We start from the raw sequence: 127,226 nt of genomic DNA on the forward strand, positions 1-127,226 counted from the left end.
CTCTGACCCCCCGCCCATCTGTCCTTCCTCGTTCTTCCTCCAGCTGCTCCACAGCCCCTGGCATGAGTGAGCTGCCCCCAGCTTCCAGTGTCCCTCCAAGTTTAAATTGGGGGGCAGAGTAGGAAAAATCTCTTGTTTGTTCTTGCGGCCTGGGGACTTTGAGGAGGCTGAGGCTTTGCTCCAAGGCTCGGGTGGGAACTGAGGCCCCCTCCCCAGCCTGCAGAGTACCCCTTCTCTCACTGAGAGGAGCAGCTGGGCAGCTGGAGTCCAGGATTCTCCAACCTGGAATTCTTCCTGGGAATCCTGACCAACTAGCTCCTGGTACCTGTGCACATCCCGGCTCCACCCTGGCACTGGGAGAAACACCAGGGATGCCACCGAGAGCGCCCCAATGCAAGGAGGAGCTGGGCATCTTCAGGGAGGCTCTTCTGGGAGTTCTTTGGGAGGGCTGGGGCCCTGTTCTTGGGGTCTCTTTCCTCCATCCCACTGGTATCCCAGCTCTGCCCATGGGCCACTGAACAGAAGACAGTGAAAAACGGGGTTGGCAAGAAGACACAAGGAAGCTGATTTGAGCAGAGGCTGAGTCCAGTGATGCATCAGGCAGGGAGGGGCCTTGGGGACTGGGGACAGAGGCTCCAGGACCTGGCAGGGAGCCCTCCACACCCACATTGACCTTCTCCTGTCCAGCTCCCAGCCCCAGATCTGGCAAGGGGTCTGCCCCCACCTCCAACACTCTCAGAGGACACGCTAGCAGAGATCAAAATTCCAGGCAGGTGTGAGGCTGGTCAGCCAGAGGGCTCTGCTGAGGGGCTGTTTGTGTATCACTATGGATACAGAAAGGAGGAGGGCCCTGAGGATCCGGACGTGTGTGAGCACATGGGTCCAGGTCGATTCCCAGAAAACTAGAAAAATGCCTTGTCACACTCTCTCCCTCTTGTTTCAATCAATCTTCCTCTTTCCCCACCCAGCCAGGTTTGACTCAGTGCCCTAACCCCAGAGCCGCTCCCCTTTCCCCCTCTGGGAGGCTCCAGTGCCTTAGGGCTTTCAAAGTCAAGACTTGGTGTGTGCACGCTCGCTCACGTGTTCGTGGGGGCAGGGGGGAGACCACGGGAGCAGACTCCGGGCTCAGTGCCTCAGGGAGCTGAGGCCAGGCTCTGCTCAATTATTCCATATCAATACAGAGGCAAGAAAGCGAGTCTGGAATGCCAGACCCAGGTGTCAAGACAGCTTCGGCTCCAGCACTTGAGCTCAGCAACACTGGACGCATCCCAGCAGCAGTTTCCTCATCAGAACAATGAGCCTAATCATTGCATCCCTGAGAGCTTGTGAGGATCAAATGGGATCAAGTATTTTCAAAGACTCTTTAATGGGAGAATGCTATTCAATGTTCTAAGAGGGTGGAGCAGGGGCCCCCTGACCCACCCCTTCTGGGAACAGCCTTCTCAGCTGCAGTGGATGAGAGCAAGGGCTTCTGGGCAGAGAGGGCATCTGACAGGGGCAGGGGTCATGGGAGAGCCTTACAGCTGCCTTGTAGCCCAGCCCCAACCAGAACCTGAACCCAAACCTGATCCCAGCCTGGAACCTGGACCCGTCCCCAGCCCAAAACAAGAGGTAAACTCAGATTCTGCCCCAAACACTGAGGCTTTGGTTCTCCATGACAGGGAACAGCAGGACTCAGCATAAAATGGAAGTGGAGAGGTGAGCCGACCCACCCTAACCCTCTCCCGTTCTTTTCCAAAATAGGTGGCAGGAGTAACAGTGGTGGTGGAAGCCGCAGCAGCAGCCTGAGGGGGCTTCCCCATCCTTTATTCCATCCCAATAAGTTAAAGGGCAAGGGTGGGGTTGGGTCTCTTAGGTGAGGATGCTGCTAACCGAAGGCAGCAGCTGGGCCAGGTGCTCTGAGATGCCCACTGCTTGGCCCAGGGGATTGCCCTGCAGATTGAGGAGGACCAGCCTGGGGCAGGAGGCAAGAGGCTGGAGCGCTGGAGGCTGCTGGAGGCCTTGGGCAGGAGAGTCAAGGAAAGCTTGGCAGGTTCCCCCAGATCTGTCCGCTCCTGTGCACCCAGCACTGTCTTCGCTCAAGAGCAGGGACTGCTGCCTGGTGGCCTGGTTGATGGGCATCTTGCATGCTCCCCTGGAGGGAGTAAGGCTCTGGGCAGGGACTGCAAACCCCTGCCCACAGGGCTCAGGCAGGAAGCACAGGAGGCAGGCTGGGTGTGGTACAAGAAGGTGGGGTGGAGACTATGGCCAAGAGAAAAGCTAGCCCCGGCTAAAGAGGCATCCACAACTCGGCGATGACCACAGCCTGGCGAGTGGAAATGCAGCCCAAAGGCTGCTTTCAACTTCCAATTTTTAAGAGGAATCAGAATTGTAGGTTTCTAAAATATTTAACTTCTTGATTTTTAAAATACTACGTGGTACCCAGGAATATCTGCAGGCTGCCCATTTGTGAACTCTGGCTTGAGGAGCCACTTCCACCCTGCAAAACTCCACGAGTGCAAGTCAAGGATGGCCCTTCCAGCCCCAGGCTATCCCCTCTCCTTAGCCTAGAGTGCCAGAGCCCTGCTCCCACTCCCCCGGGGGGGGGGACCCACTCTGCTTGCTGTCTGTCCCCTCCCAGTGTGGCACCTCACCCTACCCGCTGTCTAAGAGATGCCCAGAAGGAAGGATACGGTTGTTGCATAGTGAGAGCTCCTGCAGCCGGGGCAGGTTAGTGACACCGTCCAGGGACTCTATGGCATTATCGTTGGCCTGCAGCACCTGGGGAGCAGGAACGGCAGGGAAGACAAGGCAGGGCAGGCAGCGGTCAGCCTGGGACTGGCATAAGCAGCCGGGGAGCCCAGGGTGATCAGCTTACACTGCGTGGAAGGGCTCCTGGGGTCAGGTGGGGTGACGGAGGGGGGAAGGCAGGGTCATCTGCAGGGGCTGGGAGGACCGGGACATCTCTTTGTAGGGTAGGCAGATTTCTGAGGTGGAGGAACGGGAAAAGGACCACCCAGGAGAGTGAGAGAGGAGTGAGGGCTGTACCTCAAGGCAGCGCAGCGCGGCGAGGGCTGGGGGCAGGGCTCGGAGACGATTGTGCGACAGGTCAAGGTGAGTGACCAAGAGCAGCTGTTCCAGATGGCAGAGCACTGTCAGATCCTGCGGAAGGGGGATGAGACACCCAAGGAGACCAGGGGAGGGTCCTCGGCCATCGTCCATCAGGCACTTGCCCTCTGTGCCCCACACAGGCCATTGGGGTTCCCAGCTGAGGAGACGATGGAGCAGGTGGGAAGCTTACCTTACAACCCACAGCAGTGCGTGCTCCACGTCAAGGACAGGGGACAGATGTGCGTGCTGGGGGTGGGGTGGGCAGTGGAGTGGATGGAGTGGGGGCATGGACAGGGGATCGAGGAGGGTGCTGGGTAAACGCGGATACTGGCAGAAGCGGGCCTGGCAAGTCTGGGGGATCAGTTTGGTGGGGGCGGAGGCGGGTTGCCATGATGTGATAAAACGTGTTGGGAAGACTGACTGGGAAGGACTACAAATAGAGGAAAATCAGAGTCTGGAAAGTTTGTCAGAAATCTCTGGAAATATTCAGGCTTTAGGTATTGGGGCCTGCTCCAGGGAGAGAAACATGGGAATGGGCAGAGGAAGGAATGTCCACACGGGCCCCCGAGACTGAAGGCAAAGCCAGGGGCTGGTGCAGCCAGAGAGAGGTGCCTCAGCTGGAGCCTGGACAGTGGGTATGCAAGCCGGCCAGGTCCTGAGGACGCAGGGAGGGCAGCGAGCTGAGGGCCAGGGAAGGTGCACGGGCAGCCCATACCTTGTGCCCCAGGTGTAGCACGCGCACCTCGGCGTACTCCATCTTGAGCACGCTGTTCTCCAGCAGGAACTTGCTGCGCAGGTCGTCCAGGTATGCCGCCCGCATCGGGTCCACGGCCTGGCGGGGACAAGGTGGCAAGGAATGCATAGTAGCTGCCTTCCTCCTGCGCACTGGGCCTCCCCCTTGCCTGTTCCCGCAGGCCCCACTTGCCTTGAGGGTCTGGAAGTACTGCAGCGTCTCCTTTTCATAGAGTAGGGGGTCCAGCGCTCGCATCAGCAGGATGATAGTGAGCAGGCACCCTGGGGACAGGGCAGGGGAAAGGACAGTCTCTCCTGGATCCTCCTCTGTCCTATCTCTTCAGACCCCTTGTGCTCTCCCCAAGGGACCACCCTGGAAAGGGGCCTTCTGAGGGGGACAGGAGCTCAGAGAATGGAGCCTCACATTTATTCTCAGGTTCCAGTTCCTGCAGCTCCTTACAGGATTCAAGCTCGGACTGTAGCACCGTGGACTTCTCCACCGACAGCTCACACCTGTGGGTGGGTGGGGGTGGGGGGAGGGGATGATGCTCACAGCCCTGGAGTACCAGTTATCCCTGGTGTCCAGCTGAGACAGTCTGCCCAAGCCCCCAGCCTCCCACCCCAGCTGCCTGATGCCCAGAGTCCAGAGCACTTCTCCTTGTCCGTGTGCTTCCCTCTCATCACCTGAAGAGCTGCTGATCTGTGGCTGAGTCCCGGCACCAGGTCTCCTGGCGGCCTGAGAGAAAGAGTCGGTGGTAGGAGGGGACACCCATGAGAGGAGGAAAGAGATGGGGGCTGCTGTAAGAGGTGCAGGCTGCAGGTTGCATCACCTTTGAAAAGCACACACTCCTTCTGAGCATCGCCTGCTGTCCAAATGACACGAAATGTATGCTGGGGTAGCTGGTCATTGAGGGAGGCAGCGGGCAGGTCACAGAGCTGGGAGCACAGGGTCAAGGAAACACCCCGGACCTCACCACTTTTCTGACTGTCCCACCCCAGCCCTGCCCAGGCCGCCAACTTTGCCCCACCAATCCTAGGATACCCAGACATGGCTGGGCCGGTTCCTGCCATCTGGGGTCCTCCACTCCACAGCCAGGGGTGACTCATCAACCATGAGCAGCAAGGTCCCGGAGCCCACCTGGCACAGGGGACAAAGAGAGACCCATCAGCCCCAACAGCCCCAGGCCCACAATCCACGATGCTCTCCGGCAAAAGCTGCAGGACTCACTAGGAGGGGCCGAGAGAAGGAGACAGTCAGACAAGCCTCGTCCCGGCTCACGTGCAGGCAGCGCAGGGCATCCTGGGGGTCAGCTGGGGGAAGACACAACCTCAGGTCTCCTTAAATAGTCTTCCATTCCTTCCAAGTCCTAAACACCCAGCCTCCTCCCCAATTGCTCACCTCGTCCCAGGAGCCAGCGGTGGTAGAACCAGGCACTCTGATCATTGGGGTCAGTGAAGAAGGCGTTCTGCACCAGCTCCAGTTCTGCAGGGGCCAAGGCAGCACGGGGCTGTGGTCAGGACATCCCACCCTGTCCTTGAAGCACCTCCAGTTCTTGGGCTCAAGTATACGCCGGCCTTGCACAGGGGCTGCATACATCAGTTTTATCTTTCCCCTTGGACACTTGAGCTCCCTGCAGCCAGAGGCTGAATCGTATACACCCCCAGCACCAGACATGAAGTAGGTGCTCAACAAACCCAAGAGGCACAGGTTCAGGAACCGGGCTAGGCATCAGGGCTGCAAGGGTGGGCTGCAGAATCATCTCCAGCACTGCCTGACTCTGCTTACCTTTGAGCAGCACATCCTCAGGGAGGCGACCCTGTGGCCCAAAGTCTGGCTGGGGGTGCAGCTGAGGCAAGAGGCAGGAGCGGTAATGCCAGGAGGAGTAGTTAGAGAAGTTTCGGGTGATGAGGCTGTCGGTGAAGGCTAGCTCCTCAGCAGGGGGCACAGCTGCCTGTGCAGCCACAAAACGCCGGTAGTCCCAGCAGTGAACTGGGGGTGTGGAGGGGTGGGGGTGGTGAAAGCACATCTTAGAAGGAGGGCAAGAGGAGCCTGGTTGGTACCCCTAGAGTTCCCTTAGGAGGCCCCTAGAAACACCTCTATGCACTCCCTGGAGGATGCGTTTGGCTCCATCATCCCTTTTGCCATCAGTTTAGTGTGCCTATCCCGGCCATCCCTCCCCACTCAGGGCCTTACTGACGTGGGGCAGGTGAGGGTTGTGGGAACAGAATCTTCAGACACGTACAGTTCCGCTCATCGACCTCGAGGAAGCGGGCACACAACTCCAGCTCCCGGGCCCAGTTGGGCTCTGGCAGGCGGCCCAGCAGCCAGCAGCGGTGGTGCCAGGTACCATAGGACTTGGGGTTCACCCTCAGGCAGCTCTCCAGGAAGCCCAGTTCTGCCTTCACCAGGGCAGCCAACTCCTCTGGGGACCTGCATCCAGAGGGGATTGGGGGTCAGGGCCCTGCAACACCCAACCTCAGCTCGCCCTTGACTTTCTGCACGCAGCCCTCCACTGCCCTCTGCCCATGCCCCTGGCTGCCCCATTTCTCCTCCACCCTTGAACCCAGACAGGGCAGGGGCAGGGCCAGGGCTGCCTTCCTGGGGCCCTGACCCCTACGCACTTCTGGGCCTCCAGCTGCTGGAGCACCTCTCGTCGACAATTCCAGAGGGTAGCAAAGTCAGGGTTGGCTCCCAGAATCTGGCTTGTTAGTTCCAGCACTGACTCATCCAGCTCACCAGCCTGGCGCTGAGAAGATGGGTAGCAGGGTCAGAGGTCATAACATCCTTCTATGTAGAGCTAAATAACACAAACAAAACTACCAAATATTCTGTGAATCCCATACTATATGATAGGTACTGTGCAAAGTGCTTTATGGGTTTACATGCATTCTCTCATTTAATTTCCGCAACAGCCTTACACAGTAAGTGCAATTATTAGCCCCAATTTACAAAGGAGCAGACTGAGGCTCAGAGAGATTCAGTAACTTGCCCAAAGGTCATACAGCTAGTAAGTGACAGAACCCTGGTACAGATCCAAGTCTGACTCTGAGGCCCAGCTCTCGGCTTCTCTGCTATACTAAGGCGGCAACCTGGGGAGGGGGCTACCTTTGAGGCCCCACCTTCTGGAAGACAGTCTGGGTGGCTGACTGGTATAGCTTCAGCTTCTGCTCCCGCTCTAGCCTTTTTGCCTCCGCCTGCTCTTCCGATGTCTTCACCTTCAGGCGCCCGTGCTAAACGGATGGGCGAGTTGGAAGGGTGGGGGCTGCCCTGCAGGGGCAGAGCCACCGTACCCCCCACCGCGGCGTCCCAGGTTTAGATAGGGCAACCGAGGCAAGGCCAAGCGGGGCGAGGGCATGGGCATGCGAAGGTGAGGGGCTGGGCTCAGAGTTCTCACCATGGTGCCGGCTCAGGGTTCAGGACAGGGAAGGGGTCCAGTGGTAGCCCTTGAAACCTGGGGAGAAAGGTGTCAATCATGGGAGCCCCGCCCCCAGTAGCCCCGCCTCCAGCTGTCCCCCGGAAGCCGCACGAGAGCCAGGGCGGAGATCCCCCCGGGGTTTACTGGGATCCCGGGGCAGGCACTACACATCCAGGAGGAGGCTTCCACCCGAACTGGGACTTGTACCCGTGCTGCCTTGCCCACAGGCCGATCTGTCGGGGCCGGACCCGAGCCGGGGCACTTGGGCGATGGGGACGACTCCGCACCCGGACGCTGCCGCTACCTTCCCGCCCGCGGCTCCCAGGCACTCCCGCCCCCCGCGGGCGGACCCACCTGCGCTAGGAGGAGGCGTGGGGTACGCGGAGCTGCGGCGCCCGCCACCGAGCCCGGGCGCTGGCTAGAGCGGCGCCACGCCCCGGCTCTCCGAGGCGCAGCGCCCTCTGCAGGCCTGGAGAGGGGCCCGCGGCGGAGTAGGCGGGCTCCGGAGGCGCGTGCGCGGGGTCTCGGCGCGCTGTCGGGAAACGCCAAGTCCCTGCTGGCCCTCTGCTGTGTACGAGTGCGCATGCGCGCGCGCGTCGAAGCGGCGCGGGCTGCGGTTCTAGTTCTGTTTGTTCAAAGAGCAAGTCAGTTGAAGAGGTTTCTGCAACAGCCGGAAAAACACGCCCACACCCCTCCGCTGACCTCGCTCTGGCCGCACTGGCCACCTCCTAAAATCTAACGGATGGAGCTTCTTGTCCTTATCTTCCTTGACCTCTGGGGCGTTTGATGCTACCGACTTCCTTCGACTTGACACCCTGTCCCGGCTTCTCCTCCTGCACCGTTGCCCTTCTTTTCTCGTCTCTTCATCTTCTCTTCCCCTAAATGTCGGTGATCTCCAGGGTCTTTTCCTCACCCCCTTTTCATTTCAAATGCCGTTCCTGGTAAAACGTTCACAAATCCACGCCTTCAACCCCAGAGCTCTGTCTCGGGTCCACACATCTTCTGGCCTACACTGTCTCTGGGTGACTTCATCCACGCTCATGGTTTTAGTTACTGCCTGCAAGCTGATGACACTCAAACTCATAGCACAGCCCAGATGCCTTGCAAGCTTTAATAATGAAAAAATATATACACACACATTTATATATATATATGTTGTATATATATATGCATGCACATTCGAAAGTCTATTAGATGTCACCTGGTTGTCCCAGAGACACCTTGAACTCCAAAAGTCAAAAGGTATCATTGTCTCCCCTCCATCCTGTCTAAACTTTGGTCTTTTTTTCCCTGCTGTAGTGAATGGCACTATTCGCTCCCCACTTTTCCTTAATACCTCCTGAATACCATCTCCATTCCCACTGCACTAAGAATTGAAGCTCATTTCTTCCCCAGATTGTTGAGAGTATTTTCAATGTTCCCCCATCTCCACCCTGTGCCTTCTGTTATCAGTTTATCCTCTGTACTGCTGGAACAGTCTTTCTAAAATGCAGATTCGATCATGTCCCATCTCTGCGAAAAGCCTGGCATGGCTCCTGACGGCTTTGCAGGACGGTCTTTAATCTCTCAGGTTAGCACATCAAGCCTTTGGCACCTGGGCCCTGCCTACCCCTCTGGCCTCACGTCCTGCCTGTCCCTGTTAAGAACTCTTCATCAACGACCTGCAGTTTCCCAAACGTGTTAACCTGTTCCCTCTTCTCGACTCTCCTTCCTCCACATGCCTCCTCTGCCAGGGTAACTCTTGCTCATCTTTAAGATTTATCTCAAGTGTCACCTCCAGGAAGTTTTCCGAAATGTCCCAGTCTGATTTAAAAGAACTTCAAATGTGCTGTCAAAAAATAGTGTTTACTTCCCTCGGCCTGCCGTAAGTGTTGGTTGGTATGCCAGCATCTCCTATCAGATTCAAAGTTCCTTTAGGACAGAAGCAACACTTTTCTGATCTTTCCTCTCTAATACCTGGCCCTGGTTCTTAGTACTTATTGGGTAGTTATTTGAATGAATGACCAAAACACTACGTAGTGAGGACTGGCTTGGCTGGGCCTAATAGTGAGTGCTGTTGGCATTCAGGGATGGGAGAGATCGTGTGGCCTGGACCAGCTCAGGAAGGTTTCCTGGGGAGACTTCATGGGGTTCCAGGTGGCCAGTGAATGTGTATGTGTGAGTGTGTGTGATGTATTTGCGAGAAGCATGTGTCATGTGGTATGTGTGTGTTTATAACTCACAATCGTGTAAGAAAGTATGGCTTTAAATGCTTTATAGTTCTTCCACTCCTTTCCTGGAACCTGGAAATGTGTGTAAAGTGCCCACTCTGTGTGCTGTCCTTTCCTAGGCCCTGTGCCGAGTTACAGAGGAAAAGAAACACTATTCTTGGCCTTGTGTACCTGCAGTCCCAGTGAGAAAAGCGTGACACCACTGATTGGTTACCTTTGTGCCGGGCACTGTGTCAGGAGCTTTGCGCACACACAGAATTACACATGGAAGGCAGGAAGCAGAGTACTTACAAACATGGACTCTGGAGCCCGGCTGCCTGGGTGCAGATCCTGGCTTTGCCACTTCTTAGCTTCGTGACCTGGGGTAAGGTGCTTAACCTCTGTGTTGAGTTTCCTCAACGGTAACATAGAAAAAATAATACTACCTACCTGTAAGGGATGAAGTGAAGATTAAATAAAAGGATCTATGTAAAGTGCTTAGAATAGTAAAGTCTCAATAAAAGTAATAATAATAATGATGATATTATTTCTGATCTTTGTGACAAATATACAAGGGAATTGAGGCTCAGAAAGGTTAAGCAACTTGCTAAGGGCCACATGCAGTCACATGCCCACCCACCCATGGCCAAATGGGACCTCTGTCTGATCTGATCCAGCCGTCCCACCTGAGCATCAACCACTTTTTTTGTTGGTCACCACCTGCCCTTTCTTTCTGCTCTACGTACACTCACATGTACAGCCAGATACCCGGGAGCACAGATGATCACAGGTGCAGATTTGCCAGGAAGCGTCTTACATCATAGTCACTGAGGGAGGAGAAAGGGGTGGGTGAAGGCTGAAACAGGCATGAAATATTTTTTAGTGATTAGCAATCTTGAAACTGGGAAGGTTGAGTCAAGCAGGCTTAAGAGAGGAAGTGAGTCTCATGAAAAAATCTGCTTTGGAGAGGGTAGGGCCTGGTTTTGGGAAGAGAGGGCAGGAAGGGCATTTCAGGCATGAATGATGACGTGAAGGTGGGGGAGAGAAAGCCAAACAGACTGAGCTTGCTGGCAGACAGAAGCTGAGCCAGGTGCCTTGGGAGATAAGAGCAGTGGAACCAATCACAAGCCTCTTGCTTTAAGGCAAAAGGAGCTGTCGGAGTTATATTTGGCATCCCATGTGGGATAAGTGGGAACCAGCTGAGTGTCTGAGGGCCGCGATCTGAACGATGTTTGAGGAAGGGATTTACTGCCTTCTGTGTAGAGAAGGGAACAAGCAATAATTGAGTACTGCCTGAGCCCCAGACATCTTATTTAACGCACTCACTACCTCTATGAAGTGGGTATTATTATCCATATTTTTACACTGAGAAAGGGAAGCACACAGTGGGTTCACAGAGGATAAGTCACTTGCCCAAGGTCACACAGCTGGGAGGAAACACAGCTAGAACTCAAACCAAAGCCCAGGGTTCTGCCCACTGCATAGGTGGGCGCAGCCATTGCCAGAGGCTGAACTTGAGCTTCTCGAGGCCTGGAACCCTGGTGTCTTTTCACGCAGATCACCTCTTCCCCTGCCAATCCTTTCTGTACTTCCACTCCCCACACACACACACACACACACACAAACATTTACGATGCCTCTAGGACTCTGAGCCAGTCATGGACCAGAGATGGGGTGGAGGGAGGAAGGAGACCATGAGCCCTGGGTGGGGGCCCCATCAAAGCTTGTCTAGAAGCCGTGGTCTGGAGGCAGGCGAGTGAGGAAGAGGCAGGTACCCGAGCTGTGCCTGGTGCAGTGTGGCAGTGTGTGAAATCGTTTATTTAGCATCAGAGCTGGGCCTGAGAGCATGCTGGTGCCAGGGATACAGCACCAGACCAGAAACTCAGTCTCTGCCTTCCCGGAGCTTACAGTCTACTGTGGCGCTGTGCTAGACTAGAACTTTCTGTGATGTGGAAATGTTCCATATCTGTGCCCTCCAACACAGTTGCCACTAGCCCCATGTGACTACTGAGCATGCATTTGAAATGTGGCTAGTGCAATTGAGGAAATGACTTTTTAATTTAATTTAATTTATTTAAATTTAAATAACCACATAGGGCTACTGGCTAGTATTGGATAGGACAGGCCACATGGGTGAGACAGACATGTCAACATGTGAGCTAGAGTAGGAGAGGGGCCAATGGGGACCTGCGGAAGGGGCGCCTGACCCAGACTAAGGTCAAGAGGAATTTGTTCTAGATCTGGTGATAGGTAATGGTTTACAATTTTTTCTTAAACTCCTGATGCTTCTTTTTTCTTCCTATAAAACTTGTCAGAGAAGCACAACATATATAGTAGAATGAAGCACAAATCAAATCATGAGTGTACAGATTTGATCCTCTTTTTTTTTTTTTGGTCAGGAAGATTGGCCCTGAGCTAACATCTGTTGCCAATCTTCCTTTTTCTTTTTTTTCCCTCCCAAAGCCCTCCAGTACATTGTTGTATATCCTAGTTGTAAGTTCTTCTAGTTCTATGTGGGACACTGCCTCAGCACGGCTTCATGAGTGGTGCTGGATCCGCACCCAGGATCCGAACAGGCAAACCCTGGGCTGCCAAAGTGGAGCACATGAACTTAACCTCTTGGCCATGGGGCAGGCCCCTAATCCTCCTATTTTAAACTCTCCAGCCACAGGTATAGGGAAAGGGGTTATTGGGTCCCAGAAATACAGGAAGTGGAGGGGAACGTGGGAAAGGGGGTCAGAAAACCACTTCCTCAGGGATATTTAGGCACGACCTGAAATCCAAGATCCGCATCCTGGAGTCTTGCTAGGGGGTGAGGAGTAGGGGTGAGGGGGGGCTATTTCGGAGAAACAGTAGGCAGGGCATGGTGGTGGGTGGGCTGAGACACCTGTAGGGACATAGGAGACTTTGAGGTAGACTTGCGGGGTGTAAGGCTGTGGCACTGGGGAATGTGTGGTGTCCACAGCGGTCTTGGAACAGGGGTTGGGGGAGGGAGTGTTATGTGAGAAGAGAAAGGCTAGTTCTCACATGTCTGGTCTGATGTGGAGATGTCCTGATGACAATGAGCAGTACTTGCCTGGCGAGGGGTTGAGAGGTCAAGGCAGAAGTAGTCAGCATGGGTGCAGGTATGTGCAGGTCGTAATTACACCTGGTAGAGAATGGGCACTCAGGATGGGGAGCTGAGGAAACCCACAAACAAGCTTTGGTAGAGTCATGGTGAGGGCAGGACTGGGGGTGTGGGGCAGAGAAGCCTCAATGGGAGAGCAGAGGAAGAAATGGGCTATAAAGAAGAGTTCTGTGGCGTTGAAGCCAGTATTAATGACAACTAATAATGACTGAATGCTTGATGGCCGTGACAAGTAACTGAGACTCTGCCCAAGACCACACGACTCAAGCAACAGAGCCTGGTCTCACCCTCTGTCTGTCTGATTGCAGAAGACACACCCTTCTTACTTTCTCTGGATCCCAGCCTGGCCCACCATGCTCTGCTATAGGCAAAGGCGGAGAGCTGGGGGAGAGTGAGAGGAGGGTGGAAATGCCTCGAGGCTTCTGGGGAGCTGGGGTGGCTGTGCTGGATGGCCTGGTGGGGAGGCAGCCAGCAAGGGGAACTCAGGCCTGAGGGTCCGGATCTTCTTGGGGTCCTAGGTCAGCAGGTTATCAAGTGATCCAGGATTGACATTTGGGTGGGGGCATGCTGGGCACTTGATGGGAAATTAAATATGAGAAGTCTGGGGGTCAGCTTAAGTTTTGGTACAGGAAACAAAGGGGAAGAGCTGAGCAGGGCACCTGCTGCACAGCAGGAAGGGCGGAGATGAAGGTTTCCCACAGCATGGGCAGAAGTGCCCGCTTGTTATCTCTTGCAACATGGACACCCCCCCCCCCTTTGCCCCTAGCTTCCTGACCCTTTCTTTCTAACTCTGACCACCACAGAACAGGATGTCAGAGCTGGAGAGAGCTTGACAGATCGTCTGGCCCCTGCTCATTTCCCATTGGCTCAGAGCTACTCCGTGATATGAACTCACACGCACTTTGGCAGTAGAGCCAGGGCTGGAAACCAGATTGTCCAATGATTATTGCAGTACTTTGGCATCATCAGCCCATCTCAGGACACGTTTAGGAATGAAATGGTGAACTGTGGGTGGGATGATAGGGTAGGTGATATACCTGGTAGGACATTCATGTCCAAATAACGTTGTTTAATGTGTCTTTGTCAACCTGGAGGGAAGTCCCTAGTGGTATCAGTTTTCCAGAGCCATGTTGGATGAGCACACGGTGCCATCCTCATATTTGAAGATAGCTAACATGTATTGGGAGGAATGCTGGGTGATGGAATCAGGATCTAAACATAATTTGAGGGGCGAGATTTGACTAGATGATATTTAATAGGGACAGAGGTAGAGTCTGGTTCTTTGGTCCCCAAATCATCATCTGCACAAGAGCAAGAGGTGTGGGAGGTGGAATAACATGAGTGTGTGCAGCTAGGGAGAGGCTGGTTGGCACAGGGTTGGTCAAAGTCGACACTGTGACTTGCTTGCCAAAAGCACTGACATGACTTTCAGCTGCATGAAGAGACCTTTAGGATCCAGAATCATGGGGTGCGTAGACCCCAGATCTGTGATAGTCAGACTCCATTTGGAGTGTGTGGTCCACTTTAAGAGGGATGGGGACAAATCGCAAGATCCCGAGGGAGAAATCAGGATGGTGAAGAAAGCCCATGACCACAGGGAGGACATGGAGATGTTGGACTCAAGGGGCAGATGATAGAGGTCTTCAAACCCCTGAAAGGCTGCTAGTTGGAACAGAAACTACGTTGATTCTGTGTATATTGAGAGCAAAGAACAAAGACCAGTCAGTGGATATAGACTCACTATGAGGAAAGACTTTCCAATAATTAAAGCTGTCCAGAGGTGGAATGGGCCTCAATGAGTGATGGTGAGCTCACTTTCATGGGAGGTAATCAAGCATGTGTTGGTCAACCACTTTATGAGAATGTGGTAGAGGACATTTAAGGACTAGAGTCTCCCCACCCCAAAGTTCTGAAAGGTTCTGATCACTGGGATGGACCAGGGAATTAGAATGACTCAAACCCCAGGAAGATCCTCTTCACTGCCTGTTCCCCTGGGGTCCTGGGGTTCCTTGGGCACTTGGTCTGAGTTCTTGGACTTTTTCCTCTCCTCCCTGCTCCCCAGTTCCTTTTGCTAGGCTGGGGAAATCCCTCAATGGCCAGGACTGCCGCCATGTGCCTAGAGCACACTTCCTGGCTGGGAAAGACAGGGAACAGACCGGCAGTAAGAGGGAAACACAGGGCTCCAAGGGTGAGCCCGAAAGACAGATGGGCCCCAGAGGGAAAGTCCCCACAATAGAGCATCCTATTTCACCCAGGGCGCGGTGAGTGCTGACTCAGGTTAGCATCTCTAGGGGAAGAGATGCAGGAATCACAACCAGGAAATGGGGCTGAAAAGCTGGAAAAACGTCTTGAGCCAGAACTGGAGCCTCTGTTAGAGGAGGAAGGCACTGCCCAGTGGTTGGTGAAGATGCGACATCGCCTTAAAATTGCCCACAGCATTGGTGGGGCTGGGCATGTGGCCAAGAAGCTCGCTCCCTGGCAGGGTCTGAGTGGCAACAACTGCTGTACAAATCTAGGGGACACCTTGGGTATGGGGCGGACACAATGTGAATGGCACCAGGAGGCAGCAGCCCAAGGTTCTCCACCCATGTGAGAAACAGAAGCCTTAGAACAAGGTGAGGCTGGGGCGGCCAGGGGCAAGAAGGGATGCTCTGGCTGGTAGATAAGCACAGGGGAGAAATGACCAGTTCTGGGAGGGAGGGGCTGCTCCCTGGCGGAGGACCGAGCCCTTACCCCTTTCCTGTCCCATTCATTAACAGAGAGTGACTAGTGCCCTCAGTGCTGGACACCATGCTAGGCATGGGGGCTGTGGCAGACAGTCCAGAGCAGGGCTAACCAACAGAACTTTCTGGATGATGGAAATAGTGCAGAGAGGAAGTGGAGTAACCGTATCAGCAAATGTAAGATTACAGCTCTGCCCCTGTGGAGAGGTGTGTGGTGCTGGGCGAACTGCAAACGGGAGAGCTGCCCTCTCTGGGCTGGGGGAAGTTTCCCAGGGAAGTGAGCTTAGAGCCGGGGCTGTAGATGACCGGGGGGGCCCTGGCTGGGGGCTCAGAGGCACATGTCCCCTGTTCTGCTCCAGCAGCATGCAGTGGGGCCTGTGCTGCTCACATTCTAGCTCATCCTGTGGGGTGCAGCGCCCCCCCCTTCCACTCCCACCATGAATTACCCAAGGAGGCTCATTTGACTGCATTTCCCCTCACCTAGCCTGGTGTCTGCACTGTGCTGGTTGCTCAACAAGCATTGACATAATTCAGCCAATTATCAAGCAGTAATCATTGAGCACCAATTCAACTCACTGCACAGCAGGGCCCCAGACAGCAGGCCCTGCTCTCCTAGGGCTTACACGTGCGCTGGGGAGACAGCCTCTGCAGAAGCAAATGCACACAAAAGGTGTTTTCAGAGTCATAGTGCTCCGAGGAAAATTAAACAGAGTGTTGAGACAGAGTTAGGGTTGGGGGAGGGGGTGCCTGGGAAAGAAAGAATGAATGAATGAGTGAATGAATGAATGAGTGAATGAATGAATGGTGGGCCATGGGCATCAGAGCAAGACATGCTGCACCCCACTGGGCTGGAGTGGGGATCAGGAGCGGGAGCTGGAGACTCTAAGATCCCAAGGCAGGGAGCTTGGGGCGAGGTCAAGGGTGGCTACGCTCCAGGCCTCACGGCCAGGGCGCCGTGGGGAGGGAGTGGACAGGGAGTGGTTGGAACCTCAGAGTTCAGTAAAAATGAGAACGCCTGGAATTGCTAACAGGAGCAAGATTGTGCCCCTGTGTCCCCTTTGTACCCAATCATGACTCAGGCTTGAGTTCTGAGGGGAGGGGTGGGGCAGGGAGGACCTGGAATTGAGATTCAGGGAGCTTGCCAAGGGTTGTCCAGCTTCCCCAGGACCTGCCCCCAAAGAGGCCCCAGGCCCACAGCTGAAAGCCCTGATGGACAGTACTCTCCCAGACCCCAGGCCCAGGGAGGGAGGGTGGGGCCCTCACCAGTGGGTCCCACTGTGCCTGTGAGCTTGGCCACACTCTGGGTGGCTTGGACACTCCAGCACTGTTCTGTTCTGTGTGCGGGGTCAAAGGTTCTGTGAATATGTATGTGTGTGTGTGTGTGTGGCAGAGAGCGGTGGAGGGGGAAGGGTCCAAAACCCAGCCGCTGATGGGGGGGGGGGGCGGCATTGTCAACCTTCTCTAGGCGAAGGCATGAGGACATTTATGGCTCTAATACCATTCAAGAGCCAAGTCATAGGTTCCCAGAAGGGACAGGAGCAATAACAGAAGAAACCAGAAGTTTCTAGGAGGCTGAGATGGGCCTTGTGGGAAGAATTCTGTCAGGTAGAAATGGGGCAGGAGGGGGAGTGTGTGGCACCCCGGGGATCAGAACAGCTCAAGCAAAGGTGCGGACGAAAGGAAGTGTGGTCAAATGGAGAGGAGGGTGACTCTGAATTTGGCCAGGGGGTCCTTGGGCCGAGTGAACTTGGGAATGCTTTTCACCATTCTGCCCGATCCCCAATCTTCTCTGCCAAAAAGAAAAGCTTCTCCAAAACCAAACAAAAAATCCCAAAACGCCAAGCAGCAGAGGGCAGCATGATGCGGGGGAAAGAGCCGGTGCTTGGAGTCCCATGTATTTGGTTGAATCCATACACTTTTGCTGTAAAGATGTGAAATTCTGGACAAGTTCCTGAGCTTTTCTGAGCTGCAGTTTCCTGAGGCGTCAGAGAGTACTTGCCCCATATGCAGATGGAAAAAGATGAAGTCAGACCCACGCAGAGGGTTAGGTCATTGTGGGCACTCAATGAACACTAATCCTCTCAGCCCTACATCACTAGGCTGTGGCCGGCTCAGCGGTGTTAAAGTGACAGCGAAAGCCCGGAGCTGACTCATCTTGCTTCCTCTTGCACAAGCCCCTCTGAGGATGCTGGGACACTGCTGTCTGTGGAGTTCCAGCTTTGCTTGTTTCTTCTGGAAACCCCTCTCCAAGGAAGGGGGAACCAAGACCTGCTCACTGGAGGATAGGGGCATTTACATGTGTTCCTACTTGCTAACAGAAATTGCACAAAGCTGACCCCACTTCCTCCCTCTGCCTTCTTCCCAGCATTCTGTGCAGGTTCCTCCGTTTCCAAGGACTTAAGGAGGGGTCCTTTTCTCTCCCAGATTCCCATTTATCGAGTTAAGCACAGGTGGCTTCTAGTTCCTTTCCTCTTGTGGCACACAAGTCCAGGCAGGCCTTGTGACCCCTTGACCTAGCTCCCAGTGAGTCTGTGCTGGGCCCTGGCTGGGGCCGGCCCACTTCTGAGCTCCATGAGGTGCCTCTGTGCAGAGAGCAGTGGCAGCGGCCCAGAGATGGTCCAGCCTATGCCTGTCTTTAGCCCCTGCTCAGTCTTGGGGTGAATTCTGCCTCTGCAGCTCAACATAGGCCAGGGCAGCCTGGTCAAAAGGGAGGCCACGAGGCTCTGCAGATGGCCCCTGGGCAGGGGTACCCACTGTGTGTGTGTATGTGGGTGGGGCTGACAGAGGCTGGTGTCTGGGAGGGAATCGGGACAGACCATGATGGGCAAGGTTGCCTGGAGGCAGAGACAGAGACAGAGGTAAAGTTTTGCAGAGAAAGGCAGGGATAAGGATGTGGTAACACTCCCAGGACGGTGAAACCAGAAAGGAACAAGAGTTGTGTGTAGCCTGGGGAGGAACCCGATGCACTGACTTCTCCTACTCCTTTGGCTCCTACCCTGGCTCTCCCCGTGGTTGCCGAATTAGTTCGTGGTGATAACTGAAGGCACTTTGAGAGCCAGACCTTTGTCTCACAAAGCTTGCCTGTGCCTGTCTGCCCCGGCCCTACCTAGGGCTGGGCACAGAGGAGGCTGCAACACACGCCAGCTCCTGGGAGACGGAAGGGCAGGTGATGGGGGGGCCAAGGGGCTAGGAGGAGCAGTGGATGGATGGGAAGCCTGAGAGGGCTGAGGCAGAGGGTCCAGGGTGGAGGCGTGACAACCTGGGGGCGTGGACAAGACAGCTGACAGGAGAGGGGCAAGCGGAGGCCAAGCGACTTCTGAGGTCACAGTGGGGGCTCTCCCCAGGGAGAGGGAGATGGGATGGGAGGCCAAGGAGCTGAAGGGACTTTGCACAACATCTCAGAGACAGTGTCAAGGACTTTGGGGGCCCATGGGTGGGTAGGAGGGAGGATGAGGAGGGAAAAAGGGCACGTCTGGGCCCGAGCACCTCACCTTGATTTGTCCACGGAGCTCAGCTCCTGTAGGGCCCTTGTGTGGGCTCCTCATTCCTCGTGTCTGGATCCCCACCCCACTTTCACTCACATCACCCAAAGGGGCCTCAGAAGTCGATGGAAACTCCTCCTCAGTGACTTCTCCTGAAAGCTGGAATCTGAGACCCCTTGGTCCAGCCCTGCTTCCATCACCTTCCTGCTTTGTGTCAGCCAGTTGGTCAGCGCTCTCATCATGGGGATACCCTGGGGACAGGCGCTCCACAGTCGGCCTCATTTGGGTACGCCTAACCCCTGGGGAGCTCCTCAGGTGTGACATGCACCTCACAGCTGCAATGTGGGTCCGCTTCTGTGAGGAGGCCGAGCTGGGCCACTCGGGCTAGGCTCCTTGGTATTCACTTTGCTTCTCTGTAGTCATTACTCTCTGTTCCTTAAGCCATCAGTTCCTTACCCTCCCTGCTGGCAGGGTAGGGAATTTTCTGGTGATGGGAGCAGCTGCATCAGGACCTGGGAAGGGTTGGGGCCGCTGGGCCCAGAGCTGCTTCTAGCTTAGAAGTGTAAGATACAAGGACCAGAATAGGCCTCAGAAGCTGGAAAAGACAACCCTTTAGCTGGAGAAAGAGAGGCCCAGATTTGCACGCAGTCACATCTCTTCCCTGAATCTGCTTACTATTTGCTTGTGTGGGCACAGGCTCTCTCTGTGGCCACCCAGTGCTATGGTAGCACTGGCTGCCTCTGGCTTGAGGACTGGGCACTAGGGAGCAGGAATGGTTTGGCTTCTGACCCATGTGAAAGTTTTATCTTTTAAAAACGTAAATTAAAAAAATACAAGTCAAAAATCTCTTCTTCATCCCTCCCTGTGCCCCTTTGGGGGATTAACCATCTTCTGAGGACCAGCCAAGCCCCTTGGTTTGCCCCGATGGGGGTAGGGGCTGCATCTCAGCCAGCCCCTCAGACTAACCTCAGGCAAACTGGCACCTCCGTCCTTCACAGCTCAGGCACATCCTTTCTTTTCCTATGCCTTTTGCTGGTTTCAGGGTCCCCCAGGCCAGTGGTACCACCACAGCAGTCCTGCTCTACCCCACCTTCCTTCCTACGTTCCCAGTCTGTTGACTCCTACAGTCTCTCCTCAGCCCACACCTCCACTGCCCATCACATCCTGGGATACCCGGCCAGCCTCCTGGCGGCTCTTCTGATGCCGGCCTCTCCTCCCTCTGCTCCATCCTCTCCATATCTCCACCCCAGTGAACTTTCAAAACTACAAATCTGGTCACACTACTCTCCTGCTTAAATCTTCCTGTAGCTGACAGTGCTAGTGCTCTGCCCGGATCCCCTCGGATGCCCTTTCCCATTTTGGGGCATCATGCTCCCTTTAGTGTGCTCTCAAGGTTGACATCTGCGGCTCTCTCGGAGGGCTGCCCTTGGCTTCCTGGAGCTACTTTGCCCCTGGGTCACAGCATAACCTGTGAGTGTTCAGTGGGGGTGGGGGTAGGGGTGGTGGTGGTGGTGGTGGTGAAGGAAAGCCTGGCTCCCTTGTCCCAGGCTGGGGCTACTCTGAGGCCTTACACTCCAGGGCTGTTTCCTGGCATCACTAAGACGCCCTCCACAGCTGAGATGGTGCGCTTGCTTGGCCTCTACCCCGTCCGCGGGCCTCCCCTGAGTGCACTTCCTTAGTATGTCACTCAGCATCTAAGATGAATCCCTCAGTGGAAACCTACGCCCACAGTTTAAATTGCAGTCATCTGTCTTTACTCCTCTTGCTCTCTGGAAATCTATCCCATCATATGTATATTTAAGCCACCTCAAACTTCTAGCGCTTCTGCCACACGTTTGTGTCTTAGTACCTGCTTTTTTTCTTCAATTAAAAAAAAAAAATAAACCTCCCCTGCTTCCAAGACCAGCTAGGCAGCCAGCTGAAGGGGCGGACAGAATTAATAGACAGAACACAGTCTATATAATAGACACAACACAATCTATATTATTCAATGGGACAGGGGACCATCAGCCTCAAGGGCTGAGGTGAGGTCCCTCTGATTGCCACGTATTTATTTGCAGGCAAAGAAATACAAGCATAGCAGGAACTCATGCCAGTAGGGATATGCAAGTCAAAGCTCAGCAGTTCTAGTCTTCCTCCCTTCAACAGACCGGGGCCCTACCCAAGGCCATTCCCTTAGGGAGTATCCTGGGAACAATCAGCAAGTTATGCAAATGGCCTTCCGTTCCTGCAAGGGCCCTGCTTCTTAAGTCCCTTGCCTTCATGCTTGATAAGATACTCCCTTCCCGGCCTTTGATTCCAAAGCACAAACAATCTAGTATAGTAATTTATGAGAATGAGCAGATCACATATTTCTCAGCCACCCATTTGTAACTTGCTCTTGCTAAGCTTAAAGCCTAGCAAGAAGGTTGCTATGATCTCCTATAACACTCCCCTCTCCTGCCTCTCGGATTCTTTAAGTCTCTGGACAGTATCACTTCCTTCAATTCTCTAAGGGAGCTAGTTGCTTCCTCCTGTCTCAGGGTGCTCTGTGTAAACTTCACTACAGCACCCATCTCACCAAATTTAACGAGTCTTCCCTGGTGCCTAGCATGGTGCTGGGCAGAGAGCAGGTGTTAAGTAAAGGTTTTTTGAATGAATATTGATCCTCCAAATGTCCTAAGACTCCCTTCTATTGGGCTTCTCAGATCTGGAATCTTTTCTGCCTTCAATCAAAACTCACTGTCCATGTTTCGTTCTCTCAGAGCTCCGTGCTCTATTGCTCATGTTTCTAAGATTGATTAATCTTGTCGGAGGGAAGCAGGGTGGTGGACTGTAAGGAACACTTTCTTCTGGTTTCTTAGGAAACCAGAAACCCGTGATCAAACTATGTGTGGTGTGAACTCTTGGAGCCCCAGTGTGCTCACTTCCTTCAGTAATAAGGTCTAGATGACTTCTCAGAACAGGCTGAAATGAAAGTCTTTTTTTTTTTTTGAGGAGGATTAGCCCTAAGCTAACTACGGCCAATCTTCCTCTTTTTGCTGAGGAAGACTGGCCCTGAGCTAACATCCATGCCCATCTTCCTCTACTTTATACTTGGGATGCCTACCACAGCATGGCTTTTTGCCAAGCGGTGCCATGTCCTCACCTGGGATCCGAACCGGCGAACCCCGGGCCACCAAGAAGCGGAACATGTAAACTTAACCACTGTGCCACCAGCAGGCCCCTGAAATGAAAGTCCTTTGTGGCCTGTGGCCTGGTTTGTCTTGTTCTCTGCCCTCCCAAAACCAGGAATGGTGCCTGCTGCAGAGCATGCTCTTAAATTTCTGTGGAGAGAAGCAACTGACAATTTCAATGGCTACATATTGCTTGGTGCTTCATATATGTTACTTCATTCAATTTTCAAAGTGGTGGAGTCAGGATTTATATGCAGATTTGTATGGCTTTGAAGCCCACGTTCTTCCCATAATACCTTGTGGCCTTTAGGAGAAAAGGCCACCATGCAAGGATTTGTTCCAGTGATGTCTTCTAATGATGGCCGTGGAAGGCTGGAGGAGATCCTGTGGTCCTCTCCTTCGTCTAGCAGATGGGCAACTGCCTCTGCCCCTCACCAACCTCAGGGAGTGAGAGGAGTTGAATTAGGCTGGTGAGTGGAGGGGGCGAGAGGGCAGAAACCTGCTCACTGTGATCTAAATGGGAGTGCCCTGGCAGACGGTGGCCTTCAAGTGCACAGTCCCAGTAACGTGCTGGTAAGCCATCTCTCTAAAAAAAAAAAAGCCCTGATAGGCAGCTTTTATTGATTTCTGTGGTATATATACTCTCACTATGACTGATTTCAAGCATTCAACAGGAAGTCAGTGACTCATAGTTGGAAGAGATGAGCATCATCAGGCCCCACAGGCCAGTGACCTGTCCAGCACACCCCTGAAACAGTAACGGGGGGCTGTCCCCAGAAAGCCACAGGAAGATCACAGCTTCTGCAGATGCTCTGGGCAGCCTGGGGGAGGCCGAGCTCTCTCCCTGCCTTTTCTGAAGACTGGAAATGATCTCTGCCCCTGATTCTCAGCAGCCATCCCCTGACCTCGATGGCCATCTAGGCTGCCGGCAGGCAAGCCCGCCCTAAAGAGCACTTGCCATCAGTTCTTCAGAGACCAATTCAGGACCTGAAAGGAGGGAGGAGAGAGTGTCGGTGCCATTAGTTATTCCTCTGCCCTCACTTGGATTCGGGCAGTACTTTCCACCCAAATTCCAGGAAATCATAAACACCATACCCTCCCTGGATCGGGCTCACCTGGAGATCAGGCCCAGCTGGAAGGCAGCAGGCATCCCAGAAGCCAGGGTGGAATGAGGGGGCGGGAAAGCAGCGTGAGCCTGGGGCGTGCCCGCTTCTGGTGTGGAGGGACCCAGCTTCCCAGCTGGCACCTAGGAAACTGGCCTCGCTGTGAGGGGCAGGTGCCCTGAGATGGGCAGCTCTCCAGGGAAGAGCAGGAACAGCTCTGGAGGAAAGGGGCCTTGTCCTGGGGATGGAGCTCCGAAAGAAGAACCTAAACATTTTGCTATCTTTGAGTCTTTCTCTCAAGTACCTAACACTTTGCTAAGCACAGAATCAGCACTCAAAAACATGTTGAAGAAGAAATAAGACCTTTATTAGTCCCCAGAGAATTTTTCAATACTAAGGCAAAAAGTAAACTGTAGGAGCAAGGAAGACCAAGAAACACAGATGAACCTTTAAGGGCCTCAAGGCTCCCCCAGGACACAGAGGGGCCTTCTCTTCCTATCACGGGCATGTGGCAGGCAGGAAAGCCGCCACGTTCCACTGAGACAGGCCCAACCACCCAGCCTGAATGAGAAGACGAGCAGAGTTGTGACGTCAGGCCAGGAGGTTTAGAACTTGCTGGTGTAGAGGGTCAAAATCCACTTGGGCACACGGAGAAAGCTGGGCAAGAAGGAGGCCAGCCAGCCCAGGCTGGAGACACGGGTGAGAACGGAGCTCAAAGAGAAATAGTCATCAACGGGGCGGCCTGGGGACAACAGGAAGAGGAGGAGGATTAGACCCCATTTCCCCCCCATCCAACACCCCTCACTTTGGCTGAAGAGACAGAGTTGGGCGTGAGGGAGGAAGGAGCAGGGAGAGAGTGAGGGAGAAGGAACGAGCAGAGAACAGAAGGAAGAGAGGTCCAGGCTGCTGCCAGGCTGAGCTCTTACCATCCACGTCCCGAAGGCCATAGCGTCGAGCAAGGTCACAGGACGGCAGGACCTTCCCACTCAGGCTCAGGATATTGGGGTCTGTGGGCACAGAGACAGCTGAGACGGCAGGGCAGTGGTGCAGGGTGACAAGCTTTGGGCCCAAGGGGACAGGGAACCACTGACACACCACAGGAGCCCTGAATTGTTTCTCTCTGTTCCTAAGAAGGCTCCTGGGCCTCTGGCTCCTGGTCACACCTGTTTCTAAGACTCTCAAACCTCAAACAGGGCATTTGAATCCTTTGGGTCTCCAGAAGCGAGAGAAAAGAAGGGTGTATTCCTCAACCACCTCTGGAGCCAGGACCCAGAACCGGCTGCCACCACCATGCAGACCCTCCATGCCCTCTCTCGTCCCCAGCTGTCCCCAGCCTCTTCACCTGTTGCCAAAGCTACCACACATTTGCCACTCATTTCTGTGGTCTCTGCGGATGAGAAGCGATTTCTGACCTGAAACACAGGGGCAGAGACGTGAAGGTTAATCTCCAAGAGCACAGCCCAAGTCTCTCCCCTGCTTTCAGTTTCTGTTCCACGAGAGACACCCTCACCGCTGCCCCCGTGGGACTTAGCAAAACGCTGGAGTCACTCCTCCCCACATCCAGGTGAGCCCTGCAGCCCAGCACCAGGACCCACTGCTTTTCCTATGAGAAGGGACCTGGGGAGGCCAAATATATCTGGACCTTCTAGGTTCGTTCAGTGTAGGGGTGAAGAGTATGGGCTTTGAAGCCAGACAGCCTTTCCTCTTATGGCATATGTGACCTTGACCAAGTTTCTTAACCTCTCTGGGTCTCGGTTTTGCCATCTATAAAATGGTGATAGCATCTCCCCTACAGGATTAAAGGACATAACGTGTGACCAGTGCTCAGCTGTGTGCCTGCCACTGTAAGCACCAGGTATTTCCTCTCTGATCTTGTTACTGTCCTGTCTTTGAGGATGGTGAGGCTGACTCCCCTGCATCCTCTGCCTCCCTTGCCCTCCCCTTGCCAACCAGATTAAACAGGGAATCCTCAGTGTTGTCATCCTTCATCAAGTGATCCTTCAGCAGTTCCGTCTGCACCAACCCTGGCCACAGAGACACGTAGCTGACCCCGTGGCACCGCAGCTCCTGGGCACAGTCAGCAGCGAGCCTGTCACACTGTAGAGGGACAGAAGGCAGGGTGAGAGCCAGGGTACCAGGCCAGTCACCTTCTTCCCCTGCCCTCCCTGCTTCCGCTGAGGATGCCCCAACCCCCTGCCCTTCCCAAGAGCCCTGTCCAGCTGTGCACCTTCCCCAGGGCACCGCCACTCTGGCTGGCTGAGAGGAGCCCAAGAAAAGGAACTGTCCATGGAGGGGCAGTGGGAGAGGTAAGGGCCAGCCGTCGGCCTTACCACTCTGACCACTGGGGATTGGACCTCCTGAGCTGTGGGTACCGTCACTGTCCTATACCTCCCCAACCCCGTGGCACTGGGTCCTCACCGCAGCTTTGCCCACACCATAGGAAACATTGAAGAGATACTGCAGCCCCCCAGCTGAGGAGATGACCACGATGAGCCCTCGGCCAGCTGGTACCATCAGCCGCGCCCCATACACCGAGCACAAGTAGTGGCCTCTAGAAGGTGGGGCAAAGAAGGAGAAGGAATGGACCGTGTTCAGGGCTGGCCTGGGTGCTGTAGCCCTGGTGGCTTCCTCTGCCCCTAGCGGCTGTAGCAGCTGGGAGGCCCCGTGGGGTAGCCGCAGACCTGGCAAATTAAGGGATGGAGGCCACATTCTGGGAGGAACAAGGGTAAAATTAACTGTTGAAGGATGAGAAACAGCAGTCTTTAGAAGATGTAATGGAATAAAAAAGCTCTTCCATAATAGCAATAACAAACCTAAAATAGCTCAGGGGGCAAACATAGAAATATATAGGATCTACATGGGAAAACTATAAAATTCTGTCTGATATAAAAGAACAAGTACACACACAATCTGTTCAAAGAAGAATCAACATGTAAAACATCAGCTCTACTTAAATTAATCCATAGATTCAGTCAATTTGAGATATATCTCAAGAAGACTTTTGGAGGAATTGACAAAATAATCTAAAGCTCAATGAGAATAAACATGTGAGGGGCTGGCCCGGTGGCATAGTGTTTAAGTTTGTGTGCTCCATTTTGGCAGCCTGGGGTTCTCTGGTTTGGATCCTAGGCATGGACCTACTCAGCGCTCATCAAGCCATGCTGTTAGGGGGTCCCACATACAAAACAGAGGAAGATTGGCACAGATGTTAGCTCAGCGACAATCTTCCTCAAGTAAAAAGAGGAAGATTGGCAACAGATGTTAGCTCAGGGCCAATCTTCCTCACCAAAAAAAAAAAAAAAAAAGAAAAGAAAAGAAAAGAAAAGAAAAAGAAAAACAAAACCCAAAGAACTAGAAATGGGCAATGCCACATTCCTTAACCTGCAAACAGGTACCTTCCACATCCTTATCTCTTCCTGGTAAGGGTTTTGAGCCTACAAGGCAGAGGCCCAGACCCTGGCCCAAGTCCTGGTGAATTCTCCAAGGTAAAGGCCAGTTTGTGAGCCTCTTGGAAGCCCACCGACACTTCCTCTTACCTTCCGCACACAGGTTCACATATACACTTACTGTGCCTTCCCTCTGTGTTACCTTAGGCTGGGCTTTCCTTTTGAAACTATAACTCTCTCTACTGATTTTCATTTGGAGGGTCCTGTTTCTCATGCAAAGGAAATTTTTTCTGGTTACCAAGTATGTGTGTATTTTTACCAAAAAAATTATGGACAAATGTGAAGACCAGTATAATCCTATTCCCCTCATTACCACTCCTTCCTCCCTTGACTGAGATATAGCTACTATTAACAGCCTAGTATATAGTCTGTCAGGTTTTTTCACATAAATATTTCTTGGGTTTTTGTTTGTTTGTTTGTTTTTTGTTTTCACTGGGAAAGATTTGCCCTGAGCTAACATCTGTTGCCAATCTTCCTCTTTTTTTTTTTTTTCACTTTTCTTTTTAAACACCATGCCACCAGGCTGGCCACTGGGTTTTCTTTTCTTGCCTCTGGGCTGACCATTGCCCTCTGTCCTCATTCTCTTTCTTCCACTTTGGAAATCACAATTGCTTTCTAATCCTGCTTCCTTGGGATTGCCACTAGAGTACCAGATTTGAAGTCGTGGGTGGTCTTAAACACTGTAGTCAAAGATTTACAGATAATCTCTTGGTTACTCCCACAGGTGGCTGATCATATCAAGAGTGTAGTTTCTGAGAGGGTACCACTCAGGGTACCACTGTTCCAAAAATAATAAACAGAGACAAAACTGATGTATATCATGCTGGGTGAACTCAGGCTGTGTTTCACCTCCTGTGCCAGAGGTCTGTGTAACCCCATGACAGCTCTGCCCTCCCAGTGCTGTCCTGGGAGTGCCCTTGTCTGTGGGTCTGGAGTGAGGATGTGGAGGCCAAGATGGCCGGCACCCATTCTTTCTTAGTGACCTTCTCTCGATCTAAAACAACACAATTTTTTCCTCTAACCATTTTTGAAAATACCCACTGTGGGTGGTGTGCATTACTGAGGGAGGCAGCTCCCTTCTGGGTTATGCATTGGGAAAGGCAGAAAGCGAGGCAAGAGAAAGCCCCAAGGCAGGTTCAGATGAAAATTACTGATGGAAACAAGGCAAAAGGTGATGTTCCCAGGTACAGCCTCACCTGGATGGAACTTCTCCAGAGGTAACTGAGACAGATGGGACAGGAGAGAAGAAAGAGCAGGGGGAGGGCAGAGGGAAACGCAGAGGGTGTACGGGGAAAGGCCTGTGCCCTCGGCCTGCTGAGTGAGTGAGGGAAGCCCAGGCCCTTGCAGCAGGGCATGGAGAACACCCACCTGAGTCCCACGTTGTTCATATCATCCCACAGGGAGGCGGGGCTTTCCCAGAATGGCTTCTTAGCATTGGTCAGGATTGCCTGGAAGGCATAGGAAGGGTGATGAATTGGATGATCTGAAGGCAGGAAGGTATGAGGGGCTGGATAATGGAAGGGACAATGAGGACTCAGGGGTCAGAGGGGGAGGTCAGGAGTGTGGAGTTTGGATCAAGTTCAAAGGGCTACCTGGACTCCAGCATAGGCATTGTTGACCAGCACGTCCAGACGGCCCTGTTCCTCATTCACTTGCTCAAATAGGCTTTGCACTTGACTCTCCTGGCTTGAATCACACACCACCGGCACACAGCGGCCCCCTCGGGATTGCGCCTGGAGGGGGACAGAGGGGATATGAGCTCACGGTAGCGCATGAGTGTGAGACAAAATTCAGCTCCCCTTAACTCCCAGCTTGGGAGCTGAGAAGCCAGTCATAGGAATCAGAGCCAATAGCTGAGGGAACATGGTGGGCAATACTGCCCTCTGGTGTCTGTTTGAGGAGTTTCAGGAATGCTAGGTCCTCCCATTATAGAGCAAAGTGGATTGGGATCCCGGGTTTAAAATCTACAGACATTTACTGGGGCCAACCATGTGCAAAGCATTGCACTCTGCATGTGGAAGGTAAGGGACAGACAAGGCATGGAGGCTGCTCTTGAGAAATGAGCGTCTGTCTTTTTTTCATCCTTGGTCATTCCCATCTTGCATGCCCTTAGCTCCCACCTTCACCACTCACATAGAACCCCTACTCAATCCCAGCCCTCTTACCCTCACTCCACCAACACCCCTGCCTGGTAAGTGGGAAATCAAAGCTCTCAGGCACGATCTACTTCTACTTCCCGTTCTGCCTCACCGTCTACAAATGTGCCCCTATCCTCTAACTTCAGAGGAAGAATACCTTATTCAAGAACTATTGTCCAGATCCAGGCTCTGGGTCCCACCCTTTGACCTCCTTACCTCCTAACTGCTCACCTGACCTCCAGTCTTTCTGCCTTAACTTAATTCTTCATACTCCAGACAGTATGAACTACCTAAAACATAAATCTGTTCAAAATCTTCCAACGGGATCACCATCTCTTAGAGAAAAAGGCCAAAGTTCTCTACTGGCTTCTTCCAATACCCATTGTGTCCTCTCTGCAGACTCTCGCCTACCACTCCGTCCTTGTACCTTTATGCTCTGGCATTATTTCTCACAATATCCACACTCTTTCACCATCGTCCCTCTGCTCGTGTAGCTCCCTTTGCTGGAATGGTTTTCTTAACTTCCTTCACCTAACTCTTACCTTTCAAGACTCAGTTCAAGAACCATTTCCTCCAGAATGCTTTCCCTAACCACTCCCCCATTTTCTCTCGATACCCACTGGTGCTCCCAGAACATTCTGCGCCTATCTCCCTCTTATCACTTACTTCATTCGCATTACATTGAAATGATCCATTTCTGCCTCTGACTTCCTGCTAGCCTCTATCTTTTAAAAGCAGAATTATATATTATTAATCTTGCTAACCCCAGTGCTTCATGCAGTACCTAGCAAACCAAATGTACCCAAATATTTATGTAACTGATATCCAGCAGAAAAGTCAAATAAAAACGTACAGTTCAATAAAGTCTTGCCTAAAATAGGGAAAAGCACAGGTCCACAACTCTTTAGTTGCAATTCCAAAATCCCTAACACAGAGCTAACACAGAGTTTTTTCATAAAACTCACTTGGTGGCTAAATTTGACCTGATCTGAAGTTGTTTATGGGGTTTATTTACCCAATTTGAGTTAATAGTCATGTTGGGTTGAGTATTATTGTTTCAGGTAACCGATTAGGAGTGGTTAATGGGACAGGCTCCCTCAGGTGGTTTCTGCCCCTGTGGTTCTAGGGGAAGCACTCACCTCCTGAGCAGTGACCTGCAGCGTGTCCAGATGACGGCCAGTGATGTACACTGTGGCACCAGCTTGGCAGAGCTGCAAGGCGATGCCGCGGCCGATACCCCTGGAAGCCCCAGTCACCACGCACACTTGGCCCTTCATGGGAGCTGCCATGACTCACAAGCAAAGAGGGAAATCTGTGGAAGCAAAGACTTGCTCTGAAGGAAGGCTGCAGATTGTCTATTCTATGGGGAGGGGACCCCGAAAGTGGTAGGAGGGGGGGCCAAGGTTGGGATCCTTTGAGGGGAGAGAGGTTTCAGAGGGGGACAGCGGAGTGCAGGCCACAGGGCAAAGTTGGCTGTCTCTTTCGGGAGGCCCAGGAGTGAAGAACGGGGCTGGGTGGCGCTGTCCAGGGCACCTACTGGGACTCTGAGTAGGGCTGACTAGGGGGGAGCTCCGTGCGGCGTCCTTCATGGCGCATCCGCACAAAGTCTTGGGCCATCTGGAGCTCTCGCCCAACCCCGGCCCAGTCAGGCGGAGCCCGGAGGAGGGGCTTCTGGATCGGAGGTGTGCACGCAGCCCAGGGACCCTGGACCTTAAGTGGGGAGAAGTCCCACTCCTCCTACCTGCCAACTTTGCTGCTTCTGGACTTCCTTTGCTGCCTGGGGAGTCCTCGCGCCGCCTCTCTCGTAAGGTTCTCGGAATCGAGAATTTAGATCCTCCCGCCGGGGGGGTGGTGAGGTGACTACGACGCGGTTAGAGTCCGAGGCTGGCGTGGAAATCCGTATACTGCCCGAGGTTCAGCGGGCAACGTGGAGATCAGGATCAAAGAGCGCATCAGCGGCTCCGGGATACTTCTGGGCGGGGCCAGGACAGGCGCATGGAGGCGGGGCGGTCTGGAGACACACCCCCTCCGGCCGGCTCGAGCGGTCGCTGGACTATGACGCGTACTCTGCGCAGCGAGCGCGCTGGCTTTTCTAAGCTTTGTCGGGGCCTGGCCCACGCTTGGTGGCAGGAGGCTTCTCCGGTGTCCAAGGGAGCCGGTCCCGGAGCGCTCATGGGGCTGGGGCCGCGCTCCCCGCACAAGGCGGGGCGTCGGTTCCCAGCTGGTGGCAAACGAGGCCGCGGGGCCAAGGGGTCGGGGCGCCCCCCACCAGGCCGCCGGCGACAGCCCTGCCCGCCTCCGGACGGGCGCTCGGAGCCGGCTCAGGATGCGCTGCCCCACCTGAGCCCCGAGGCTCTGGGGTACTTCCGCCGGGCGCTGTCTGCGCTGAAAGAGGCCCCCGAGACCGGAGAAGAACGAGGTAGGGAGCAACTTCGCGTGGGACCGAGAGGAACTTGGGCATAAAATCCGGACAGGCGAGGAAATTTTCGTGGGTCTCCATGGCACGGAGACTTAGTTCCATCTCCCATATCCTCTTTCTAGCCCTCCCCGCCTCCCAGCTTGGCCTAACCAAGAACATAACCCTATCCTCCTCTCAGTCTCTTTAAAATATTTCTTTCCTTGTCTTTCCAGAGCTGATGGTGCACAATGTTTTGAAGGAGGTTGAGGCTCAGGCCCTAGCCTTGGCCACGAACAGGACTGGCAGTGAGATGCTGCAGGAACTGTTGGGGTTCAGTCCCCTGAAACCGCTGTGTCGAGTATGGGCTGCTCTGCGCTCCAACTTGCGCTTTGTGGCCTGTCATCGATGCGGGGTCCATGTACTGCAAAGCGCTTTGCTGCAGCTGCCTCGGTTGCTGGGGACCCCTGCAGAGGAGGAGGAGGAGGAAGAGGAGGATGGAGATAGGAAGGATGGTTCCTTAGAGACCCTGGAGGAGCTAGTCCTGGGACTCGCCGCTGAGGTGTGTGATGATTTTTTTTTCTACTGTGGAGACACACATGGCACCTTCGTGGTCAGAACTCTCCTGCAGGTGTTAGGAGGGACTCTCCTGGAGTCTGAGAGAGCCAGGCACCGTGGCTCCCACTCACCTGGTAAGTATTACAAGAGAGGGAAGTGGACCTAAAGGAGAGTTTAGGAAGTTCAGAAGGAGAGAGGGAGCAGAAGAGTATTTCTTCATGACCTTGAAGAATTAGCAGAGAAATTAGGACAGGGTTTAGCAGGCCAAAGGTTAGTGTGTGCAGAGGCCCAGAGGTGAGGACGCCTAGATATGTTTAGGGGACAGCCGTTAGAAGAATGGGGCAAGGGGAAGAGGTGATTCATTTGAGCATTGGATTTCAAACTTTTTTTAAACCACCACTCACAGTAAGAAATCTATTTTTTTTTTAAACAAGACTCAACATACATATGTGTATATATACACATATTAGATTCAAGCAAAAGTTCAGGAAACATTACTCTTACTACATGCAACCCACTTTGATGTTTTCTTTCCTTATTTATTCTGTTCTGTGTATTCCATTAAAAAAATGTCTCTTGAGACCCACTAAATTGATTTCGTGATACACTCAGGCAGCAGCCCACATTTTGAAAAACTCTGGGAAATAAGGGTAGAGAGTTTAGGTAAGGCTTGATTTTGGAATACCTCAAATTCCTGGCTGAGGAGTTTGGACTGTCTCTTGTGAACCATGGGGAAGCTGGTTGAAGTTTTTTAGAAAAATTAAAACAAATGTAATCTGAGTTCACTGATCCAGACGAGAAGAGACATTGAGTTGTACCATATGCGTTCTGCATCTCCAAGCTGAATCCCTGTTCATCTGTGGAATTCTCCCTCCTGGATGGCAGTTTGTGATCTCACTCCTGCACACGTTCTTGATCTTCCTTCAGAAGCACAAAGGGCCCCAACTCGGGACTGTAAGCCAACTGATTTTGAGGTCCCTGAAACCTTCCTGAATTGCCTTCGGGACCTGAGCTCCTGCTTTCTGAAGGACATTGCTGGTAAGGAGGGAGATGGGAGGCTCTAGGATCTACTTTTCTGGGAGTTATTATCAAACAAGGCCCATATTTAGATCAGTGTTATTCCTCTTCAAATCTGATCTGGTTTGATGTTGCAAAGATTCTGTATGGACTCTTTGTGTCCATAGTCCCTTGTACCGTGTTACTTGAGGTTTGAGGTTGTCCAGGTCATCTGGATTTGGGGAAAGCTGCTTTTATTATTTCTGCCTTCTCTCCACAGTGTTTATCACTGACAAGATCTCCAGCTTCTGCCTTCAAGTGGGCTTACAGGTCTTACACCGCAAACTGCCCCAGCTTTGTGCCCACCTCTGCAATGCTGTGATTGGCTACCTGAGTAGCCGCAATTCTTCAGCAGATGGCAGGTATGGTCGGGGCCTCAGGATTGACCCAGGTTGATGGACCTGTGTGAAATGAACGAGGTGATGTGGGTATTTTGGATGGAGTGGAGTTAAGAGTACCCATTCACCTTCTGCTTGTCCCTAGTCCCCTCCTGCTGTTTCTGCGGGATCAGACGAGCTCCAGACTGCTAGAGCAGGTGCTACTGGTGTCGGATCCCCCGAGGCTTCAGAGCCTCTTTGAGGATCACTTCCAAGGGCAGCTGCAGACCCTGGCTGCACATCCTATTGCCAACTTCCCTTTGCAGCGTTTCCTGGATGCGGTCACTACCCCTGAGCTGGTGAGTGGGGAACTTGACTGGGTCTGTTTCTGCACTCTGTTGTTTGTGTTATTCTCATTCAGTCGGCCTTATTTTATTGTGTGCCTGCCTCTGTATCTCTGACAGTGTGCTGGCCTTTTCTCTTGAAAAGTTGTTCCCTGGGGGTTTCCCAGAGCTTAGGGTGAAGATGCCTTCTTCCCAGAGAGGATTTGCTTTGGCTTCTCTCAGGCGCCACTACCAGCAGGCGACTGGCTTAATCCAAGTTCACAGCTTGAGGTTCTGTGGCCCACTCATCTTGGCTACAAATCCACATGAGGGCTGGAGCTGTTGCCATGGCCTCTCTTTTCCTTTGCTGCTTAGCACCAAGGCATGCTTCCCCGGATCTCCTGGGTTGGGAGTTAGGGTGGAAGGGCAGATTTCATTTTCCCTTACCCTGTGAGTGTGGCCATTTAAAGTCTCCTCTACATGTGAGGCAGCACCTCCAATCCTGCTCTCTTGTCTTGGACCTTCCTTATCTGGCCAAACCAAAGTTCTGATAATGGCAATGCTTTTATGTTTTATCTAGCATTTTTAGTTGTTTTTGGCAGGAAGCTTTCTTTGAATAACTTAGCCCACCATTACCAGAATGCCAAAGATTCTTTACCCCATGTCTCCGCTAGCTATCGCCCATGTTCAAGGAGCTGAGCCCTGCCCTGGAAGCTGTGTTAGCCCAAGGTCACCCAGGGGTCATCGTTGCCCTGGTGGGGGCCTGCCGCAGAGTTGGGACCCACCAAGCCCAGGTCCTGCAGCTGTTGTTGGAGGTGAGTGAGTGTTACCCACAACCCATTTATGCTCTCAGTTCAAATTCCACCTGTTAAGACTTAGCTAATCTTTTCTTTCTTTTTTTTTTGGAGGATTGGTCTTGAGCTAACATCTGTTGCCAATCTTCCTTTTTTTTTTTTTTTCTTCTCCCCAAAGCCCCAGTACATAGTTGTAGGTCATTCTAGTCTCTCTGTGGGATGCTGCCACTGTCTGGCTTGATGAGCGGTCCATAGGCCTGTGCCGTGGATCCGAACCGGAGAACCCCGGGCCGCTGAAGTGAAGTGTGGGAACTTAACCACTCAGCCACGGGGCCAGCCCCAAGACTTGTCTGATCTTCAGTGGTTGTATCTCTGGGACCCAAGAGGTCTCGTGCTCAGGGAGTTCAGATACAGGGCAGAACGAGGCCAAAGCATCTCACAGTCCTGCAAGGAAAACTACCTCCCAGAACGAAGAGAGAAGTTTATTTAAGACATAAATGTTTATTCAACCCCTGTTGTTTGTATAGAGGCTGGGGATACAGAAGGCAGGCGAAGTCCCGTCCTTGCGCAGCTTACATTCTTGTGGAGTTAGGTGTTCTCACCTCTCCTGAATGCTTTCCCCTGTCAGAAGGTCGGGTTAGGGATGAGGTGGTTCTCAGAGTCATCATGTTTTGTCTTCCCTTCTAGGCATTCCACTGTGCAGAGCCCTCTTCCCGGCAAGTGTCCTGTGTGCCTCTCTTTGCCACTTTGATGGCTTATGAGGTGTACTATGGACTGATGGAGGATGAGGGGGCAGTGCCTGCGGAGCACCAGGTGAGGTAGGGGAGAGGCCAAGCCAGTGACTAATTGGGGACCAGGCCTCCCAGGGCTTAGGAAGCCCCTCACCACTGAGGTGAGGGTGGTGAGATCTCTGGCTCCATCCCAGTGAAGGTGGCAGTCTGGTGGTTACCTCCTAAATTCCCTGTCTCTGTCCTCCCAGGTGGAAATGGCCACAGCCAGGGCCCTGGGGGAAGTGACGGTGCTTGGGTCTCTACTGCTCCAGCATCTGCTGCACTTCTCCACTCCTGATCTTATACTTCGAAGTCTGGGTGCCTTGACAGGACCGCAGCTTCTGAGTCTGGCCCAAAGCCCTGCTGGTTCCCACGTGCTCGATACCGTCCTGAGCAGCCCCTCCGTGACGCGCAAGCAGCGCCGCCGTGTGCTGAAGACCCTAAAGGTTAGACTTCTGGCTTCTGCTTTGATTCCTCTGCCGTCATCCACTGAGAGAATGTGAGCTTCCCAGGACTGTCCTTCAGAGTCACAGAGAATATGTAGTTCCTAGATTGTTACGACTCAACCTCTAAACTTCCAAAAACTTTACCTCCCCCGCCAACACACTTTTGTGGCCTGCCATAGAGGGACCTATCTTGCTTGTCTCAATGCAGGGACAATATGTAGCTCTGGCCTGTAGTCGCCATGGCAGCCGTGTGCTGGATGCCATCTGGAGTGGAGCAGCCTTGGGGGCCCGGAAGGAAATTGCTGCAGAGCTGGGTGAGTACTGGCACCTCTCTCTGATCTTTCCAGACTTTCTTTCCCTCACTCCAGTAGCTGGGTGGCTGGGTAGTGGACTTAAATTCAGCAGAGACTTCAGTTCCAAAGGGTGGTCTCGGCTTGGGTTCTTAGCAGTCAGCTCTCTGCTTCTCCTCTGCTGATCGTGCAGCCCTGTGCGCCCACCCCTTCTCCCAGCATCTCTTCTTTGCAGATTGAGGTGTTAAGTCTATACCCAGGCAGGCACAGGGTCCAGGGAAAATGGAGGGACCTTCACCCCAAGTAGAGTCTCTTCAAGCGTGGGTGGGTGACTGCATGGTGATACTGAACATGAATGGTTCCCTTTGCAGGGGAGCGGAACGAGGAGCTCTTAAGAGACCCTTTTGGCCACCATGTGGCTCGAAATGTGGCCCTGACTACCTTCCTGAAGCGGCGAAAGGCTTGGGAACAGCAGCAGGGGGCAGTGGCCAAGCGGAGACGGGCTTTGAACTCAATACTTGAAGACTGAGGCCTTTGGATCTGGGACTGGGTGTTGATGGGGGAGGGGAAAGGGAGTATCTATCCTGTCCTCTTCCTAGTTTAAATTGGAGTCAAAGACTTATTGATAAACATTTTTATATTTTTATTGGACATGTGTTTGTTATTTTTTGGGGGAAGGTTTCAAACAAATAGAGATGTCAAGGTAAAGTCAGAGAGGGCTGCCCTCAGTGCACTGGGGAGCTTAGGGAAAGGAAGAGTTGTAAGGACATCTAGATGTAGCAGCAGTCAGGGAGGGATCAAGATGCCTGGGGCCAGGCTTGTGGCCTTTCAGGCTATGTGGGAGGCTGGAGAGATGGCTAGGCAGGGACAGCATTCTTCAGGAATAGGCATAGGCTAGGGGTGTAAGGCATTATGCTGATGGAGTCTGTTACAATGGGGTCAGAGGACACTGGGGGAATCAGGTAAGTTATCTGGTCTGCACTGTCTGCACAAGTCTGCGGGTCCCCAAACTTGATGTTGTCAGAGTCCTTACAGTCTGTCTCTTGGAATGAGTAGTGGCAGAAGCTCAGAGCCCCTTCTCAGTAGCGATGGAGGCGACCCTGACGCTGCAGCTGCCACTGCTCAGCCCCTTCTACCACATGTCGAAGGGTGGAGGAAATTCCCAGCAGTATATGGCCCAGGCCTTGCAGCAGAGCGGAGATCCATCGGAGGAGCTCCCTGAAGGGCAGACAGCAGGAAGTCAGACGGGTAGGGGAAGGGAGGGGAAGCCGGGAGGAGGCCGTGGAGCTGGGGGCTGGGGGTTTCCACAAGGGGTAGGAGAGTGCAGGAGAGGGAATTATGGGGACTGCAACTCTAGGGATGGGGAAGTATGACTTGGTCTCTGACCTGAGTACTTTCTTTGGGCCGAGTCCTTGTATGTCACAACTCATGGAGTAGAGCCCGTAGAATGTGGCTTTGATGTTCAGGCTGCCAAAAAGGTCTCGAGGGTTTTGCTTGTATACGTCGAAGGTGATGCGGGCGATGTCCTTGCTGTGCTTGGGCTTCTCCCGGCCCAGACCATAAGACAGCACCCTGCTCTGTAGGGCACCCCCATCAGTGCAATGGACCCTCACATACTGACACCCACCACTAATCCCCATCAGCACCAGGACAGACCTGCCCTTGTCTGGATTGTTTGTCCACTATAAGGTGTCCTTGACAACTCATCTCTCCCATTGCCTCTGCCCCCAAGATCAGGGTCAGGCAAGAGAACAGGCTTGCGAGAGAGAAGGACTGGTGACCTATAGCAGTCCCCGTGTGGGCCTCACCCTGATGGGGCTCCAGCTCTGCCCGGACTCCAGCACCATCAGGCACGTGTCATCCTCCAACAGCTGGAAGAAGTCCTCGCTCTCCACGGCTGTCCCGTCCTCCTCTAGCACCAGTGTCAGCACTCCGCTCAGCAGCAGGGTCTCCAATGCCTAGGCGACCGGTGGCGGGAAGCAGGAGGGAAGGGGCAGAGCTTATCCTGTGCTACTTCCCTTCCAGCAGCCCGCATCCCTCTGCTGGGCCCAGACACGGGTTGATATCCCAGCTCTTCGCCCCGGGGCTTTGCCATCCTTTCAAATGGCTCTAGTGTTCTTAGTCGTTGGGGAACCCTCACTGAGGGCAGATGGTTTTTTCCTATTTGCTCCTGCTTTGCTCCTACCATGTCATCGTCATCTCCCTGTGCTTCCCTCTAAGCCACTCCTGCTGGTTTGAAACTGATAAGCTGGCCAGGTTCTCTGGAAGTCTATCGTTCAGGAATGGGTATAGGCTAGGGGTGGAAGGCATTATGCTGGTGGGGCCTGTCACATGGGGTCTGATCTCCAATGTCCCTCCTCACTTTCCCCCATGCTTACAGAGGTATCCAGAGCTGTTTTCACTCACACTGACTTATCCTTGAGTCTTCTATGTAGCACTGTACACACATTATCCTCTACTCCTTTCAGTAGCCCTAAGGAGTAGCTATGTCATTCCCTTTTTATAGATAAAGAAACTGAGTTTTGATAGGTTCAATAACTTCCCAAAGTTTGATGTTAGGAGGTGGCAGAGTTAGGATTTAAACTTGTTTTATCTTATGACTTGCCATTTTATACTGATTTCTGAACTCCATCCCTCCCTATCTACTCCTTCCCCTACCCTCAAGGAAAAGCCCACTCCTTGGGGAAAAAATGAATTGACCCAAGTGCAGCAGAGGTCATTGCCCCCTCAGTCCCCCCCCTTCAGCCCTTTCTGCTGTCATTCCAAATTCTCACTCTTCTTGAGCCCCTTGGCTGTCCCTGCAACAGAACCCAGGGACTTGGCTCCCTTACCTTGTCTAGCAGTTCCTGTCGGGTGGCAGCTGTCAGACCTTTCCGGGTGGTCCGCTTGTGATCACAGACACGGAAAGGTCGCTGGGGTGGTGGAGCTGAGGTCCAGACCCTACGGCCAAACTCAGAGCTCATATTGGATACTGACCTGGTAGTTGGGAAGAAAGGTCATGAAGGAGTGAGGGGTTTGGTGGGTGCAATGGGGATGATGGGCTGGAGAGTTAGGGAGGGAGGGAGGGATCTGGGTTTGTAGCCTAGGGAGAGGGAGAGACCATGGAAAGGGGTGGGGAAGCGGTGGCTCAGGGCTGGACAAGCCCCCAGTGCAAAGCCGGGGCGAGGAGGGGAGGGGTGCAGCTCGCCAGGCTCCTAGGGGCTGAATGGAGTTCCATTGCCTTGCCTGTATCCCCAGAGTTGGAGAGTGGAGAGGAGGGTTAGAAGTCACCTGAGCAGGCCGCTGGGGTTGAGGGCGGAGAGGTACTCCATGGTGGCCGGAAGGCGCAGGAGAGTCCTGGGCCGGGTGGTTCTCTGCTGTGCTGGGGCTGAAGTGGTGGTGTTTTCTGTTACAGAGCTGGGACCTCAGCCACAGGGAGGTGGGGGATGAGTCAAGCCCGGACTCTGGCCCCCCAGGCCTGGCCAGTAAGAAGGGCAAAGTCCAAGGGGAGGGAGCAGGGGAGGGGCCTAGATGGGGTCTTAGAGGAAGGATTAAGGCCCAGAGTTGCCCGGCAAAAGCCTGGAAGTTTGTGTGTGTGTGTCTCTGGTGGCGGCACCCGATGTGAGGGTAAATGGGAACTATGTGAGAGAATGGAATGTGGTGTCTGGTGTTTTTCTTTCTATGGAGGGAATTTCTAGGAAGAGTTTCTGGCTCCCAAACTGTGAGAAGCCGCATTATGTGTGATTTGCACCGTACATGCTGCCACCTAATGAAAGCCATAAACTGCAGCTTTAAGACGAGGGAGGCGGGGCTGAGGATGGGATCTTGGTCAGGGCTTGGAGAAAATGGGAGGTGAGGCAGTGTGCCTGGGTTGGGGGTGGGGAGAGGATGGGTCCTGATCCATGGATCCAGGATCAACAGGATCCTGTCTGGGAGACTCTGCCTTTCTACTCTCCTGCTCTTTTCTCCATGGTCTAGGGCAGGGGCTAGCTCAACATCTCTCTGGCTTCATTCTCCAGAACTACCTGCTTCAGCCACACTGGACTAGTCACTTTCTCGGCTTTCTCCTTTGGCCACTTAATGGGCACGAGGCAGATGTGAAGGGGCGGGAGGTGTCCTTTGATGGCATCAGGACTTTAGCTTTGGTGCCCCGTCCCATCTCTGATTTCAGCTGTGATGGATGGTTGTGTGGAAGCTCAAGACTCTTGCTGACAGTGGACCCCTCACGTGAGCACACGTCTCTCTGCTTTCCTCCTAGGAGTTTGCCTGAAGCTGTGGCAGCTTACTCAGCCCTCCCGACAAGTACAGGCTGCAGGTGTGTCTAGGGGCATTAATACCTCTAGGACAGCCAGCAAACAGTGGGCGAGCCGGCATAAATGCCCCAGGCTCTGTCTCTCTGGAAGGCATTCTGTTTCCTTCTCAGGCCTGATGCCTACTAAAGGGACTCAAGAGCACGCCCTCATTGGCTCTCCTCTTCCCTCTCTTCCTCTGCTCCTCACTCCTGCTTCCTGAGCTGACCTCTCACATACAGAATCACCTGTACAGACGCCCTCTACTCAGGCTCTGCTTTGGAGGGAACCCAAACGGAGACAATACTGATGTCCTGGCTCCTGAGGAACCCTCAGTTCTGGCTGTTGACTGGGCAGGGGCCTTTCTTTCCCCTTCCTTCAACTTTATCAATCTGCCAAGTCCCCCTCAAATTTCCTCATTTCCAGGCTTTGCCTGACTTCTCCACCCAGAGAAGGCTTCTTTCCAGTATGTCTCCACCACTGCACTCTTTCCTTTCCTCTTGTTCCGAATCCTGATGTAGCCCTGTTGTGTGGTCTCTTCACAGATGTGTTATGAGTCCTCAACCAGCTTATAAGCCCCTGACACCTCCATGCATCTCCCCTTTCCCCTAGAACTTAGCATTGTGCTTGCCACTGAAAGCTGTCATTGACAGCCCAGTGAGAGCCCTGGGGGAGGAATGACTGGGTCAGGGCCCAAGGCAAGACAGGAGAGGGGTAGGTGGGAAGCTGAGGAAAAGGGGGCTCAGCAGGGTCAGGAGTGCAGAAAGGTGAGGCTAGAGCAGCTGGCGGAGTGAGTGGTTTGGGTCACCTTCTCTGTGAGGGCAGCCAGGGAGGCCAGGAAGCATACAGGCTTCAAGGCCAGAAGCACTGCGACCGGAGCTGAGGGAGGGATGAGTGCAGAAGCAGGACCCAGGGTCAGGATTCTGCAGTGTCCCTCCTCACCCACACAGCCAGGGAAGCGTGTCTGCACCCCTTAAGCTTTTCCAGTTCCGGAGAGGCAGGTTCTCGCATGCCTGGATGGTTAGTGATGGGAAGGAGTCGGGTGAGGGAGGGGCCCCAGCAAAGGCTGAGAGGAGCCCCACCTTGTCCCTCCCTCTTCTCACCTCACCCTCTGCAAACCTGACAGGCACAGGACAGGCAGCGACACCTTGCCTTTCAGCTTCCCCAGGCCCTTCGCTGCCCCCAACCCTGCCAGCTCCCAGCTGGGTAAGCAGATCTGCCAACGCGCCGTTACTCCCCACCATGTGCTTTTGCCCTGAGGTATAAGGAATGAAGCTGAACAAAGAAGGAGGGGCCAGGCTAGAGGGGTGGAGGTGGAGGTAGTGACAGCCTGGGAGTTAGGACTGGGGAGGTCAGCTGACTGAAAGCAAGGATTTGGGTTCCAAGAAGTAGGCTTGAGTTGGGGCTGGGGTCCTGAGAGAGGAGAGGCGGGCTGCTGGGAAGTAGGGGCAGGTGCAGTCCTTCTCACCGGCATCCCCCACCCCCGCCCGCCCCGCCCGCCCGCCAACATGGGCTTTTGCGCCACCACTGAACGCGCTCTATGGCTTTTCCAGCCCCTTGTAGGCGCAGGAGGATGTCGGTCTGCTACCGTCCCCCGGGGAATGAGACGCTGCTGAGCTGGAAGGCCTCACGGACCACAGGCTCGGCCTTCCTTCTGCTGGCGGCACTGCTGGGGCTGCCCGGCAACGGCTTTGTGGTGTGGAGCTTGGCGGGCTGGCGGCCCGCACGGGGGCGACCGCTGGCGGCCACGCTCGTGCTGCACCTGGCGCTGGCCGACGGCTCGGTGCTGTTGCTCACGCCGCTCTTCGTGGCCTTCCTGACGCGGCAGGCCTGGCCTCTGGGCCAGGCGGGCTGCAAGGCCGTGTACTACGTGTGCGCGTTCAGCATGTACGCCAGCGTCCTGCTCACCAGCCTGCTCAGCCTGCAGCGCTGCCTGGCCGTCACGCGCCCCTTCCTGGCACCGCGGCTGCGCAGTCCGGCCCTGGCCCGCCGCCTGCTGCTCGCCGTCTGGCTTGCCGCGCTGCTGCTCGCCGTGCCGGCCGCCGTCTACCGCCACCTCTGGGGGGACCACCTGTGCCAGCTGTGCCACCCGTCGCCGGCCCACGCCGCCGCGCACCTGAGCCTCGAGACTCTGACGGCCTTCGTGCTTCCCTTCGGGCTGGTGCTCAGCTGCTACAGCGCGACGCTGGCGCGGCTGCGGGGCACCCGCTGGCGCACCGGGCGGCACGGCACGCGGGTGGGCCGGCTGGTGAGCGCCATCGTGCTCGCCTTCGGCTTGCTCTGGGCGCCCTACCACGCGGTCAATATTCTGCAGGCCGTGGCCGCGCTGGCGCCGCCCGAAGGGGCCCTGGCGAGGCTCGGCGGGGCGGGCCAAGCGGCGAGAGCTGGAACGACGGCTTTGGCCTTCTTCAGCTCCAGCGTCAACCCGGTGCTCTACCTCTTCACCGCCGGCGATCTGCTGCCCCTGGCAGGTCCTCGCTTCCTCACTCGGCTCTTTGAGGGTTCCGGAGAGGCCCGAGGGGGCGGCCGCTCTAGAGAGGGGACCCTGGAGCTCCGAGCTACTTCTCGACTCAAAGTAGTGGGGCAGGGCAGGGGGAATGGAGACCCCGGGGGCGGGGCGGAGAAGGACAGTCAGGGATGGAACCCTTGACACCAAACCCCGCACCCGGGCCTGCTCTTTCCTGTCTCCTTCCGTCGCCCCCCAGAACTCAGGGAACCGCTCTGGAGCATTTGCGGATCCTTCTCCGATGTAGTTTGGAACTATCTGGGCAGAATTATTATACACCTGGGGCAGGCCTAGGTTCTTCCAAACTGAGGGGTTGTCGTGGTGATGGTCCATGTGAGTGAATATTGTGTACTCGCAGGCTGGCATATGCTCATGTGCCAGAGCTGCTTATTTGTCGCCAACAGCTATGGTGAAATACGCTGGGCAGCCATTAGATGATGGCTTAAGCTTGCGCCCCCTGGTGGTGCATCATGACTGAGCTGTGTTGAAGCTGCCTGGTTCCCTGCTGGGTCAAGCCAAGGCTGGGCAGCACCAGCCTTCAGTGGCATCCTAGCCCAGGTGGCCTGGTTCCCGGAGGCCAACTCATAGAACCACTCTGAAAATAAAGAGAGAAAGAGGAAGGAAAGGTAAGGACGCTTGGATGAGGAGTGGGGCTGAGGTCCATTCTCTGGAGTCTGTAAGGGTTTGGCTCTGGAAGGGGAAAGTCAATGTGTGGGGTTTGAAAGGAATGTTTTCCTGTCTTGCGGTGGGTACAGTGGGGGAGGGGCCCTGGGAGTCTGAGACTTATCTTTCTCTCTGAATCCAACTCTCCCCCCAAAGGTCACTTGACTCAAAAATTTGCCCAGGAGCAGGCACAGGCTCACCCAGGGGATGTTTGGGGGTTGGGGACAAGGGGCTATGGGGAATGGTGTAGATATTTGGACAACAAAAAGAATTTTTCAGGGAGGGGCCACCTGTCCTTTCTCTCCGTTTTCTCTCTGCCAAGTCTTGACTCCTCTCAAGCCTTCCAGCTGTTCCTCACCCCCACTCCCCAACACTTCTCAGCCCCCCATCTTTTGGAAGCTTCCCATCTCTAGCTCTCAAACCTGTTCTGGACCTTGATGCTTTTCAGTTTGGGGATGTAAGATGAGATTCTTTTTATGGGACGTCCACATGCACACACCTGTAGTCAGGGTGACCAGTGCCTCCCGATTTGCCCAGGACTTTCCCAGTGTTGGCACTGGAAGGCTCTTGTCCCGGTCCCCTCAGTCCCTGGCACATGGAGATGGTTGGTTCCCTCAGGGGTCACCCTGACCATCACCCCAACTTCTGCTTTCGTGCTTCTTCACACCACCCAGGCAGAGGCCAAGAGAGAGCCAAGGAAATCCAATCCTCAGGGTCACAGCAGGGTCACCAAAGCTCCAGGGGTGGAGCTCTAGACGTGGGGGGGGGGGGGGCAGGGAGTATGCCTAGAGTATCTAGTCTGGGGTGGAAGAAGAAAGACCATTGAAAGAGATGGAGGTGGGAGGCAGCTTGGGAGAGGAGGCAAAGACAACCCAGTTTCCATCAGAACAGGCCTCTGAGTCAGAAGCTTCTATCCCCAAACAGCGACTGCGGGGGCTTCTTCCTGTCCTCGGGCACCGGGTCAGAGGCTCCTAACTTCCTCTGTTACATATGCCTGTGTGGTCAGAAAGCCCTTCCTCAGCTCTACCTTCAGTTCTTGCTGTGGTTTCAGCCCAGTGCTTTTCATCATATCTTCTGCCTGACAGCTACTGAGTCAACGCGGTGGTGGCTCTTCTCAAAGCAGAGGAAGTGGGGACACTGCAAAGGGTAAGGGACCTCAGTGACCACCGGTACACTCTGCATCTTTCCTGAGAAGTGACAGATTTGAAAAGGAAGCAGGAAGCCTCATGGTCAGATTGAAGGAAAGACTTTCCATTTCTTAGCTTCTGTAGGAGAGCTCCAGAAGAGGAGACTGCCCTCCTTCCGGGCAAGGGGAAGAGTGCTCCTTTTAGGGACTGTTTCCCTTTCCACATTCCTGGTCTCTCCTCTTGGCAGGGCACTGTCCCCACTCCCTCATGCCTGCTGCCTAAACTCAGCCCCTACTTTCTCTGTGTGTCGAAGGTGGGACTGACAGTCGGCTGTGGGAAGGTAGGAAAGAGGTGGTGCTGACCTCCTTGCCCAGCGCCCAGACCTTAAATCCAAACTCATGTGGCAGCGCAGCCACATGGGCAAGAACAAGGCGAACGGTTGGGAGAAGGGGGAGAAATTGGCATTTTAAGTGATACTAAAGAGACTCTTTGGACTTTCGCTTCTACCAGAGAGAAGGGAAAAGTGATTGACCTAGAATGGAACCAGTCCTTTTGAATGAGGGGAGGGATTGGGGGTGCAGGAAGAGAGACCTCTCCCCGGACTCTGCTCATGGCTTGAACGCAAGCCAAGGACAGGGTACTGTCCTCTTTAAGTCACGATGTTGCCTAACCCAAACTCTGAACCTAGCCACACCTCCAACCTACACTTCCTATTAATTTAAAAATCTACACCCTTCACACAATATAAAGATAGCCCGTATTCCGGCCTCTTAATCTGAGCCCATTTCCCATCTCCGGCTTCCCTCTCTCCTCTTGGATGACATAATTTATTACTCTGTTCGCTTCTCCAGTCTAGACCTGCATCTGAGGTCACACCCCAGCCTACTCACTCCCCGCACCCCTCTTTCCTCTCTCACTGCCCCTTCCTGGGCTCTTCTCATCTGGCCCCACCCCTGAGGAGTCCTCCTCCCGGCTGGGCTCTTCTGGAACACAAAGACTATTCCCTCTTCTAGTGAAGGGAGGGAGTAGGAGTTTCAGCCCCTCCCTGAGGACGATGTGTCTTCCCCCTGCCCTGCTCCGTAGTACTTCCTCTCTGGCTGACTTAGCTGACAGCACCCAGGCCCAGGGCCAGGCCCCTGGCACTGGGACAGATCTGGGGATAGGCTACACCACTCTGCCCTGACCCTGGGATTGGCACCAGCTTCCAACCAGTACCTGGAAGAGCCTGTAAGTAAGTATCCTGGGAGTAGGAGAGGTGATGGTGGGGCGGGTGCAGCCATGAGAGAAGGTACTGAGGAATTTCCAAAGACAGCCTTACCAGTGATAAAAGGACTTGGGAGGATTTGTTCTTGTCTCTTATCCACGAACGTCTCCCCATCCCTGTTATTCCTGGTGGACCCTGGGCATCTCTGGGGAGAGGAGGCAGGTGACTGGAGGAAGTCAATGGGACTGCGGTGGCTAGGGGCCTGGCAGGGTACAGAGGAGCTAGCCTTTGGAGGGGTGCAGCATTGGTAAGGAAAGCCCCCAGTTTGGAAGGAAGCTGAAAGGGTGTGGAAATACTGCCGCTGCTGTTGCCGTTGCCATATATTTTGCTATTGGGTCTGTGGGCAGGAAGGGGCCCTGTGGCCCAGTCAGGAAGTCAGTCTTTCTACTCAGCTGGATCCCCTTAAGACAGGTCAATTGGCAGTGATGAGGGCAGTATATTGCACAGGTCCGTCTGACACTGCTGATCTTGGAGACAGACTCCAGTATTCAGGCTAAGTGTGTCCAAGGTGTCAAGAAACCCTTGGTCCCCCACCCTCATGAGTGTGTCCACTCTCACTCTCCAGGTCCTTGCAATGGCCACAAACATTACATCTCCTGTAACACCCTCCTCAGTAAGTGGCATGGTCATCCCTCTGCTGGCTATCATCCTACTGTCAGTGGCGCTGGCTGTGGGCCTTCCTGGCAACGGCTTTGTGGTGTGGAGCATCCTGGTAAAGATGCGGAAGCGCTCTGTCACTGCCCTGCTGGTGCTGAACTTAGCTGTGGCTGACTTGGCTGTAGTGCTCACTGCCCCCTTTTTCCTCCACTTCCTGGCCCGAGGCACCTGGATTTTTGGATCAGCTGCCTGCTGCCTGTTCCACTATGTCTGTGGAGTCAGCATGTATGCCAGTGTCCTGCTTATTACGGCCATGAGTCTGGACCGCTCGCTGGCAGTGGCCCTCCCCTTTGTGTCCCAGAAGATCCGCACCAAGAGGATTGCCTGGCGGCTGCTGGCAGGCCTCTGGGTGGTGTCCTTTCTGCTGGCCACGCCTGTCATCGTATACCGCAAAGTAACCTCGGGACGCAACAACAGGACCCTGATCTGCTTCCCAGTGTACCCCAGTGAGGGACACAGGGCCTTCCACCTGCTCTTCGAGGCCATCACTGGCTTCCTGCTGCCCTTCCTGGTCGTGGTGGCCAGCTACTCCGACATCGGGCGCAGGCTGCAGGCCAGGCGCTTTCGCCGCAGCCGCCGCACGGGTCGCCTGGTGGTGCTCATCATCTTGACCTTCGCTGCCTTCTGGCTGCCCTACCACGTGGTGAACCTGGCCGATGCGGGCCGCGTGCTGGCTGGCAAGGCCTCTGGGTCCGGGCTGGTGGGGCACCGGCTGTTCCTGGCCCGCCAGGTGCTCATCGCGCTGGCCTTCCTGAGCAGCAGCGTGAACCCCGTGCTGTACGCGTGCGCTGGCGGCGGCCTGCTGCGCTCAGCGGGCGTGGGCTTCGTCGCCAAGATGCTGGAGGGCACCGGCTCCGAGATGTCCAGCACGCGCCGTGGGGGCACCCTGAACCTGACTGTAAAGGGCGCCCCCACCTCCCCCGAGCCTGCACCCTCCGAGAGCCTCACTCTCTCCACCAACCCTCTCGAATGAAGCGAACCCAAGTGGGCCTGGGGGTATGGTGATGGCGGAATGCCCCCTTGCCAGCCTGACCCAATTTCTGTACCCCAGGAGGAGAACTCATGTTGGGGGTGGAGCGGAAGAAGGGGGGGTGGGGGAGGGCCGAGTAAGGGCGGAGTGAGAGCCTGGCTCCCGAGGCAGCTTTACAATTAAAACTGAGTCTGAAATTGGGTCAACTCTGTATGTGGGGCGTGTGTATTATGGGGGATTGGGGTGCTCCTGGGCGCCCTTATGGGGGACCTTCTCAATAGTTGAGAGTCACATCCTTTAGTTTCCCATGATTTTCAGTTGTGGAAGGGACACAGAGACGTAGAAATCAGACCCCTCCTCCCCTCCTCTATTCTGAGGCAAGCCATCTGCAGCTCACCCTTAGAGCCAAACAGGTCCGCAGACTCTTGAAGGCGCTGACCAAGGAAGACCACCCATTTGGGCTCATCTCTCCAGACTCCCTGACCCATCGGACCTTCCGAGGAAACTTAGCCCAGCCGTGGGGCATCTACCCTGAAGCCTGGGATGGGTATAATTGTTAGCATGACTCCAACTTTCTGCCAGTAATCTTCCTCCTCTCAGTGGGAGATGCTCTCGGGGATTGCCTTCCTTCCCCCCATCTCCCAAGGAGGCTTCACTTGAGAACCAGGTCATCAGATGTCATCCCCAAGAATTCCGCACATCAGCATCCGCCAGCCCCCAAAACATGCGCTGGTACAGGGTGGGGCTGAGGGCCCATGTGACCCTGATCACCCTTAGGAAACGAAGACTCCCCAAAGTGAGAGATGAGTCATTCTTTCCTCAGAATGACTTTTGTCTTGGAGAGCCTTGAACTGGCTCTGTCCTGACAGCATTTAGGAAGACGGTAGCAGCAGTGGCAGTGGTGTACTTTTTGAATCTGTCCCAGAAAAAGAGAAAGCGCAACTAGGAGAAAACCCAAAAATCCATGTGCAACATCTTCCGCAAACCTAGGATGTTGAGATCTCCCCTACGGACCCCAAAATATGAGCAGGTGGGAATGGGCTGTGGATGCTTCAAACCCTACATAATATCAGCATCTGTGCAGAAGGATGCAGAAGGAAGCCAAGGGCATCTGAGGGACCTGAGAACAGAACCCCCAAACTGTCTACAGGTCCTCGCTGGAAAGCTGGGTGGGTCAATCTGAGAAGAGCAGCTAAAACAGGGAGAGACCTAACAGGTTATTTCTCAGGCCTCCCACCTATGCTGCATAGGAAGCACATAGTGGTGCTTGTTTAGTGTTTGTTGAATGAATAAAGTTCAAATGACATTTTCCTGGAGATTCCTTCTAATATTTGTGGGCGGGGAGCAGGAAAGGACAAATCCATGTTTTTGGTTTTTTTTTTTTTTTGAGGAAGATTAGCCCTGAGCTATCATATGCCGCCAATCCTTCTGTTTTTGCTGGGGAAGACTGGCCCTGAGCTAACATCCATGCCCATCTTCCTCTATTTTATATGTGGGACACTGCTACAGCATGGCTTCACAAGTGGCATGTAGGTCCACACCCGAGATCTGAACTGGTGAACCTCAGGCCACTGAAGCATAACGTGTGAACTTAACTGCTGTGCCACTGGGCCAGCCCCGACAAATCCATGTTTTGAGTCACATGACTAAAATTCTTTATGCTTCCAAGGCATATGCTTTATGCCTCAGGCAGGCTGAGGCAGTCCTCTTCCTGAGCTTATGTAAAAGAATAACTCCTTTCTAACACACTCATGCTCCCACTTGCACACATGCAAGCACTCAATTTGGCCTTGGAAGAAGGTGTCCTGCTGAGAGGCAAGGAGGAGAAGGATCCCTAGATATACCAGCAGCTCTGACATCAACTGGCTCCAGATGTAACAGAGTCTCTTTATTGAGGATCCTAGAGGTGGAGGGGAGGGGGCGGCGGGTCTCAGCCCAGGGCGGCAGAGGGAGGTCCAGTTCGTGTCAAATCTGTGTTCAGGAAGTAGGTGCAGAGCTGCCCTTTGCCTTTGACCTTGATGACACCCCGGCTGTAGCAGGTGTAGCCTAAAGACTGCAGGGCCCGAGCTGTCTCTTCAGTCACCTGCAAATGGAGGGGAGTGAGGGGCTGTGGGGGTGGCCCCATCCTGTCCCCTTGCCACCTGCCTCCAGTGTGGCTCCCTCACTTGGATCTTGCCCAGGACTCCTGTACTCTCCATGCGGCTGGCCACGTTCACCGTGTTGCCCCAGATGTCGTATTGTGGCTTCTGGGCCCCAATCACTCCAGCCACTACTGGTCCGTGGTTCAATCCTGACAAGAGGTGTGGTAAAGAGGGACTTTGGTGGGAGGGATTTGAGGAGGGAGAGTGTAAGAGGAAGCGAGGAAGCTCAAGGAACTAGGGTGAAGGGCCTGGGGTCCTTAGAGGAAAGGAGTGTGGGGTTGGAGGAGTGGGGCTTGGGGACAGGACTGGGTGAGCCTCAGAGCTCCTGGCCCAGTAGCTTCATGCTCCATCCCAGGGGTGAGTCTGGAGGGGGGTCCAGGGATGAGCTGGGGAGCACCTAACAAAGGACTTGGGGGAGGAAGAGCTTGGGGAGGCGAGGAGGAAGTCTCAGACTGCTCCAGCAAGGGAGGGGCCTCACCCACACGCAAGCGGAAGTTGTTGAATGAGTGCTTGTTGATGACATCTAGCTTAGACCCGAGGGCCACCGTGAATTCCACCATGGTGCCAAGGTGGCTGCAACTTCGCTCAGCATCCTAGCAATGGGCCAGCCCACCAGAATGGGTCAAGGAGGGCAAAGGAATAAGTCCCACTATGAGCCCACCAATGAGAGTCCAGACAAGGGTTGGTAGGTAAGGAAGGGATGCGGTACCTGCTGTGCGTCCTGTCCAGAGGTGGCATTTAAGCCTGTAGCTGCCATGTAGGTGCTGCCAATGGTTTTGATCTTCTCCACGCCACTGAATTTGGGCTTGGAGAGCAGCTGTATAGAGAGGAGGCTGTGTCCTCAGCCTCTCTTGCTCGCTCCCTCCTCTCTCCCAGAAACCCAGCCCCAGGCCTTTGGAGGCTAAAGGACCAGGTTGTCGGGTTAGGGATGGGGGCAGGAGGGAGAGTGGGTAGTGGGCAGAGTTGGTGGAGAGGACAGAGCTGGGGGATCAGAGGAGGAGCAGGAGGGCTGGGGAGGGGAGGATGGGCCTCATGGTTGGGAGAGCAAAGTGGAAGGAGGGACTGGTAGGAAATTCTAGAATCCATGACATAGGGCCTCGAGGACCCTTGGAGTTTTCACCTCATCAAAATCAGCAATTATCTCATTGAGCAGCCGCAGACACTCTAGGCCCTCGTGGTTGATATTGGATTCAGAGTAAAACTCCTTGAAGTCTGGGACGGAGGCGAAGAGGACACAAACACACTCGTACGACTGGTGGTAGAGATCCTAAGAGGGCGGGAGGCTGGGTGAGGGGGATGCCGTGTTCTTCCTCTCTGGGTCTGCAAGGGCCCTCCTCCCTGTGTCCACACTCCTCCCTCTCTGTTTAAGAAGGATTTGGAAGGAGGGGGGACAAGGCCAGGTTATCCCAGGGATGTGACATGGGAGTCAAAGATTGGGTCTCATTGTGATTCGAGGAGAGACAGGGGTTTGGGGTCAGGATTACCTCACAGCAACGTGAAGGGAGTCTCTTCTAGAAGTGGGATCACATCAATGGGCATTGTCTTTATATCCTATCTAATTACTGGGAGGTGTTGTCAGTTGTCAGCTTACAGACAGTTACAATTTGAAAGAGAAAATAACAGGGGAAACGAGCAGAGGGACAAGTAGGGAAAGATGGTGGAGAGGGAGTCAGATCTGAGGCTGGTTCACAAAACAGGCACCATGAAGTCCTAATTAGTCCTAGATTCTGGCTCTGAGCTTTCCAGTAGCCAGTGTGAAGACAGAAACAGGATCAGTTACAGGATTTCCAGGTCTATAAGAGAAGAAATCAGGAGAAGTGGAGCTACTCCTGATCTTGAGAGAAGAGAGCAGGTCGGTGGGGGCATGAGGCTGTGAAATAGCCCCTGAGCTATTTCTTTAATACCCCTCAATATAGGCCAAGAACACAGCCATAGCAGAGAGAGCAAGGTGCTGGTGGTACAAACAAGATGGTACAAATATGTGAGTGACCTTCTGACGGTCTGACTATGGCAAGATATTTGAGGGTCTAGAGCAACAACATCCAGTAGAAGTTTCTGTGCTGATGAAAATGTTCTATATATGTGTTGTCCTATATGGTGGCCACTAGCCATGAGCAGCTCTTGAATACTTGAAATGTGGCCAGGGTGACTGAGGAACTGAATTTTCTATTTTAATTAAATTACATGTAAATGTAAATGGTCACATGTGGCTAATGACTACCAGACCAGACAGTGCTGGTCTAGAGAGATGGGTGGACTGCGTTCTCCACACACGCCCATCAACACTCCACAAAGCTTCTGAAAGGCATGGAGTGACCATGAATGGGAGAGGACACTCCTTCCAAGTGGGAACTTGGAACATAGAGATTCGGTGCTCGTCAAAGACAGGGCCTGAGATCTTGTGAAAATGGAGGCACCTGACAGGGACAAGGGCTTGGGCAGCCACCTAACCTGCTGTGGGGGAACCCAGAGAGGATGGGCCAAAAGCCAAGACTTTTATCTGAAATTGGCCCCTATGGCGTCTGCGGCTCAGGAGTCAAGGGTGAGGAGTCACCTCGTTGCGCCGGTTCTGGCCAATGAACTGGGGGGCCACGTGCGCAGGGAGCACATTCTCCAAGAGCAGCCGGGTCAGGTTCTCCATTGTCTCTGTCTCCTCCCGCTCCTGCCTCAGCTTCTTCTTCCACAGGAAGTCCAGGCGGCAGTAATATTCATTCTGGGGAGGGTCAGCAGGGGGCCATGGGGAGACACAGTGCAGGGGAAACCCCAGCTCCTGCGTGTTCACTCCCGACTCCATGACGCCTCAAACCACACCACCCCCTAGACTAGAGATAAGGCTTAAGGTGCCATTATCCCTGGAGAGAGCACCTCGAAACCAGGGTCAAACTCGGGTGCATAGAATTGGCAGCAGATTTTTCCTCAAGCGTGGTTTTCCTACATCAGGGGTTGGAGGGAGGAGGGGAGGGGAGAATTTGAGGGTATTCTCCTTGAGGAGTAAAGGAGAAAGAAAGGGAGCAGGAAGCTTCACTTAAAAGCTTCCAATGGGCACACCACTTGGGCTCAACCCAGAGATGTAAGATTCAGGGAAAAGGTGAGAGAGACCAAGTCACAGATATGGGGACCCCCGCCTCACCCTTCAGAGGGAGGCTCTGGAGGGCTGAGCTGGGTGACTTACCTGCCGAGCCAGGACAAGGAGGGTAAAGAAGAAGATGAAGAAGGAGATAGCGCCCATCATTTTGGGCTCCTTCAGCACCCCTGGCCTGAAGAGGATGGGTCAGAATTGTCTCTTGCCCTGCCCCTTCCCGATGGCCTCCTCCCTGCTCTCAGGCCCACGGAGCCCTCAGCCTCCCTCCCCCTTTGCCCTGTGGGTGGTTCAGGGCAGTGAGGTGAGGACAGCTCTGCTCTGACCCATCTCACCCCCGTCCCAGACGGCCTGGGCACCTCTGTCCAGCGCTCGTGCGCACCTGGAATCCGCGGGGCCCAGATAGAGGCGGGCGATGAGGCAGTCAGACAGCCAGGCGTGGGAGTGCAAGAAGAGGGAGCAGGAGGCCGTCAGCCACAGCAGGAGCAGCAGCAGCTTCAGTTCGAAGCTCATGTGCAGAAAGAGGGAGCAGGAGAGGAAACCCAGCACGCAGCAGTGCATGGAGTACTGTGGGGCCAGGCAGGGGGATCAGGAGGTGGGGCATGTCCCACCTCCAGGGAGGGGCAGGGGAACACCCTGGGGGCTCCTGTCCTGCCCCTCCCAGGGCCCAGGTCCTATATGAGGGGCAGGAGGTGTCATGCACACAAACACACACCAAGTGTGCTTATGTCTGTCCCAATCCACAGGATTGCGTGTTCTTCAACTAAGGAGGGGGGAGAGGGGCCAAGGAAGGTTCTGGAGAAGGAGATTCACGGCTGTGAGGAACACTCACTGGGATGCTGATGAGAGGCAGGGACCCAGGGAGCTCCCAGGAGAGGTTCAAAGCCATGGAGGACACATTGGGAGCCTGGAAAGGGCACTTCGATGCTGGCGGTAAGAAGAACTGCAGAAGGAGATGAGGAGCTGAGGGGTGCAGGCAGCTCCTTGGGCACAAGGGTGGCTTGTGCTGGGTTTCAGGTGGCCCAGGGATGAGTCAGGGACAGACTGCTCCAAAGGGATGGATTCTGCTATTTCTGGTTGGTGAGGGAGCCTCAGCACTGGGGTCCTTGCTTGGGGGGGCAGGGATTGGGGGAGTGGGTGTCATGAGCTCTAGTCTGCCATGGATTCACTGTGTGATCTCTTGTCAGCCATTTAACCACTCTGGGCCCCAGCTTCCTCTCTGTAACTTGGCGGGGGGCGGGGGGGAGATTCCTAGGGTGTAAAGGGAAAGAATTCCAGGAATGATTCCGAGTTCAAAAATCAGCCAAACTCAGCTATAAAGTCATAGTGAGTCAGCTAAGTAGTAAATATGTGCCTACATAGAAAAAAGACAGGAAGGATGTCCACCAAAGCATTATTAGCAATGATTATGCCCAAGTAGTAGATGTGGGTGACTGCCATTTTTTCTTTTATACTTGTCCAACATTTCCAGCATCCTCTAGCCTTAGTTCAGATGCTCCCCACATCCAGGGGTTCCCTTTCAGCCTCTGGCAGTTTCAGCATACCCTGATGGGGGTGCTTAGGGTCCCCTATGCCCTCACCAGGCTGGTAATGGCCATGGCGAAGACGAGAAGGATGGTGGCGGTGCCCAGGGCGACTCGCAGTCCGGGCCGTGTGGACACCAGGCCAGACAGTGCAGGCAGCCAGTGTAGCACCTTGGGGCCTTTCAAGACACACCTCTGTGGAAAGAGCATGGGAGTCTTAGCCATGGGGCCAGGGCACCTACTTCAGGCCAGGTCATGGTTAGGGGCCTCAGATTGCTACTTCCGCCCCCCTAGCCCATCTCACCGTCAGGTGCTCTGAGAAACAGATGAAGAGGAGGAGGAGGAAGAGGAGGAAGGTGATACTATAGGTGATGGCCAGAGCTGGGGGCCTAAAGGGAAACAAAAGTGAGGCCTTGAAGAGCCAGAATAGCCTCCCTGTGTGCTGGGAGGGTGCCGCATCATCTGGTTGGGAGATGGGGAGAAGCGGTCCTGGGTTGATTTTGCCAATGGGGTCTGTGCTGATAAAAAATATTACATGCTGCTGATCTGGGAAAGCTGAGGGGTCTAGGGCAGTGTTGGGGCGGGACAGGAACTAATAAAGTAGGGACAATATTGGAAGGGGGCAGGGGGCTCACGAGAGTGGCTGAAGCTGCATCAGACTGGTCTCTGGGCCTTCAAGCCAAAGCTCTTTCACCTGGGCGAGTTTGGAACAAGTCCTCCCCTCTTCCGGCAGGGGGCTAAGAGTGAGGACCTACTTTCTAAGCTATTTGCTGTGAGATTTAGGCTTCTCGATGGGAACACACCTCCTTCATAAGGATATTGTTAGAATCGAGAGACAGGCATGTGAAAATGCTCTGGTTATGTGGAAAGCACACAGGATGTACAATGATAAGACGAGGGCGGTGATTATCACCGGTTCCCAGAACACGTATTTCCTCTGCGGGTCTGAAGCCAGGGGAAAGTGGGCAAAGGAAGACAACGTAGGTGGGGGATCAGGAAGAGCCAGGGGGTCCGTTTTTGAGAATCAGCTCTCTCACCTGTTTGTCACCAGCATCTGGACGATGAAGATGGAGAGAAAAACCAGGAAGGTGCAGGCTGTGTAGTATTTGAAGGCGGGGAGTGCAGAGAGTCGATACTGGAAGGGAGGGGTTCGGGGGGAGACAGGGGCACCAGTGCTGCCCATCACCTTGAAGGTGTTAATCCCAGGCCAGGAGTTGGTCCCCTAGACTCACTGAGCCACCCTCCAGTTCCATCCCAGGTAGCCCCTACCAGTGCTGCCCTCCTCCCATCCATCACCACCCAGTAATTCAATCTACAGGGTGACTTTCCTTTGGGAGAGAGGCACAAACCCTCACCCCGGGGATCACAAACTGAGCAGACCTGAGATGGGGAGGTGGGACCACAGAGCCTGCTCCCTCCCCAGGGCTGAGGAACTAAGATTGGGAAATCCTCTGGTGTCACCACCTCCTCCCAGCCCACCTCTTTCTCCATCTCCTTCTCTCGGAAGTACAGTGTCAGTGGGTTGAAGTCCTTCGACTGCTTCCACTGTCTGGTGAGAGGTGGGGGGGCGGGGTGGGCAACAAGCCCCAGAGAGGAAAGGGCAGGGCAGGGCCAGAGAGGGTAGGAGGGCATGGTCAGGCGAGTCTTTCCCTGGGCTAGGGCTGAGAAGCCCCTCTTTTCCTCCAGGTCATCAGGGGAGCGCCATCCCTTCTCTACCACATGACCCCGGGGCCTCAGCCCCCCCAGCCCTCTTCTCATCTCCGTACTTCTGAGAGTTGAGCTGTTCAATGACCTGGAAGAACTTGGCATCCCCGGTGTCCAATTCCTCATCTAGTCCCCGGGGGGTACGGCTCCTGCACAGTGAGAGTCCAGCCTGTCACCACGGAGACCCTCAAAAGCATCTGGGCAAAGCAGGAGCAGCCCCCTAGGAAGGTTGGAGGTAGACCACCCAGACAGCTCCACTGTCAAAGTCACTTGGGCCTCCTCACCGGTCCAGGCTCCACTGGGGGCTGAAGGAAGCCAGGGCCTTCTCCTGTTGGGAGAACACAGAGGGGATGGGGAGATGGGGAGCGTCCTTGGAGCCACTTTGCAGTGAGGCATCCCCCAAATGCACGCCTCCTTGGCTGTTTCCCCCGCCTCTAATGACTTCTCTCTTTCTTTCTCTCTGTCAAATCCCACCTGCCCTCAAGGGAAGGTTCAAACCACATTTACTCTTTAAAGATTCCTCCTGACTCTTTAGACTCCCAGGGTCTTTATACTCTGATTTCCTCACAGTTGCTATCACTTACGAGCCAACCTTGCATCATCTATAGGCTTCGGTGGCTACTGACTTTTTGTATCTCATCTTCCCTAAGGGCTGCACCAATTCCAAAGGCAGCAACTTGCCCATCACCACCCGGGGGTGCCAAAAAATCCTTGTGAGTGTAAACTGAAGTGACAATGCAGAACATTGCGACTCCTCTCTGACCTTCTGTGATGGTCAGGCTGAGTTGGGAAGCATTTGGGGTGGAAAACAAAAAAATGGAGAAGAAAGAGAAGAAGAGACACAAACCTGGCTATAGTCATTTTCTTCTGCATGAAAAGGAGTGCACGGTGTGTGCAGAGATATGAAAATGACAGGAAGTAAAGCGGGTGAGGACAGCGCCAAGGAGGAGGGTGAAGCCCCGTAGCCACCACCCAGGGCAAGAAGTATGGCGACCGTTCTTCCCCGCTCATCTTGGCTCATGTGAGGAAGCAAGGTCACAAGGGGCCACATCATCGCCCCCAACCAAAGCCTTGTGTATGTGAGAGGAGAGACAGAGACAGAGACTGAGCGGTACGTTCCAGGTAAGAGCCCATCTATGTATGTATGCCTGGACCTAACTTTCCAAACTACCTACCTGTACCTTCCCACATGCCTGTAAGTTATTTGAAGGCAGGGAAAACATCTTATTCATTTCTGTCTTCTCAAGAACTAGCCTAGTGCCCGCCACATAGGGTTACTCAAAAATGGTGGAAGGAATGAATGGATGAGTGGTATATACCACCACTAACCCTGCCCCATCACCCCAAAGTTCCTGCTGTTTGAGGGTAAGCCAGTTGTGATTCTCAGGATTTCCAGCATTTGACCGAGAACCTGGGACTTCAGAGGCTGAGAAGTGAATTTCGGGGCTGGTGAGGTCCTGCCTCAGGAGATACCCTAGAACAAAGGGCTCCTACTCCTCCACCCTGACACTTCTTAGCCTGCACACCGGTGGTGGGGGTGGAGGTTTGGCATGGGTTCTGGGGGGCATTCCCACCATGGGGATTGCACCCAACGTTGTCCACAGTCCCTGGGCTCCCAGCGAACTGCACCTTCTCCTCCACCCCACCCTGAAGGCCTCATGCTACAACAGTCAGCTGGGTCTTGAATTCTTCCTTCCTCTCCCTCCAGCTGGCTTAACTCTTCTGACCTCTCCCCTCCTCCATGTTGACACTTAAAATTAAGTACTCCTCTGAACCACTGATGCCAGTGTCCCCCCGTTCCCAAGGTTCACTGACCTCTGGCCTGCTTCCCCGCTGGATGGAAGAGGAAGGGGGAGGGAACACAGAAAAGATACTCTGGAGTCATTCCATAAATCCACTCAGATCTACCCAGTACAGAAGGTTCTGGGGCGATCTGCAGAAAGGTGGCCGGAAATGCCAAACAGGTTTGGGAAGATCAGGTAAAAGAGAGAAGAGGCTGAGGAACCAGTCCCGGGGCTAGCCTTTAGAGCCACGGCCTGCTCCTTGCATGAGGGGGTTCTGGCCGCTCATCATCAAGTACTAACTCCAAAAACCAGCCAGTGAGGAAGATTCAGGCTCCTCCATCAGTCATCTTTGCCCTTTCTCTGGAAAGAAGGGCAAAGAAGGGCTGAACCAGTGACCAGGGCAACTTGACAGTTCAGGACCTGGGGATGTCACCAAGTGACTCCCTGGTGGTGGGGGCTGGGTGGCTGGGAGTGGGCAATGGGAGTGGGTTTATGTAAGTTCTGGGGCTCGTGATGGAGGTGCACATACCGGGAGAGGAGTGGAGGTGGACACTGGGCTCTCTACGTGGCTCAGGTGGGCAAAAGGCTTGGCTGCACCCCAGGACTCCAGGTAGCGGGTCATCAGCAGTGATGGACGCATCTTGGGGCCCTCAAGAGAGGACAGCAACCCTCCTGCAGTGCCCTTCTCATCCTCTTCCTCAGCCTGGGATGTATGAGGGCTGAGAGTCAAGATCACAGACCCTTCCTTCCCCATTCTCCCCACACCCCTTAAAGGCTTGTTTCCCCTTCCCCTTGACACACACACTAGGACGCAGGAACTCAATCTTAGGTATAGACAAGATCAGGCCTGTTGGCTGTGGGTGAGTAGGGCTGACCAGCCCATGGGGTTCAGGCTGGGCTTTTACCCGGGGATCGATGACCAGGTAGGTAGGCTCCCCTAGCTCCCGAAGGTACGGGTCTCGGTGTTCCATGGCTGCATCCTCCACAGCATAAGCCCCTGCCAGCAGGGCCAGGGTAGCCCCTGTGATATGTACGCGCCTGGAAGGAGGGTGCAGTGGGAGTTAGGAGGGAGGGGCCCCCAGACCTCTCATTTCTTTCAAGGATCATTCCCAAGGGTCAACTATAGGAGGTGTCTCCCAGCTCCCCTCCCTACGCTGCATGGTCTCCCTAAGCCCCAAATGGGCTTGTGCTCATTTTAGGGAACTATGAAATGGGAGGTAGCATGTGGGAAGCCTGGTTGGCCTCTTGCTGTAGTCTTTTGCAGCCCCAGGTCTCACCCTGGCACGCCACCGGCCTCCATGTGGTTGGCCAGTGTGACGTCATGCGACCAGACATCGTACTGCCACTTCTGCAGCCCGATGACTCCGCAGAGCACGCTGCCTGAGTGCACACCCACACGCATGTTGATGTCCACACCAGTGGCTGCCCGAAGTTTCCTGAGCAGGGTGTATGGGGGACAATCTGAGTGCTGCCCTCAGCCCAGCCCATGCCACACCCCTCCCGCTCTCCAGGAGGACTTCCACCACCTTGCCTGCTCCTCTCGCACATTCAACCCTCGGTACTCCACCTGCCCACCCAGCTGAGCTCACCTGATGGCCCGGCACATGTCCAGCCCCATGCGCACGCAGTTGATGGCGTGGTCTGGCAGCGAGAGTGGCAGCCCGGAGACACAGTAGTAACAGTCTCCCAGGATCTTGATCCGCATGCATTCATGCTCCTGGGAGTGTGTGTGTGCAGGGGGGAGGGGGCACCTGGTTAGAGGCCAGAGGAGGCAGGAGGGAGCTGGGAAAAGTGGGAGCAAATGTGGTATTCCTGAAGAACTTCTGAGGTTGGGGCGGTCTGGGGTCTAGAGATTCCCCTAACTTGGTATGGGGCTGGCAGGAGACTTTCTCAGAAGGATTTCCCAAGGGTTGGGATATCGGTGGCTCTCCCCAACTTTGGCATGTGTAGGGTGTATCCAAATTTGAGGATATGAAAGTTGCCTTAGGCTTGAAGATTTTTTAGGAAGATTAGCCCTGAGCTAACATCTGCCGCCAATCCTCCACTTTTTCCTCAGGAAGGCTGGCCCTGAGCTAACATCCGTGCCCATCCTCCTCTACTTTACATGTGGGACGCCTGCCACAGCATGGCTTGACAAGTGGTGCGTAGGTCTGCACCAGGGATCCGAACCAGCAAATCCCAGGCTGCCTGAGCAGAACTTGCGAACTTAACCGCTGCGCCACCAGGCTGGCCCCAGGATTGAAGCTTTTTGAGAGAGACTCAAGATGAGGTTGCTTGGGGACCTCCCTGGGGTCTGAGCAGGTGGCTGGGCTGAGGTTGCATAGGGCAGAGAATTCCCTTGGAAGGGCCTCCTAAGGTTAGAGCATCTAAAAATCTAGATTTGGTTGTAGTGTCCAGAGACACCTATGCTGGGGCTCTGAGCATATTTGGAGGTATGGTGGTTGGGGCATCTGTGGAGACCTTAAGAGCTCTCTCCAGGTTTGTGGTGTGTGGTGAGCAGCCCCATGACTTGGGATGTTTGAGAGGGTTTCCTACTCCCATTGCAATATCTGGGAGCCCATATGGCTGGGAAGTGGGACTGGGATCCTAGGAGGCAGGAGTTTCCTCTGGAAGGGGCTTTCCACGGTGGGGCATTTAAAAGTCCCTGGGTGGGGAGGGAGGCCCCCTCTGACCTTGGCGATCTGGTCGAACTTGCCAAAGAGCTCGTTGAGCATGAGCACCAACTCTTTAGGGGAGCACTCACTGGCCAGCCTCGTGAAGCCCACGATGTCAGCATACAGCACGCTGGGCAGGGCAGACTGCATCAGTGGGGCCGGGGCCACAGCCCACGGCCCCTCCCCTCCAGCCATCCTTCCTCATACCTGACTCCCTGGTGCCTCTTGACATAGAGGCTATGGAAGTTGTTGGTGCTCTCTGGCCGTGACCCCTGTCCAGCCTGCAGCCGTGCCATGATCTCTGCCTTCATCTCTTGGGCCAAGTAGGCAGGAAGGATGGACAAGAGAAGGTGTTCCTGGGGGAGGTCACTATGAGTACCAACCCCCCTGTATCCTTAAGCCAGACGCCTCAGCTGCCAAAACCCCCAGGAGCCCACACACTTCCCCAGTCCCCCTAAGTGTTCCCCAGGGCGCTCCCCAGGTCCTCCCCACCATGTACAGCCAGGCTCCAGCACCCTATCCTGCTCTGATCATCTTTAGGGACTGAATTCCCAGCACCAGCGCAGGAATTAGAGTCCTTCGTTTAGCATCCTAGCATACTAAGGTGCTTTCACAAGCTTCAGTTTGAGCCTCAGAACAACCTTCCATGGTGGGCACTAGCCAGATTTTACAAAAGAGGAAATGGAAGTGATCCTCTCAAAGTCATTCAGCTTGTGAAGGAGCCCGGTTGTGTGAGCTAAACAACTCCTCTCTCCCAGCCCTGGGCCCGCCCGGCCGCCCAGGCTCCGAGGACCTGGTGCTTCTTCTCGGTGTCCAGCCGCCGGCGCGAGTGCAGGGAACTCAGCGCCTCCCGGAACGTGGCGCGCAGGGCGCGCTCCATCAGCGCCTTGTGGTAGGCTCCAGCCACGTTCCCGCACAGGAACAATACCGCGTTTGCTGCCAGCTGTGGGTGAGGGTCAGCTTCAGAAGGCGCTGGATCCGGGCAGGGGTAGGGGTGGCTATGTGTGTAGCTGGAGTTGGTCTCCAAGATGGCTGAGGAGGACTCTACAGTTACAGACCGAATTATGTCGAGGCAATCGGTGCCACACTGTGGGATCCGTAGGGGGCGCTTCTCCTCCCCCATTCCCCCTGCTCCAGAAGACTCTTGGTTGCTGCACCAACAGGTCTAGAAACCTTTGCACATACGTTTCCTCTACCTGGAATACCACTCCACCATCCCCATCCCCTACCCTCACCGAAGCACAAAACTACTCGGGCTCCAATTTTTACATTCTCTGTGAAAGTTCCATCATCCATATCTGTCCCCACCCCCCTGGTACCCTGGGGAACTCCCTAACCCGTGGGCTCAGAGTCCTCTTCTGGTGTCTGCAGGCATCGTGCTGCACTGGTGTCCCAGCTCCAAGAGGGCACGGACGAGGCCTATCTATGTTTGTATCCTGCGCCCAGCATTGCGCCGTGTCATGGAGGCACGGCTTAGCAAACGGTGGCTGAACGCGCAGACGAACCAAGTAGCGCACAGGGGAGCCGGCCCGGGGTTGCAGCCTGGGCTGTGTGAGCGCTCACCTGAGGCAGCAGCGCGGGCCTAGAGTCGGGTTGAGGCCCAAGATACAGCCCAAGAACCAGCAGATGTGAGAGTGAGGAGGCGAGGCCCGCGGCGGTGGCGTCCCGCATGCCCAAGGGCAGCATGGCATAGACCGTGAAGATGACAAAGAGGAAAAAGGATACCTGGGGGAAAGGGGCATAGGAAGCTGCAGTCTTAGGCTGCTGGGCAGCTCACTTCTTGTGGCCTGTGTGCGAGTTCGAGGCCCGAGCTTCCCCCTCCCCCTCTCTCCTCCTGCTGCCCCTCTCACCTGGTCCCAGGCGCTCACCACGCCCCCGGTGAACAGGAAGCTGTAGCCTAGCGCAAGCAGCGCTGCCCACACGAGGCCGGACAGGGGACGCGTCCAGCGCTGCAGTCGGTGCTCGCGGGAAGCCAAGCCCAGCAGCAACGAGAAGCCGCCCAACGCGCACAGCACAGTGGTCAGGAAGCCCGTGTCAGAGGCCAGCTCCTGTGAGGACGGGGCGCGTGAGGTCCGATTGGACTGTGGAGTCTGGGGACTCGACCAGAGGAGGAAGAACGGGCAGCCCCACCGCCCAGTGCTGAAAAGCATCTCAAACTCAACTATGAAAAGGAGGTGGAGCCCCTTGGCTTGCCATTCGTATTAGGTAGAACCATACGAAATCGCGGATCACCTGTTTTTAATCTACATAGCCAGCAGTCTAGTATGGTTCAACCGAAGATATCACCTGCACGCTCCAGCGGCGCCCAAATCTTGGACCATCTACCTAGAAGACCGGGCTCCCACTCGAAATGGGCCATTTGTGAATCTATGACTTTTCTGAGCCTGTTTTCTCATCTGTTACGGAGGAATCATAGCACCAGCCTGGGATCCCTAAGCAGGTGAAAAATCCTATCTCACAGAAGCTCTTAGCAATGATTGTACCCAAATCTGGACAATTCGCTGAGGAGATTCCTTGCCAGGCACAAGGCTCGATTTCCGGCCCCTGGCAAAGCTGTCCTCCAGCAGCAGGGGGCGCCCCATCCTCCCTCGAAGCCAAGGGCTGCGCTCCCGCCACCCGCTTCAGGGCGTAGAAGTCCCGCTGCTGTCCCCGCCCTTTGTCCCCACGTCTTCCTGGACTTCGAGGTGGACCAGCCGGGATGGGTCACGTACAGTGATTTTCCCACCTTGCCTCTGGGAGAGTGAAAAGAAAATTTGCAGCAGGGTATTTCCAGAAATGGAATTGAAGACTCCTTTTCTCTCCCCAAAAGAAACTGGAAATGGGTTTATTTTGGGGACTAAATGAGAGTGGGATGAGGGTGCCTTCTGGGAGTCTGTGGGTACAACTGCTCCCCATCCCCTAAGAGGGAAAGAAAACCAGGAAACGGATTCCCAGGGGCCCAGTGTAATTTCCCCCCTGGAAAATTGGAAAATCCGGTGTTGGATTAATTCTAGTAAATGCAACGCATCACAGAAGCTCCTAAGGTCTGTCAATACTCTGAGAGAAATTAGAAGAATTTAGGGCTCTGCCACATCCCTGTGTAGACCCAGAGATTGGGGCCCAGAGAGGTGGAGTGACTTGTCCAGGGTCACTGCAGCGACTACCCAAGGTTTAGCGCTTCTTTCTCGGGTCCCAGCAAAGAAAGCACGTTAAAAGACCCCACAAGTCCCAACCCAGAAAATGCCCCCTAGGCAGTGACCCTCCCGCTACCCTCGAGGACACACCCCGAACCAGACGCCCCGCTCACCCTGCCACTGGCCCAGGCGACCGCGAGCAGCGCCAGGAGCGCGCAGAGCACGATGGCCAGCAGCATTAGCAGCAGTGGGTACTGCTGGCTCAGGCTGTAGTAGGTCTCGTAGAAGAGGTCTTCGCTGGGCTGCGGCCGGGGACTGAAGAGGCGGGCCATGGTGTCCCCTGCCCTGAGCTCCCGCGCCGCCTCGGCCCGGGGGTGGGGGCGGGCGGCGGACCCTGGGGCTGGGGAGGGCCAGGGGCCGGGTTACCTCCTGCCGCGCCAGCCGACCCAACTGTGCCCCTCTCACCTGGTCCAAGCCACTTCCACCCCGCGCGCCCAACCTCGCGGAGGGGTCCCACCTCCTTCCAGGCACTACCTGCGGCCTCCCAGCTCTGTCCACTGCCCAGTCCTTCTCTCCTTCCCTCTCAAACCCAGACTGCGGAGGTGCCCTAGCAAAAGCCTCATCACCAGGGGGCCAGGATTTGGGTTGAAGCAAAGGAGCCCAGGGTTCCCCCTTTTCTCCAACTCACTGCCCGCGATGCTGCCGCAGCTGAGTGGACGAGGCCCGGGGAGGGCTCCCGGGGGCTGGTTGTCGAGTGACACTCGCTGCTAGACTAGTGGCTCAGAGCCCTGGGCGACAGGCGCTTCCCTCCCAGCCGGCGCCGCGGCCCACTCCCACTTCCCCGATGACTGGCCAGCCCCTTCCCGTGCCCGACTCCCCAGGCCTCCTCCCCCACCCTGATAGTATCTCCTATTCCCATTGTCTTCCCCCTTCAGTCCCCTCAAGGAAGGGGAATGTGGACCAATGGGAGAGATGCCAGTGGGAGGGGCGGGCTGGGTGGGAAGTGTCAAAATAGGGGTGAACGGGCTGGGATGTGGGGAGACTGAGGGAGGGATGGAGTGAAGCCTGGCGAGAATGTAGGGAAGGATGCTGGGCCAGATGGGGGCTAGGATCTAGGTCAGGAGCAGGGAGGGCGATCATTCGCTTCCCCTCTGGCCTGAGTGGCAGCTGCCATAGCTGCGTCCGAACTATCCACGCTCCTCGGTCTCCAGCTCCATGGGAGGGGGCACATCTGTGTGTAGCTTTGCACAGCCTTAGCTTTCTGCTCCAGGACACCAGCTGAGAATCAAAAAACTCCCACTTTGGAAGCAATGGGCGTGTGAGTGTATGTGATGGAGGGAGGTGAGAGTATGGGGACGACCTCCGGGAACCTGGGGGCATCATCATGCAGGGCAGAAGATGGGCTTTGGTCTGTGAATTCCCGTGGAGAGCCCCCACCCCGGGACCCCACTGTTGAGTCTCCGGAGCCCAGAAGAAAAGGGGGGCAACAAGGACACACAGCCTCTATGCCCAGAGTTTAGGTTTAGAGTGGGTCTTGCCTGCTCTAGAGGAAGTGCTCCGCCCAGAGATTAGGCGGCCCCAGGAGCCAGGCCTCCAGGATTCCTTCCTGCTGCCGGCTGGGCCCTGACCTGGTGTACCATGCCGGTGTGCTGCCCCTAGCCCTCCGCGTCCCACTTCCGGCCTCAGTGAGCCTACAGTGCCTCTCCCTCCCTCAGTGTCAGCTCTCTAACCTCCCATCCCTGCCCCTTCCCGACGTGACTGAAACCGTAGCCTCGGGTGCAGCACTTTGGCTAAAATTCCATTTATTGACTCCTAGGGGCACAAAGTTAGTTCAGGTGCAAGTCAGATGGCCCTCGGAGAGTCTCGGTTAGCTGCCTCAACTCCTGCTAGTGTTACACGGGCCCTGCGGCCCACTCCAGACTTGAGGTTCTTGCGGTGGCCCTTCTTGAGAACCTACTTGTGGGGGGTGTGCTGCCAGCCCCCAGCCCATGCCCCAAAGTGCCGGGTGCTGCGTGGACGAGGTAGTTCTTCCTTGTATATAGAGGTAGTTGTTGTTTCCAATCTGTACCCCTTGGCAGTCAACTACGGTAATAGACGGGGGCCCTTTAAGAGAAACAGAGACGGTGGTGGGATGGTTGAGTAGTCAGAAACTCAAAGCTGGGAGGAGCCGCAGGGCCGTGGGGCAGCGGCCCCTCGTGTTCACCCTGGGGAAATGCAAGTATTTCCCCTTCCAGCTGCCCCTTCAGAATCGGGTTTGCAGAAGCTCAAGAGGAGTGGCAACCAACGTCTGGCACCTTGATATTTGGATCTTTTCCACTGGGAGGCCCTCTGGATTGACAAAGCAACAGTGGCATTGAGGAGTTCACAGAGTTGGTGCTGGGGAAAGTCAGAAGGCCCCAGGGGCAGATCCAGGCCGTGCTGTGCGACCTCAGCAGGATCCCATCCCAGTGTGTGTCAGTTTCTTCATTTATAAAATGAGAAGGTCAGTGCGCATGGCCTCAAGCCCTTTCTCTCCCCTCTCTGCAAGTTACCCTGGATCTATCTACATCTTGAGGAATAGGCTGGTGGAAGAGTGAAGCAGGGGAAAGGAAGGAGTGGGGAGTGAAGGAATACCTGGTGTCGGATCTGTCCCTGGTGCCCTGGGAGGCTGGTGGGCGCTGTGTCTCTCAGCCCCCTGTGAACGACACTCTGCTCTCAGGCTCCCTGTCCTGGGGTCTGTTCCCCCACCGCACACCCCCTAAGCCCCAAGTGTTCCCTGGCAAGAGGACAGGATTCACAGGCGCCCTAGTGCATCCCTTAGTCCTGCCAACATCTCACCTGATTCCCTTGGGGCCTAGGACCTGGGGTCCAAGCTGAGGTGGGGATCTGGCTTCTGAAAGGTGCGTTCTCTGGAGTTTGGGGAGGTTGGGCTGTTGAGTCAGATGTCCCTGCTGGCCAGCCACGCTGAACCTGCCGTCCCTGTGCCCTGATCCTCTCAGGACGGTTTGTACATTTTTCAGGAACAGAGTTGGGGGACCCCTCCAGATTCAGGTTGCCCAGCATCTCAGAGACCATGGAATCATGGCTTCCTGTGGTTCCCCCAGGGCCATCCATTTCTGTCCTTCCTGGGCCTGGCTCAGGGGCAGACAACATCCTGTTGCTGTCCCTGTGGTTAGACATGAACTTCTTCACCTATAAGGACAGGGGGCTTGTTGGGTGTGGATGTGGGAGAGCAGAGTCAAGCCAGGGGAGGAGTCTCCTGGTCCACAATCTGTTGCCTAGGAACTCAGAGGTGGGATGGGGAGACTGGAGATGAGGGTAGAGGCATAAAGAACAGGGGTCATGATGAGTCACTGGGTGGCCAAGGGAGCAATGTGTGTCATCTTTGACCTGTTCCTGGGTAGGGGTAGGTTGTATTGGATACTCACCCTGGAGACAGCATCGTCTGTCTTGTCCTTTACCAAGTGAAAAACGTTCTTGGTTTTTGGTTGGCATTCTGGAGAGAAGGCAATGTGGGTGGCAGGGGAGCAAAACTTCTTTTCCAAGGCAAAGCCCCCTGCAGACAGATCCAGGCCTACCCCAGCTGCCAGCTAAATGGCAAGCTCACCTTGGAAGGAGGGCCTGTCCTTGGGTTCCTGGCTCCAGCACTGCTGCATTAACTCCTTCAGTTCTTCCAAGCCAGCAGTCTCAGGGCCAGGCGGGGGCAGCTCGGTCAAGGGGGGCCGGTTCTGCCTCTCGCATACTGCTTCCTGCACCACTGATGTCTGGGTCACCGCTGGGATGGGGATGGGGGACACACAGAAAAGGTATTAGGATATGAAGGGCCACCTGTTCCATCATGGAAAGGGGCAGGGAGTGTAGTCTAAGGGAAGGGGAGGACGGAAGAGGACAGCCTGAGCAGGTAAGCAGGAAGAGGAGGGCTGGGGGCTTGTGGAAGGAGGTACCTCGGGTTAAGGATCCCAGAGTGTGCCCAAAATCTTACTCTCAGCTTCTCTTCCAGCTAGCAGTGCCCACATTAGAATCCCGAAGCTGCACAAGACAGAAAGCTGAGGCTTGGCCTGACTACTGGCAAGACCCCTCTCCCATTGCCTTCCCCTAAAAGGGCCCAGAGAAGTGTAGAAATTGGGGATGGGTGTTTGCATTGATTACATTACCTGTAGACATCACTGGCCTTGGAGGCCTTCTGGTTTACATCAGCCAGGAGTTCTGGGGCCAAGTAGGCTAGGGTGCCCCCTGGCTCCCCAGACCATGACCCTGACCGTGAGCCTCCCTGAAATGTGGACAGGCCAAAATCTGCCAGCTGCAAAAGGAGGGAAGAAGGAAGAGGTAGAGGATAGACAGGGCCAATCAGCTTCTAGAATTCCCCCCCCCAACCCCCCACCCCGCTGCCCCGCTGGGAGATGCATGCAGGTCCAGCCTTGTAAAGGAGGTGTGGAGAGCTAGGGAACATTCGGACCAGTGGGGCCCTTGAGTTGGAAGTCTGGGTCCCCTCTCCATGGGGCTGGGTCAAGGTCTGATTCTCCTGGGCTAGGTTAGTCATTGGTCTCTGGAGGGCCTGGTGGCATGGGCCTATGGAACTGACTGGGTTGGTCAGGGCCTCTGTCACCTGGTAGGATAGGGCTAAAGCTCCTGAGTGGACTTTGACACTTGGGCAGCCCTGTGTCCAGAGGGAGATGCTGAGGTCATTCAGTAGCCAGGACTGCAGCAGGTCCTGTGTCCCACGGGTGGGGCTGGAGCAGCTTAGGGGCAGGACCTTATCCAGAGGCTGGGCTGGGGTATGGATGGGCTGACCTGGATGTGCAGCTCTGAGTCCAGCAGGACGTTGGAAGGCTTGAGGTCTCGGTGCAGAAGGACAGGGTTCTGGCTGTGCAGGTAACACATCCCAAGCACCAACTCCAGCAGCAGGCGGCAGCAGAGCGGCCAGGGCCGAGGGCACTGGGGCTGCAGCAGCCCGGCCAGGGAACCGTTCTCCATGAATGCAGTCACCAGAGCTGGCCCGGACACGTAGTCCCACTCCAGCTTCTCAGTGACCCCCAGCAGGAGCAGGATGTACGGGTTACGCAGATTTGCCATGGCCTTCACCTCCCTGGATATAGCTTCCCTACACCCCAGGAGAGAGTTGGAATCAGCTCTGCTTCTGGGAAGATCCCTCCCTTCCCCATTCTGGCCCCACCACACAGCGCCCTGCTTCCTAGGCTAGATACCAGCACGTCTGCAGCTTGGGTCACTCACCGGTTCACGATCTTGACCGCCACATCGTGACCCCAAGAACGGTGTTGCGCCTGGAACACGGTGCCAAACCCGCCTTGGCCAATGAACTTTGGGTTCTCCAATTCCTTGATGGGCACCAGGGAGGCTGGGGCTCCGCTGGCCCTGAGAGAGGGAGCCTCATTCACCAGCTGGCCATGGCGCCAAGTCCGTGTTGCTCCCAGCATCCCCCTGCCTCCGTGACCCCCGGGACTCGCATTGCCAGTACAATCCCTGGCCTCCCCTACGGCGGCCCTACTCTCCCCCCCGGCCCTGCCACAGGGCACAGACGGATTCCTGAGCAAGTCCAAAGGGCACCCTCTGTGTCTGTCGGAGGCCACTCTCCACTCACCATAACTTGGAGCAAGACATCAGGCTGGAAGAGGTTATGAGCCCAAAAGATGGAGTGACTTCTGGGTGCAGGGGCTTGCGGCAGAGATGGAGAGGGGGTTGGGAGAGGAGTCAGTCTCCAGGCCGCTCCACAGATTCTGCTTCCTGGGTCGCCGGCCTGCACCCGAGTGAGTCAACAACTTCCTTCCCCTCTGGGCGCTTCTACAGTCCCGCCTCCAGGCGGGAGGGGAGAGTGCAAAACAGAAACTAAAGCTTCTCTCTTCTAACTAGTGTTTCCTTGAACTTGCTGCCTGCCTCGGTCGGGTTAGTTGTCACGGGGTATTCAGGGTACCCCGGAAGGAGTCCTCACCTTCCAGGAACCCACAATCACCCTACTCCTACAGCTGGTGTCTCTCCTTTCTCCCACAGGATTCCCAGCTCCACCACCTGCCAGGTCTGGGGTGGGGAGGGGATGGTGCTGAGGACTTTGTGGCCCAGGGCTCAGCTCTCCTACAGGTGTCCTAAGATTGTAGCTAACACTTCTATAAAGCCTACATGTACCAAGTTTGTATATTAGCTTGTTTAAGTCTCACATTAACCTTAAGGGAAGAGGTACTGCTTTTCTTACTTCTTTGTGGATGAGGAAACAAAGATGCTGATAGTTTCAGTGTCTTGCCTAAGCCGGTATGAACTGACTTCAGAGTCTGGCTCTGAACCGTCAAGGTTTCCTATTTTCACGTAGGCTTCAGCGGTGTGCCACTCAGCTGGTTGTGAGGTGGCTGAGGAAGGGGTGAAGCATCCAACAGTGTAGTGAAGGGTCCCTGTCTGTGTTCCTGCCCAGTCCCTGACAGCTGCTCTTGCTGGCAAGGCCCTGGCATTGGTAGTGACTTCCCTGCTGGCAAGACTAAGAAGCACTTCCTGGGCGCTGTGGTCAGACGAACTAGCCCAGCCACAGGGCTGCTGACATTGTGGCGTACGCTGCAGTGGAAACTCCTCGGCGCCTCCCTGCTCCGCTCGCCCCCATGCCAACTCCTCCATGCCAATTCCCTGGTTAATACATGTTCCTGACAAGCATATGCTCCAGACAAGGGCCTTTGAGAACTCGGAAGCTTGAGGAGCCTTAAAGATTTAGGGTAGACAAAAGGTGTCCATATTTTACCTGCCCTAGGCCTGACCATGGCTGGAGGTTGTGGGAACTAGATAAGGCCAGCCCTAGGCACTCAGTCCTTCGCGGGGAGACCCAACCCTGCGGGTCACGTGCCAGCTCTCACTGGGAGGTGCTCGCCTTGGTACGCACTTTCCATCCTGTCCAGTGGCCCATGGACTCTGCTGGTTGGATCAAAAGTGGCCAGCAGTTAACTGCGGTTTCTAGAGTACCTGGGAACTTCGGGATCCACACCGTGAATTCTGGGGGAATCAGTCCACGCTATAGTTCTTAGACTGTAGTCTCTTTAAAAGCTAGTATGTGGGAGGGGTCAATAAATATTTGTTGAATTGAATTAATAAGTGAACAGCCAAAACTTTTGGAGTTTCCTTAAGATGCTGATCACCCCAGCTAGAGCTCCGTGCCCATTGGGAGGAAAGAGGAGGTTGGGCTTCTTTATGGTTTGTGGGCTTTCATCTGCACCTGCACAGCTGGCGGAATCCACCTGAAGCAGACTTTACTGTAGAGATGTGGTGTATCTCACAGAATACAAACGCAGGCGCCGCAGGTCCTCAAAATGTCTCTTCAGGAGCTAACAGCCTTCAGAGGGGACAGTCGTTCCTTTCATGATTCTCTTTGGGGAGAAGACCCTGGGCTCAACTCCTGGGCTCTACCGGAGGGGAGCAGGTGGACAGGAGATCAAAGGGTGTTTAAAGATCTTTTTAAGGCTGGATTTCTTTTTTTTTAAAGATTGGCACGTGAGCTAACAACTGTTGCCAATCTTTTGTTTTTTGTTTTTGTTTTTGTCCTCCCCAAAGCCCCCCAGTACATAGTTGTCTATTCTAGGTGTGAGTGCCTCTGGTTGTGTTATGTGGGACCCCACCTCAGCATGGCCTGATGAGCGGTGCCATGTCCACACCCAGGATCCAAACTTACGAAACCCTGGGCCGCCAAAGCGGAGCACTCGAACTGAACCACTCGGCCACTCGGCCATCCCCAAGGCTGGATTTCTTTAGATTGGGACAAGACCCTGAGGATCAGGGGTCAACCACTATAAACATAGGTTTGGGGGTATTCTCAGAGCCTGTACTATTTTTTGGCTCAAAATAGACCAAGCTCCTTTAAAAGAAGGAGGGGCAGGGAGAGGAACCTGGAGTGAGTGCCTGAGAAGACCCTCTGCTTCTGCAGGAGGGGACTGGTAAGGCACAGTTGCATCCTGGATTTTGGAGCCCCGGCTTTCCTGAGGCCCAGTGCCCCTGACCCCAGGTGTCCTAGGCTTTCGAGGTCTATTTGGGTGTCTCTCATCCCTTCAGTTCTCTGCTCCTGATTGTTTTGGCTACTTTCAGCCCATCCCTGGGAACTGGTCTGCTTCCTTCTCCCTAGTTTTTGGGGTGAGAGGACAGAGGGTATGTTTTTCTTCTTGCATATTTTAGCCCTAACTAATTCTCATCTTTTGTTTGAGTAAGAGATTCCAATTATAGATCAAATAGTATTAATTGAGGTGACAGTATAAAGGATTATGGAGAAGTTTCATTTTCGTAGTGTTTGAAAATTTTATATTAGCACGTTACTTTTATAAATGGTTAAAGAATGGAGAAGATTGTGATATAAGCAAAGATTTAGCTGTAAAGATATTCACCAAACTGTTGTTTAAAATAGTGAAAAAATAGAACCCTAAATGTTCAATCATAGGAAAAAGTCTGAAAAAATTATGCAATGGAAGATTATGTAGCCATTAAAATGATGCTTTAGACCCATATTTATTAATATGACAGGTATTTACCATATACCAAGTGGAAAGAAAACAAGTTATAAAACAATATGTTCTCCCACCCGCACTCTCCACCCAGCCAGCTTACCCTCTTCACGGGGAAACGCGGCCAGAATGGAATGCGCATCCTCCGGGGCCATCACATGCCCCCTCGCAGGCTCCTGGGAATCTGTAGGCTTGGCCATTTCTGCCACACGGCAAGTCCTGTGTCCCCTTGACACAGAGGAAGGAGGGCTGTCTATGTCCCAGGCCCTGGTGGGGAGAGACGCCCCTGCCCGGAGCAGCTCAGACCCAGCCCTCTGGGCCACTCAGGCCTCTCAGGCCTCGGGTCCCCAGGATCTGCTACCAGCAGTTCCACCTCTGGGTGTATCCCCAAAGGGACTGAAAGCAGGGACTCAGATATTCGTACACCAATGTTTATAGTAGCATTATTTACAATGGCCCAAAGGGGAAAACAACCCAAATGTCCATCAACAGATGAATGGATATACAAAATGGGATGTATACATGCAAAGGAATATCATTCAGCCTTAGAAAGGAATAAGTTTCGGACTCATGCTACAATGTGGATGAACCTTGAAGCTATTTTGCTAAGTGAAATAAGCCAATCACAAAAAGATAAATATTGTATGATTCCACTCATATGAAGTACCTAGAATAATCAAATTTCTAGTGACAGAAAGTAGAATGGTGGTTGCCAGGGGCTAGGGGGAAGAGGGAATGAGGTGTTACTGATTCATGGGTACAGAGTTTTAGTTTGAGAAGATGAAAAAGTTCTGGAAATGGATGGTGATGATGGTTATGCAACAATGTGAATGTCCTTAATACCGCTGAACTGTACGCTTAAAAATGGTTAAAAAGGGGCCAGCGCAGTGGCACAACTGTTCAGTGCACACGTTCTGTTTCGGTGGCCCAGGGTTCACCATTTTGGATCCTGGGTGCAGACATGGCACTGCATGTCAAGCCATGCTGTGGCAGGCGTCCCACGTATAAAGTGCAGGAAGATGGTCACGGATGTTAGCTCAGGGCCAGTCTTCCTCAGCAAAAAGAGGAGGATTGGCAGCAGATGTTAGATCAGGGCTAATCTTCCTCAAAAAAAAAATTATATAAAAAAAGGTTAAAATGGTAGCTTTTATGTTATGTATATTTCACCACAAGAAAAGGCCTGTTAAAAATATGATTCCCATGTATTAGATAGGGATGAGTGAAGATTTATATCAGCAAACATTTAGTTATTCAATTTGAACACTAAATTTTTCTGGGAAGAAAGGAAGTGTATATATGTATATCATATATCATACATCATAGTGTATCATGTATATATAATATCATATATATGTACAGTTAGAAAAATATCTAATTGGACAAATAGAAAAATGTTTAAAGTAATGGCTGGTGGGTTTACAGTGTCGATGCAAATAATCCATAACCAATTTATAAATGAAAATTTGGGTGAGTTTGTTCTGAGCCAAAATGTGAGGAGCATAGCCTGGGGCCTTCCTTCCCCGAGGAAGGAAGGGCACCAAAGAAGTGGGGTGTACAGAGTGGTTATATACCCCCAAAGAGGATGTTTCACATATGATTGAAATGTCCCTTTTACAATAGTCACGAGACTGCTCAGCGGCACAGCACAGCGATTGATGGACACAGCAGGTAGTAGGTTTGTTGTCTCGGTGGACACAGCAGGGTGGCAGATCTGTTGTCTTGAGCTGGGTGGTCACAGGTGAGCACAGCAATCAGTTCCTAGCCTAGGGAGAGATGCTTATCCTTAAGGAAATGCCATTTGTAGGGGGAAGTTGCACCTTTATCTTAAGGGTATTTGTTCTTGCCATAGGAAATGCTTAAAGCGGGTACACAATGGATATACAATGCATGCTCAATGGCTACGTCAGGCCCTTTTGGAAAAACAAAGTCAGGCTGAATTAGGTTTACACCAAATGGCTTCCTCATATACTCCCATATATCCTATGGCTTGCCATTTCTATTTGTCAACAGGTGATTTTTATTTTCTTATATTTTATATTTGTATTTTTTTTCTCTATTGTCTAACTCCTAAAATGAATTCATGAAAGTTATATAGTAATGCTACATTTCAGCCTCCTCTTTCCCCCCAGGACATTGACCAGAGATATCCCACTACCCTCACCCTGAAATCTACTCTTTGATGCTCCCTCTTGATTCCTTGCAGCTGTAAGTATGCTTGCTGGTGTCACTTTAGATACTTGACTGAAGTTAGCCCTTGGTGTTCCAATGATGAGTGGGATTTTGACAGACATAAACCTGGGAGAGGTGAGTCCAGTCAGAGAGGACATTGTGAGCAAAGGTGCAAAGTTCACAGTGTGACCTTGGGAAATGACAAGGAGTCCAAATTGGCTGTGCGACCCTTTGTCCCCCAGGTGTCATTATTGTCATCAAAAGTGATAAAAGCTAGTCTTTTTTACCCTTGATAGCTCACAAAGCACTTTCACAGAAAGTCATCACAATCTTGTAAGGTCAGGTCTATTGTCAAGTTTTGCAGATGAAGAAATAAAAAGACCTCATTTTAGCTTCTACAAGGCAAGGGAAAACAGGATCAAAACAAAAAGACAACCTACCATTTGGGAGAAAATATTTGCAAATCATAAATCTGACAAGGGGTTCATCTCCATAATATATAAAGAACTCATAAACTCAACAACAAAAAATTAACAACTCAATAAAAAGTGGACAGAGGATATGAACAGACATTTCTCCAAAGAAGATATACAGATGGCCAACAGGCATGTGAAAAGATGTTTAACATCACTAATCATTAGGGAAATGCAAATCAAAACTACACTAAGATATCACCTTATACCCATTAGAATGGCTATACAAGACAAAAAAATAAATGTTGGAGAGGTTGTGGAGAAAAGGGAGCCCTCATACACTGTTGGTGGGAATGCGAATTGGTGAAGCCACTATGGCAAAAAGTATGGAGATTTCTCAATAAATTAAAAATAGAAATACCATATGACCCAGCCATCCCACTACTGGGCATCTATCTAAAGAACTTGAAATCAACAATTCAAAGAGACTCATGCACCCCTATGTTCATTGCAGCATTATTCACAATAGTCAAGATGTGCAAACACCCCAAGTGTCCATCGACTGATGATTGGATAAAGAAGATATGGTGTATATATACAATGGAATACTACTCAGCCATAAAAAAGACAAAATCGTCCCATTCGCAACAACATGGATGGACCTTGAGGATATAATGTAAAGTGAAATAAGCCAGACAGCGAAAGACAAACACTGTATGATTTCACTCACTTGTGGAAGATAAACAAACACATGGACAAAGAGAACCATTTAGTGGTTACCAGGGGAAGTGGGGTGGGGGCTGGGCATAAAGGGTGAAAGGGTGCACCTGTATGGTGACTGACAAATATATATAATCATGTACAACTGAAATTTCACAATGTTGTAAACTACCGTAACCTCAATAAAAAAAAAACCCTCATTTTATGTTGTGAAAAACAAACATCAAGAAGAGCCTTTTTACTGCCACAGTGCAGATCCCTCCCACTGGTGCAAGGCTGCTCTCTCTCCAGGGGACCCTTATCTCTGCTCCCAGCTACTGAAAAACAAACCCACCAGAGGGGGAAGGGGTAAGACTCTGGGTAAGTGAGCTGTCACTTTTGGGGACTGGGCTGCACTCAACTTGGAAAAGTCACAAGACAAACTCCAGAGTTTGAGCAGAGAAGAGTTATGGGGAAAACGTTCCACTTGCAATGGGATCTGTGATATTATGATTTATAAGAAATGTTTATTTGGACCCTGTTCCTGGTGCAGAGCTCCTAAAACTCTTGGAATTTCTTGTGACGTGAGTGAAAAATATGTCTTCTGTTATGTTAATGAAGTGACTTTTGGAAAGCCCTTAGGTAACCCAAGGATGGGGGACTGTTGCCAGGGGAACCAACCCTGTGATTGGAGGGTTGGCACTTTCAGTCTCAGGGGAGAGGGGAGGGGCTGGAGGTGGAATCAATCGCCAATGGCCAATGATTTAATCAATTGTGCCTAGGTAATGAAGCCTCCATAAAAACCCAAAGGGACGAGCTTCCGGGTTGGTGAACAGGCGGAGGTGCTGGGAGAGTGGCATGCTCAGAGAGCATGAAAATTCTGGGCCCCTTTCCACATACCTCACCCTATGCATCTCTTCCATCTGGCTGTTCCTGTGTTATATACTTTTATAATAAACCAGTAATCTAGTAAGTACACTATTTCGCTGAGTTCTGTGAGCCACTTCAGTAAATTAATCAAACCCAGGCAGGGTTTGTTGGAACCTCCAATTTGTAGCCAGTTGGTCAGAAGCTCTGGTGACCAGCAAGACTTGAGACTGGCCTCTGACATGGAGACCGGGGAAGGGCAGTCTTGTAGGACTGAGCCCTTAATCTTGTAGGACTTAGCCCTTGTTGAATTAGCCCATAACTAATCTCCAGGTAGATAGTGTCAGAATTCGTTGAATTGTAGGACACTCTACAGGTGTCCGAGAATTGCTTGGTGGTGTGGGCCTCCCCTGCCCGCTTGCACAAACACATTGGAACTGGATCCAGAAGTTTTAGTTGGTGGCAGTGATGGGCTCTCCTAGATGGGTCTTGGCTTATGAAAACATGCTTTGGGAAGAGAAGATGAAAGGGCGGGGGATGAACACCTTTCATTCCTGGATGGCCACGTGGTCACCCATGGTGTGGGGCAGCAGCTGTGCTGTATTCAGTTACCAAAGGTAAAAGTTACCAATGGAACTTACAGATGGATCCAACTCCTGGGAAGTTGGTTCACTGGATGAATAAGGAAATGCACGCTGACAAGAAAAAGGCAAAAAATTCAATCCCTTGGTTATTGTTATCTGTAATAGCTAAAATGAAAGTAAAAGAAAGTGCTGAGTCTGGCCTTCATATTAAACCAAGCTCAGATTTTGGTGAGTCTGAGCTTTGGCTGCTAGCCTCAGAGCTGCCTAGAAAGGGAAAAATTATGCAGGAGCAACAGAGTGTGCCTCTAGGACCTCTGGTTGTCAAGAATGTAGTCAATATGTAGGAGGAGGGCAAAACCAAGAAACTATTGAAACCAGGAGGTACAGTGTGAAGAAGTTGCTTCACTTTGCGGATCGGTATCATCAGCTTCCTAAAGAACCTTTCTTAAAACAATTGCTAGGGTAATTTAGGGAGAGTGAAGCCTGTAGAGGAGAAGAGCATGTTTGGGTTGGTGCAGGACCCACAGCTCGCTATGCAACAATCACAGATGGTTATGTGTGATCCAGACACACAGGAAGTTATTCCTGAGGGTACAGCCAGCCTGGTGGACTGGATAAAAGCCACCGTAAGGTCTGTTTACTCTGAGAAGGGGAACTGTCTGTCTCCCGCTATGAATGCCCAGTGGAATACCCCAGATGAAGCAGCTGATAAGCTTCACATGCAAGTCATGTGGGACTGGCTTTATGATGACCAGAATATTCACCTGCTAACTATGCTTGTTACCCAGGTCATGGTAAATGCCGTGGTTAAGGGGGCCCTTTTCATGCAGGGGCCTCATATAACCTCATTGCTACAACACCAAAAAACAGTTCAGGGAGCCTTATCAAACTTGCTGCCTCAGCTTCCCCTCATGGGTCTTACAGATGCTAATAAAAACGTTAGGTTAGGGGCTGGCCTGTGGCCTGTGGCTTCAGCAGCCAGGGTTCAGTTCCCAGGTGCAGACTAATTCTGCTCATTGGTGGCCATGCTGTGGCAGTGACTCACATGCGAGATAGAGGAAGATTGGCACAGATGTTAGCTTAGGGTGACTCTTCCTCAAGCAAAAAGAGGAAGATTGGCAGTAGATGTTAGCTTAGGGTGAATCTTCCTCAGCAAAAAAAATTAGGTTAATTAACAAGCGAATGGAGAGAGGCCAAAGGGAGGACCAAGGGACTCTCCCCTACAAAGTGGACATTTTTAAACCGTTATTAAGAAGTAAGGTGAATAAAGCGAATATTGATAGGAGCGATAGATACAAAGAGGAATCAGAACGGGGAGAGTCATAGGACTCGTGCCAGCAGGGTGGGAATCTTTAGACGATTGTTAAGAAATGGAACGGAGAGGGGCTGGAATTGCTTGTTGGTGTGGGAAAGCATCTCCTCTCCCACACATACATTGGAACTGGGTCCAGAACTGTTAGAGTCCCACTTGCTGTGGCCCCTGCTTCTCACTGCCCTTGGGGTTCTTTTGGGGGAGCCCCTTCTAGTGCCCAGGGCATGCTCTTCTCTATTAGCATTCCAAGCAGGTCAAAAGTCCCTTTTAACTTGCTTTTTCTTAGCAAAGCTGAGAGACTGATGCTTTCTCAAGGAACCACGCTGCCCGTAGGGCCGCCTGCCCCGGCAAAATAGAATCCCGGCTCATCATCTGTTTCTCCACAGAGCACATTTCAGTGGTGTCCCAGTGGCCGAGCCTAAGTGGCCTGTCTGCACCCTCAAGGCCAGGGAGACTGGGAAGGGTCATTTCTTATTCTGCTTTAGCAAGATGGGACTAAAAAGATTTTAAGCAGCCATCAATGACGTGTCCACACACCTACAATAACCACAACGCAACTTCTGTCAGTGTGGAGTCCTTCTGTTTGCTTACTGTGTCCAGATATGTTGAAGATCTAATTTCTGTGCTCCCTCAGCACCTCTCATCCCAGCGGGGCAGGCCACTGCTTCTAATTGCTTCCCCAGCTGGAGGATGTTCTGTTTTTTTTTTTTTTTTTTTTTTTTTTAATAAGGAGTTGAGTATAACCTAACCATCAAAGATACTGGCTCTGAAGTCAGGCTGTCTGGGACTGAATTCTGACTCTCCAAGTTACGAGCTGTTTGACATTTAGCAAGTTACTCAACCTTTCTGAGCTTCAGTTAATTATAGTAACTACAGGACTGGGCAGCGTGAGGATGAAATGAAATAAGGCATGAAAGAACACAGCACACTTCCAGGCACAAGGTATGTGCTCAATAAGTGATAGGCATTAATTATTACAATAAACATTTTTGTGTTTCCAATCTGAGGAACACTTCTAGTTCACAATTTACATGTAGAGCAGAGAAAAATGATTTCATGACTGCTCAGGGAAATAGCTGACTTTTCCTTCTGGTAAATTCCCAGCCCCACCCTTTCCTCCTAGGGCCCCTTCAATGACTCACTCTTCAGGTATTCTGCCTCTTCTCTCCCAGACAGATGTCCCGAGAGAGTGAATGCCCAAGTCAGTTGTGTCCCTCCCTGTGGCCTAGAGGAGAGAGGGCTTTGTTTTTTTAAATTGACGTCACATTGGTTTATAACATTGTGTGACTTCAGGTGTATATTATTATATATCAGTTTCTGTATAGACTGCATTGTGCTCACCACCAATAGTCTGGTTTTTATCCATCACCATACATGTGTGCCCCTTTACCCACTTCGCCCACCCCCAGCCCCTTCCCCTCTGGTAACCACTGATCTGTTCTCTTTATCCATGTGTTTGTTTATCTAGGGCTTTAATCCTGGGTCTCTAGCTTCTCAGTTGAAAGACCTGGCACAGAGTGCTCAACAAGGTTAAGGTCACACTGTTGACCCAAGGATGGGTGCTGGGCCTGAGGCAGCTGCTTTTGGTGCCCCAAGCCACATGTCCCCAGGCCACCTTTTTTTTTTTTTAAATTTTATTTTTCCCTTTTCTCCCCAAAGCCCCCCGGTACATAGTTGTATATTTTTAGTTGTGGGTCCTTCTAGTTGTGGCATGTGGGATGCCACCTCAGCATGGCTTGATGAGCGGTGCCATGTCCGCACCCAGGATCCGACCCGGCGAAACCCTGGGCCAGTGAAGTCGAGTATGAGAACTTAACCGCTCAGCCACGGGGCTGGCTGCCCCAGGCCACCTTTGATTGAGCTGCAGCTGGGTGGATGGTCCACGTCCCTGCCAGTGTCCCACGCAAGAGGACTTGTCTCTGTTTTTCTCCCTCAGTGGAGGGAAGTGTGGTGAGCGGAGAGTTAACGCACTGAGGGCAACCCTTACCCCGTGAAGGACATGGGTCAGTGCCCCAGCCTCCAGGCCTCCGGAGGGTCAATTCTGAAGTGTGTTCTAGAGTTTTTCAGAGGGTCTCTGGCTGGACAGAGCTCCACATCAGTAGCTAGCTCAATATGTACCTTGTATTGGAATTTTCTCCTTCCTGACTCACATTTCTGTCCCCTCCCTCCTGTTCCCTGGGACCATCCTCTAAACAGTCTCAAGTTCTGCTCTTGGGCACTGTTTTCAGGGGAACACAATCCAAGCCCTCTGCACCGTTTCCTCCACATTGTTGTCTCCTCTGAATGTCTTTGTTACTAGGATCCCTCCCTAGCTGGAAGGAAAGAGGAAAGGAGGGAAGGGAAGGGAACAGAAAGGAATCTGACTACCTCAGAAATGGGGCCTAATGTATTCTGGGACCTAGGATGTGCTAGGGACTCTCTCATCTGTTATCTCACTCATATTTTAGCAACACACTTGTGAGGCAGATTATTAGCCCCATTTTATGGATGAAGAAACTGAGGAGGCCTTGAGGTTAAGTAACCAGCCCAAGGTCATACAGCAACCTTGTGGAGAGGAAGGTTTCAAACCCAGATCTGTGCTCTTTTGGCTACTTCCCTTTATGGGTGAGGTCCTTTGATAGAATCTGGAAGAAGGATTTTGAATCTAGTAAGACTGTTAGTTTTTTTAATTAAATATTTTAACAGCTTTATTGAAATAGAGTTGACATTCAGAAAACTGTACATACGTAAGGCGTACAATGTGATGAGTTTTGACATATGTGTATGCCCCTAAAACCATCACCACAGTTTGATAGTAAACACATTTATCACACCCCAAATTTCCCTTGTGAGCCTTTTCAATCCTTCCCTTCTGCCCTTCTGTGCCGCTCATGCTTTCCTGGCAACCACTAATCTGCTTTCTGTCTCTTTAGATTGGTTTGCATTTTCTCTTTTATGTAAATGGAATCACATAATATGTATATTTTTTTGTCTGACTTCTTTCACTCAGTGTGATTATTTCGAGATTCACCATATTGTTGTGTGTATCGCTAGTTCATTCCTTTTTACTGGTGAGGAGTATTCCATTGTACCACAATTTCTTCATCCATTCACCTGTTCATGGATGATAATTTTGGGCTATTACAAATAAGGCCCCTGTGAATATTCATGCACAAGTCTTACATGGACATATGCTTTCACTTCTCTTGGATAAATACCTAGGAGTGGAACAGCTTGATTATATGGCAGGTATATATTTAACTTTTCAAGAAACTGTTAAGGGGTTTTCCAGAGTGGTTGTCACATTTTACATTCCCACCAGCAGCATGAGAGTTCCGGTTCTTCTGTGTCCTTTCCAACACCTGGTATGTTCAAGAGTTTTTTTTTTTTAAAGATTTTACTTTTCCTTTTTTCTCCCCAAAACCCCCCAGTACATAGTTGTGCATTTTTTAGTTGTGGGTCCTTCTAGTTGTGGCATGTAGGATGCCTCCTCAGCATGGCCTAACGAGCAGTGCCGTGTCCATGCCCAGGATTCGAACCGGTGAAACCCTGGGCAGCCGAAGCAGAGTGTGCAGACTTAACTACTTGGCCATGGGGCCAGCCCCCTGGTCAAGTGTTTTTAATACCAGTGATTCTGATAGGTATCACATTGTGTTTTTACTTTCCCTTTCCCTAAGGACTAATGGCATTGAACCTCTTTTCACGTGCTTACTTGCCATCCACCTATCTTCTTAGATGAAGTGTCTGTTCAAATTTTATGTCCGTATTTTATTGAGTTGTTTATTTTCTTATTACTGACTTTGGAAATTTCTTTGTATATTCTCGATATAAGCCCTCTTTCAGATATATCATTTAAAACATTTTTTCTGTCTATGGCTTGTCTTTTCATTTTCTTAATAGTGTCTTCCAAAGAACAAAAGTTTTACTTTTGATAAACTCTAACTTGCTGTTTAGTGATGTCAGCAACATGGCAGAGTGAGCTGTTCCCTTCATCTCTCCCCCTGTGAACTACAACTAAATGGACAAGCATTGACCACTGGAGGATCCCCACACAGCACAACGGGACACCTGAGAGACCCACGCAGCTATACATCTGAAGGTGGATTGACTGGGCCCCCAGGAAGTAGTGGAGAGAGGTGAGCACTCCCCTACGCTTCCCCAGCAGCCCTGTGCACGTGCGTGAATGCTTTCCCGGCCAGCACGAGCAGCCATAGTGCCACTGAGGTCTTGCAAATGGAAACGCACCTTGGTGCAATTGTAAGAAGAAATAGCAGCAGCCCTGAGCCCACATGCAAAAGCTTTCCCAGCTGGTGGGAGAGCCCACTGTGCTGCTGCTGTCCCACTGAGTGGCCCAGGCTTGGACTCCTCAAAAAAGCCTCATCCACCAACCACAGCAGCCAATGTGACCATAAGAAGAGTCAGTGGCAGATCTATGCACACATGTGAATGCTTTCCCTGCCAGTAGGGGTTCCCATAGTACCTCTGTGGCCCCACAAGTGGGAATTCACCTCGGTATGACTGTAAGAAAAGGCAGTAGCAGTCCTGAGCCTGCACATGAACTCTTTCCTACTTGGCAGGAGTGGCCACTATACTCCCACAGCTTCCAGCGGATGGGGTGGGATCAGAAACACAGCTCTTGCTTCCCCCCAGTGGCAGCAGGTGGAATCTGTGACCTGATACAACCACAAATGCATCAGCAAAGGATTGGTTCATCAAACACCATGAGAAACTATAGCAACAACTCAGAGCAGAAGGAAAATGACAAGTCTCCAGAATCCAACCCTGAATTCACAGAAATTTACAATCTAAATGACAGAGAATTCAAAATAGCTGTCATAAAGAAACTCAATGATTTACAAGAAAACTCAGAAAGATAGTTCAATGAGCTCAGGAATAAAATTAATGAGAAGAAGGAATACTTCACCAAAGAGATTGAAACTATAAAAAAAAGTCAAGCAGAAATTCCAGATATGAAGAACAGAAGTAATGAGATAAAAAATAATCTAGAATCCTTAAAAAATAGAGCTGACATTATGGAGGAAAGAATTAGTGATTTAGAGAATAGAAATATAGAAATACATCAGGTGGAAGAGGAAATAAAAGTAACATTTAAAAAAATTAAAGGAATTCTTTGAGAAATATCTGACTCAATTGGGAAAAGCAACATAAGGATTATAGGTATTCCAGAGAGAGAAGAGAAGGAGAAAGGAGCAGAGAGCTTGTTCAAAGAAATAATAACTGAGAACTTCCCAAGCTTGGGGAAGGAACCAGACTTATAAATACATGAAGCCAATTGAACTCCTAACTACATCAATGCTAAAAGACCTTCTCCAAGGCATATGATAGTAAAACTGGCATAAGTCAATCACAAAGGAAAAATATTAAGGGCAGCAAGGCAGAAGAAAATAACCTACAAAGGAACTCCTATCAGACTTTCAGCAGATTTCTCTGCAGAAATCTTACAGACTAGGAGAGAATGGAATGATATATTCAAAATACTGAATAGCAGAAACTTTCAGCCGAGAATACTCTATCCAGTGAAACTATTCTTCAGATACAATGGAGAAATGAAAGCTTTCCCAGATAAACCAAAGCTGAGGGAATTCATCTCCACTAGATCTCCCCTACAAGAAATGATTAAGGATGTCCTCATACCCGAAACAAAAAGACAAAGGTCTATAAAACTTTGAGCAAGTAGATAAATAGACAGACAAAATCAGAAAACTGCAGCTCTCTTTCAGAACAGGGTAGCAAATACTTGACTATAACTTAAAAGATAAAGGGAAAGAAAGCATCAAAAGTAACTATAAATACCTCAACTTAGTCACAAACTCATAACACGAAACAGAAAAATTTGTGACAATAATAACTCAGAAGGGGAAGAGGAAAGGGATAGAAACTGCTTAGGCTGTGGAGATAAGAAGATAACAAAAAATGGACTATCTCATCTATGAGATCTTTTATACAAACCTCATGGTAACCACTAAACAAAAAATCAGAGAAGAGCCACAATTCATAAGGTAAGAGAACACGGAGAAAACCACCACAATGAAAAAGGCAGTCAGAAATTCAAAGGAAGAGAAACAGTGGAAATATAGAACAACCAGAAAACAAGAGATAAAATGGCAGCATTAGGCCCTCATATATCAGTAGTCACTCTGAACATAAATGGATTGAATTCTTCAATTAAAAGACACTGAGTTGCTAGATGGATCAAAAAACAAGACCCAACAATATGCTGCCTCCAGGAAACACATCTCAGCTCTAAAGACAAACATAGGCTCAGAGTAAAAGGATGGAAGATGATATTCCAAGCAAACGGCAAACAAAAGAAAGCAGGTGTCACCATACTTATATCAGACAAAGCAGACTTCAAGATAAAAAAGACAATGAGAGACAAAGAGGAGCAGCATATAATGATAAAAGGTACTTTCCACCAAGAGGACATAACACTCATGAATATATATGCACCTAACACAGGGACACCAAAGTACATAAAGCAATTGTTAACAGACCTAAAGGGAGAAATTAACAGCAACACAATAATAGTAGGGGACCTCAACACCCCACTTACACCAATGGATAGATCATCCAGACAGAAAGTCAACAAGAAAATAGCAAAATTAAATGAAACACTTGATCAGATGGACTTAATAGATATATAGAGAGTATTCCACCCCAAACCAGCAGAATACACGTTCTTATCAAGTGCACATGGAACATTCTCAAAGATAGACCATATGTTTGGAAACAAGGCAAGCCTCAATAAATTTAAGGAGACTGAAATGATATAAAGAATCTTTTCTGACCACAATGCTACGAAACTAGAAATCAACTACAAGACAAAAGCTGGGGAAGTCATAAATGTGTGGAGACTAAACAACATGCTACTGAACAACCATTGGATCAATGAAAAAATCAAATGAGAAATAAAAAAATACCTGGAGACAAATGAAAATGAAAATACAACATACCAACTCTTATTGGTTGCAGCAAAAGCAGTTGTAAGAGGGAAATTCATAGCAATACAGGCCCACTGCAACAAACAAGAAAAATCTTGAACAAGTAATGTTAAACTACACCTAACAGAACCAGGAAGAGAAAAAACAAACAAAGCCCAAAGTCAGCAGAAGGAGGGAAATAATAAGAATTAGAGCAGAAGTAAATGAGATAGAGACTAGAAAAAAGTAGAAAGGATCAACAAAACTAACAGCTGGTTCTTTGAGAAGATAAAAAAAAACCTGACAAATCCTTAGCCAGACTCACTAAGAAAAACAGAGAGAAGGCTCAAATAAATAAAATTAGGGATGAAAGAGGAGAAATTACAATAGATACCACAGAAATGCAAAGGATTATAAGAGAACATTATGAAAAACTATATGCCAACAAATTGGATAACCGAGAAGAAATGGATAAATTCTTATACTCATACAACCTCCCAAAACTGAGTCAAGAAGAAATAAAAAAGCTGAATAGACCAATCACAAGTAAAGAGATTGAAACAGTAATCAAAAACCTCCCCCAAAACAAAAGTCCAGTACCAAATGGCTTGTCTGGAGAATTCTACCAAACATTCAAGGAAGATTTAATACCTATACTTCTCAAACTATTCCAAAAAATTGAAGAGGATGGAATGTTTCCTAATTGATTCTATGAGGCCAGCATTACTCTGATACCAAAACCAGGCAAGGACAGCACAAAGAAGGAAAATTACAGGCCAATATCTCTGATGAACATAGATGCAAAAATCCTCAACAAAATATTGGCAAACTGAATACAGCAATACATTAAAAGGATCATACACCGTGATCAAGTGGGATTCATATCAGGGTCACAGGGGTGGTTCAACATCTGCCAGTCAATCAATGTGATACACCACATTAACAAAATGAGCAATAAAAATCACATGATCATCTCAATAGGTGCAGAGAAAGCAGTTGACAAGATCCAACATCCACTTATGATAAAACTCTTAATAAAATGGGTACAGAAGGAAAGCGCCTCAACATAATAAAGGCTACACATGACAAACCCTCAGCCAATGTCATACTCAATGGTGAAAAACTGAAAGCCATCCCCCTGAGGACAGGAACTAGAAAAGGGTGCCCACTCTCACAACTCCTATTCAACACACTACTGGAGCTGTTGGCCAGAGCAATTAGGCCAAAAAAAAAAAAAAATTAAAAAAAAATAAACAAACAAAAGGAATCCAAATTGGAAAGGAAGAAAAGAAACTCTTACTGTTTGCAGATGGTATGGTTCTATATATAGAAAACCCTAAAGAATCCATCAGAAAACTATTAGAGATAATCAACAACTACAGCAAAGTTGCAGGGTACAAAGTCAACTTACAAAAATCAGTTGCATTTCAATACTCTAATAACAAACTAGCACAAAGAGAAGTCAAGAATACAAGAAATCCCATTTATAATAGCACCAACAAGAATAAAATATCTAGGAATAAATTTAACCAAAGAGGTAAAAGACCTATACAGTGACAACTATAAGACATTATTGAAAGAAATTGAAGAAGATATAAAGAAATAGAAAAATATTCCATGCTCATGGATTGGAAGAATAAACATAGTTAAAATGTCCATATTACTTAAAGCAATCTACGGATTCAATGAAATCCCAATGAGAATCCCAACAACATTTCTTCATGGAAATAGAACAAAGAATCCTAAAATTTATATGGAACAACAAAAGACCTCGAATAGCCAAAGCAATCCTGAGAAAAAAGAATAAAGCTGAAGGCATCACAATTGCTAACTTCAAAATATGCTACAAAGCTACAAAACAGCATGATACTGGTACAAAAAGAGACACACAGATCAATGGAACAGAATTGAAAGCTCAGAAATAAAAGCACGTGTCTATGGAAAGTCAATCTTCAACAAAGGAGCCAAGAACATATGGTGGAGAAAGCAAAGTCTCTTCAACAAATGATGTTGGGAAAAGTGGACAGCCACATGCAAAAGAATGAAAGTAGACCATTACCTTGCAGCTTTCACAAAAATTAACTCAAAATGCATTAAAGACTTGAATGTAAGACCTGAAACCATAAAACTCCTAGAAGAAAACATAGGCAGTACACTCCTTGACATCAGCAGCACCTTTTCGAATACCGTGTCTACTCAGGCAAGGGAATCAAAACAAAAAATTAACAAATGGGACTACGTCAGACTAATAAGCTTCTGCAAGGCAAAGGAAACCATGAACAAAATGAAAAGACAACCCACCAACTGGTGATACCGAACCTGAAGTGAGTTCGCTCACCCATTGCGCAGCAAGCCAATCTCTGACACCGGGTGTGGTGGAAGAAAGTAGGAATTTTATTTTTGCACAGCACTGAGCAAGGAGAGAGGGCAGCTAACGCTGAAATCCCAAACTCCCTGAAAAGCTAAAAGGAAGGGTTTTTATTTGGGGTTTGACAAATTGAAATGGCAAGCAATAGGATATATTGGAGTATATGAGGAAGCCATTTGGTATAAACCTAATCTGGCCTGACTTTGTTTTTTCCAAAAGGGCCTGACTGTGGCCATTGAGCATGCATTGTATATCTGCTTAGACATTTTGAGATAAAGGTGCAACTTCCCACCCCCTCCCAACGTTGGCATCTCCTTAAAGATTATGCATCTTTCTTTAGGCTGGGAACTGATTGCAGCGCTCATCTGTGACCACCCAGCTCGAGGCAACAGACCTGCCAGCCTGTGGGGTTCACTGAGACAGCAGGCCTATCTGCTGTTTCCATCAATCGCTGTGCTGACAGAGCAGCCTCATGACTATTGTAAAAGGGACATTTCAATCATATGTGAAACATACTCTTTGAGGGTATATAACCACCCTGTATAACCCCACTTCTTTGGAGTGCTCTGTTCCTTTGTGGAAAGACTCTCCTGGGTTATAATCTTTAGATTTAAGCTCAGAATAAACTCACCCCAATTTTCATTTATAGATTAGTTATGGATTATTTTCGTCGACAGGTTTTAGGTAGGGGAGGGGGAGCATATGGCCTTGCTGGTCGGAGCTTTCCCACCAGCCTGTGTTTGGCCTTGAGATTACTTGCGGAGAGGAGGGAGCCCATGACCTTTCCCCAGCTTCCAATGTGAAAGCAAAGCAAAACCCTTTAAACTTTTGGCAGAGAAAAACTCAGAATGGCACATCTTCAGATGAGAACAGTGGTCATTAAGCATCCCTCATGCTCATTTGGATTACTTCTCTACCTCCACACCAAAGCTGCAGGGGTGGAGGGCACCCTCTTCTACCCAAAACCTGGCCTAAGCTACACAAATTCCCTGTCTGTAGTTCCTTTTTGAAAGGTGAGTCAATCTAAAGGCTGAGAAAATAGAGACCACAGTTAGAGCAGTTCAAGAGAGAGACGAGGAGGACCTGAACACAGTCAATGCCAGTGGGGATGGAGAGGAGGGAACCCAGCCTGGAGACATTTCTGAGGTATTAATAGAAGGATCTGGGGGATGAGAGAGAGGGAATATTTGAATGTTCTTTTTGGAACATTGTGAGAATGGTGATGCCACGAACGGAGACATGGAACATGGAAGGGACACAAATTGTGTGGGAATGGATTATGTTTGGATGTGGGCACATGGCTGAGAGCTCAGTGGGGCAGCCTCAAGGGATCCCTTGCAGGCAGGAGAAGACAGGAGACTGGAGCAGGGAGAGTGACAAGCACCAGGCTGAAATGAATGGCATCTATGGAGAGAGAAAGGAAGAAGGCAGAGGACAGAGAACACTGTGTTGTCAACGTCAGGCCAACAGAAGAGAGACCAGCGAGAGAAGCAGAGGTCAGAGAGGCTGGAGCAGAGTCCACTGTTCCTGAGAAGGCATCTAAGTTTCAGTTTCCCTCAAAGAAAAGCCTGAGGGTGGGTTTAGATGCATGTGGTATTTTAGGAGAGATCCCAGGAAGTCAGAGTGAGGGAATAGAGAGAGTGAGATAGGATAGGAGAAAAGCCAATAGAAGGGTGTTTTATTAAAATTGTGGTTGAGGGCAACAGAGGCTCCATTCCAGTAGAACCTCCAAATTTAGAGAAGGCCTCTCAGAACCTCCCACATGAAGGATGGGAGGCTGGAATATTCATCTGCCAGTGTCGCGCTCCTTTTTGAGGATTCCACCTGGGGGCACCGACTCCTCCCCCCGCCCCCGCCCCCCCGTTTGCATCACAGTGGGCTAGGAGAGGGGTGATGAGCAAGCTCCCATGGTGTATAAGAAGGACTTGTGATGGTTAGTTTTATGTGTCAACTTGGAGGGTATTTTTGGATGAGACTCACATTTAAATCACTGAACTTTGAGCAAAGCAGCCTGCAGAAATGCGCAGGCCTCACCCAATCGGCTGAAGGAATTATCCAACAGACTGCCTTTAGACTTCATCTGTGCCATCAGTTCTCTTGGGTCTCCAGTCTGCTGGCCTTCCGAGTGGAACTGGGACCTCAGCTCTCCTGGGTCTCCACCTGTTGGCCTTTGGGTGGGAACTGCACCATCGGGTGTCCTGGATCTGAGCCCGCAGGCCCACAGTGCAGATTCTGGACTCCACAGCTTCCATAATTGTGTGAGCCAATTCTTTATAATAAATCTCTTTTCACACAACCTCCCCACCCCCACCCCCCGCCACCGGTTGATTCTGTTTCTCTGGAGAACTTTGACTAATACAGACCTGAAGCAGATTGTGAAAGCCAAGGCGTAGACGAGGTCAGATGCTGGCAGAGCGAGGTGAGTCAGAGCTCACACAAAACTGTCCACCACAGCTGTGGCTGAACTCAGAGATGCGATGTGCAGGCCAGAGACATCTGGTAGAGATGATCAACAGGGTGAGGACTCACACAGCCTATGGGGTTTGGCATTCAAGAGGACTTTGATGACCTTCGTGAGAGGAGTTTTATGTTTCGTTTTCAATGAATTAATGAGTGTGTTGGAGCTGAGGATGTAGAAACAGAGAGCACAGGTTACCTTTGAGAAGTTTGGGAGTGAAGAGAGGGAGGGAGGAATGGATGCTAGATTAAGCAAGAAGAAGAATCGGGGGATTCTTTTTAGAATGGATGACTTGAGGCCGTGGAGAAGAGGGGGTGGGAGCAGAGGGGTAAGAGTCGCAGGCCTAAGAAGGGGAGAGAGGATCCCAAGTAAGAATGGATTTCAGGGCCACAGGTAGAAGGATTAGCCTTGCACAGAGGTAAGGGCATCTTTTTATGAGAAGAAAAGAAGAAAGAGGAAGTAGGTGAAGATACGGAGTTATGCTGAAGAGATAGGAAGGAAAGTAGCTTCTATCTGCTCAGACAAGTAGGGAAGAGGAGGGTAGTATGTAGTGGGGAGAACGTGAGCCTGGAGTCAGATTGACAGACCTGGGTTAGGGCTTCAGTTCAACATTTCTGTTGCCTTTGGGAAAATTCCTTAATCTCTGTGTCAATTTTTTTATGTATCGAATGGGGGAACTTGTATCTACTTAACAAGGTCAACGGGTGAATAGAAGTACATGATGCGTATATTACAATGTCTGGCACATACACACTCAAAAGATAATAATTATTAAGTAAAGCAATTTTATGAGCGGGAAAAATTAAGTGGGACTTGGGCATGGATCAGGTCCTATGAAAAGTGGGAAATAGGACAATATCATTTATTAGATTTTTTCAGTTCTTGATTTTACATTTGATAATTTTTATGGATTTCATTTCTCTGCCGAAATTCTCCATCTAAGCATGTATTTTCTGAGACTCATTAATTGCGGTTATTTCAAAGTCCATGTGTTATAACTCCAATATCTGGATCAGCTGTTGGTTTGTTTCTTTTGAGTCTTTTTTTTCTGTTGGTTTTCAATCATCTGATGATATCTCCTGGCATGCCTGGTAATTTTTGATTGAATGACAGATATTTTGTTTGAAAAATTGTAGAGATAATTTGTGTCTCTGGATAATATTAGGTTTCTTCAGAGATAATTCATTTTTGTTTTTGGCAGGCAATTAGAATAGAGGAAACTCACCTTAATCCAATATGAGGTTGAGTTGATTTGAAGGCCAGCTTCAGTCTTAGTGTGGGTTGGTCTAGTTCCAGATTGTCCTTTGTGCCAATTATCAATTAACTCAGCTCCAAACCCTTCCCTTCCTGCTTTGCAATACTGGAGCTGAATTCTGTGAATATTTCTCTTGCCAGCTGGTGCAATGTTAAACATTGTCATTAGAGGGTGCTTGAGGAACACCGGAGGAGGAAGAGGTCTCTTCCCAGTTCTGTTCCTTTGGCCAGGCTCCAGGGGCATGTACAACTTCTTCAGGGCAGGCTCCTGCAGTATAAGGCGGTCGGCAGTGCCCAGCAGCCAACAGCTTCTCCTGGCGCCTCCTTGCGTAGCTTCTCAGTGAATGACAAATGATGAGGCACCTCCCACGAAAGACTTTCCCTGGTCCCTCCTAGGGAAACTTTGCAGCATCTCAGCAACTCCTCTACCAGCTAGTGAGCCACAGCTAAGTCCTCTTAGACTAGGTCTGGATCTCAGCCCTGGGAGGGGTATGAGGCACAGTGGGTGGTCTTTCTCTGATATTCTTTTCTTTCTTTCTTTCTTTCTTTCTTTTTTTTTTGAGGAAGATTAGCTCCGAGCTAACATCTGCTACCAATCCTCCTCTTTTTGCTGAGGAAGACTGGCCCTGAGCTAACATCCGTGCCCATCTTCCTCTATTTTACATGTGGGATGCCTGCCACAGCATGGCTTGCCAAGCAGTGCCATGTCCACACCTGGGGTCCCAGCTGGCAAACCCTGGGCCGCTGAAGTGGAATGTGCACACTTAACCGCTGCGCCACTGGGCTGGCCCCTTTCTCAGATATTCTATTTCAGCCCTAAGCAGAGGGGCTCTTTCTCATATCTGTTATTCCTGTATTCTTTAGAATTCTCTTTTCTTCTGACTAGCCAATCTCTCAGTACTCCGATACCCTATTATAGTTAATACTTCTTTATTTTAAACTTCACTGGTTCAAATTTCTGTGTGACATCTGTCTCCTGATGGAACCCTGACTCATCCACCTGTAGTCTTAGGGTATGTTCTTCAGGGGCTCCAACTGAAATCCTAGAGTATTTATCAGGGCCCCTCCTTCTTGAGAGGTCTTGAACTCCAATTTTTGTTTCCTCAACAAAACAAGACTTCAACAAAACTTGTTCAACAAGACTGTTGAAAGTTCTTCTCAGACTCTCACGTAATAATTGGGGACCATTATTCTGCCTACCATATCTTGTTTCTCGGAACCATGTATTTCTGCTATTGGGTAAACAATACCAGTCACCAGCTCAAAGTACAAAGAACACTTAACTTTAATATGGTATCTTGCTGATGATGAATTAAATGATTGTTCAATAAGCCATTTCTCTAATCTATAGTAGGACTGTATGCAGTAAAACCTCAGAGAATATGTGGGACATATGGAATTGGATATAGAGTAAAGATTGAGCAAAAGGAAATGAGAATCCTTCCACATTCTAGCAAGGCAAGCTGGATGAGGTTCTGAGGGACCATGGGGCAGTTCCTACAGAACAAATTAAAGGTGATGAGGAATGTGGAATTTTAGGGTCAGATTTTTGCTTCCAATAGTATTGGACAGTTAAAGGTGGGAAAACAAAAATCTTAGAACTCAGAATATCCACCTCAAAGTCCAGAAGAAAATACAGCACTGCTGTATGCATCTTTCTTTCTGTAGGTGTCATATATAAACTGAATGCTGAAACTGATCTTGCACATTGCTGAATTGCAGACAAGTTTACAACCTCACCAGGATTTTGCAGTGTAAATAAGAATAGTGATCTGGAAAAAGATCAGGGTCTTGACAATCCAAATATGGACATAAGGAAAGAACTGGAAGTCTCGGGAAAACCCAATCCCATGGGCCCCTTTGAAACATTTTTCACTGTGTCTTCTCTGCAGAGGGGAGAGTGAGCCTCTGCTTTGCTTTGCTCCATCCCCCATACTTCCCCTCTTATGCTCATCCTATGGCCAGGATGAACCAGAGGGTAAGAAGCAATAAAGCAATCACGTAAAAGTGATTAGGATTGATACCCAGAAGGAGCTGCAGGAATTTTCTAAGGCAAAATCTGGGGAATTCTATGTGATCATGATATTTAATGTATGTGATCACGTGAATTTAATTGGATCATGAGTTTATCCAAAAAGACAGAACGTAGTTTTAGATTGGACCAAATTAATTGCAGTAGTGGTCTACAATATATATCGTGAATGTTTAGTCCACAGAAAGCTCAGCATCTGCCATTTTAAATGTCTCTATGGTTTTGCCCCTTGCCTGATGATTCAGGAGAAGCACAGTTGTTGCTAAGACCTGAGAGAAAAGTGTTCCTGGTTACAGAGTGAGGACTCCACAGAGTTGCTGTAGACAACATTGTGGACCGCATCCCTCAGATAGAAGAACCATGAATTTCATAAAGCTATTTCTTCTTCGCTGTGAAAAAAACTTGATTTGTTCTGGGTAATAAATAACGAGAATAATTATGTGGCAAGTCAAGAATATCCTATATTAGAGGAAAGAGACAATAGGAGTAATTTGAATTTATGGATAACCCCCAAATTCTGTCTCTCTAGTTTGCAGAAGCTGCTGATTGACCCTAATAGACTTTCTCTCCATCTTCCTTAGTGATAGAACCTGACATTTTTAGCTAGACATATGTCCACTTGGAATAAAGAGATTTTCCAGTCTCCTTACAGCTATATGTGGCCATATCACTAAATTCTGGACAGTTGTAAGTAAACATAAATGGTGTGGGGAGGGAAAAGGTGTGCATTCTTCTGCTGTTCTTTTTCTTGTTGGTTTAAACGTGGGTGTGATGCTGGACCTTGAGCAGCCGTCTTCCATGAAGCGGAATGTTCAGGATGGTGGAGCAGCAAGACAGAAGGAGCTTGGGAGGCTGATAGTTTTGGAGCTACCATCCTGGTCCTTGAGAGCCTATCCACAGAGCCTTTCTATGAAGGAGAAGTAAACTCCCATCTCCTTTAAGCCACGGATATATCAGGTTTTTGTGTCATACACACCCAAGCCTAGTCCTATCAGATGCACCTAGGTATTTAAACACCATCTCTTACCGACTCTTCAATTGGTCAACAACTATTTTCTATCAATCGCTGTATCCCAGAGCTTAGCATAGTCTATAGCACATAAGAGATGTTCAATAAATGTGAGAGACTGAATAAACAGATGGAAAATGGCCAGATCGTATATAAACCTAGAACTCTGACCCACAATCCTCAGCAACTAGCCAACCCTTATTTACAGTAACCAGCCCAGGAAACCAGCCTACTATCTATAAGTCAGACTTGTAGGAAATCAGACCACCATCTCTAGCAACCAGCCTAGGAAGCCAAACAATAAGCCCTGTAACAATCTTCCCCAAACAGCCAGGTCCTGATTAGTAAGTGACAGCATTCCTAATTTTGATCCCTGCTTCCAACTTGGGACCAACCACAGAAAGCCAACTGACGTATCCTTAAACGAGTACATAGGATGCCCTCCTTCGGGTTAGCCTTCCCACAGCTTCCCTGTACCAATAGTTTCCAACCAGAACCTACCTGAGCCTTCCCTTTTTCCCACCATAAAGCCTTCCCACACTGTCATCCGACTTTGAGTCTCCGCCAAAACGCAAGTGATGGCAGCTGACTCTGTTGCTAGAGCCAGCGCTGAATAAATGGCTTTTACCTGTTCTCATTTGATTGGTCTTCATTTATTTCCACAAGTGTTTGTCAAATAAGGGAAATGAAAGAAGTGGAGGACTTTGGTAGATAAATAAGACAAAATTCCTTGGAGAATTTACACTCTAGTGAGGTACACAGACATTAAACAAGGATTTACACAATTTTGTAGACAATTGGGGTGTGTGTGTGTGTTATGAATGCTGTGAGAATGCTGCAAGATTGTAGCTGAGATCTAAAGGTGAGGAGAAGTTAGTCAGGCAAAGAAGGTTGTGAGTAAGGAGGGACCCAGGCAGGAGGAACAGCATCTGTGAAGTACTGAAATTGGGAAGGAGTTGGCACATACCACGAACTGAAAACACCTAGTATCACGAATACATTGTGCCTCGGGTCTTGCTGACTAGCATCCCCAGAACCACTGGTTCCCAACCTTCCTGAAGCCTGATTCTCCTTTTCTTTTAGTTCTGTGATCTCTCCTTTCAATACATTACTCTTTTGTTTAAATTATATGGAGTCCGTTTCTGTTGCTTCCAACTGAACACCTCTTATTGATAGGATTGCTTTGTCACATCTCCTGAATTATTAACTCTTTCACTAGTCTGTAACGTTTCACATGTTATGTTTTTTCTCTCAGTTAGATAGTACATACCTGGAAGGAGCCATCGTTTTGGGGTAATTTGTTACACAACATTTGCTCAGACTTGAGGCCTAGGATCTAGGTGATGAAATCTGGGCCCCTGAGCCTGAGCGTGGTGCCATGTTGGGATCAGACTCCAGGGTCTTATGAAGAGGACATGACCGTGGGAAGGATGTGAATTGTTATGACCAGTAGGCAGACTGTGACAGATTGTGTTTTCTAAAGATGGCCACATGTATGTGTTTATCCCATTCTACATCCTCTTCTTGCAGTGTAACTGGTACTTCTTCCACCTAGAAGTGGGGTCTCACCCCTTGATTCTGGCCAGGGGCTTGTGACTGCCTTGACCAATGGCATACAATGACTTTCAAGGCTAGGTTGTAAAAAGGTTGTAACTTCTGCCTGGAGCTCTCTCTCGACACTTGCCATGATGTGAGAAAGCCCAAGCCATATGGAGCAGTCACATGGATGTAGGATAGCCAATTGCCCTAGCTAAAGTCTCAGCCAATAGTCAACATCAACTACTAGCCATGTGGCAGTTCTAGCTCCCAGCCTTCAGGTCCCCCACCAGACACTGTGGAGTACATAGGAGGAGCCTTCCTCGCACCCTGTCTGAATTTCTTACTCACAGAAACCATGAAAAATAATAAATGATCATTGCGGTTTGAAGCCACAAAGTTTTGGGAATGATTTGTTATGCAATAATAGAAGCTGATACGTTATGTAAAAACTCGAAGTGTTTATTTGTGTTTAAAATTTTTCAGCGAAGGAGACATTTGAAATCTGTTAGCTTCAGTCCTTGAGAAACAAAGACACATTGCAACCTTTGGAATTTATTGTGAAATGGGGCTTTTAGGAATCTTGCCAATCTTATCCTTAAGATTTTTTTCTAACCATTTATATGTTAGTGTGAAGAAAATTTTCAAAATTAAAATTGATATTTAGCCATAAAGAGAAATGAAGTACTGATGTATACTAAAACATGGATGAACCTTGAACACATTATGCTAAGTGAAAGAAGCCAGACACAAAAGGTGACATATTATGTGATTCCGTTTGTATGAAATGTCCAGGATAGACAAATCTGTAGAGACAGAAAGTGGATAAGTGGTTTCCAGAGGTTTCTGGAAGGGGAGAATGGGCAGTGACTACTAATAGGTATGGAATTTCTTTTTGAGGGGATGAAAATGTCCTGGAATTAGACATGGTGTTGGTTGCTCAACCTTGTGAATATACTAAAACCAGCAGACTTGTACACTTTAAAAAAGTGAATTTTATGGTGTGTGGATTATATCTCAACAAAAAAATTATTACAAAGTTTTCTTTGGTAAACCATGAGTGAGCTAGATCAACAAATCTGGCTATACTGTCTACATGTGAAATTCAGTTTTGACAAAGTCACAGACAAATTTGCAAAAATTAAGTCCTGGAACAGAAATTATAATATTATAATTCATTTCTATAACAGGCCAATATGTAAGTATATGTTTTTCCTTTTTATTTAAAATAAAAAGCATATGAATAAAATTATAATTATTAATCCATTCCTTTTTTCTTTGTACTGTAATATATAAAATGTATATATTTTTACTGGCATTTTTATACATATGAGCATATGAGGTCAATAAAAGAAAATTTTTACTCTCTGCATTTCCTTTCTGACCATTATTATTGTGTTTCATGTTGGGGTTAACACCGAAAGTAATTTTTATTTTTTGTTATTGAGAGCCTAGGTGAGAAAAAAATCAAGGTCTAAACTGGGATGGTAATGAAGGGAATGGAAAGGAAGGATAGACAGATAGATAGATAGATAGATATTGTATGAATAAAACTGATAGTTCTCTGCAGTTATGGGGATAAGGAAGAGGGAGATATCAAAACTTAAATATATTTGCAGACAATAACTGGCAATTCTTGGAGGCTTGGTTTATAAATATAAGGACCCAACGCCTAGAACTGCCTCTGAACATAGAGGTTCTTCAATATATTTTTTGTTTGAATAAATGAATGATCTTGTACAGAACACATGTTATCTGCCTCACATACTCTCCCTCCATCTTTTTACTGCACCTGTTACTGTGGCAACCGACTGCTTGTAGGAGTCCCCTGACTGAACCCATTCCCAGCTCTGGCTCCTGTCTTTTGCCTTTGGTCCAGGGCCTTCTTTGCCGCAGGCTTGTGGCACACTTACCGTTTTCTGACACTTGTGCAAACCTGAAATAGTGAGGGAATTAACACTCAAGGGGTAACTTGACCACTGGGGGTGAGAGCAAGTGGATTACCATTCCCCTGTCTGTCTCTTGAATCACATTCTATATGGCTCCACAGAAGGGCGCCAGGAGGACAGGGTTCCAGTTGATCAGAGCAGCCACTGACCAGCTGAATACTACACCCTTGCACGGGCTTCCCTCTTTCCCAGCTTCACTCTTCCCGCTCAGTCTTTTGTCCCTAGTGATTGCTTTCCACAATAAATGACCTGCCTCTTGCTCTTGCCTCAGGCTCCGCTTTTGGGGCGAGCCCAGCCTAAGACAGGTTCCCATGTAAAATGCGCTGAGGTGGAATTAGCACTGGATAAGGACCCAGGGAGCCTGGGTTCTAGACCTTGCTCTGTCACTAACTTCAAATGAAGAAAGGAGCACTTTTATCACCGTTTTCAGATGCACATATACTGACAGGAAAAAGTCTCCAAGTCTTTTGTTAACTGAGAGAGAGAGAAAAAAAAAAGCAAGTCAAGAAAAATCCTTGTAGCATGGTCTCATGTGCATAAACAGAGCAGGTGTGTGTGTTCATATATATATATATATATATATATATATATATATATAAGTAAATGTATAAAAATGATGCACTATCACAGTTTCCTATATATTTTTGTATACCTTGAATCGTTTACAAGGAGTACGTATCTTGTGTAGTTAAAGAAAAAAAATAATGTCCACCTCCAAGGCCCTTGAATCATGCTTGTCAAAGTGTAGAGCAGAAGGCAAAGAGCTCCACAAACGCGAGGTGAGAAGCCGAGCTGTGCCCAGGTGTGCGCGCTAGGGGGCAGCGGAGCGAGGACCCAGGCCAGGCGGGCGAGAAACCTGGAACAGCCGGCGGGAGGGCGGCTGGGTTTCTGTGGTCGCCAGGGGGACAGAAGTGTAGGGCAACCTAAAGCTACAACTACCCGCTCTTCCCCAGGCAGGACGTTGCAGAAGTCATAAATTCCATCCCTAGGCTGCAGCCCAGACAGATTGGAGGGTTTTCACAGTTGAGGGGATGGCCCCCTCCACTTCCCCTGAGAGAAGCTTGGTGCTCTGAGCAGTCCTCAGGCTCCTTCGTACCACATTTGCGCTCAACGACTCTCCCCTCTGCTCCTCGCCCTCCCCCCAACACCCGCAGAGGGGAAATTGAGTCACTGGGAAGCGAGGCCAGAGTTGCTGGGGGAATTTGCAACGACGCCAGCCCTCAGGGCCTTCCAGATGCCAGGAGGAGGGGGAGGGTTCTCCCGGAAAATATACAAAGGGGGGTCGGGGAGGCGGCGGCTGGCCGGGCAGGAGCTGAGCCAGACACATGGAGAAACGCTGCCGAGGATCAAAGGAAATATGACATTTGAAAAGAATGTGCGCGTCTGCTGGTGCCGCGGAGAGGTCGGAGGGGGCGGGGGGGGGGGGGGAGTCGCGGGGGCGGAATGCGAGGAAGCGAGGGCTGGGTCCGGGTCTCTACCCCTGCCCTTCTCGCCTCCTCTTCCACCTCCCCGCCCCCCCACTCCACCCCTTAGGTGGAGGCTGGCCGCCGGGCTCAGGGTGTTCCTCGCTCTCCCTCCCCTGGTGTCTCTCCTTCATTTCCGAGATGAAGCTGGAAGGGAAATGTAACCTGAGGAGACCAACCAAAGGGGGGAAAAAAAGAAAGAAAAATCAAACCAGGCCGCCTCCCGCTCGGCCTCGGCACATTCTTCTCTCCCCGCCGGCTTGGCCTCTCCTCCCCGCCCCTCTAGCGTCGCGGCCCTGGGCTCGGAGCCGGGGCAGCTCCGCGCGTCACCGGGGTCCCCGGGGGCTGGGGGGCTCCCCAGGGCGGGCCAGAGGGAGGACGGGAGGGAAGGGAGGGGAGCCGCTCGGCTGCCGCGGAGCTCGGGCCCGCGCTGGCCAGCCCTCCCTCTTCCCCTGTCCCGCAGAGCCTGTTTCTCATTAGAGTAACGGGCGCGGTCCCACCCGGCTCCCGAATGTTTGTAAACGTCTGACCCGAGGGCCGTCGCTTAACCCTTTAGGTGCAGGGCTGGGGCGGCGCTGGGGGCGCGGCCCCGAGCCGGAGGGATTTAGATTGAAGATCGCTGAGGCCTCTTAGAAAAGTTTGAAAGTACACGGTCTGCGTGAGGGGAAATGGTAGCAACCCGCCCCCCACCCACCCATTCGCGGTACGAGTCACCAATCTCGGATCTAACGTCCTCTCTTACACGAGGGCCCCTCCATGCCTGCCCTTCCTAGAAACTCCAGTCCGAGTCTTCCTTTATCCTCCCGCCCAGGTGACAGGTATCCAACCCTGGGGCCCACCGGGTCGCAGGGTTCCGGGCCCCTAGTAAACCTGGCCAGGATTTTCAGGAAAGCCGGAGCGGGATGCCATCGGATAGGGGATTCATTCCAGACTACAGATCTAGGGAGGAGGGAGCCGACTTCCCGTGGAGGCTAATTAACGGCCCCTCTGGGAGGCTGGGACAAGGGCAGCGGTAAAGCCTGGCCCGGATCATAGCCCACCGGAGGCCGTGGACATCTGACTCGTTCCCTAAGACGGATAAATGTTCTTCCCCCTTGGAGGATGGGGAGAGACGGCAGGCGGAGGGGCTGATTCTGCAGGAAGGCTTCCAGAGGGCCCAGTCAGGACGGCCTCAGGCGAGGGACTTGGAAGGAATGGCCTTTCTCTCTTTAGAGCGGCCTGAAGCCGCTCCGCATCCTTGGCTTCAGGCTTGGAGGCAAGAGGGAGGATTGGTCCTTTCCTTGCTAGTTGCTGGCTGCACAACTCTTCAGAACTTAAGAAAGGGTATTTGGTGGGCTCTCTACACTGTGGGCTCAGGATGTGGCCCCTTTAAGGCACTCGGACCCGGAGCCCCTGAACTTAGACTAAGTTGGGGGTGGTAGTGGTGGTGCTCCCTGCGGGAAATGATTGTCACAACTGCGGGCCAATAGGCATCATTCCGGTCGTACCACACTGGAGGGACCGTTTTCCAATTCAGTTTTGTTCTTTTCTTTTTGAGGGGGAGGTACTGGAGAGACGACAGGGGAGGGAGGGTGAGGGAGGACGAGGGGCGCGTGGTTTTCCCATCTCATCCCTGGAGGAGGGGCTGAAGCATCCCGGGCAGCCAATCAGGGACAGGCTGGGGTGGGGGGAGCGCTTTGAAGAAGTTTAGGGAAAAAAGTTTGGAAAAGTTTTTATAATAACGAGGGGGCGTCCGGAGGGAGGCGGCAGCGGCAGAGGAGGGGGCGTCTCAAGAAAGGGAGGGAGGGAGCCCCGGGTGAAGAGCCGCAGCCTCCTGAGCTCCCCCCTCCCACCCAGACCGGGACCTGGGGGCTCTGGCCGGACCCATGGGGGCAGCAAGCTGCGAGGATGAGGAGCTGGAATTTAAGCTGGTGTTCGGGGAGGAAAAGGAGGCCCCCCCGCTGGGCGCGGGGGGATCGGGGGAAGGTTAGTGCGGGGCTGGGAAGGGGTCTTGGGGTCAGTGAGGGAAGGGTCCGGGGATCCTGAGTCTAGGGATTTTAGGGCAGCGGCCTGGGGTGGGGGATGAGTGGGTCAGAGGTTGAGAGGAGTCGTGGGACTCGAGGGTCTGCAGAGGTGAGGCTGGGGGCCGGGCACCACTTTCTCCTTTTTAGGTGCTGACTGGGGTGGGGGTGGGGGTGCCGCTGGCTGCGCGCCGCCTCCCGGCTGGGCCGACTGTCACTGGGATGGGGGGCGGGCGGGGAACAAGCGGTCCCGAGAGCCCGGGGCGCCGCCAGGGGATGGGGAAGTTCGGCTCCGGAGTTTGCCCCTTGCGGACCGAGCCCCGGCCTCCAGACCGGACGCCGGGGCGGGGGGCCCTCTCGGGCCCCTCCCCTCCCCCTCCCTCTCCCCTGTCTGGCCGCAATGAGAGGCAGATGGCGGGGATTGAACCGGGGGCGGCGGCCGGCGCTCGCACGGAATCGGCACTGCCCGCGCCCCCCTCCCCAGGGCCGGCCCGGCACGCAGCACGCGCTTGGCTACACCACCCCCCAGATTGGGGGGAGCGAGGGAGGAGCTACCTCCCCTCGTCACCACAGCCCTGGCGCCCCCCTTCCCCTGGCCACCGTTGCGATGGCAACTGGGGCTCCTGCCAGCGCCGTTTGGGGGTTTGGGAACCGCTGCTAATTGGGTTCATGTGTGAGTCGCCCCCAGCCCAGCCGAGCGCCTCCCTAAACCCGCCTCCAGGCTCAGCTCCAGTCCCTCTCGACCCGCCTCCCTCACCTTAAGACCCGCCCCATCGGGTACCCCAGGTTCCAGGGCTGGGGGCTCAGAGTGTGAGGGTTTCCAAGTGAGAAAGGGCCTGGCACGCCTGGATCTATCTCCCTTCACCTTCCCAGAGGTCCAACTTTGCTTTTGTGTCTGTGGCTCTGAAGTGCTCCTCAGAGAGCCCTCCTTGCTGAGGAGAGGGTAGCAGAACAGGACTTGCTGGGGCTGGCCACTCAAGGAATCTAATCTCACCTGCTTCTCTCTCTCCTCATCTCCTGTGGCATCCCTCTCTCCTCGCCCTCCCTTCCCATTTTGACAGAACTGGACTCGGAGGATGCCCCGCCATGCTGCCGTCTGGCCCTGGGGGAGCCCCCTCCCTATGGCGCTGCCCCTATTGGCATTCCCCGGCCTCCACCCCCTCGGCCTGGCATGCACTCACCACCACCCCGCCCGGCCCCCTCACCTGGCACTTGGGAGAGCCAGCCAGCCCGGTCAGTGAGGCTGGGGGGGCTGGGAGGCGGTTCCGGGGGCGCTGGGGGAGGCCGTATTCTTGAGTGCCCCAGCATCCGCATCACCTCTATCTCTCCCACGCCTGAACCACCTGCCACACTGGAGGACAACCCAGATGCCTGGGTGGACGGCTCCCCCAGGGATTACCCCCCACCAGAAGGCTTTGGAGGCTACCGAGAGGCAGGGGGCCAGGGCGGGGGCCCCTTCTTCAGCCCGAGCCCTGGCAGCAGCAGCCTGTCCTCGTGGAGCTTCTTCTCAGATGCCTCCGATGAGGCAGCCCTGTATGCGGCCTGCGACGAAGTGGAGTCTGAGCTCAATGAGGCGGCCTCGCGCTTTGGCCTGGGCTCCCCACTGCCCTCGCCCCGGGCCTCTCCTAGGCCGTGGACCCCGGATGACCCCTGGAACCTGTATGGTCCAAGCCCCGGAGGCCGGGGGCCGGAGGATAGCTGGCTACTCCTCAGCGCTCCTGGGCCCACCCCGGCCTCCCCACGGCCTGCCTCTCCATGTGGCAAGCGGCGCTATTCCAGCTCGGGAACCCCATCTTCGGCCTCCCCAGCTCTGTCCCGCCGAGGCAGTCTAGGGGAGGAGGGGCCTGAGCCACCTCCACCACCCCCATTGCCTCTGGCCCGGGACCCTGGCTCCCCTGGCCCCTTTGACTACGTGGGGGCCCCACCTGCCGAGAGCATCCCACAGAAGACCCGGAGGACTTCCAGCGAGCAGGCAGTGGCCCTGCCTCGGTCTGAGGAGCCTGCCCCATGCAATGGAAAGCTGCCTTCTGGAGCAGAGGAGGCTGCAGCTCCCCCGGGGGGTCCTCGGAAGGAGGTGGCTGGCATGGACTACCTGGCAGTGCCCTCCCCACTGGCTTGGTCAAAGGCCCGGATTGGAGGACACAGCCCCATCTTCAGGTGAGGGTTGTGCCTGCCACCACCGCTGTCTCCAGCCATCCCACTGAAGGAGCAGAAGGGTCAAGGGCTGGGTTTGAAGAAAGGTCCTAGTTCTGTGCCCTTGGCATTTCAAAAGAGGATCTGCAACCAGCTTGGCTGCTGCCATCTACCCAGTCTTAGGGAGAATAAAAAAAGAGCAAAAAAAAAAAAAATCCCTTATGGTCAGAGGATTTGCAAAAGGACAATCCCTCCCTGTGGACCAATTAGAAAAAGGCGCCCCCCCCCCCCCCAGGAGGACCACTTAGGTAAAGGAGGAGTTTCTCTAGGGTGTCCCCCACCCCCAGTTCTGGCTGGCACTGGCTGGGCCTGGACCATGGGCTAGATTTCAGCCCTACACTGGGTAGCAGGAAATCCTTCTCTAACTCTTAATTTCTAGAGCCTGACTTGTGGTTTAGAAGTATAGCTGCTCATTTGAATAAGATAGCATATATTTGCAAGTCAAAGAATTCTTATTAAAAACAAGCAGTTCTCTCAGCTCTTCTACCCCTTTCACCCTCAAAGAAGGCTGCCCATTTCAATAATCCTTAAACCCTGGGATGTCAGAGAAAGCCAGTTCTATCCAGAAAAGTTTCCTGGAGAAAGAAGCCTTAACGCATTTCCCCTGGGGTCCTGGAGGGCAGGTTTCTCTGTCAGCACTATTGATATTTCCAGCAGGATAACTTTTGTTGTGTGGGGCTGTGCCGAGCATTGTAGGATGGTTTAGCAGCGTCTCTGACCTCTACCCGCTAGATGCTAGTAGCATCCCCTCCCCAAGGTGCGACAACCAAAAACGTCTCTAGACATTGCCAAATATCACCTGGGGGCGATTATCCGTTGACCTCCCCGGGCCTAGGGCACCTGGAAGCTCCATACAGGAAAGTTGCACATCTGTAACCCTCAGCTCCCTGGAACCCACCTTGTCCAGCCCCAACTAGTGGAAAGGGACCTGGCCTGGGAACCGGATGTGCTCAGTCCTGGCTTTGTCAGTAGCTGGCTCGCTTGGCCCACTACTTCTACCCTCTGGGCCACAGTTTCTTTATTTGAAAAACAAAGGGGTTAATCTCACGGTCCTTTTCTGTTCTGCAGTGGTGCTTCTTTACTTGATGCTGTCCCATCTAGGTCTGGGAATGAGGATGGGTTTAGGGTTCCTCTGTATTCAGGTGAACCTTTGCCACCTCAGACCCTGTGCTCACAGCTGGAGAAGGGAGTCTCAGGTCTGGTGCCATCTTTCACACTCTCAGGGGGCTCTGAGGGGCCTTCCCCTATCTCCCCTTGCTTCTGGGCTTTTGGACTTCTTTATTTCTGCTGTGATTTCCTTTCTCCCACACTCACTCCCCCTCCTCCCTCGTATCCCAGCTAGCTGGGACCCAGCGCTGCCCTGACTGGGGTCTGAGGCTGCAGGTGACCGTTGCTCTTCTCTCCTATCCAGGACCTCTGCCCTACCCCCCCTGGACTGGCCTCTGCCAAGCCAGTATGAGCAGCTGGAGCTGAGGATCGAGGTGCAGCCTAGAGCCCACCACAGGGCCCACTATGAGACAGAGGGCAGCCGAGGAGCTGTCAAAGCTGCCCCTGGTGGTCACCCCGTAGTCAAGGTAAGTGGCAGAGGCCCATCCTGATAGCCTTTCTCCTCTCCAGTCCCAGATCCCTGCAGATGGGCTCCAGCTGTACAGACCCATGGCACTGCCCTTTCCCACACTCCCTCTCAGCCATGATCCTGCAGGCAGCCTGGGGGAGGGGCTGAAGTTGGGGGAGGAAGGGTGCACTTCAAGGACCCGGATATACTTTCTACTCCTCTGTCCCTCCACCCCTTCATCCCATGGGACACAAGCCTCCTGTCTACTCTGGAAAATGATGGCCTGCCAGATGTGGGGGAGGGGTTAGGCTGAGGCCAAAGTTCACTGGGAGTTAGGTTGTCTCTCTGTTGAGTTGGGCCAGTCTCTCCTAGAAGATTTTCCCCTTTCCCCAGCCCAGTTTAGGCCTTATTCCAAGAATAACACTGTAAACTCCAGGCCACGTTTTCTCTACAACTGGTGCCCAATTTCCCTTGGGAATCCCTTCCAGGATATCCTTTATCTTTCACCATCCTCATCTTCTGGTGGACTCAAAACCCAGGGATGGATGAAGGATGAGACAGTGGGGATTTTACCGGGTGGCCTCTATCTCCCTCTGCCAGCTCCTAGGCTACAGTGAGAAGCCACTGACCCTACAGATGTTCATTGGCACTGCAGATGAGAGGAACCTGCGGCCTCATGCTTTCTATCAGGTGCACCGTATCACGGGCAAGATGGTGGCCACAGCCAGCTATGAAGCTGTAGTCAGTGGTACCAAGGTGTTGGAGATGACCCTGCTTCCTGAGAACAACATGGCAGCCAAGTAGGTCCCCCCTCCACTTCTCCTCAGTCTTCAGGCTTTAGGACCAGTCTTTTCCACGGGGCCTAAGCTAGGCCCACTTCTTCCTTTTCCCAAAAAACCTAGACGTCTTCCCTAGAAGATGATTTCAGGCCTTCTCACCATCTAGAGGACTTTTGGGGCTGGGAGCATTCTGGAGAGCCCATCTCTATGTTCAAAGAGTCCCCCTAGGCCCCCAGGGAAGGTCATTCAGGGCTTTGGATGGAGGGTGGGGGCTTCCCTCTTGGGGAGCATCACCCATTCTGGCTTCAGCTAGGAGGGCTTGCCATCTATTCTTTGCCTTCAGCATCGACTGTGCTGGAATCCTGAAGCTTCGGAATTCCGACATTGAGCTGCGGAAGGGTGAGACGGACATCGGGCGCAAGAACACACGTGTGCGGCTGGTATTCCGGGTACACGTGCCCCAGGGCAGCGGGAAGGTCGTCTCGGTGCAGACAGCATCTGTGCCTATCGAGTGCTGTGAGCAAACGCGCCCTGTGCCATCTCTTTGTCTCTTGTGACCCTCTTGTCTGTGTGTCTGTCTGTCTAGCCACATCCTCTGCATGGTGTCCTGTGCCCTGTCTGTCCTGGGTAACCCTGTAAAGGACTCAGACCTCATTTCTATCATGGACAGGGTGTGCCCCTGCCACAGTCTCTGTCTCTGGGCTGAACCAAAGCGGTCCTGTCCTCCATCTGTCCCGGGGTGGCCCTGTGCACTTGTTTAGGTAGCTCTCTGGCCTACCCTGTTCACCTCTCTCTCTGCCCAGGAGTGGCTCCTTACGTGGTCTGTGTGACCCCAGAGAGACTGTTGGTTTACTTGTGTGTCTGCTACTAAGGAGGACTCCTCCAGGGCCCTATGGCCATTGTTCCTGCCGTAGGAGGAGCGGGCACAGGAGGCTGTCCTCTCCATACCCGGCCCAGCTAGACCTTTCCTGCCCTGCCTTGCAGCCCAGCGCTCAGCCCAGGAGCTGCCCCAGGTGGAGGCCTACAGCCCCAGCGCCTGCTCCGTGAGAGGAGGAGAGGAACTAGTGCTAACAGGCTCCAACTTCCTGCCGGACTCTAAGGTGGTATTCATTGAGAGGGGCCCTGGTGAGTACCCACTGGGAGGGGAGGGCAGGGCAGGCAGGAAGGGCTCGGAATGGGCAGGCGAAAGGTTTCTGGCACTGTCACTAAACTAGCTGGTTGAGCCTTAGTTTTCTTATGTGTAAAATGGGACAGACAGACTGCCCTTCCTGTTGCACTGTCTGCTTCCTACACGTAGGACAGCAGTCCAGAATGCTCAGGATAGTGAGCAAATGTAGGAAATGCACGTTCTATTTATTAAAGAGAGTCAGCTTTAAGATAACTCGCCTCCACGTGGAGAGGGTATATGATAAAGGAAGAGGTGACTTACACCCCCATAGCCCCACCCTGAGCCCCTCTTGAGTTATGGGCCTGGTGGCACAGCTATGATTCCAAGAGCCTGTGAGGTGCCCCCAGATGGAGCTGCAGGGATGGAGAGGGAAGACTGCGGGGTCCAGGTGCACCCACCAATCTGAGGCCTTTGCCCTCCTCAACCCCAGCAAAAGCCCTTATATTCAAATCCAGGACCCTGGGACCATGTCAGAGCAGATTCAGAGGTGCCCTGAGTCTTGGGGTCTCATTGCCTTCCTTCAAGCTAGGACCCTTTCCTACCCTTGACCTTCCTCTCAGCAGTTTCATGGGAGGGGACACTTGGAGTTGGGTGGGAGGGTTCAAGAGTTGCTCCTGTCACTAACTCCCTCTGGTCCCTGGTTCTCTTGGTCTCAGTTTGCTGCTCTGTATGTTGGGGATGGTTTTAAACCCCGCCTCTTCTACTGGATTGAGTAAACACGCAGAGGGCTCCTCTTTGAGCCTGGCCTTGTAGGGCCTTCTGAGTCCAGCCTTGGCTCTAGCAGGAGGGGAAATGGCAGGGGACTGGGCAGGGGGCGGGGGCCTTGGGGTTGGCCTGGAGCTCTCTGTTCCTCCTGCACAGATGGAAAGCTGCAGTGGGAGGAGGAGGCCACAGTGAACCGGTTGCAGAGCAATGAGGTACCAGTGTCACTAGGGTACCCGCTGGGGGCGGGGGTGGGAGACATCAGGTACTTCTCAGCTGGGTCCCTTGCCCATGGGAGTGGACTCCAGAAGCTGCCACTTCCTCTCTGGAGGAGGCAGTCCGGCTGCTCTGGAGGCAGGCTCAGCTCTGGGGAATGGCCTTTGCTCCTTAGCAAATGGGAAAAAAACAGGAGGTGGAGTTTGGGTCTTTGGAAGGACTGGGCTGAGCCTAGATCCCCGAGGACCCCCTGCCTCATCCTCTGCTCTTCCCCAGGTGACGCTGACCCTGACCGTCCCCGAGTACAGCAACAAGCGGGTGTCCCGGCCGGTCCAGGTCTACTTTTATGTCTCCAATGGGCGGAGGAAGCGCAGCCCTACCCAGAGTTTCAAGTTCCTGCCTGGTGCGCTCTGGGACAGTGCGTGGTGGGGTATGGGGATATGGGGAGCTGAGGCAGGGCGGAGGGATGGCTGAAAGCTGGGGATGGGAAGGTGGTTGGAGGGTGGCAGTGGGGGGACTGCCAGACCTCTCACTACGTGTTCTGCTTCCCAGTGATCTTCAAGGAGGAGCCCCTGCCAGACTCATCTCTCCGGGGTTTCCCTTCAGCATCGGGCCCCTCCTTTGGCACTGACATGGACTTCTCACCACCCAGGCCCCCCTACCCCTCCTATCCCCATGAAGACCCTGCTTATGAAACTCCTTACCTGTCAGAAGGCTTCAGCTATGGCACGCCACCTCTATACCCCCAGACGGGGCCCCCGCCATCCTACAGACCTGGCCTGCGGATATTCCCTGAGACTGGGGGTACCACAGGTTGTACCCGCCCACCTCCAGTCTCCTTCCTTCCCCGGCCTTTCCCTAGCGACCCCTATGGAGGACGGGGCTCCCCTTTTCCCCTGGGGCTGCCATTCTCTCCACCAGCCACCTTTCGGCCTCCACTGCCTTCATCCCCACCAAATGAAGGCCCCTTCCCTCCCCAGAGTGGTGTTCATCCCCCACCTGCTGAGGGGTACAGTGAGGTAGGGCCAAGCTATGGCCCTGGGGAGGGGGCTCCGGAGCAGGAGAAATCCAGGGGTGGCTACAGCAGCAGCTTCCGAGATGGAGTCCCTATCCAGGGTATCACGCTGGAGGAAGGTGGGTGTGGGACCAGGGGCTGTGAGTGTGAGTGTGTGCAAGAGATTGCTCTGCATGTTTGCTGAGGGCTGGAGCTTGGCTTGCCAGAGATTGAGCATCCTTGGTCCCCCAGGGCCCGTTGGAGGGTCTCAGGAGGCAAGTGCTTGGTGCGTGTGGCCACCTGAACCCAGTTCACTTAATTCAGAAGGATGCGTGGAGGACCTGCCCCAGCCCCTCTCCTGCCTCTGCCCCAGATCACAAAATCTCAGGCTAGAATTACTTTCAAGATCATTGAGTCAGCTCTCTCAATTTGCTGACTCAGGCACTGAATTTCAGAAAGGGGCATTGGCTCGCTGAGGTCCCAGTCAAGCTTGTTTCCCCTTGCCTGGGCTTCCCCCTAAACATGGCGGCTGTGGGCAGGATTGCTGATGCGGAACCTTCCTACTTTGCCTCTCCTTCCTCCCGCTGGCTGCACCAGCCTCTGGCCCCAAGGTTGCAGGCCAAACCAGCAGGAAAGGGCTGGGATGGGGGCCTGGGAGCCCACGTGGATGGAGTTGAGCAAGATTTGCTTGGGAGCAGATGTCAAGACACATTGGGGAAATTGAGACCCAGTGGAAGAGAAGTCAGTGGAGGAGAAAACTAGAGGCATCTTAGACTGAGGCCTGCCTGGCATGGCTTGGGGGGGCTCTGGAGAAGGAGGGGACCCGCCTCTAGCCCAACCTCTCAACTGCCCCTCCTTTACAGTGAGTGAGATTATTGGCCGAGACCTGAGTGGCTTCCCAGCGCCTCCTGGAGAAGAGCCTCCTGCCTGAGCCATCGGCTGCCAACCCCAGCCCACCCCAGCCCACCCCAGCCGCCCAGCCCTGCCCACCTGCCCTTCATCCTGGGGCGGTGGTTCCAGAAGCTCGGGGCCAATCTGGTTCCTCTTTCCCCAGCTTTTGCCTCCTCTCCTCTGCCCCCCCTCCCCTCCCCTCGCTGAGGTGTGGCCCCCGGGCCTGGTGCTGCCATGGAGGGCACGGGGAGGGAAAGCGTGGAGGACCGGGGTGGGGTGGAGACTGAGGCAGGGTGCGAGGACTGATGAGCTGAGTCTGCGTCTAGACTGTGGACAGGCCGCAGTGCCGGGAGGCTGGGGACAGGTTGATGGGTAATAAACTGCTCACTGACTAGTGCTCCAGGCTCCAGCACTCTTTGGAGAGAGAGAGGTGGGGCAGCTGAGTCTAGCCCTGGCCTGAGGAGGCTTAGAGGTGGGAAAGAGATGGGATGTGGCTGGGATCATTGAGTCCCAAAGAGTTTCTTGGTGCAGGGGGCCTAGGGAGGGTTTGAAGGGGCCCCAGAGGCTCCCTGGCTGGGGCGAGGTGGGGGACCAGGGCTTGAGTAGGCCTCTCTTCCCTGGGATTCGGATTTCTTTAGGAACTTTGGGATGGGGCCCGGGAATCTGTATTAAGTTCCTTTCTCCTGACACAACCCAGATGATTCTGATTCATAGCCAAGGTCAGGAAACACCAGTCTAGTCCCTGTCCCTCATTTATGAAGGAGGGATCTGAGACTCGGAGAGGGAAAGGGGCTTGCCCAAGGTCTCACAGCTAATCAGTAGCAGGTTGAATGCCACACTCCTGGGCTCCTGCCCCCAGCCCACCCTCAGACACCCTGGCCCACGGGACACAGGCCCCTGAAGCTTACTTCCCTGGAGTAGGGCTGGGAGTGAGAGAGGGCTGGCATGGGTCCATCTACACTCTCAATTTTCCTACCCTTAGGGACCGAGAAGAAATTCTAGAAAGATCTGTGCTTCAGAGATAGACTGTAGGAAGCCAAGCGTCCTCCCCAGTAGCTCTGACTGCCACTTGCCCTAGGGCGCAGGGCACTGTATGAACTCCTGGCCTATCCTGCAGTTATACCCACCCATCACCACGGACAGGCTGGAAACCTGCTTTGTCCCTGCTCTTTTTTTTTTTTTTTTTAAAGATGGCAGCTGAGCTAACATCTGTTGCCAATCTTTTTTGTTTCTTTCTTCTTCTCCCCAAAGTCCCCCTGTACATAGTTGTGAGTGCCTCTGGTTGTGCTATGTGGGACGCCCCCTCAGCATGGCCTGATGAGCAGTGCCACATCCATGGCCGGGATCTGAACCGGCAAAACTCTGGGCCACCGAAGCAGAGCATGTGAACTTAACCACTCAGCCATGGGGCTGGCCCCTGTCCCTGCTCTTGATGGCCTATAGGGCCAAGCCCCCAGTGGGCTGGGGAAAGTCAGACCTTGACTGCCCCGCTCGCTGGAGCCTGGCACACAGTAGGCACTGTGTACCACTAGCCTGAGCTGGCCAGGCCCGGCTGCAGGGGGCTATGCCTAAAATGTGTTCGGGGAGTTAGTCCTGGGGAGTCTTGCCTCACCTCAAGGCTGTGAGGCTTCCATGTGTAGACAGGTCTGGAAGTGCCCATGTGTTTAGGGGGACTCTGGACTAGAGGACAAGAGAAGCAGATGACCCTGGTCTGGTCTAATCCATTGGTGCTTAGCAATGAATTGCCTTTATCATCCTGAACAAAAACTGTTGTGAACCAAACTGACATCAACTGATCAGCTCGCTGGGCCTTGGCTACTGTTCAGAGATACTCTCCAGCAGGAGGCAGCCATCACCCTGTAACCTCCCTGTCAGGAGTGGTCCTGGGGCACGGGTGTCAGATCCAGCATCCAGCTCCCCCCCAGCTCTCTGACCAGGGCAGGTCGCTGCCTCCCAAGGCAGCCAGTTTCATTTTCTGCCAGGGCACTGCTATTCACACACTGCCCAGACATTTATTGAGCAGCTACTAAGTGCCAGCCCACGGGCCCTGGAGGGCCTCTTAACCTCCCAGGGCAACAGTTAGTACCTGGCTCATTATAATTCAACAATTCAACTCAGTAAATATTTCTACATCAGGTCTGGGTCGGGGGTCAGTGAGCCATTTTAATATGGGGTACAGAAGGAGCAGAGAGCTGGGCACTCTATCCAGCTGTGGAGTTAGAGGGGGCTCTAAAGGGTGACTGCTAGACTGAGACCTGAGGCATGATGGAATTGAGCAGGCTGAGCAGGGGATGGGCAGGCCACGCGGAGCCACCAGATGGGCCAAGTCCTGGGGGAGAGAGGCGAATGAGGCTGGCAGACGGATGGAGGGCTTGGCACACTTAGGGGACCGTGAGAGGTTCTGTGTGGTGGGGGTGGAGGACAGGTGAAGTTCTGGGAAGTAGGGGTGGGGGGCTATGAGGAGGGATTGGGGAGGGAAGCAGGGGCTGGATTCTGAGGGGCCTCGTAGCCAAGCTGGGGAATCTAGAGTTATCTAAGGATGATGCAAGCTTTCCTGCTAAACTGTAGACCTCAAGCTGGGAGTGATACAATAAATTTGCCGTAAAGTTCTTCCTCGAGTTGAGCTGACATCTGCCTTCCTGTGACAGCTCTGCCAGGGCCTGGTCCTGCCCTCTAGGCCCACACTTTCCAGGCCTGTCCCCTCTTCCCATTGAAATCTCGATGCGGGTTGCCCTCCCAGGGTCATTGTCTCTTCCCAGGATCCCTACAGACATCCAGCTCCCTGAGGCTGGAGTTGGGAGAGAAGAGAAGGAGGCTGGATCCTCAGCTGGTGCCAGAAAAGACTTTCTTGGCCAGGGTTTCTCAAAGTGTGGTCTGAGGATTACTTGCATTTGAATCATTGGGGTTTTTTTGTTGTTTTTTGTTTTGGGTTGTAATGTAGATTCCTAGGCAACCTCAACCTCCTCAATTGTATTCTCTGGGGGCAGGGCCCAGGTATCTGCATTTTGATGAGTATGCTAGGTGATTCTTCAGCACGGGGAAAGTTTGAGTACTAGAGTCATTTGACAATTAGGTGTCACTCCGTCCCCCTCAAGACTCTAAAATGGCTCCCTGCCCCCTTCTCACTCATCTTGTCTGGGCTGCCCTGGGTGGAGGGTCACCTGGAAAAGTGTACTTGGAGGAGTAAGGGCACACACCTTCCTGACATGCAACTCTTTTCTCTGGCTCTGTCTTGCTCCTTAGATAATCTGAGGATGGTTTCAGGGAGAGCCTGGAATTCTAGTGCAGGAGCAGCTGCCCCCAGAACTTACCCAGTCTCCTCCTCTGGCTGGAACTCTGGGGAGGGCACACTGAGTTCCAGTTGGGTTTTGGGCGCTGCTTGGAGCGAGTTTTGTGATGCGCTGGAACCTGCCACCTGACTTTCTAAGTTGTGAAGAAGGCTGACGAGAAGCAGCATCCTGTGCACTTTCTGGAAGTTCCAGATGTGGGACGTGCCTAAGGGTTTGGCTGCCCTTTTGTGAGCTGGTTTTAGTGGCCTCCGTGTCTGATTACTCACTTAGCCACTCCCCACAAAGTCCTCCAGGGCCCCTGCTCTGTGCCAAGCCCTATGCTACGCACGAGGGATGTGGATATCACACTTGGGCCTCGCCCTGGGGGGGTGGACAGTCAGTCACTAGTGGAGGAGAACTGCCTGCCTGGAGACGAGGGTGAGATGGTTCCATCTGAGCTGTCTGAGAGGCAGAAGTGGTATGTTGCTATAGAAACAGTGGGAACCGAGTGCAAGGGGGAGGGCCAAAGAACATTTCACAAAGGCGGGTGATTCTGAGCTAGGTCTTCAAGGAGGAGGGGGAGTTTTCTGGGTGAAGAAGATGGACAATGAGAGAGGGGGTCATGCCTGGGGGTTAAAGCGTATGAGGTCAAGACCAGACAGGTGGGAAGGAATCAGACTCAGGATGCTTTAACAGGGCATGCTAAAGAGTGTGGACAACAGGGAGTCATTCACTCATTCGGTCAGAGGGTCTCCCAGAGTGTGTGGTTGTGTGTGTATATGAGAGAGAGATTTAAGATATAGAAGCTGTATGGAGAGAGAGCGGTAGGGAGAACAGAAGGAAGGGTTTTGCAGTAGTTCAGGAAAGAGAAGTCTGGGCTCTACCTACTGCTGAGCTCAGCTAGACAGGACAAGCTAAGGTGGGGTGTCAGGGAATAGACAAAGTGCTAGGCTGGAGTCCTAGCTCAGCCATCAACTGTCTGTGTGATCTCTAGCATGTTCCAGACCTAACTGGGCCCCAGCTGCCTCATCTGGAAATGTTTATTGAGCTCCTACTGTGTGCCAGCCTCTGTGGTAGCTACTGGGGATAGAATACAACACATGAGACAAACACGGTTCCTTTGTCCATGGAACTCGATTACAGAAAAGCGTGTAACTGTGGGGAAGTACTGGGGGCTTTGGGACCTTATCGAAAGGCCACTGGAGCTGTCTTCTCCTGCTGCTTGTGTATCTCTTGTAGAAATGGTGGATGACTGTGTTTTGAGAGAATCTATTGGATGTATCCCTGTAGGGGCGAACAAGACATTCTCTGAAAGGAATGGACATTCCCAGTCAGTTATCCTGGGTGAAGAGTATCGGGGCCAGGAAATGTGGATTTGTCATTCAGGCCTTGGGTAGAGTTGAAGGAGCATCTCTCTGCGCTTCTCTCTTTTGGGCCTCAACTCTGAGGGATCTAGTTAGTCCTGAGTGTCTCCAAGTGGCCTCTAGCACAGTGAGGCAGGATCCTGGCAGGGCAGGAAGCCAGGGACCAAGGGTGGGCAAGGTGGTGGCTCCATCACTACATGGCATTCCATTTTATGTTCCCCTGAGTAATTCCTTTTAGCCCTTTTTGGATGTCTTTGAATGAAGCACCACACACTGGGTGACTTAAAACAATAGAAACTTGTTCTCTTATAGTTCAGGAGGCCGGAAGTCGAAAATCAAGTCGTTGGCAGAGTTGGTTCCTTCCGGAGGCTCTCAGGGAGAGTCTGTTCCAGTCTTCTCTCCTAGTTTCTGATGGTTGCTGGCAGTCTTTGGTGGTCCTCCACTTGTAGAAGCGTCACTCCAGTCTCTGCCTCTGTGGAGAGGAATTCTCCACAGAGAATTCACATGGCGTTCTCCCTGTGTCTCCCCTGTGTCTCTTTGTCCAGATTTCCATTATAAAGACACCAGTCAAAAGACATCATTTAGGGCTCACCCTAACTTGATTACATCTGCAAAGACTCTATTTCCAAATAAGGTCACATTCAAGGGTACCGGAGACGAGGACTTGACCGTATCTCTTTTGGGGACCCAATTCAACTTACTACACTGAATTTCTTGCAAAGTTTTGTCAATCGTTCTGATCTCAGTTGTGTTATGGAAAGTTGAGTAAAGGTACCCATGTTTGGGCCCAAGCGATGCAGGGGAAAGCGGTGTCCTCTGATGCCAGCTTGGTGGACGCAGCCATGATGTGTGGGATTCCCAAGGGAAAGGGGACTTTTGAAGCAGGGAAGAGCAGGAATTTGAAGGCCAGCTCCCTCACTCCTCAGGAGATCTCCGTCTCCTGCTGTCCTTGGACAACCTCAGTGTTGTATTAGATGGGGTGCTGGGAGATTGTGGATTTACTTACAACTACATTTCCAAACTGGAAGGAGTTAAGATGAAAAAGGAATAAACTGTCAAAGAGCATTAGTATATTAAAAGCTCTGAAGATTCTTCCAGTAAAGAAATCCCTTTAACTGTGTAATTCGGTGTTTCCTAAATGTACTTAACCATGAAGCTGTTTTCTGTAGGACAATACTATATTAGTTATCTATTACTGGGTAACGTATTATCCCAAAACTTAGTGGCTTAAAGCAACAATAAAAAGTTACCTCTCGGGGACGGCCCGGTGGCGCAGAGGTTAAGTTCGCACGTTCCGCTTTGGTGGCCTGGGGTTCACTGGTTCCGTTCCCGGGTGCGGACATGGCACCGCTTGGCACGCCATGCTGTGGTAGGCGTCCCACATATAAAGTAGAGGAAGATGGGCAAGGATGTTAGCTCAGGGCCAGGCTTCCTCAGCAAAAAAGAGGAGGACTGGCAGTAGTTAGCTCAGGGCTAATCTTCCTCAAAAAAAAAAAAAAGTTACCTCTCCCAGTGTCTGAGTGCCAGAGATTTGGGAATGGTGTGGCTGAGCGGTTTAGGCTTGGAGTCTTTCATGGGTCTGCAAGTCATCTGAAGGCTTTGCTGGAACTGGGGGATCCATTTTCTAGGTGGCTCCTTTACATGGCTGGCAGGTTGATCTGGCTATTGGTGGGAGGTCTCACATCTTCGTTTCATGGGCCTCTCCACAAGCTGCTTGAGTGTCCTCATGACACGGCAGCTGGTTCCCCAGTGCCAGCTATCCAGGAAGCTACGGTGGAAACTATAACCTAGCCTTGGAAGTCGCACAATGTCATCTCCATGGTACTCTGTTGGTTACCAGCCCTGATTTAGTGGGGGAACACCAGGAGGTGAAGGTCATATGGGGCCATCTGAGAGGGTATGTACCACAAATATGAATATTCACAAAGTAAATATTTACTGGTGCCTGTTCTAATCCAGGCACTGTTCTAGACACTGAAGATAAACCTGTGAAGACACAGACACATCCCTGTCCTTGTGGAGCTCACGTTCTAGTGACGCCTCACTGCTTGAGACAGTTTAGGAAATACTGCTTCACAGGAACTTAGAAGAGTAACTGAGAAGTGTGCAGATAGAATGTTAAATGGTAATACAGGGGAAACTCACAATACCATGGGCACTGGGGCTCCTGACACAGGCTTGACATTCTGGAAAAGGCAAAATGATAGTGATGGAAAACAGATGAGTGGTTGCCAGGGAACTGATTAGAGAACAAAGAGAGGTTGACTACAAATGGGAATTTTCAGTGTGATGGGACAGTTCTGTGTGGTATCACAGTGGTAAATACATGACTCCATGCCATTGTCAAAGCCCACAGAACTCTACAGAGAAATACAAGTAGAAAAAAACTCCATTCAATCCCAAGGTAGAATGCAGAATGAGACATATGAATCTAACTATATTACAAATATATATGAAAAAGTTGGTGGTGGGGGGAAGGAGCTAAAATAAACAATTTTGGAAAACAATGTTTTGACTGGATACTGTAAGGCAAAAGACAAAAGGAACCTACATAAACATTATAGTTGGTACATATAACAAACAAATAGTTAAATTGTAGCTAATGGGAGGTAGGTTTCTCACTGTCAGAGAAAGAGGAGCGTGGCTGTTTTGGTATGGGAAGAGGAAGGCTAGGATAAACCCTATCAGGGTGGAGTCGGAGATAACAGTATGAACTCATGCTTATTTTATATACATACACACGGCCCCCGACTTATGTAGTTTGACTTACAATTTTTCGACTTTATGATGGTGCAACAGTGATACACATTCAGTAGAAACCATACTTCGAATTTTGAAATTGGATCTTTTCCCAGGCAAGTGATAATGCAGTGCGATACTCTCTTATGATGCAGTGAGCTGCAGCTCCCAGGCAGCCACACGATCGTGAGAGTAAACAACCTGTGTACTTACAACCATTCTGTACCCATACAACCATTCTGCTTTTCATTTTCAGTACAGTATTCAATAAATTACATGAGATATTCAACACTTAATTATAAAACAGGCTTTGTGTTAGATGATTTTGCCCAAGTGTAGGCTAATGTAAGTGCTCTGAGCGTGTTTGAGGTGGCTAGGATAAGCTAGGATGTTCAGTAGGTTAGGTGTATTAAATGCATTTTTGAGTTATTGTCAACTTATGATGGGTTTATTGGGATATAACCTCATTGTAAGTCGAGGAAGATCTGCATATATATACATAATTTTATGGAATATGTGTAATATATTACAGAATATATGTAATAAATTTACATAGATATCTTTATATATAGACCTATCATCCATAGATGTCTGTATAATGTACATACATGTGTTTGTATACACATTCAAATAGACACAGAGGTAAATATAGATACGGTGTGTAAATATGGATTAATATACATGCATATATTTGCAAGCCTTATCTGCTAAGAGGATCTAAAAGAAGGGGCACCCCATTAGCAATGAGCACACCTGGCATCCACATGTTGGTTTCTAAATACCATTCTTCAATAAAAGGAACCAGGGTTCCTTGGAAAAATGGCTAATTCTAAGACTAGGGCAGGACAAATACAAGATAATCCTGGAGCAACTTGCATTGCCGGAAACTAAGTGCTAAAAAATGGGGGGGGGGGGGGCATATCGAAAGGATACAGGAGCCAACTCAAAAGATGTCCCAGTGGCCAAAGCTGAAACAGTTTGAGCAATATTATAAATAATGATAATATTAGATTATAACTCGAAGAATAAAATAAATATATGTCCATAGTGATATAAATAATGATTGAGTATAACTCACTGGGAGAGAAGGAAAAAATTTCCTTTACGGAAGAATTCCAATTAATAAATATAGAAGGAATGAGGGAAACAGAAAATCACCATCAGACCATCACAGTCATAATTGCTATGGGAAAGACGGTCAATGAATGCTAAAATCAGGAGATAGAACTTTAAGGCAGAACAGGATATTTGCAAAGCCTCAAAGTATCTGCTCCAAAATATACTTACTACTGTGCAGGTTTTAAAATTCAACCCCAAATTTTTGATACCCTTTTCTCTACGAGATAGAACTTAATTCCTCTCGCCTTGAATGTGGTCTGGACTTAGCGACTTGCTTCTAACAAATAGAGTATGGAAAGGGAAAAATGGCAACTTGACAGTAGAGAAACCAGGCAAACACCACCTTAACCAAGCAATCAAGGTTAGCATACCAGCAATAATTCATGTTGATATCCGGTATCACTGATCTGATGCATTGCGAAGCACACATCACTTCCGGGATACTCTTTCCCAAAACCCATAACCTCAGTCTGTTCATGAGAAATCACCAAACAAACCCAAAGTGAGGGACATTCTACAAAATACCTAACCACAAATCTTGTAAAGAGTTGAGATTTTAATTTTTGTTATGAGGAAAAACACAAGCCTATTTATATATTGGTGCCAGCAAGGGAGTGAAGTGGAAGCTGTAGTAGAAGGAAGAGCAGTCCATTCTAAAGCTTTGTGATTCTGTGGTTTTTAGAGGCACAGCCCTTGTATCTGCGGCTTTCAGACCCTGCATCCACTTGGATGTGTCACTTTGCAAGCACTTTCTTCCGCTGGATAGTAATTCTTGGTTTCTTCTTTTCCCTCCATACATGTAGTTGCTGCTTGTGTCCTTGTCCAAGCTGGAGAATCTGAAGAAGAGAGACCCCTTCCTTCGTGTTGGGACCTGGCTGAGCTTCCAGTCCTTTTCGTTGTGCCTTGGGGGAGGTGGCGCCCCTACCCCCCACACTGCCCCAGGATGAGCAGTCCTGGGCTCTCACCCAGGAGTGCGAGGAAGGTGACCGACACCAGGGGGCAGCAGTAACAAGATGGAGCATGTGGTGGGCAGCGGGAGGAGGAGAAACATCAGAAAAAGCATTGCTCAGGTCCTGGTGAACTTCACATCCCAGATCCTCTGCATTTTCTCAGAACACACCCTGCAGGCTGGTTCCCCCTTCTCAGAATCATCAGTCATTTGGCCCTTAGTAACCATAGATTTGCCTTGTTAATTGTATTTTTAGGGAGCTTTCCCTGCCTCCCCTGCTAGATTGCAAGGTCCTAAAGAGCAGAGAAGGTGTTTCTATTTGTAACTCTGTACCTCCCTGTGCAGTGACTAACAATGGCTGCCTTTTTTGTGATGTGTCTTAGGGAAGTGCTTTACTGCAGAACAGCGGCAACAGAAGTAGATAACACTTCGGGAGTCCTCATTCTGCTCCTAGCACCTCATCAAGCCCTTTACGTAGCTCATCTCACGTAATCCTCTCCCAACAATCCCGGGGAGTCGCTCCTATTACTGCCTCCCCATTTCATAGATGAGGAAACTGAGGCACAGAGGGCCTAAGGAATGTCTAGGGTCACACGGCTCTCCAGGGACAGAGCGGAATTTAAAGGCTATCTTCTAACTCCAGGTCCAGCAATATTTTCCACGTTACTGCAGCCAATTCCTTATCCCACGGCCAAAATCAGATCGAAAGTAATCATCCAGGGCTGCCTTCAGATGAGGCAGCCAGAGAGCCCAGGGACTGAACTTCAAACTTTTAACCAAAGGCCTGGGATTCATGCTCCTGTTTGGATGTCGGCCACTTGACAAGCAGTAAAATGCAGGGGTTGGACTTGTCCAGACAGTGTCTGAGACCCCTCCCAGTTCTTAACACTCCAGGGGTTTGTCACAAATGGCATTGTGCACAGGACCCTCCCACAGGAACAGGTTGTTAGATAAAATACAGGATGTCCAAGCTTCAGCCCCTAGTCTCCTGCTGAAACGGGGCGTGTGGAAGGGATCCACGGGCTGGCTGTATGTGGAGATGAGGGGCAGAACTTGTTTTGAGCCCCCCTGAATCCCTTTCTCCTTTATTCTTTAGGTTCTTTAAGGATGTTGCTCAGCCTCAAGGAGAAGTCTTCTTCATTCCTTGTCCCCGTGGTGGCAAAGGAAAGAGAAAGAAAGTGGGCCAAGGCTTTGGCTGGCCTTGGTACCTGGCCAGCCCACACCCTGGCTGTGCAGCCTAACCTGTAGCACTTAGATTCAACAGGTGTTGAAATACTTTATTACTCCTAACAGGAGTGATGATGGAGAAAATGAAAGGTTTTTCCAAGGCAGAGGAGATTATTTCAATTCCATTTTCTATTATTTGCTCCATCCTGAAAATTCTAACACTTCCTAACTTTAGCACTCCGTTGGTTGCTGACCATAGTCTCGCCTGGTTTTGGAGTTTCCCAATTCTGGTGGATCTGGCTACCCTCCACATCCCGCCACCATCCAGACTCCCCATTGTTTCTCTGAGGTCTTGTTGGTCAGGGTGACCTTCTCTTGCTCTTTCAAGACGTAACACACTGCCACCAAAATTCTTATTGGCTTAATTGTTCATTAGCCATCCAAAATTCCATTCTGTTATGCAATTTGCACTACTAATTCATCATTTAACAAACATTTCTTTGATGAGGACTGAAGAACTGCAGGGAAAAGTGTTAGTCTCTGTTGGGATCAAACAGGCGTGTATGACAAAGGCCCATCCTCATGGATGCTGCAGCTGAGGTAGGAGTCTGTCATATAGCCATATTTATTTGTTCACAGAGGATTTATTATGGAGCAAGGATCAGGCAATGTTAGGCACAGGGATACCAAGATCAATAAAATATGATTCCTGTCCCCCAGGGCTTCACATTGAAGAGGTCACTAACTGTGACGTGAGGTGTTTGGTTGGTATGGCACTTTAACAATTTCTGCCTGTTATCTATTGCTGTGTAACAGATCATCCCAACTTAGTGGCTGAAAACAACAATGATTTACTTTTCCTCACAATTCTGTGGTTTACCCCGGTGGTTCTTCCATTGGTCTCACCTAGGTTCACTTAGGCATCTGCATTCAGTGGATGGTTCGGTTAGTTGGTCCTAAATGGCCTCACTCCCACGTGAGGCCTCAGCTGGGATGGCTGGAATGGATGGGATGACTTTGCTTCTCTCTGACCACGTGGCCTCTCTCCATGTGGGAGCTCCCCTTCCTTCAGGCTGTCCTGGATTCCTTTACATCATGACAGAGCATTCCACGGTGGCGAAAGCCAAAGTCACAAGGACTCTTGTGGTCTTGCTCAATGTTGTAAATGTCACTCCCACTGTATCTGACTGGTCAACACAAGACACAGGCCTGGCCAGAATCGGGGGGTGGGGAGGGTGGAGGAATAGACTCCCCCTCTGATGAGAGGAGCAGCAAAGGGTGTGCATAGAGGGATGGGAGGAATTTGTGGCCATGTTTTGCAGGCCACCGCAGTTGCCAAAATAATAACAAAATTAGATTTCACGTAAAGATCAGATTTACTATTTTTTCTTGGAAAATGAGATTTGGCAATAAGCTGTTGGAGCTGAGTAACTACTGGTCCATTTAGACCGGACATTCCATCTCCAGCTCATCAGAGTCTCCACCACTCACTGGCTATTGCTTATCCCAGGCTCTGCTCACCCAGTATGTCTCCTGCCTGGCTACTGTTTGTGACCACTGAATTTTAGGTGATAACCGTGGAGGACGGTATATGATGAGGTCACATGTGTCCTATAGGTCACTCAACCACTTGCCAGTGTGGGGTGATCTGAGGCAGTATAAAGTGGTGAACATTTTACTAAAAAGAGTTTAAATGTTGAAGCTAGTCGTATTAGTTTCCTAGGGCTGCCATAACAAATTGCCACAAATCGAGTGGCTTAAAACAACGGCAATTTATTCTCGCACAGTTCTGGAGGCCAGAAGTCCAATATCAAGGTGTCAGCAGGGGCCCTCCCCCTGAAGGCTCAAGGGAAGCAGTCTTCCTTGCCTCCTCCAGCTTCTGATGACTCCCAGTGATACTGGCTCGTTCCTTGCCTGCATCACGCCAATCTCTATCTCCATCTTCAGATGGTCTTCTTCTCCTCTGTGAGTCTCCTCTGTGCCTCTGTGTGTCTCCTTATCTCATAAGGACACCGGCCGTTGGATTCAGAGCCCATTCTAATTCAGTACGACCTCATCTTAATTGATTACATCTGCAAAGACTGTTTCCAAATAATGTCACATTCTGAGGTTCCAGGTGGACATGAATTTGAGGAGGACACCGTTCAACCCATTACTCTAGTGCTCTTGTGAGTGATTCTTCTTGACCAAACAGAGCATCTTTAAGTGTTTGCCTATAATAATTGTCACGCACACTCACGTGCATTCTAATATACTTTATAGAGTGAGAGACCAGTGGCATTATAACCAGCATTTTGCACAACTGTGGTAATACTCGGAGAGTGTATCTGGCATGTGAATTCTCCAGGGTGGGAGGAGGAGGAACAGGAAGGGAAAGGCTGGGAACAGCTGGTGAGGATGCTGAGTGCTACTTGGTCAGAGAAGAGATCGGAATGGCCAAGAGAGGCTTCGGAAGGAAGTGGGAAGTGGTTTTTGATTGAGTTCTTGGACCGCAGATAGGGTTTAGACGAGTAGAGAGGAAGTGAAAGAACAGCGTGGACGAAAGTTCAGAGATTCCATGACATATTGGAGCAAAGTAAATGATCAGTAGGGTCTGTTGTAAAGGTGAACAGCGAATTGGGGTGGGGGACGGCGCGCATCAGACTGGGCTGAGAGGTTAGATGTAATTTAGTAGAACCACGGTATTTGAATCATATCAACTGATTTTATATCTTGTATTTTGTTCTTTCTTTGAGGAGTAATAATAGTAATAACAACAACACCACTAAGAGCCCATGATTATCAGGTGTTTATTATGCACTAAAGTAAGTGCTTTATGTGCTTGATCTCATTTAACGTCCCCCAGGCTCCCACCTAGGTAGTGTTATCAGCCTCTTTAAAGATGAGGACGTTGGGATTCCTGGAGCTAGGATGTAGTTTCTGGGCTACAGATATCAGAGCCTATGCTTTTAATCCCTACACTCGACTGCCATCGCCAAATAGGTTCCACGGATAATGACGGTGGAAACCGCTGCTGGGGAATTCCTGGAAATGTCTGAGCAAGCTCATGCCACAGAGACAGTGGTGTTCTTCAATTAAGTGGGGATCTGGATTCAGAGTTGAACGGGAGGAGAGGGATGGTCTGATGGCTGGCAGACCACTTTGAAGGTCATTTTAGTAGCATGGGCAAGGGTGGTGTCTGTGGTACCTGAACCAAATAAATTTGAGAAGATAAGGACACATTCATGGGTCAGATAAGGAGAAGCAGTGAGTGAATTGCTTGTGCAAAACACTAGTTTAAGTGTGCCTCTTCCCTCTTAGAAACTGTGTAGGCTCCCTACTGCCTGTAGCTGTGAGTCTCGGTGTTAATACATTGTTACATTTAAAAAACGGGGCGGGGGGGGGGGGCGGTCTAATGTAAACTGTGGACTTTGGTAATGATGTGTCAACGTTGGCTCATCTGTTGTAACAAAAATACAGCCCGCATTGGTGCTGGATGCTGCTAGCGAGGGAGGCTGCGCACGTGTGGAGGGACGTGTGGGGGAGCTCTGTGCTTGCCGCTCAACTTGCTATGAACCTAAAACTGCTCTAAAAATAAAGTCTATATGTACAAAAAGGAGGGGGGGGAGGTGGTGGTTTCTGAGGTGAGTTGAGAAAACAAAGGTGAATAAGGGTAATATGGTGCTACTTTTCCTTCACAACACTTAATACAATCATAATGAAATAATTAGGCAATTATTTGTTTAGCTGCAGACATGGGCTCCATGAGAGCAGGGACCATGATCACCGATGTATCCCCAGCACCTAGACAGAGGCTAGCAGGTGGTAGGCAGTCAGCACTCACTGGTTGAAGGGAAGAGAAATCTATCTACAAGACTTGACGATTTTTTTTTTTTTTTTGAGGAAGATTAGCCCTGAGCTAACATCTGCTGTCAATCCTCCTCTTTTTGCTGAGGAAGACTGGCCCTGAGTTAACATCCATGCTCATCTTCCTCTATTTTATATGTGGGATGCCTACCACAGCATGGCTTGCCAAATGGTGCCATGTCCTCACCGGGGATCCGAACCGGCGAACCCTGGGCCGCTGAAGCGGAACGTGCGCACTTAACCGCTGCACCACCGGGCAGGCCCCTGAAAGACTTGATGATTGATTGGATGAGAGAGGTGAGGGAGCAGGAGGAGGGCCATAACCACAGAGTGGCTTTAATTAGTCAGAAGCTAGACACTCCCCACCTCCCGAAAGCTCCCCACTGCGTGCCCTGCATTGCTTGACGTGTGTTGGCCTCTGACCTCTGCAGCCCCTATTTGACCAGCCTGGCCCTCCAGGCAAGTGTCTGTACATCCCCAGCACACAGTGTGCTCACTGTCCCCCCACCAAAACTCCAGGCTCCCCGAAGCTACTCACCTGAAAAGTCCTTCCAACCAGCCTCAAAGCCCCAGCCCAGCAGCAACAGAGCTCTAAAACATTGTTGCTCTTGGTTTATTCCAACTATTACCCAAAGTGCACCAGTGTCTCATGGCAGTAAATATGGGGTAAATGTGAGATCCACCAGGGTCCTCTGGTGTCCCTGGGCAGCCAGGGAGTAGATCCTCGTGAGCTGGACCCCAGGCTTTTTCTAGGAAGGGCTGGAGATATACCCGGACTGAGGCAAGGCAGAAGTCACGATATCTGGTGTGATATCGGGGACAGAGACTCTCTCTGCCAGCTCAAGCCAAGATGAACAGTCATCCCAAAGTCCTAGGGAAGATCTCTGTTTCAGAACCGGGGCTGTGAGTGAGGTGGAAATAGTAACTTCATGTCAGTTAGAACATTCCGAATACATAACAGAAGGAGGAACTCCCCTTAGGTACCGATAAACCTGTATAACAACAGGTGTACCTTCCTCCTGTTAATATTAGAAAATTATAAGGGCAGTACCTGCTTATTTAAAAAATATTAAAAATGTAAAGGACTATGAAGCAGAAAGTAGAAATTTCTTTCCACACTCCCTCTCCACTCCTCCCCTCCTCACTTCAAAATCATGTCATATTTCTTGTTTTGCAGCCTGTGCCCACTTCCCCACTTTAAGGAAGTGAGCAATCATCAACCTCATTATTTTTATTTTCCACAGTATGGGTGCACTGTAATTCTGGAGAACAATTAAACATGCACAGCCTTTAATATGACAGTTGTGCTTCTAGGAATGTGTCTTACATAAACGCCTGCGCCCGCATGAAAGACTGTATGACCTGAATGTTCGCCAGCAGTGACACACTGGAGACAGTCTGGTCATTTGTAATATAATTGAGGACAGTCAGGGAGCAAACCACTTAGTATGAGAAACTCTGGCTTTTGGACTCTGTTGGGGAGACAAAGAGCCATTGTCAAATAGAGGACATGCTTTTCCTACTAATAAAAGGTTCTATTTTGGGGTGACAAACAGGGTGGTACTGGGCTTCCTGGGCCCCTGAGGTCTAAGCCAGTAGGAGGGACACTCCTGACAGTAGCTTGCTCTCCCTTTTTTTTTATTAATTATTTTTTTTTACTAAAGACAGAGATTAGCAAGGTATTCTGCATTTGCTTTTATTTTTTGGTGCAAAACACAGAAAAATCAAACTAAATACACATTTTAAAAACTGATAGGGCCGGCCTGGTGGCACAGTGGTTAAGTTCACACGTTCTGCTTCTCGGCGGCCTGGGGTTCTCCAGTTTGGATCCCGGGTGTGGACATGGCACCGCTTGGCACGCCATGCTGTGGTAGGCATCCCACATATAAAGTAGAGGAGGATGGGCATGATGTTAGCTCAGGGCCAGCCTTCCTCAGCAAAAAGAGGAGGACTGGCAGTAGTTAGCTCAGGGCTAATCTTCCTCAAAAAAAAAAAAAAAAAAGAATAAAAAACTGATAAATACCACAAACACTCTAAAACCCAGAAAAATAGCATGGCATTAAAAAAAATTATTTGCAGGGGCTGGCCCCGTGGCCGAGTGGTTAAGTTCGCGTGCTCTGCTGCTGGCGGCCCAGTGTTTCGTTGGTTTGAATCCTGGGTGCGGACATGGCACTGCTCATCAAACCACGCTGAGGCAGTGTCCCACATGCCACAACTAGAAGGACCCACAATGAAGAATATACAACTATGTACTGGGGGTCTTCGGGGAGAAAAAGGAAAAAAAAATCTAAAAAAAAAAAATTATTAGCTGCTTATGTGTGTGACCTATACCTTTGTGTGATCCCAGGTGAGGTGGCAAAAGTGGGCAAAAGGACTATTTCTGGAAGTCCTTTCAGCACAGGGATGGCAAGCAACAATTCAACTCTGCATGGAAGTTACTGCAGGCCACATAAATTACAATTAATGTGTCTCCAACCCACTTTCCCTTAGCCAGATCCCGAAACTGCCCTTGGCTACGCCAATGCCACCTGACACAAGGGAAGTGTGACAGAGAGAAGCCTGAAGGGAAAGACACGGTGGTTGGGGTTAAAATATCTTTTGCAAATTTTACAAAAACACAGGACCCTGTGAACATACAGCTGGGGCCCCTGTCAGGGCCTGTGGGAAGGCAGGGCCCCCAGCCTCAGCTCCCTGAGGCTCGAGGTAAATGTGCCTCTGGATGTGGGTGCTGGCTGCTGCACTGGGGCTGCTGGCAGCTAGACGGCTCCCCCAGCCACCCCTCCCTTGCTCTTGGTTTTATAAAGTTCACCTTTACGCATCTTGGGCATAGTTCCATATTAGGACAAATGGAGGAGCCTAACTCTACCTCCCACTGTTTTTGAATGATAGTATCTCATCATAGGAACAGCCACACTTAGATTATTTCCAATCTACCATAATAAACAATGCTGCAAAGAATATCCTTTCTCTTATGTTTTTTTAAAGCACATGTGAGAATCTACTTGTAAAACACATTCTTAGAGTGTGACTGCTGGGTCACAGAGTATCTCCAGTTAAAATTGAGATGGATCTTGCTAATTGCTGTCCCTGGAGGTTAGGAGGACATGAAGGCAGGGTCTGAGATAGGTCGACAATGTGTGTTAGCAAACAGTGCTGATTCTGGCCACTCTGCAGGTGAAAAATGCTATCTTGCTGTAGTTTTAATTTGCATTTCTCCTATTGACGGTGAAGGGGAGCATCTTTTCATACATTTAAGAAGCGTTTGTATTTCTTTTTTGTGGACTCTTTATATCCTTTGTCCATTTTTCTATTGAGTTAGTTTTTTTTTCTTTTTGTTTTATAAAAGCTGTTTAAATACCGTATTAGGGAAATCAGCTCTTGCTCTGTGATATAACTGGCAAACGTATTTTCCCAGCTTTTCATTAGTCTCTTGACACTATTCATGGTGTTTATTTTCCCATGGAAAAAAATTCTATATTTATGTAACTGCATGCATTAAACAAGTTTTTAATGACTTCTGATATGGTGATTCTTAGAAAGTCCTGCCTCTCCCAGATATAATAATAAAAATAATTCTTCCATGCTTTGCTGTAGTATTTTTATGATTTCGTTTTTAATATTTAAATACTTGATTCTTCAGGAATTTGCTTTGGTGTATGGGGTGAAGTGTGGATAATCTGTTTTATCTGAAGGCTACCCTATTGTCCCAAGATCATTTATTGAAAACTACATCTTATCTCCACTGACTGAAACACTGCCTCTGTCACACACTAAATTTTGGTA

The 127,226-nt window shown here is 51.5% G+C and overlaps 9 protein-coding genes and 1 long non-coding RNA gene across 30 annotated transcripts; 5 read left to right on the forward strand and 5 right to left on the reverse strand.

The window, feature by feature from the left end:
- Window positions 1-1,347: 1,347 nt before the first annotated feature.
- RABGGTA (Rab geranylgeranyltransferase subunit alpha) lies at window positions 1,348-10,227 on the reverse strand. Of its 3 annotated transcripts, XM_008535431.2 has the most exons (19): window positions 10,180-10,227; window positions 9,740-9,877; window positions 7,593-8,346; window positions 7,218-7,274; window positions 6,943-7,053; window positions 6,445-6,569; window positions 6,066-6,253; window positions 5,609-5,812; window positions 5,222-5,305; window positions 5,051-5,133; window positions 4,865-4,960; window positions 4,653-4,758; window positions 4,507-4,558; window positions 4,247-4,335; window positions 4,016-4,104; window positions 3,806-3,922; window positions 3,028-3,141; window positions 2,673-2,760; window positions 1,754-2,000 (listed from the first exon to the last, which is right to left on the reverse strand). In XM_008535431.2, exons 4-19 carry the CDS (start codon window positions 7,218-7,220, stop codon window positions 1,852-1,854), a joined length of 1,698 nt encoding a protein of 565 aa, XP_008533653.1. In that variant the 5' UTR covers window positions 7,221-7,274; window positions 7,593-8,346; window positions 9,740-9,877; window positions 10,180-10,227; the 3' UTR covers window positions 1,754-1,851. The 3 variants fall into 3 exon arrangements, 2 of the variants coding, with proteins under 2 accessions (XP_008533653.1, XP_008533654.1); XR_011542040.1 differs by lacking the exons at window positions 9,740-9,877; window positions 10,180-10,227 and having other exon boundaries at window positions 1,348-2,000; window positions 3,028-3,247; window positions 7,446-7,654; XM_008535432.2 differs by lacking the exons at window positions 9,740-9,877; window positions 10,180-10,227 and having other exon boundaries at window positions 7,446-7,654.
- A 13,135-nt stretch (window positions 10,228-23,362) lies between these two features.
- On the reverse strand, window positions 23,363-30,596 carry DHRS1 (dehydrogenase/reductase 1). Its single transcript, XM_008535437.2, has 9 exons — window positions 30,343-30,596; window positions 29,741-29,913; window positions 28,056-28,196; window positions 27,832-27,911; window positions 25,436-25,568; window positions 24,968-25,114; window positions 24,360-24,429; window positions 23,944-24,024; window positions 23,363-23,759 (listed from the first exon to the last, which is right to left on the reverse strand). Exons 2-9 carry the CDS (start codon window positions 29,888-29,890, stop codon window positions 23,623-23,625), a joined length of 939 nt encoding a protein of 312 aa, XP_008533659.1. The 5' UTR covers window positions 29,891-29,913; window positions 30,343-30,596; the 3' UTR covers window positions 23,363-23,622.
- A 60-nt stretch (window positions 30,597-30,656) lies between these two features.
- Window positions 30,657-36,201, forward strand: NOP9 (NOP9 nucleolar protein). 2 transcript variants are annotated; one of them, XM_008535435.2, is made up of 10 exons: window positions 30,657-31,020; window positions 31,233-31,688; window positions 32,440-32,592; window positions 32,831-32,972; window positions 33,094-33,286; window positions 33,925-34,065; window positions 34,732-34,857; window positions 35,024-35,260; window positions 35,469-35,574; window positions 35,922-36,201. In XM_008535435.2, exons 1-10 carry the CDS (start codon window positions 30,657-30,659, stop codon window positions 36,077-36,079), a joined length of 2,076 nt encoding a protein of 691 aa, XP_008533657.2. In that variant the 3' UTR covers window positions 36,080-36,201. The 2 variants fall into 2 exon arrangements, with proteins under 2 accessions (XP_008533657.2, XP_008533658.2); XM_008535436.2 differs by having other exon boundaries at window positions 32,482-32,592.
- CIDEB (cell death inducing DFFA like effector b) lies at window positions 36,179-41,760 on the reverse strand. Of its 2 annotated transcripts, XM_070627659.1 has the most exons (6): window positions 41,454-41,567; window positions 38,821-40,831; window positions 38,382-38,526; window positions 37,359-37,508; window positions 36,937-37,127; window positions 36,179-36,768 (listed from the first exon to the last, which is right to left on the reverse strand). In XM_070627659.1, the coding sequence occupies exons 2-6, from the start codon at window positions 38,859-38,861 to the stop codon at window positions 36,630-36,632; spliced, it is 666 nt and encodes a 221-aa protein (XP_070483760.1). In that variant the 5' UTR covers window positions 38,862-40,831; window positions 41,454-41,567; the 3' UTR covers window positions 36,179-36,629. The 2 variants fall into 2 exon arrangements, with proteins under 2 accessions (XP_070483760.1, XP_070483772.1); XM_070627671.1 differs by lacking the exon at window positions 38,821-40,831 and having other exon boundaries at window positions 41,454-41,760.
- On the forward strand, window positions 40,920-47,211 carry LTB4R2 (leukotriene B4 receptor 2). Its single transcript, XM_070627610.1, has 2 exons — window positions 40,920-41,024; window positions 41,372-47,211. Exon 2 carries the CDS (start codon window positions 41,392-41,394, stop codon window positions 42,466-42,468), a length of 1,077 nt encoding a protein of 358 aa, XP_070483711.1. The 5' UTR covers window positions 40,920-41,024; window positions 41,372-41,391; the 3' UTR covers window positions 42,469-47,211.
- Window positions 45,199-47,211, forward strand: LTB4R (leukotriene B4 receptor). Of its 2 annotated transcripts, none has more exons than XM_008535438.2 (2): window positions 45,199-45,345; window positions 45,944-47,211. In XM_008535438.2, the coding sequence occupies exon 2, from the start codon at window positions 45,953-45,955 to the stop codon at window positions 47,006-47,008; it is 1,056 nt and encodes a 351-aa protein (XP_008533660.1). In that variant the 5' UTR covers window positions 45,199-45,345; window positions 45,944-45,952; the 3' UTR covers window positions 47,009-47,211. The 2 variants fall into 2 exon arrangements, with proteins under 2 accessions (XP_008533660.1, XP_008533662.1); XM_008535440.2 differs by having other exon boundaries at window positions 45,199-45,341.
- A 1,661-nt stretch (window positions 47,212-48,872) lies between these two features.
- Window positions 48,873-63,853, reverse strand: ADCY4 (adenylate cyclase 4). 6 transcript variants are annotated; one of them, XM_070627713.1, is made up of 27 exons: window positions 63,692-63,838; window positions 63,538-63,610; window positions 63,177-63,403; window positions 61,741-61,938; window positions 61,454-61,615; window positions 60,684-60,833; window positions 60,098-60,246; window positions 59,909-60,020; window positions 58,826-58,953; window positions 58,514-58,672; window positions 58,142-58,274; window positions 57,766-57,939; window positions 55,737-55,780; window positions 55,541-55,601; window positions 55,228-55,293; window positions 54,786-54,883; window positions 54,053-54,137; window positions 53,806-53,943; window positions 53,058-53,168; window positions 52,608-52,792; window positions 52,319-52,403; window positions 51,701-51,859; window positions 50,267-50,413; window positions 49,856-49,963; window positions 49,625-49,739; window positions 49,171-49,295; window positions 48,873-49,088 (listed from the first exon to the last, which is right to left on the reverse strand). In XM_070627713.1, exons 3-27 carry the CDS (start codon window positions 63,333-63,335, stop codon window positions 48,936-48,938), a joined length of 3,204 nt encoding a protein of 1,067 aa, XP_070483814.1. In that variant the 5' UTR covers window positions 63,336-63,403; window positions 63,538-63,610; window positions 63,692-63,838; the 3' UTR covers window positions 48,873-48,935. The 6 variants fall into 6 exon arrangements, with proteins under 6 accessions (XP_070483814.1, XP_070483792.1, XP_070483803.1 ...); XM_070627691.1 differs by having other exon boundaries at window positions 55,228-55,297; window positions 55,515-55,601; XM_070627702.1 differs by lacking the exon at window positions 63,538-63,610 and having other exon boundaries at window positions 63,692-63,853.
- Window positions 63,854-64,780: 927 nt separating this feature from the next.
- Window positions 64,781-68,902, reverse strand: RIPK3 (receptor interacting serine/threonine kinase 3). 4 transcript variants are annotated; one of them, XR_011542063.1, is made up of 10 exons: window positions 68,582-68,749; window positions 68,215-68,355; window positions 67,774-68,083; window positions 67,137-67,282; window positions 66,965-67,011; window positions 66,590-66,757; window positions 66,411-66,478; window positions 65,821-66,113; window positions 65,617-65,677; window positions 64,781-65,106 (listed from the first exon to the last, which is right to left on the reverse strand). XR_011542063.1 is itself a non-coding variant. In XM_070627733.1 (10 exons), the coding sequence occupies exons 1-10, from the start codon at window positions 68,599-68,601 to the stop codon at window positions 64,880-64,882; spliced, it is 1,542 nt and encodes a 513-aa protein (XP_070483834.1). In that variant the 5' UTR covers window positions 68,602-68,902; the 3' UTR covers window positions 64,781-64,879. The 4 variants fall into 4 exon arrangements, 2 of the variants coding, with proteins under 2 accessions (XP_070483834.1, XP_070483840.1); XM_070627733.1 differs by having other exon boundaries at window positions 65,821-66,174; window positions 68,582-68,902; XR_011542064.1 differs by lacking the exon at window positions 65,617-65,677.
- LOC139084575 (uncharacterized) lies at window positions 68,565-74,973 on the forward strand. Of its 2 annotated transcripts, none has more exons than XR_011542065.1 (3): window positions 68,565-68,747; window positions 73,589-73,664; window positions 74,556-74,973. It is a non-coding gene; the product is annotated as an uncharacterized lncRNA (long non-coding RNA). The 2 variants fall into 2 exon arrangements; XR_011542066.1 differs by lacking the exon at window positions 68,565-68,747 and adding an exon at window positions 68,879-69,013 and having other exon boundaries at window positions 74,556-74,691.
- Window positions 74,974-98,281: 23,308 nt separating this feature from the next.
- On the forward strand, window positions 98,282-109,387 carry NFATC4 (nuclear factor of activated T cells 4). 7 transcript variants are annotated; one of them, XM_070627797.1, is made up of 11 exons: window positions 98,282-98,404; window positions 100,329-100,457; window positions 101,554-102,649; window positions 104,097-104,259; window positions 104,841-105,040; window positions 105,363-105,535; window positions 106,004-106,144; window positions 107,049-107,104; window positions 107,382-107,508; window positions 107,658-108,239; window positions 108,963-109,387. In XM_070627797.1, the coding sequence occupies exons 2-11, from the start codon at window positions 100,358-100,360 to the stop codon at window positions 109,028-109,030; spliced, it is 2,706 nt and encodes a 901-aa protein (XP_070483898.1). In that variant the 5' UTR covers window positions 98,282-98,404; window positions 100,329-100,357; the 3' UTR covers window positions 109,031-109,387. The 7 variants fall into 7 exon arrangements, with proteins under 7 accessions (XP_070483898.1, XP_070483913.1, XP_070483888.1 ...); XM_070627812.1 differs by having other exon boundaries at window positions 98,314-98,431; XM_070627787.1 differs by lacking the exon at window positions 98,282-98,404 and adding an exon at window positions 98,995-99,195.
- Window positions 109,388-127,226: the final 17,839 nt, after the last annotated feature.

This window comes from Equus przewalskii, chromosome 1, assembly GCF_037783145.1.
Source record: "Equus przewalskii isolate Varuska chromosome 1, EquPr2, whole genome shotgun sequence".
Classification (NCBI taxonomy): domain Eukaryota; kingdom Metazoa; phylum Chordata; class Mammalia; order Perissodactyla; family Equidae; genus Equus; species Equus przewalskii.

Excerpts from the sequence above, each read along its gene's own strand:
- NOP9 (XM_008535435.2), top strand. The coding sequence starts at position 30,657 with ATGACGCGTACTCTGCGCAGCGAGCGCGCTGGCTTTTCTAAGCTTTGT. Across the intron at positions 31,689-32,439 it reads CCGTGGCTCCCACTCACCTG|TTTGTGATCTCACTCCTGCA; the intron begins GTAAGTATTACA and ends CCTGGATGGCAG. Across the intron at positions 33,287-33,924 it reads CGGTCACTACCCCTGAGCTG|CTATCGCCCATGTTCAAGGA; the intron begins GTGAGTGGGGAA and ends TGTCTCCGCTAG.
- CIDEB (XM_070627659.1), bottom strand. The coding sequence starts at position 38,861 with ATGGAGTACCTCTCCGCCCTCAACCCCAGCGGCCTGCTCAG. Across the intron at positions 38,527-38,820 it reads AACCCCAGCGGCCTGCTCAG|GTCAGTATCCAATATGAGCT; the intron begins GTGACTTCTAAC and ends CCCAACTACCAG. Across the intron at positions 36,769-36,936 it reads GGCCCAAAGAAAGTACTCAG|GGAGCTCCTCCGATGGATCT; the intron begins GTCAGAGACCAA and ends TCTGCCCTTCAG.
- RIPK3 (XM_070627733.1), bottom strand. The coding sequence starts at position 68,601 with ATGTCTTGCTCCAAGTTATG. Across the intron at positions 67,283-67,773 it reads ACTCAGAGCTGCACATCCAG|CTGGCAGATTTTGGCCTGTC; the intron begins GTCAGCCCATCC and ends CTCCTTTTGCAG. Across the intron at positions 67,012-67,136 it reads AAGGCCAGTGATGTCTACAG|CTTCGGGATTCTAATGTGGG; the intron begins GTAATGTAATCA and ends TGTCTTGTGCAG.
- LTB4R2 (XM_070627610.1), top strand. The coding sequence starts at position 41,392 with ATGTCGGTCTGCTACCGTCCCCCGGGGAATGAGACGCTGCTGAGCTGG.
- ADCY4 (XM_070627685.1), bottom strand. The coding sequence starts at position 63,335 with ATGGCCCGCCTCTTCAGTCCCCGGCCGCAGCCCAGCGAAGACCTCTTC. Across the intron at positions 60,834-61,453 it reads GGCCCGCGCTGCTGCCTCAG|CTGGCAGCAAACGCGGTATT; the intron begins GTGAGCGCTCAC and ends CCTCACCCACAG. Across the intron at positions 54,884-55,227 it reads AGAAGGAGATGGAGAAAGAG|TATCGACTCTCTGCACTCCC; the intron begins GTGGGCTGGGAG and ends CCTCCCTTCCAG.
- DHRS1 (XM_008535437.2), bottom strand. The coding sequence starts at position 29,890 with ATGGCAGCTCCCATGAAGGGCCAAGTGTGCGTGGTGACTGGGGCTTCC. Across the intron at positions 28,197-29,740 it reads TGCAGGTCACTGCTCAGGAG|GCGCAATCCCGAGGGGGCCG; the intron begins GTGAGTGCTTCC and ends GTCCCCCTCCAG. Across the intron at positions 23,760-23,943 it reads TGGCCTTCGGGACGTGGATG|GCCGCCCCGTTGATGACTAT; the intron begins GTAAGAGCTCAG and ends TGTTGTCCCCAG.
- NFATC4 (XM_070627801.1), top strand. The coding sequence starts at position 99,686 with ATGGCCTTTCTCTCTTTAGAGCGGCCTGAAGCCGCTCCGCATCCTTGG. Across the intron at positions 99,816-100,328 it reads TCTTCAGAACTTAAGAAAGG|ACCGGGACCTGGGGGCTCTG; the intron begins GTATTTGGTGGG and ends CCTCCCACCCAG. Across the intron at positions 102,650-104,096 it reads GGACACAGCCCCATCTTCAG|GACCTCTGCCCTACCCCCCC; the intron begins GTGAGGGTTGTG and ends TCTCCTATCCAG.
- LTB4R (XM_008535438.2), top strand. The coding sequence starts at position 45,953 with ATGGCCACAAACATTACATCTCCTGTAACACCCTCCTCAGTAAGTGGC.
- RABGGTA (XM_008535431.2), bottom strand. Across the intron at positions 5,134-5,221 it reads CCGCTGGCTCCTGGGACGAG|CTGACCCCCAGGATGCCCTG; the intron begins GTGAGCAATTGG and ends GTCTTCCCCCAG. Across the intron at positions 3,923-4,015 it reads AGTACTTCCAGACCCTCAAG|GCCGTGGACCCGATGCGGGC; the intron begins GCAAGTGGGGCC and ends TGTCCCCGCCAG.